The sequence below is a fragment of the Phyllopteryx taeniolatus genome, chromosome 12, assembly GCF_024500385.1.
Source record: "Phyllopteryx taeniolatus isolate TA_2022b chromosome 12, UOR_Ptae_1.2, whole genome shotgun sequence".
Classification (NCBI taxonomy): Eukaryota; Metazoa; Chordata; class Actinopteri; order Syngnathiformes; family Syngnathidae; genus Phyllopteryx; species Phyllopteryx taeniolatus.
In genome coordinates this window covers 7,410,837-7,555,015 of record NC_084513.1, presented here as the reverse complement: position 1 = coordinate 7,555,015, position 144,179 = coordinate 7,410,837, and the positions used below count along the sequence as shown (strand labels likewise).

The window sequence follows — 144,179 nt, the reverse complement described above, 5'->3', positions numbered from 1 at the left end:
GTGCCTGCAGCTTTAATTTTCCATTGTGCAAAGGGAGAAAATTACTTTTTTCCCCAAAGTTTTCCTTGTGATTCAAGGCCAGCAAGTTCCCAAATGATATGGCGGAAAAGAGTTTAACATTTCCTACCTGGCCATGTGACAAGGATCACACACCCAGCCGTCCTCCTTTTTGTTGTAACGGCTGCAGGACCTGCAGATGTTCAGCTGACAGTTCAGACACTTGTGCCTGCTGTTCACCAGGAACTTGAACGTTTTCAGACAGCGAATGCAGTGAGACTTTGTCAAATTCACCCAATGATCCAGCATCTCTCTTTTACAGTCTTCTTGCTCAATCTTGGTCTTGAGCTCTCTTGGGAAGAACAACAAAACAAAATCTAATATTTACTGGTTGGAAATTAGAGTGTCATGAGCAGAGTTATTTCAACTATACACATCTGCCAGTAGGGAATGTTTAAGATTCTCTCTTGGGTAGTTCCTTCATCACATGCATGACGTTTAGTCAAGCTGTGACCTTATCTCACTTTCTCTTCCTTTCAGAAACAAAGAGTCATATACAGTACAAGGCACTCAATACTGTATTGAGGACTTTTTGAGTTTTACAGTTGCTTTCTTCCCATCAAAAAAATACAGATGTGGCTATGACAATGTACAGTGTACTTAATTTATTTCAACATTGCAAACACTTCCTGTAAATTACTGCAGAGCGCATGTGGCAAGTGGCTGTTTGAACCACAGTGAGGCTTTATACTGAAAAGTCTTGAGAATTCAAGTAAAAGAGTTACTCAAACAGATGTCCTTCCTCTCCCTCAGTGTAACTTGGCGGTATTCCTTTTATGAATGACTTCAGTGCTTTGAGCAAATGCGGTGCCCAGAACTGGGCCCAAAAGTAAAAAAAGAGAAGAAAAAACAGGCAAATAGTCACAGACATCAGACAGGGACTTATTAGGTGGAATCTGGCAGAACACCCAGGAAGAATGAGAGGATGCTTGTTTTTCATTTAGCTTTCCTTTAGGGCCAGGTTATTAGATCATTGCCCAGATCAATAGGTTAAACCGAATACACTACTTTGTTACTATCCTGCTAAACCTTAGAAAATTTGGCTGCTCCCCATGAATAATCATGTAATTCTGGCCTGATTTGAAACATCACATCTGACACAAATCCTGTAAACAAGATGGGATTGAATTATTTAAATGAGATGCATACTGCAAACAACATCTTGTTTTCAGGCTGAGGTTTTCCTGTTCTTTACTTAGGTAGCATTAGGTTTGGGCTAGTATCTATTTAGGTTTATTATAGATGCCACATTATGTCATGAGTTTGACTGGTCGAATCTCTGTTTTATTTTTATTTTTTTAGCGATCACAGTGTTAAACAATTCGGAAACTAATTGCCTCCCTGATGCAGTAAATGAGAATGATTGCATGGTTGAATACAGTAGTGAGCTTATAAACATTTATGTGATTTAAAAAGTAAACAGTTTGGGGCAAATTTCTTTAGTGGTGCTAAAAATAATAATAATGCATCCCCAATCAACATGAAATTTGGTGGAAATGTCTATCATAACTCGATGCACAAAAACATTTCCAGGACACATGGACGATATTTAACAGGAAGTTGGCCATTTTGGTTTGAAACAGCCATTTTTAAAAGTGAATTTCCCTTGGAATATCTGGGGAGGGAAAGCCCCCGATACCAGCTTCCCTGACCAACACGAAATTTGGTGGACATGGGTATTGTATCTGGACACACGAAAAAGTCTCATGCCTGAAATGGAACAGGAAGTGACACGAATAGAGAGTGGCTGGATCCAAGAGCAGTCGGAGGCAGATGTGAAAGGATGAATAGTTTATTGATGAAAGGTAATGGCGGTGGTCCTAGGTGGGTTCGCAGGCGGCGGTGTGGACAGGTGGCAGGCAGTGGTGAGGACAGGCGCCTGGCTTGGCGGCAGGAATTACGTGGATCAGGAACATGGGGGGAAAACACACTGGAACAAGGAGACACAGGAGTCAAAAAGGGAACCAGGAATAGGGTGACTTACGGGAGGTAAAAGGGCCGTGGTACCACTGAAAGTAACTGCAGGTAGTATATGACAGTACCCCCCTCTCAACGGGCACCTCCAGGCGTCCTGCCAGGCTTCCCTGGGTGAGCCGCGTAGAAGTCATCCAAAAGGTTATGATCGAGTATTAGTTTCCGGGAAATCCACGACCACTCCTCCGGCCCATACCCTTCCCAGTCAACTAGGTACTGGAACCCCCTCCCCCTAGGCCTCACGTCGAGGATGCTCGACACCGTGAATGCCGGATGGTCGTCAATAATCCAGAAGGGTGGAGGGGGGTTCGGCCGGAGGGCTCAGGGCGCAGGTGGAGAGAGGCTTAAGCAACGAGACGTGGAAGGTTTGGTGAATTTTCAAGGACAGTGGAAGCTCCAACCGGACGGGAGTGGGATTGACAATTTTGGTAATCAGGAAAGGACCAATGAAACGGGGAGTGAGTTTACGGGATTCAGTCTGAAGTGGGAGGTCATGAGAAGAAAGCCAGACAGATTGGCCCACCTTGTATTCAGCGTCGGGGCGCGATGACGGTCCGCAAGCTGTTTGTTCCGTGCGGCGGACCAGGTCAATGCCGCACGGACGTCATTCCATACAGCCTGGATCCGCTGGAGATGATCCTTGACTGCGGGGACTGCCACTGCCCGCTCCTGCTCCTTGAACAATGGCGGTTGGTAACCATAGCAAGCCATGAATGGGGACATACTGATAGCGGAACTGGTGAGGGAGTTGTGGGCGTACTCAATCCACAGGAGGAATGAGCTCCAGGTTGCGTGTGACAACACAACGGAGGGCTGATTTCCGGGATTGGTTTGCCCACTCTGTCTGGCCGTTGGTCTGCGGATGATATCCCGATGACAAGCTGGGTGCCGTGCCCACCGCTTTACAGAATTCCTTCCACACCAGGCATGAGAACTGAGGACCTCTGTCAGAGACAATATCGATGGGAATACCGTGGAGTCTAAAGACATGCTGGACAAGGAGGTCAGTAGTTTTGAAGGTGGATGGTAGCTTGGGGAGAGGTATGTAATGGACAGATTTGGAAAAACGATCGACAATGGTGAGAATGACAGAGTTACCTTCAGAAGGAGGTAGACCGGTAACAAAGTCCAGAGCGATATGGGACCAAGGGCGGCTAGGGATAGGCAATGGACGCAGCAGCCCAGCTGGGGGCAGGTGTGAAGACTTCCCTCGGGCACAGACGGAGCAGGCTTGGACGAACTCCCGAGTGTCCCGGGTGAGTAAAGTCGAGACAGGGCATCAGGTTTGCCGTTTTTGGAGACAGGACGGAAGGAGAGATTGAAATTGATAAATGGTTGTTCAGTCCCCTCCAACCAGTGCCTCCACTCTTCCAAGGCCCATATAATGGCCAGTAGCTCTCGGTTGCGAACATCGTAGTTCCTCTCGGCAGGGGACAGACGACGGGAAAAAAGGCACAGAGGTGCAGTTTCTGGGTCGTGGGGTCCCGCTGCGAGAGGACCACAAACTGGAGGGAGGGGTCGGGGGTGGTGAAGAATGGGCACACTGGTGAACAGGGTCTTGAGTCGGTTGAATGCTTGGGATGCTGCCGGGGTCCAACGAAAGAGGGAGCTAGTGGATGTGAGGCTAGTGAGGGGAATAGCAACCTTGCTGTAATCACGGATAAACCGACGGTAGAAATTGGCGAAACCAAGGAAACATTGTAGTTCTTTGCGGGTGGTGGGAGTGGGCCAGTTAACGACTGCTTGGAACTTGGCAGGGTCGGGTTGTAGTTGACCTTTGGAGATGACGTAGCCCAGGAAGTGTATGGAGGAGAGGTGGAATTTGCACTTTTCAGGTTTAACATATAGCCGGTTTTCAAGGAGACGCTGAATGACTTGGCGTACATGGAGGAGGGAGTGGGAGAAAATGAGGATGTCATGAAGGTATACAAATGCGAACCGGTTGAGCATGTCACGGAGGACGTCAGTAATAAATGTCTGGAAAACTGCAGGGGCGTTGGTTAAAACGAATGGTATGACAAGATACTCGAAGTGGTATTGAAGGCGGTCTTCCATTCGTCCCCCTCTCGGATACGGATGAGGTGGTAGGCATTCCGTAGATCCCATTTTGTGAATACCTGGGCGTGACAGAGGGGTTCAAACGAGGGGTCGATGAGGGGAAGCGGAGATTTATTCTTCATGGTGATATCATTGAGACCACGGAGGTCAATACATGGGCGGGGAGTGGTGTCTTTCTTTGCAACAGAAAATAAGCCAGCCCCAACTGGAGAAGAGGAAGGTCGAATGAGTCCGGAAGCCAGAGAGTCAGGTATAGCTGAGAGCAGGCAGTGTGAGTGGCAGTGATGGCTCCATCCGGTGATGGCTAAGTGTGTCCAGTCTATGGTGGGGTTATGTCTTTTAAGACAGGGAATTCAAAAGACTAATGGGGTATCAGAAGAAGGGATAACAAAAAGGGAAATGTTTTCTCGGTGATTTCCTGAAATAAGCAAGGTGAATGGCACAGTTTGGTGGGTAACACAAGAGATGATACGGCCATCCAGGGCTGTGACCTTCTTCGCAGACGGAAGCAGTTGGAGAGTAATTTGGAGCTGGTGAATTATGGCTTCATGAATGAAATTGTCATCGGCACCGGAATCAATCAGAGCAAGATGGGGGTGTTAAGAGCCGAAACTATAATGCAAGAGGGAACGGTCATGCGAGAAGGAAAGCTTGAGGGATGGAGGTTTGGCTCACCACGACGCTCTCAGGTTGCGGTGAGCCTGGTCTTTTGGCCGGAGGGGAAATGAGGAAATAAAGTGACCGGTGTGACCGCAGTAGATACACAGCCGCTGGGCGATACGACGCTGACGCTCCTGTGGATCTAACCGTATCTTAGCAACTTGCATGGCCTCTTCAGTGGCTACGGGGAGTGACGGAAAGGCGGAAGACTGTGCGGGAGGCGGGTGTGAAGCTGACGGCGCAGCGCTCGGAGTGGGAGGGTTTTTGCGCAAGCAAACCCCGCTCTCTCGTGTACGTTCTCGCAGTCTGTTATCCAGCCGGATGGAAAGGCCGATAAGATCCTCGAGAGAGGAGGGCTCGTCCCGGGCTGCTAGCTCATCCTTGAGCTGCTCGGAAAGGTCATTGGAAAAAATCCCCCGAAGTGCCCCGTCATCCCACCCACATTCACCCGCCAATATCCGGAACTCTACGGAATATTTTGCTGCAGAATTAGCACCCTGCGTGAGCGTGAGGAGACGACGGGTGGCTTCTTTGCCCTGAACGGGGTGATCGAACACTTTATCAAGTTCATCGGAAAAGGAATTGAATGAGTGGCGCACTGGGGAGGAGTTTAGCCATAAGGAATTCGACCATTTAGCCGCGGAGGAGGTTAGTGACATATGCTACTTTGGATTGTTCTGTAGGATAACTGTATGGTTGAAGGTTGAAAACGAGTGAGCAATTGAGTAGAAACTGGCTACATGCACCTAGGTCCCTGGAGTAGGGCTCGGGCGGCGCAACATGAGGGTCTTTATACAGGAGGCATGGTGGTGCTGAGGCTGCGGGCTTGGAAGGCGTACTTACAGGTGTAGGGTTAGCTAGCATCGTCGAAGAAAAGGAGGGATAGGAGGTATTCCGTGAGTTTTTGGAGAGTCTTTTATTGTTTTCCTATGTGGGCTCCTTGGAGAGTGAGTGAGTTCATCAGTGCCTCCGGAGTTGCTGGGTCCATAATGGCCGAAGTATTCTGAGACGAATAGAAAGTGGCCGGATCCAAGAGCAGTCAGAGGCAGATATGAAAGGATGAATAGTTTATTGATGAAAGGTAATGGCGGTGGTCCTAGGTGGGTTCGCAGGCGGCGGTGTGGACAGGTGGCAGGCAGTGGTGAGGACAGGCGGCTGGCTTGGCGGCAGGAATTACGTGGATCAGGAACACGGGGGGAAAACACACTGGAACAAGGAGACACAGGAGTCAAAAAGGGAACCAGGAATAGGGTGACTTACGGGAGGTAAAAGGGCCATGGTACCACTGAAAGTAACTGCAGGCAGTATATGACAGGAAGTTGGCTATTTTGTTTTAAAGCAGCCTTTTCACACAAATATAATACTTAGACGTTAATACTCAGACTCCTACTTATACTAGGGAAATTGTCCAAATGAGACCCAATCGGAAGCAGGATGGTGGATGATTGATTCAGATCTCAACAGCCACAAGAGGGCTTTCAACAATCCAATTTTGATGTCCTGCGATACCAGTAGCTGCACATTTCAGCATTATGTGACCCTCGAATTAGGCCTGAGGATTTGACATGACAGGAGGAAGAAAACCGTCAAGCAATGTTCTCTCTCCTTAATATTTGATTTAAAGGAGGCAGTGTATTTTTTTTTTTTTTATTTGCTTAACTGCCAAGTCTCCGGAATGTGAGGACATCAGCTAAACCTTCACTTAGACTCAAATAGCTGCAAAGACTTAAGCAACAGCTTTTTCACAGCCGAAGTGATCATCTCTGTGTCCTTTTAGCGCAAATGAGTCTGTTTTGTCTCCTTTCCACTGAACGTAAGGCCAGGAAAAATTGTATATTCAAAAATGTTCACTTAACTCAATAAAATGTCAAAGTACACTACTTATATCTCTGTGTGCAATCCAAATCAGACTGCGATGCTCTTCTGGGAGCAGGCAGGCATTTCCGATTGCATATATAATGTGAGTAAATTGGTGTAAAATCAACTTCTCGTGGTGAAAAAGGAAAGTCACTTCACCCCCTGATAGTCTGAATAGCAAGGAAACTATAACAGGACCAATAAATACATTTTATGACCGGACAACCATCTTGAACATCTAATCCTCCTGTATTCCACAGCACATTTTTACGTAACCAGTATAAGCAGACTGAAGACACAAGTTGAAGCCGCTAAAATCCCAAGAAAAACTCCAGAAAGCCGAGAATGACTTCTTTGTCGCTTACTGAACTGATGTATTGATCGATCTTTCCAAAGATGCATATTTCTAAAATCCCCTAGAACCGCTTGAGCATCATGCGGAAATATCACAGCAAAAAAGGGCGTTATAAAGAAACATGAGAATCCAATTAGGGACTCCCACTCAAATTTTCAGACTACAAAACAATGTTTAACAAGAAAATTGCGGATTTTTCATGCAGGAAACTCATCCAGAGGTTAATTTCTAACACATTGTTCATGGTCAGACGATTACACAATTGTTTTCTTTGCAGCTTCTGCTTTGATTTTATTTAACCATAACTGTTAGGTAATGACTGCGATTGGCTGGCAACCAGTTCAGGGTGTACCTCGCCTCCTGCCCGATGATAGTTGCGATAGGCTCGAGCACTCCTGCGACCCTTGTGAGGATAAGCGGCTCAGAAAATGGATGGATGGATGGATTTTAGGTAATGATGATTGTTTACATAGGTGGGTGGTGTAGCGGATTCTTATATTTTTTTTGCTGTACACTAGTAGTTATTTTATTTTTTGGGATGCCGTAGCAGAAATAGTTGTGCTGGCTATGGCCAAGACAACGGCTCTGATTGATTTTCCATCTTCTCTCAGCTTCATGATTGCATGTTTTTTTTTTTTTTTTTACTCTGGTTGCCATCTTGGTTACACCTCATTTTGAGAGCTGTACGGAGAGAAACCATAAAACAAGAGGGCACTTGTGAATATTGGGTGCAGCAAAATTAGCTCTGAACTCCATAGAAACATGTCATCTGCCATTTCAAGAAAAATTTAACCAAACTGACAGGGAGATCCTTCATTATGCAGCACCCAAAACACATGGACAACACAACAAAGATGTTTATCAGGGGAAAGAAGTGGAACATTTTATATGGCTTAAGCAAATTGCTACATTTAAACCCAGGAGATCATGCATTTTACCAGATTCTGATACTTTTAAATAAAATAAATGTTAATCTCTTGTCTCGTTATCATATTTGGATGTCAAAACCAAATGTTTTCAATCTGCAGCAAAAGGAATTGACTTTACTGTTCCAATGCTTAAGAGCTCCATGTGAAAAATGTTCCAATCAGAGCAAAACCACTGCATTTATATCAACTTTGTTACCCAAGCCTGTCTTCCTCTTTCTTCCTCAGGTCGAAATCTCGCTGAACAACTTGCCACACGTGCTTGGCCTCGTCGTCGGTGAGCTTGGATAGATCCAACTCCATGCCGGTCATGGTGCCCAGCATTCTCATGAATTGGTCCTTAAAGACCTGCTCGCCAGCTTGCCAGCTGTTTGGCTTTGGTGAGACAAGAAGAAGGGTATATGGATTTCAAATCACAAACCGAGTGAAAACATAATAATCCATCAGTGTTGCACTGTCACTGATTTTGTGGTTAAACCACACCAATTTATCTGTTTGTCATAGCATGGCCACAACAGTTTCATGTGTTATCAGGAAGACCCAATATCAATTTGTTTGGTGGGATAATGCATTCCAGACACAGATCCCTTTAAGCGAACCTTCAGGCTCAGCGCAAAAATACAGCATATCCATAACAAATCCAATTTAACAGTTTTCAATGTAGTATACACACAAGCTGTCCAGGAGGCATCCGAATCAGATGCCCCAGCCACCTGATCTGGGTCCTCTCGATATGGAGGAGCAGCGGGTCTACTATGAGCCCCTCCCGGATGACCGAGCTTCTCACCCTATCTTTAAGGGAAAGCCCAGACACCCTGCGGACGAAACTCATTTCGGCCGCTTGTATCTGGGATCTTGTTCTTTCGGTCATGACCCACAGCTCGTGACCATAGGTGAGGGTAGGAACGTAGCTTGACCGGTAAAAATTGAGAGCTTCGCTTTTCGGCTTAGCTCCTTCTTCACCACAATGGACCGATACAAAGTCCACATCACTGCAGACACTGCACCGATCAGCCTGTCGATCTCCCGTTCCAGTCTTCCCTCACTCGTGAACAAGACCCCAAGATACTTGAACTCCTCCACTTGGGGCAGGTTCTCATCCCCGACCTGGAGAGGGGACGCCGCCCTTTTCCGAATGAGGTCTCAGATTTGGAGGTGCTGATTCTCATCCCAGTTGGAGATCACGGCTTGATGAAGCCAACAGAACCACATCATCTGCAAAAAGCAGAGATGCAATACTGAGGCCACCAAACCGGACCCCCTCTACACCTCGGCTGCGCCTTGAAATTCTGTCCATAAAATTTATGAACAGAATTGGTGACAAAGTGCAGCCTTGGTGGAGTCCAACCCTCGCCGGGAATGAGTCTGACTTACTGCCGGATATCCGGACCAAACTCTGACTCCGGTCGTACAGGGACCGAACAGCCCGTATCAGGGGGTTCGGTACTCCATACTCCCGAAGCACCCCCCACAGGACTCCCTGAGGGACACGGTCGAACGCCTTCTCCAAGTTCACAAAACACATGTAGACTGGTTGGGCGAACCCTGCTGAGGGTGTAGAGCTGGTCCACTGTTCCACGGCCAGGACGAAAACCACACTGCTCCTCCTGGATCTGAGATTTGACTTCCTGAGGGACCCTCCTCTCCAGCACCCCTGAATAGACCTTACCAGGGAGGCTGAGGAGTGTGATCCCCCTGTAGTTGGAACACACCCTCCGGTCCCCCTTCTTAAAAAGGGGGACCACCACCCCAGTCTGCCAATCCAGAGGCACTGTCCCCGATGTCCAGGCGATGTTGCAGAGGCATGTCAACCAGGACAGCCCCAGAACATCCAGAGCCTTGAGGAACTCCAGGCGAATCTCATCCACCCCCAGGGCATTGCCACCGAGGAGCTTTTTAACCACCTCGGTGACCTCAACCCCAGAGATAGGAGAGCCCACATCAGAGAACCCACGTGAGCATTGAAGTCCCCCAGCAGAACGATGGGGGAAAATAATTTATATTTTAAGATGTATATTTTAATTAAAAATAGTGTATTTTAAGAAAAATACAATAAGTTGTATTTCTAATACAATATGTACAATTAACATTTTTTAAAAGCTGTACATTTTAAAGAAAATATTAAAATCATATATAGATAGATAGACAGACAGATTGTGATATGTGATGACACAATGATAATTTATAATACAATACACCCAATATGGACAATAGCATAAATGCTCATGGGTCTGCATATGTAGACATGTTAGGTCTGTGCAAATAAAAGTATATAAATATACAATAAAAAGAACACAAAGAAGGCCAGCAGAAAAAGTATTATGCTATTTATCTATTTATTATTAAAAAATGTTTTTTAAAGATTTTAAAATTTGAAAGTGATTTAATATGACCCCTTAACATAATCAGGAGGGTTAAGTGCATTTAACATACACATTGGGTATATATAATACTACAAATGCCATAAGGTGATATAAAAAGCAGAGCAAACAATGACATGTTGACATCCTGAGACATCCTGTAACTCACTTACCTTGTCGACTGAGGAGCCTCAAAGGAGGTGGTTCCTCTGAAGGCACACCAAGCCGACTGTAGGGGAAAAGCCAGCAGCGGCCGACGGCAATTCTAATCACATGTCTTGTTAACTGGAGGGTGGGAAGAACAAGAAAAGGGGGGAAAAGGCAAACAAGCTGCCTTCATTTGACATACGGTATTTGAAGGCACTGTGTACTTGGACCATGCATCAAAAGGAAAGCAAGTTATGTACTGGCCAGTTGGAGCTTAAATCTCAAGTCATTTCATGCTTGTCTTGTATGATGTTGTTCATACAAAAGTTTTAATGGCTCTCTAGTTGTAAGACTTGTCATTTATACTTTCATTCTCAGTTGACAGGCAAATGTAGAATCCTCACAATCCTTCTAATTTGCTGTGAAAACAGAAAAGCACAATTAAACATACAATAAAGACATCAAAGTGTTAAATGTGTATTCTCAGCCCAAAGGAGTTTGTCCAATTTCCGCTCCCTTGCTCAGTAGTTTATGTTTTCAAAGTGGCTAATTTGAGCCACGGGACCCACTGCCAGCAATCCTGTTTTCTCATTTGTTAATTTAACATTCTCTTAGGTCTTCCTGTTGTGCAGATTGACATACTAACAAAGTCTGGGACAGATTTTTAATGTAATAAGGTCGATTTTTTATTTTTATTTTTTAAGACCTGGTTTTGGCTAATTCTGGACAGGTCTGTGTTGCCTTTTTTTGGCACTTAGAAATGTGGAAAAGTGTACGACTGGTTAGCACATCCGCCTCATAGTTCTGAGGACCCGGGTTCAAATCTGGCCTCTTCTGTGTGGAGTTTGCATGTTCTCCTGTGTGGGGTTTCTCCAGGTGCTCCGGTTTCCTCCCAAATCCCAAACACATGCACGGTTGGTCAATTGAAGACTCTAAATAAGGGGTGTCAAACCCATTTTTTCCACGGGCCACATCATAGTTATGGCTTCCCTCTGAGGGCCGTTATGACTGTGAACGCATATAAAGGAATGATCACTTCATATAATTACACGACAAATTGATGAATAACTACTTTTAAAATCAGAATGCTATAAAATGTTTTTCAACGAGTACATTTCTTTTCAAAGGTGGGTTGGTAAACAAAAAAATGCTTGCGATCTCTCAACGTTATTACAATAGAACAGAATTAGCAATTTTGATTTGCTTTCAGTGCGGCACGGTGGCCGACTGGTTAGAGCGTCAGCCTCACAGTTCTGAGGACCCGGGTTCAATCCCCGGCCCCTCCTGTGTGGAGTTTGCATGTTCTCCCCGTGCCTGCGTGGGTTTTCTCCGGGTACTCCGGTTTCCTCCCACATCCCAAAAACATGCATGAATTGGAGACTCTAAATTGCCCGTAGGCATGACTTTGAGTGCGAATGGTTGTTTGTTCCTATGTGCCCTGCGATTGGCTGGCAACCAGTTCAGGGTGTACCCCGCCTCCTGCCCGATGACAGCTGGGATAGGCTCCGGCACGCCCGCGACCCTAGTGAGGAGAAGCGGCTCAGAAAATGGATGGATGGATGGATTTGCTTTCACGGGCCACATAAAATGATTTGACAGGCCAGATTTGGCCCCCGGGCCACCAGTTTGACACCGGTGCTCTAAATTGTTCATAGGTATGAATGTGAGAGCGAATGTTTGTTTGGTTATGTGCCCTGCGATTGGCTGGCAACCATTTCAGGGTGTACCCTGCCTCCTGCCCACAGTTAGCTGGGATAGGCTCCAGCAGCCCAAGTGAGGATAAGCGGCTCAGGAAATGGATGGATGGATTAGTTGGTCTCAAAACTACTCGTAGTTCTCATATTATTTTGATTGCACTACATTGTAATTTATTTTTAGTTTTCCCTTTCTTTAATTTGTATCATTTTCATTTTCCGAGGTCGGGTCGCGGGGGCTTTTGCAGGGACGCCCAGACTTCCCTCCCCAGCCACTTCATCCAGCTCTTCCGGGGCGATCCCGAGGTGTTCCCAGGGCAGCCGAGAGACGGAGTCTCCAGCGTGTTCTGGGTCGGCGAATCACATCCACCCTCTGGGCCTTGCCGTAAATACTTATTTTTAAGTATTTAATTTTCATTCTGGTTTGTGCAAGAAGATATTAATTAAATAAAAAGTTGTATTCTTTTGAAAAAATAAAAAAGAACTTTTCAGTACGAGTCATATAATTTAGAAAAAAATATTTTAAGGAAAAATGTGGAAATATTTATGCAATTTTGAGAAAAAGTTTAAGATTTTAATTAAAAAGAAAATCCATTTCTAAAAAACCAAGTTGTGTAATTTGAAGTCATTTTTTTTTTTTTTTTTAAAGAATAACTTCTTGAAAATATATAAAATATTTTCACATCCCCAAAACATGCATGGTCGGTTAATTGAAGACTAAATGTGACATCAGCCCCAAGTGTGAATGTTTTTAAGTCCAGGTTAAAAATTTCCACATGTAAATATTTCCTGCACTGTACATTATTTTAATTATGCTTTTATTTTTTCTTTGTTTTAAATGTTTATAAGCTGTTTTTTTTTCTTTGTTTTAAATGCTTTTAATCATGGAAAGCACATTGAGTTACCTTGGGTGTGAAATGCACTATATAAATAAATGTGCTTTGCTTGCTAAATTGCCTGTAGGTGTTAATGTGTGTTTATGGTTTTGTTTACGTGCCCTGCGATTGGCTGGCAACCAGTTTTGGGTGTACCCCACCTCTCACCCACAGTCGGCTGAGATAGGCTCCGGCACACCCGCCAGCCGAGTGAGGATAAGCAGTTCGGAAAATGAATGAATGAATATTTTCAAGAAAAAAATTGTATGCTTTGAAGAAAAAGTGTTTTTTAACTTTGTAATAAAAAATGTACATTAAAAAAAAAAAGTTGTATACTTTGAGAAAAAAACCTCTATATAATTTTTCAATAACTTTTTATTGTTTCTGAACACTGTATTATGTTTATATTATATTTACAATCCAATGAGGAACATAAATATATTTGCTTCTGTCATGGTTGTGTGTCCCGGTTTTTGTTTTCCCCCTGTTTCGTACACACCTGCTCCTGAGAGCATCTTCACCACGTGTGCCTCGTTCACCCTAATTACCCCTTGCATTTAAACTCGTGTCTCATTCTTTCTCGTCGCTAGTTCGTTGTACCTTGTCGTCCCGGTCCAGCATTCCATGTTTCCACGTCACAGACTCACAGTAAGACTAGACCTTGTTCCGATTATCGACCTCGCCTTTTTGCCTCACGTTTTTGGATACTGTTGCCTTTTTTGGATTGCCTGCCTGTGTACAGACCTCTGCCAGTATATTAAACCTCTCTTTTTGAAACTGTCCATTTGTTTTGGAGTCGTGCATTTTTGGGTCCTATCCTCTGTTCCGTTCATGACAGCTTCACCGATAAATGTTTCCCAAATTCTGTCCTGGGTTTTATGTAATTAATAATCAAAAGTACAAAAAAGTGTGTATTTACAATGTGTGTATACAACCCTGCGTGTTGTCCTTTGAACCCCCTTCCTTATGTCTCCCCCATGTCTGTTTGTTGTGTACACGTGTGTGTTCATGTGTTTTCCCCTGACGGCACACATGTGGAGCTTTATTATGGCACTTGCTTGTTGTCAACAATATGAATGTGAATATTGTCCTTTAACAGTCGGCTTGCAAAGGAGGATATGTGGCCAGTAGTCTGCTGGGTGGGGGCCGGGGGGTGAATCAGTGACGTGTGGTCAAGGTAGGCAAGTGAGGCAGAGCCTCACTGCATGTGAATGGTAAATAAAACCTTATTAGATTAAATTGTTCCATTTTAGTTCTATGGTCCGTGCTTTACATCGATTTTCTTTTTCAATTCAATGATTTCATCATTAAACTAGCAGAATTTTCACATTTCCTGTTCAAATGCATAGGATGCCCAGCTACGAGTCATGTGAGTCACCGCTCCCATGATGCTTCAAGAGACCATGCACACATCCATTCAGGCAGGCTGCGATTGCTCCGTAGCTTCACGCAAGAGACATTGGTGTTTCCTCATTACATCGCCAATAACATACATTTTATCACATGTACTGTGCTTACTGACATTTAACAGACTGTCTAATATATTTAAGGAAAGTGTGTGACATTTAGTCTTTCTTATCGACCAGAAAAGCCACTAAAAGTGCACAGTGGAATCTGGTATGTACGGTGCCACGACCAACATGTGGCAGTGTTGAGTTGAGCTTCTTCGAGCTCCAGACGTCAGTCACGTGACGTAATCAGTGCCTCACCAATCATGAACCCCACCGCACCTCACTGCTGTGAATGCCACAAAGGGTCCTTTTTTAATTACAATTAACACACAGAGCTTTTGCCAATAAGGACCAATATGTAACTTAATACATGGTTTATACACTTAAAGTTGTGAATATTTGGATATCTTCTTCTCTTTCAGTTGTTTGACAGTTGTCAATATGTCTGCATTGTGCATGAGCGCCACCTACAGGATGAGCAGACTGGGACAACCAACCTTTGGTGTGACATCATTGTTTGGCCTTGGCGAAGGTCTGTGCTCTCTTTAAGAATAACTCAATATAAGGTCAGTGGATAATATTTATAAAACCCCTAGATGATCACAAACAAATACAACAAAACTGACAAAAGACCAAATAATTCAAATTCAAACAGTCCACAATACTACACAAAATCAAAAATAAAAAAATTATAACTTACAATTTTAATTTAATGATAATTTCATGCATGGGTCCTTGAGACTTTTTATACATGTTATGCCATGTTAGACGTATACCCAGTTTTGTGTTTGTTTTTGTGTGAGGATTCTGTTCCAACCGACCGGGCCAGGTCCTGAGGCAGAACCACTGAAACCCGGCTGCGATTGCGTCCCGGCTGCGTCTCCTTGTCTCGCCTGACTTTTTTTTCCTGTGTTTTCAGATTAGTATCCTCAAATGTAAACTCTGATATGGGCTCTCTGATTCTCGCCTTTTCTCTTTAAATTAATTTATGCCATCATAATGAACATTGTACAGCATCTTGCCATCGTAATGAACATTGTACAGCACCAGACTATGTGATGATGTTGCCCACTCGATATCCTTTGCAGCCTGGTCATCCTGGTAGGCGGATCCCCCATATCTGTTTCTAATGAAGTATGAGGCCTGGAATACACCCAAAGTGGCTGACTTCCTGTCCAATTTTGTGCATGGTTCTCTGAGACTTTTTTGTGCTTAACATTTTGGTAGTGATGCCCACCCAATATCGTCATTCTTTTCCTTAACTTTACAGTGATGAGTTTGCGGGCATGTTTTCTCATGACCAATTAACTTAATGATGTTTGGGCGTCTCCTTGTCTCGCCTGACTTTTTTTTCCTGTGTTTTCAGATTAGTATCCTCAAATGTAAACTCTGATATGGGCTCTCTGATTCTCTCTCTCTCTCTCTCTCCCTCCCTCTCTCCCCCTCTCCCTCCATGTTCCCCAACAAGCACAGGAGTTAACGCTAATTATCGAGAGGCAAGGAGATAGAAAGTGTTGTGACGAAGCCATAATTGCAGGAAATAGTCTCATTCCTTCACCAGTGCACAGGCTTGTGTGCACCACGTAGTCCTTCTCCCGCACCCCCTCAGCCTTTGAGGATGTTTACAAAAAGGCAGAACGGGAACCCAAACATACACTTTGTGCAAATACTGTATATACAGACCATGATACCAAAGCTATTGCCTACTGGTTGCGAAAGGTGAGAGAGAGTGAGTCTCCCTCACAAATTCCATGCAGTATATGAAACATTTAGAGAAGTAAGCCTTTGGACTGGAACAGAGATGTTTCAGCGTCGTATTCAAAGGATCTTTGTTTGTTACGCAACGTGGATGATATCCAGCGGTTTTATGAGAAAACCTCCATTTTATAGCTTTTGGAGGCTAAACGTTTCCCTCCATGCATCCAATGAGGAATAGTTGGGAGTGGAGGTTTTTCTTACATATGGACACTGTTTGGATCAAGATAACATGATGAATCCACAGTACAGATTTGGTTTGCAGAACATATCAAACCATGTGGTCTTTTTCTGTCTTGTTCAGTGGTTCTCAAATGGAGGTTACATTTACTAAAAACTCTAAATTGTCCTGAGGTGCGAATGGTGGTTTGTCTATATGCACCCTGCGATTGGCTGCCAACTGGTCCACAGTGTGTTCTGCGTTTCAACCAAAATGCACTAGGATAGGCTCCAGCTCACCTGCAACTCGAATGAGAACAAGTGCTACTGAGAATGAGGGATGGTATTTTTCTGTAAGATCTTACATTTGCCTTTATAAGGTCTATACAGAAACAGCTTCAGTGAGATATGAGGGCTTTGGGTTTAATGCCGAGTTGTCAAACATTGCCGACATGCTCCACCCACTTGAAATGATAAAAGTGTCATCCATATGTGTAGTCCATGTGGTACTTAAAATTTAGTAGCAATCGGGCACAATTTCAAACAAAATTGTTGACTTTCTGTTTTTTTTTTTTTTTTTTTTTTTTTTTGCATCTTGAGACTTTTTTGTGGTTCTACTCATGATAAACACACCTGCCAAATTTCATGCTTCTAAGTGAAACAGGCTTTGGGGGCCTAATTTTCTAAGCAAGGTGGTTTTGGAATGCATTATTCCATTGAATGAATCTGTCCCCTGGAAAGTTAGAAAAAATTTGCCCCCGACCCCAGTTTCACCAGTCAACTGGAAATTTCATGACAGGAAGCTTGAAAAAGTACTTGGACAAACTCTTACTTGGGAATTTGTCCAAGTTAGCCTCAATCAGAAGGCTATTACGGCCATAATCAACAATTAGCTGTCATCGGACTTGGAGCTTTTCATATTTAAATGAATACATGTGTATCATTATCACTATTTTGGTGTGTTGAAGAACCCCCCCAAAACACATTTTCTAACTTAAGTACCAGACAGTAGCACTTGTACGCTGCAAGCCTGGAAGCAAACGTTGTCCCCAGTGGAAAATAGTAATGGAATAGCTTGTCAAACAGCATGTGAGTTCTCAAGTTGTTTGATACATGCAGGCTTACAAACATGAGCATACACACTAAGGAGAGGTTCTTGTAATACATTCAACACACACAACAGCTGATTGTGAGGTTACTAATGAAAACCATCATAATATTTTACACGATTATGACACAAAATTTTAAAGTGTTATTATTATTTTTTAAAGTGTTATTATTATTATTTTTTAACACTAACTTTGCTCTGGCCAGACTGCAGCTGTAATGAGTTAGTTTTAGAAAATGAGCACATTTGCCCTTATAACTGTATTTTCTGCCTCTCTTGGCCACCCTCAACCTAAAAATCGCCATTAACATCATTCAGTCCACACCCAGTAAAGCATCTGCTTGTGTAAATGTTGCTCATAAAACCTTCCACCTCAAAACACACAAACGCACACACACACACGCATCCACATGCACGCACACACACACACATGCACAATAGAAAAACAAATAATAGTAAAATGTGCAACCCACTGTAAGACATCAAAGTTTGGGAAACCAAAAGCATGCATCCAAAGCCCACAAGAATGGTTGAGAAAGAACAATGTGGAATGTTTCCTATTTGGGGATAGTGAGCAGATCCTTTCTGTCTCAAACCTTTTGAACAATAGACAGCTCTCTGGTTTTCACAACGACTACATTATTCAAACTGGAAATGTGGTCTTCATGGACAAAAGCCAAATCCGAATCTCAGTGTGGACATTTAGTCCTGAAATAGGTAAACTTGCTATCTCGCTCTTCTAAATTGGGCATCCGATCCAGATGTAAATACCTTGAAATAAAAGCTAAAATGTTGATCTCTCTAACTGTTTTTAGTCTCCAGCAAAAAATAAAGCTTGCAATACTTTTGGAGGGGAGTGTAAATTGAATATTTTCCTTTTTCCCATTGTTATAGCGGATAGGCTACGCTGGGAACGATGAGACGAGGACTAATTATATTTTAAGTTACAGTGCACACAGCTGTTGTTAAGAAACAGAAGCTTAAGCTTTCACACAGTCTGCATCGCCAGATGTGCTTTGTCAATCAGTCTTCTTCTTCTTTTCCTTTTGGCTTGTCCCATTAGGAGTCGCCACAGCGCGTGATACTTTTACATGTAGGCCTATCTCCTGCATCCTCCTCTCTAAGACCAACTGCCCTCATGTCTTCCTTCACTACATCTGCCAACCTTCTCTTTGTTCTTCCTCGAGCTCTCTTACCTGGCAGCTCCATCCTCATCATCCTTCTACCAATATACTCACTATCTCTCCTCTGGACGTGTCCAAACCATTGAAGTCTGCTTTCTCTAACTTTGTCTCCAAAACATCTAACCTTGGCCGTCCCTCTGATGAGCTAATTTCTAATCCTATCCAACCTGGTCGCTCCTAGAGAGAACCTCAACATCTTCATTTTCGCCACCTCCAGCTCTGCTTCGAAGCTTCAGTGGCACTGAAGAGACCTTCAGTGGCACTGAAGAGACCTTCAGTGGCACTGTCTCTAATCCGTACATCATGGCTGGCCTCACCACTGTTTTATAAACTTTGCCCTTCATCCTAACAGAGACTCTTTTGTCACATAAAAGACCTGACACCTTTCTCCACCGATTCCAACCTGCTTGGACCCATTTCTTTACTTCATTACCACACTCACTATTGCTACAGCATGGAACATTCCACGTGACTTTTGGTATAAAAGGCTTTGATTTGGCCCTATTCCTCATTTGCCAGCTGGATCCAACGACTCCACAGCATGCCTCCACTTCTGAGACAAAGTAAACCCATTGTCTAGTAACCCCATGTTGATATTAATACTTTTTTTCTCTCGTAAATAGTGTCTTGGCACTGATTACTTCTAGCATTATTGTTTTAAGCATGGACTAAAGAAATTCCAGTGAGCACGCTTTAGCTTTGCACCCTTTAGCTTTATACATGCTCAATAGGCAATTGCCATATACTGTAGTGGATCCCTCGCCTGACTTTGGTGCACACAGAGTAGGGTTCCTGTATTTGTCCTGAGAGTAACTGGTGACCAGTCCAGTGTGTAGTCTATCTTTTGCCTGAAGTCAGCAGGGATTGTCTCCAGCTAACCGCAACCCTCAAAAGGATAAGCAGTTTTTAAAAATGGATGGATGGGATAATGATAGCCAAAACTAATTGGAGAGAGCCTTGTTTGGGTGAAAAACAAGCAAATGTGAAGTGGTGAGAAGATGTAAACCAAACTTAAAGAACAGTGGCGTTTTACCAGGGTCATATTTAGTATTTTTTTTCTTTAAACATCTGCATTTGATCTCAACATTTTCCTCAAATGAGCTTTTATATACTGTTTAGACAAGTCTGATAATAATTCACTGCGACTGGCTGGCGAACAGTCCAGAGCATTTTCAGCCTCTGGCCCAAAGTCATTTGGGACAGCTTCTAGCTCACTAGGACTCTGAATAAGGATAAACGAAAGAGAAAATGGATGGATGGAATGATGGTGACCAGAACTAATTTGAGCTAGCAGTGTTAGTGTGACCAATGTGAAAACCAGAGAGCCATATATGGGTGAAAGATTGTTTATGATTATTAAATGTGCTAATGTTTGCCATAAAACCAAGTGACCAGGGTGATTTTTTTTTTTTTAGAAAACTACTGCATTGAATCAGATGGTTTTTTTTGTCCCTTGAATTAGATTTTTAGTAATGTTTACAATATATAATTTTGGTAAGGAAAACTTTTCATACAAACATTTCTTGGGTCCCATTCATGGTAGCCAGGACTAATTAATGCTAATGGCATAATCAATGTGACAAAAAGTAAGCTGGCAATGGGTGAAAAAGAAGTCGTAACATTTTTGACCTGAAGTTCAAAGTGTGTGTGTTTTCTGTTAAGCGTAGTACCAAAATGTAGCGACCCATCCTTTCAAAGTGTGTTTGCTAACTCCTGTGTTAAGGTGGTTGGAATGCCTTGACTATGATGAAACAACTTCTCTCTGAAATGAACGCGAACACCAAGGACATATGTACGAGCATATGAATAATGCTGCGGGTTTTCAACACGACACGGTCCAAACTAGATGTTTTTATGTCATACTTTATATTCAGCATTGCATATTCAGGGGAAATGAAAGGATATACAGTAACTGTAAGCCCGATGAGTCCAAATGAATTCCAGATGTTGAGCACGCCAAAGTCATTCCATGGAAATTCTAACATCTCAAGGTAAATCAGGGTGGTGGAAAAGACGAATGTGCAGTGAGTCACATCTGTAAACCTAGGGGGGCCTTTTAAGGACAGCAAACTCTCTCGGGAAGGAAGACGGAAGAAGACGGCTACATTAATTAGCATACACAGTATGTTGGCAATATGTAGTTGTCATGGTTGCTGGCCTGAACATTAATAGACTCCAGCTGTCAATTAAATACACACAGTAAGCGTTCAATAGCGGCCATTGTTCAGTTGAATCGTTGCGTCGGGGGAGCTTTTTGGCTGCGAGGCTGCTTGGCAGAATTCGACGTGATCCACCAGAGGAGCGAGCCAACTGCACTTATACTCTTTTGCAGAGTCGACTTTCCTTGTGGGAGCTCGTGTTGAAGCTTCGAGAAGCAAACAGAACACTGGAACGGACATGCTAAGCGATTACAACAAAAGTTAAAGCTGCATGTAGTTGTCTCTCAGCTCAATCAACCAGCGAGACATTTCGTGACGGGTGCTTTACTTTACGTTTGAAGACTGATATCATCAGACACCGTATTGCAATCATTTAGCTAAGTACAAATGAACACATTATCAGATCCGAGAACAAGAAAAATGACAGTGACGCATACAATTGTCTTTTTACAAAGATGCTAACTTGTTCTGCTTATCGAGGGCGCTTTCTTTCTGTAGCTAACTTTCAAAGATTGAAACATCTAATGATGTGATAAACGGGGTCCTCGTACCACTTTTCATGCCGAATCTTTGAAATAATCATCAAAAATTGACGCCATACTCGGCCCTCGTTAGATGGCATAGGCAAAACATATACAAACCCTGGAATTCTCCCAAAATTGGGACACTTCAAACCAAAATGGCTTATTTCTAGCTCAATTTTCATTTAAATGTGAAAAGGTCAACTTCGTTATGTAACAATATATTCAGTCATGACTAATTGTTGATTAAGGCTTTAACAATAAGACAAGTTCTTCTGAGTGGGGCTCATTTTGGCAAATTCCCTATGTGGACGGCGTTTGTATGAGGTCTGTAATTTGCCTAAAATGGCTGCTTCAAACCAAAATGGCGAATTTCCTGTTCATCGCTTTCAGGCATCGGCTGTTGAGACTTTTTTGTGCATCATGTTGTTGTTGTGAAGGCCACCCAAATTTGTTTTGATCAGTAAAACTGATTCATTTCCAAGTGATGAACGGCCCCATGCATCGCCTTATTTATGACAAATCCTCAGAATGACCACCAGACTTTAAACAACATACCCTGCCCAAGATATATGTCGTGGGCAAAAAATCTAGAGTAGGAACAATTTTCTATTTAATGTTTTTCTATTTTCATTTGGGGCACATTTTGGCAAATTAGTAGGAGTTCTTCAAAATATGAGCCCTGGAATTAGCTAAAATTGGTATGTTTTAAACCAAAATGGCCGATTTTCAATTTAGACTAGTCCATCGAATTTCATGGTGAAACTGGTCTGGTCGCTACTAAGTGAATTTTGGTGGTGGTTGTGTTGGGTGGGCGGATGGGAGGGTCATGTAAAATACATATATTTTTACCAGGAGACATGCGCTTGCGAAAAATGGTGCATTTTGAGGCATTTTGCTTGTAAGTTTACCTCCGACAGTGATGAAATGGGCATTGTGGGAAAGAAGCTTGGTCAGATACTCTTGTATGAGTAAGATGTATAACAGGCAGGGGGAAAAACTGCGGAGGAATATTCCAGAATGTCTTTCCAAACCTCAAATAGGCTGTGGAAATATGTGTGCATCACACAACGGCCCATGTAAGAGAGACAGTTTGCTCCAAAGACGTGACTCTAGAAAGTTCTTTTCCAGGATACTGTAAGTGCATTGTTGGACAAAGTAAAGTTGTTAATATGCATTTAAGCTTGTAAGTTCTTCAAACTGTCCTTTTTAAATAAAAATCCAGACGAATAAGAAATGAAAGATGGTCAACTATTATTTCAAAGCTCATTTTGTGCAATGCATGGAAGGGCTTCTTACAATGCTTCTGGGAGAATGTCTTTTGGATGGATTTTTGTGGAGCTGGGTTTTCTTTATGCGGCACAGGTTGTCTTGAATCTGAAGACTCTCAAGGCATTCTGGAGCGAAATGTGCTTCAGAAAGCTTGGTCTTGGTTATGGTCTGGTGCTGCTTTGCCACATCTGACAGATGGTGTCTTGAATCTAAGCAGGGTACAATGAAATCTTGGCTTGAGCAGCAGCTTATGTCTCATTGAACAGGACAAACATCCAAAACACATAGCTAAAAATACCCGAATAGGGAGAGCCCATTATATTCTTACCTTTGAAGCTACTACTGCACCAATGAAAACCCAGCCCAGAATCACAATGGTGTCAACCCGTCTCTCCATCATCCTCTGTCTTCTAGGAACTAATCTGCTCAGCAACCAAACTAAAATGCAGCCCTCAAAGCCGGCCTCACTTACCAACCCGAATTTTGGTAGGCATGTCTATCATGAGTGGACCCACCAAAAAGTCTCAAGAAGCCACTTTCGAAAAGACACAAGAAGTCAGCCGCTTTGCATTAAAACACCCATTTAAGAGTAACTTTTGGCCATTTGCAGTTCTCCTTCAAAAACAAATTGGTCCAAGAGATATTGTCAATTCTTATCAAGTTTGAACCACTTATACTGGACGGTAAAGCATGGAAAATGTCAGTTTTCGATATTGTAAAGCTTGATGACTCACCACAAAACATGAAACTCTAAAAAGACTTTTCCACATTGCTGTTTAACTTTTGTGAATTAAAGGATGATTATTTCAATGTGATGGAAGATTCCAACTCTCCACATGTAAAGCTTGTTTTTAGCAGTGCCAGCACAAATACACCAAGGCACCAGAAAACCGAAATGGCAGAAAAATCTGTGGGCTATCCACCAGTGTAGATCATGTGAGAGTGGAGTAAATCAAAGGGCTTGGGATCGCTAAAGATGGTACGCAGCTGCACTTGCATGTGTGCAACACATTTCTATGTTATTTCTTGTGGTCTTGAACCGAAAACAGTTTCTTTTAAATTTTTATAGATCTCCCTTTCTTAATCAAACCGTAAAGGAGATCGGAATATTGTGATGTATAATTATAAAGATGACAATTAAAATGTATGAAAAGCTGAATATGGTGACTTGTACTTGAGCTACGCAGTCGTCATCTTTTTTCCAAAATGTAGACCTAATTGTTTATTTTAATAACAAAAACACACCATACAAAGCTAGTTAGTTGCTGATTAAACATTTGGATGAGCAACAAGCCAACAAAGTGTGAACTCTTGTAAATGATGTCAGTTGAGTTCAGCTTTCAGGAGACATGAGCAGATGCAAAATGTGAGCACAATACGAGTGTTTAAGCAGCTGTTCAAGACAGAGTTCATCCTTTTGGAGGAAATGGGCCCGAATAAATAATTTGCAATCCTTGTGGGCCTTCCTTTTGGACCTGTCCCTGAGTGATTCCTGTTCTTCTTACTGTTCTTCTTCATGGAAAGAAACATGCAGACGTGGCATGTAAATAGAAACAAACACACTTGAGATGTATTAATTTTAGGTGTGCTGAACACAACCCATCGTAATTCACTTAGTTGCGCCCCCAGTAACAAAAAAACGATTTGCCCTCTTCACCAGTTTCATCGATCAACACGAAAATGGTTTTACATGTCTATCATAACAGGAGGCATGAAAAAGTCTTAAGAACCCATGCCTGAAACCGAACAGGGAGATGGTCATTTTGGCTTGAAGCAGATAATTTTGGGCCAATTTCAGAGCTTGAGGTTTGACTAATTCTCCCAAATGAACGTCAGTCTGAAGCAGGTATCCTAAAGTATGACGACAATTGAGAGGTTTCTCCATGCATGGGCCCATTCATCACTTGGAAAGTTGAAAAAAAAAAATTGCCCCCAATACCAGTTTTACAGGTAGGCATGAAACTGGGTGGAAATTGGATGTGTATCCTGACAGGACACATAAAAAGTCTGAAGAACCTATGCCCGAAATTGAACAGGGAGTTGGCCACTTTGGCTGAAAGCAAGAATATCAGAGCCTTTACTTTGATTAATTTCAACTCGGGAGTTCGCCCAAAGGAGCCTGAATTGAAAGCAGGTACTCTAGGCAGATGAGGGACGCTATTGTTTTTTGTTTTGTTTTTTGTTTGTCCTGTTCGGCTGTAAAGTCAAGCAGAAAGGAAGATCTGTATCTCTTTTATGCCGGAACAGTTTTATTGTGTCACAGTAGACTTGTTAAGCTGGCACTGTGGTTTCTTTGTATTCTGATGGATATTTATTGAGAATTACAGTCGTTCAGTCAAACAAAGTTTTTAAAGGGGAGAGACAGAAAAAACAAAGGAGAGAGTGAAAAGCTAACTAAATAATATAGGAAGAAAAGACAACAAAAGACAAAGCACTAGCTGTAAATCAGATGAGGAAAGTAAAGCATTGTACACCTAGTACAATGACACATTGGATTCGAGTGTTTTATGGGTCAGTAGTGCTACACCTTGAGGGAAGGATCGGACAATATAGGACAGGACTGGACAGGACAGGGACAGGAGGGGAAGCATGCAGGACAGGGGTCGTGGACCCGGCTGTACAACTGAAGTGTGGTGGGAGTGGCTATGTAAATTATAAACATCTGTAGGACCAGAGTGTAAGTGAGGGGATATCCAAGAAATTTGCATTGTTATAAGATATTTGTCGCAACAAGTGAGTGGCCCCACACCCAGCGAATAAGTCCCAGGGGTGTGTGTCTGCAGACACATGCAAGTGAATTGACACCGTTTCGCATTGGACAATAACTGTCAGAAGTCTTCTGTAATTGCTGTGCCCACCCCACCCATTCAAGAGGTGGGGTCCGGGCCAAGAGTTGAGCCAATAGCGGCCCAGTGGATGTGACGTCCCACACCGATGGATCCGAGGCTGGTCGCACCCCACCGAGGCGGCCTGGAAATCGCCCACCCAGGAGAGGCTGCAAGAACCCAACGACCCCCCGAATTGGTAAAGTGTTCCACACTCAATCTCCCCATAGCAAGTGGAAACAAACAATCTGGTGTAACTGTTAAGGTATTTGTCATTGTAGGTGGTAATGAGTCAAGTGTACAATACATAACATGTGCACATACCAAGACTGCAACATGTGTGAGGAAAGTAGCGGACACTTGATGAGAGTTTCTGCAGCAGCTGCTTTGCTGGGCCAAATAAAACAGAGCAGAATGATAAGCAATTTGGTAGATTTAATACAACGGAGATTTTTGTTTGTGTTTGTTGGCCTCCCAATGCAATATATGAATGGCCTGAATGACTCTACAGTACATTCAGAAATTTGTCAATACTTTTATTATGTAAAATTGAATCCATTCTGGCACGGTGACCGACTGGTTAGAGCGTCAGCCTCACAGTTCTGAGGACCCGGGTTCAATCCCCGGCCCCGCCTGTGTGGAGTTTGCATGTTCTCCCCGTGCCTGCGTGGGTTTTCTCCGGGCGCTCCGGTTTCCTCCCACATCCCAAAAACATGCATTAATTGGAGACTCTAAATTGCCCGTAGGCTTAACTGTGAGTGCGAATGGTTGTTTGTTTGTATGTGCCCTGCGATTGGCTGGCAACCAGTTCAGGGTGTACCCCGCCTCCTGCCCAATGACAGCTGGGATAGGCTCCAGCACGCCCGCGACCCTAGTGAGGAGACGCGGCTCAGAAAATGGATGGATGGATGGATGAATCCATTCTTTCCACGAGGCTCCTAAACTGGGGTCCCCGGACCTGCAGAGGTCCACAAGCTGTAGCTTGGGGGGAAAACAAAGTAATTTTTAACAAATTATGTTAGATATGTTAGATATAACTCAGATATAATTGTGAAGTATCATCACACAAATATGACATCCCTCTATGAATAAAGTCCTTTTTTTCTTTTAAGAGCAAAAGGTGTATTTTTTCCCCAAGAAAATAGTCCTATATTTTAGAGAATAAAGGCGTCTTTTCCAGATTAAAAGGTGTAAAACTATGGGAATAAAGATTTTTTTGTATTATTTACTTGTTAAAATGTGACTTCTTTCCCTCATTAACCATTGACTTTTATACAGCACTATTATAACTTTATCTTGAAAAAAGAACAACTTTATTCTTGTAAAATTACAGTTGTTTTTTTTTATTCCAACAAATTACAGCTATGTTCTTGTAAAGATTCTTTCTTGAAAAAAGGAGGCTGCCAAGTGGCCGACAGCAACACTGAAGGAGTTTCAATGAATTTTTGGCCACTACCGGCTGTTTATTACATAAGACGTGACAGTCTTCATACTGTATATGTCTGGGCTTTGGAGTCAGGTGGCAAGGCGTAAATCTTATTTCACAAGGGAAAAAAAACTAACACTTTAAATCTCCTAAACATATGTAGGAAGGCGCATTATGGTCCCACCATACCTACAGTGAAGCATGATGGTAGCAGCATCATGATTAGGGGCTGTTTTTCCTGGAGCCTTTGTCAAAGTGGAGAGAATTATAAACCGTTCCAAACCGCAGTCAATGTTGGCGCAAAACCTTCAGACTTCTGCCAGAAAGCAAAAAAAATAAAAAATGTCAGGAAAAGCCTACTAGAACAGCCCATTTAACATGATTGGTTAATTCTGAACACAGTCACAAAGAGGGTAAAAAACATAGGGTTAAAAGAGGGTGTGCACACTTGTGCAACCATTTTATCTGTTGTTTATTTTTACTTCCCCTCTCTAATTTTGTTTTTCAATTGAGTTGTGCACCTTATAGGTCATATTAATGGTGGGGGAAAAACATTTTGAATTGAATTTTGTGATATTTATTTTGGTCTCATCTTTTTAATATCACAAATACTTGGCATTTGAACACAGGTGTGCATACTTTTTACATACAATGTAGATGTGGATTTTGAAGGCTGTACACCGTGAGAGAAAGGACATTATGGGAATAGACTACCCTGTCCTGTCCTGCTCCTTTCCTGTCCTGGAAAAAAACAACACAGTTGGTCAAAGTGCTGTACACAGCAGGGAGGTTAAAACAACAACAACAATAACAAAAATAATACATAGGATACAGTTGTAACAAAAAATATATAAAACAAATAAATCATCAGTTATCAGTCCAGAGAATTTTGGCTTTCACAGTTTGGGATTCCTTTTTTTTTTTTTTTTTTTCTGTCCTTTGGTGTTTCTGAATGCAGTTTTGGTTTAACTTCTGGAACGTTCATCCTCACACAGGCTCTCGGAAGCGTGACCGTTGGTTTATTTTAGTCGCCTCGCTCACCAAAGCTATGGTCATCCCCATTACTCATTTTGGCCAGGGCGGACAGCTCGAGGAGGAGTCTTGGTTGACCTGGACTTGTTCCTTGCGAGCACATCAAGTAACTTGTGTGACGTGTGATAGAGGCGGGCGGGAATGGAGGTTGTGTGAAAGGGGGGTTAGTGGAAGTCAAGCCCGACTTCAGAATGCACATGTTCATCCATGTTTCAGGAATTTATGCACTTCTTGCTGTTTTTCTCAAAAGGTACTGGACAGCATTTGCGACAGGTGTTTGATCCATGAATGGACCAATACATTTCCAAAGACAACAACTTCTATACCTTTCAGTGACTCTTCCAGTAGCTCTGTTGCGACAAGCTGAAGACACAAAGTCAGTGGCCATATTTGCGAGCCTTAAGACAGGATGTTCCTAGAGGGCAGTGGCCACTTAGTTTAGTGTCAAACAGTGTTATTAGCATGTTGCAAGAAAGATACATCGACTGGAAGAATCACAGAAATGCATAGAAGGGGACGTCCTCAAACACCCGTTGTGAATTTTGTCATTCAGTTTCTTGCTCGAGAACAGTAAGTTGTCCAAAAAGTAATGAAACACTGAACAGTTGGACATGTGGATTCAAAAGATTACATAAGGTCAACTGAAGTTCACCTGTAAAGGTTAAGGGTTTATTCTGAAGTTTCACCCAAAAGCCGATCATGGTGAACTTTTTGGGAGTCATGTATATTCATCAGCGATGGTTGAGTGATTTAATGGCCTCACTTCCATTTTTGTGGACAATCAGTGTGAGATGGGCTGCAGATTCCGAATATCAAGGTATACAAGGGAAGTACCTGTTTGGATTTTTGTACTATCACAAAAAAGGGTCTGAATAATTGCATTATTTGTTTGGAAAAATAATCTACGGTAATTAATTTATCTGAGTTCAACTTTTTAGCAAATAAAAGAGTGACTGTATGCACCATGTAATTAGTTTAGTCTGCCTCATAGTCAAAGGTTCTGGTTTGGAATCACAGAATGGAATATGCAATGTTCGATGCATATTTTTTAGGTGTCACTACTTACTACTTTTGAAACAGTATTTGTAATTGCCCGTATTTAGGTGATCAGAATGCATTACACATACATTTCCTTGCATTATCTTTAATTAACATAACATGGAAGAGACTATTACATTATTAAGAAGCAACATTTGCCAACAAATGTTTCATTCACTTAACCTAACCTCTTATCCTGAAACACAGAAAAATATTGCTTGGTTCTGTTTATTGGTTTAGTATATATTACATATGACTCAGTGTTGCTTTTTACAGTGAGACATGTAAGAATGATTTAGTCCCCAATGTGTGCGCCAGTACACTTACCCTCTGATGACTCAGTATCAAATGTCTTCGTAACACAAGGGCAGTAAGTGATCATGTCATTTTTGGTATGAGTAAAAACGTCGAGTATAAGTTAATGACTAATGCGGCTATGCTCTTTATAATTTCCACATATACAGTGTGGAAGAACCACTCCCAGACTACTAAAGAAAATGGTGGTTTGTCTCTTTTTTTTTCATTTTTGAACTGAGGGAACGATAAGTCAGAGGGAATTAACAAGTAGCGTATTGTTATCCAGCCAAACCAGGGTGTCCATCAAAGAGTCTCTTCACAGCTGTCTTCACAGAGCCACCTTGACAATTCTGGACACTATTTACCATCTTGTAGATTTTTAAAAACATTTTTAAACATTTCAATGAGAATTGCATAAGCATGCTTATTTTTTCATTTTGTATTTTAACTTTTTTTTTTTAAATGTTTTTTTTTTTTTTTTTTTACACAAGTTATATAGTCTGGCTGACTTTTTGTAATTTCAAGCATGGATCTTTGAGACTTTTTTTTTGTGCTGTCATGATATTGAATGATTTTTGAGGTACTAAAGTACATACAGTACACATTAGAATATAATGAATGTACTTGCAAAGATTTGTGAGTGTTGGGACCATTTTTTGGTTCTGTCCCTTTTTAATGGCAAATTCAGGAAATGATCATCAAACCCTCCAAAACGGCCACTTCAAACCAAAATGGCTGACTTCCAGTTCGATTTCAAGCATGGGTCCTTGAGACGTTTTCGTGTGTACTGTTATGATAGACAAGTTTCGTCAATATCATGTCAATTGTTGAAACTGGTGTCAGGGGCTGATTTATTATTTATTTATTTTAATATTATTATTTTACTTTCAGAGAATCCTCAAAATAATCATCAAACTAAAAAACAAACAAACAAACAAAACAAAATAAAAGATCATGATATATATTTTTTTATATTGCCTGCTCTTGATTATTATCATGATTTTGCCAGTTTTAAAGCATCTATACTGAAAACTAAAGAAACTAGAGACTAATTCAAAATGTTATTAATATACGAAGTAAATAAAAAAGAAACAGATAAACATAGAACAATATCCATCCATGCATTTTCTGAGCCGCTTATCCTCACAAGGGTCGCGGGAATAGAAAAATATATATTTTAAAATTTACTCAACACTACAACAAATATAGAAAAATATAAAATATCACAGTGAACTATTGCAGCAGATAGGAAAAATAATACTGATCATTTTTGTAATTTAATTTCTTTATTAATTTCACCCAAATGCTTTCAATGGAGTAATTATTGAATGTTTGCAGCTTTATTTTGGACGCTTCCTGCATTTTCATGGTTTTGAGCTTTTATTTTGAAGGATGGTGGATGTGAAGTGTTGCTCCCGTCTCTCTTTCAGTTTGCTTTGGGTCTATCTGAGAGGCATGTTACGTTACGGATACGTAAACTCACGCAACGCCCTTTTTTTAAATACATTTTTTTGTATTTGAATTTTTTTATTTCATCCCACTTCAGAAATAAAACCCAACTGGAGAGCCACTCCTGTGTTGCGCCCTTTCTATGCACCAGAACATAAAGCAGTGTAGTCGGACGTGCAGAATGTGCAGGGTCGGCTCGCATTGTTTTCTAAATAATTACTTGGTGGTACTTTTTCAAATGATGAAACATTGGGTTGCCCGTTTATGAGGACATTGACCACCGACATACCTAGCACATCGGCTAAATTTGCTCCATGTATCTTTGGAGAGACCGCCACACAATTGACGTTGAATGACTTCTCTTTTCAAAATAGCCTCATCTTCGGAGGGTATCTCCAAGTCATGGCTGACACCTGTTATGCTGCTACGCATTTAGCTCCACGTTCGGTCATTATGTTTACTTTTTATTACTGCATTACTTTCAGTTTACAGTGGGGCAAAAAAGTATTTAGTTAGCCATCAATTGTGCAAGTTCTCCCACTTAAGATGAGAGAGGCCTGCAATTTTTCACCTATGAGAGACAAAATGAGGGGAAAAAATGGACAAATTTATTTTATTTTTTTACCTTTTGTCTCTCATATGTGAGGTATACCTATGATGAAAATTATAGGCCTCTCTCATCTTTTTAAATGGGAGAACTTGCATAATTGGTAGCTGACTAAATACTTTTTCGCGCCAATGTATTTCTATAAATTGCAAACAAAAGTGGACCACGAAAAGGTCGACTGTGATTGACTGTTGTCATGCATGTTTCCGTCATGTTTGAGTCGATCAAGTAAATATGCTCAAAGCTGATCACTGTATTCCATCTGAAATTTATCACAATCACTAATCGTGATCAAATAATTGCCCAACCGTAGCTTGGGAGTTTTTTGACTGCCCTGTTATGATAGACATGTCCACCCAATTTAGTGTACACCGATAACATTGGTTTCAGAGGCTAATTTTTTCAAACTTTCTTGGGGGAGCTACTGAGTGAGTGTTGGGGATCATGTTGGGAACACAAAAATACATTATCACAAGGATACACATACCTGCAAGTTTTTAGGCATGTTGAGGACCCCTAAAAGGGGAACATTTATCATTTTCATTCAATAATAGTTTAATTGATTAACTGTATATTGCAGCCACTAGTATTAATATTAAAACATTGACAGTTTTAATGCACATTTGAACTTAAAACAAACTTTTTTTTAAATTACCTGGCCTATCTATTCGTTTTAAAACTCAAGTGTGGCCCTTCTGTCTTCAATGAACCTAAAGTATGTTATTGGAACATGAGATGAAGCCAGAGTAGGCAAGCACGAGGAGAATATGAAAACTCCACAAAAGAAGGCTGCAGCCGAGATTCAAACCCCAAACCTCAGAACTGTAATGCAGACATGCCAAACACTTGGCCAAATGAAAAATAGAATTAAAAAAAAACAGAAAATAAGGCCTGCAGAAGGAAAGTAGAAAACAAAATTCTTAGATTTTTCAAACAAAAAGGCTCAGTTTTACCTTCAACATAACTGCAGGGTTAATACAGAAAAATAAACCCCATTTTCATTAGATGACTGTTCGGATATCTGAGGACTTATAGTAGGATTTTGCTGCTTATCAGATTCTCGAAGAACATAATTTAGTGGATCATCCACCAGGGGTTGCCTAGCACCAACCACCACAACAGAGCATTGCTTTGCTGCAAATGTTCGCATGAGTAATGGTTTTCAGTAAACAGAACATGGAAACACACGGGTCAGTGTTATAAGCGCTTCCATATGGGACACTTTGGCTCTTTTTGTGTGTGTGTGGATTTGATGAATAAAGAACTGTGTTACTGTAGAGCCTGTTTAGGATGAGAGGGTTTACCTTCGCTGATCGTAGACTGCCGACAGAAGGGAGCAAACAATTGTGCAGATGTTAGCTTGGTGTCACAACACAATGACCACTGGAGAGAACGTCAGTTTTAGCTCACCCATGAAACAAATCCTGCAGCAATCCTCTTCCGAGCTCCGCAACCATATTGCTGTTTAGCTTTGGCTTTCTTTCATATTCTTTACACCAAGCTGTGCAATCTGTCTGGGTGCCGGTAGGTCTGGAAATATTTGGACAATAGTGCTTTAAGTGAAGTGGTTTCAATACGGTTTGGCAGGAATGACAGCCATTTGATGCAGTTCTTCCATTTTAAGGGGCTCAAAAGTAATTAGAGAAAATGACTAATTAAATGAAACTAATTATGGAGCCTGTGATTTCACCAAATTCTAAGTTTCCTCCCTGGGGATGTTTTGCCAGGTCTTCACCGTAGCCAATTTCATTTGCTGTTTGTTTCTGGGTCTTGGTGTCTTTAATGTTCAGGAACTGGAAAGCAGGGATACCTAAAGGACCGGTGCCATCCAAATCAATTTCTTTCCCCACTGTTCTATACATAATATGAGTCAAAAAGAGTCTTTGTTTTAGTTTGACATCTATGCGTTTGTCCATGTAACGCAATAGCCGATGAAAAGCAAAAGGCAGAAAAATTAGCTGATCAGATCTTTGTGATGTAGATATGCTACCCATTCTTCCAGTACCCACCTACTCAACTCAAATTGCCGTGATGAAATATAATTGACGATAGATGGCAAGATACCAATCACCACCGATCAGAGCAAAGCTCAAATGCAGTGGACCCCCGTATATTCGCAGTTCGGCACCCACAGATTCAGCTATTCGCAGATTGTTTTCCGTCCATCCATCCATTTTCTGTACCACTTATCCTCACTAGGGTCGCAGGCGTGCTGGAGCCTATCCCAGCTATCTTCGGGCGAGAGGCGGGGTACACCCTGATGTGCTATCCAGTAGGTCACCGTGCCGCCATCAGATTGTTTTACTTTTTCAATTATTATTATTATTTTTTTTTTTTTCATTTTTTTCCCTTTTTTCTTGAGGGGACCCAACCCCAAAATGCTCATTGAGGAAAATATTTGTTTCCCCCTCCAATGCAATTATAATAGCTGTCCATTATCCACGGATTTTCGCCACTCGCGGTGCAGCCGGTCTCTACGCCTGCGAATAGCGGGGGTCCACTGTAAAGGAGAACAGTGATCCACTCAGGGCAAAGCTCATTTACATACTGAATTTAAATGAGAAATCCAGCTGTCTCATCTGCCAGGTGTTTATGACCATCTTAAATAGCTTAAAAGAGGGCATCTTCAGCATTTCCAGCCCATTTTTCTTTTTTTTGCAAGAAGGACATCATAGATTATAAAAAAAGGTGTGGCATGGGACCTTTAGAGCATCACGGTGGAAACATGTTAAGATTAAGGTGGACAAAGTAAACAGGTGTTTGATATCCCCAAAACATGCTTCTTGGGTTCATCGGTATAAATGCGAATGGTTGTTTCTCTCTCTCTCTCTCTCTCTCTCTCTCTCTCTCTCTGTGTGCGTGTAGGTGTGTTTGTGTGTGTAGGTGTGTGTGTCTCATCCAAAGTCAGCTGGGATCAGTGCCTTACCCAGCTTCAGACAGACCGCTGATTTCTCAATAAGCGGAAGAAAGCGAATGGGAGGTGATTGTTGATTCTACAATGCAGTACCATAAAAGCGCAAAGAAATGCACGATTTCACTATCGTCCCACTATTTTTGTTCTTTTCCTTTGTAAAAAGTGTATTTGATTGTTGTTGCTTTTATATTTACACATTAAGAATACAGTTTTACTGGCGTGTTAAGTGCGCAATGCATTGTAGGTTAATTATTCATACCGAAGTGTGCGGTGATAAATCGGTCATGGAGGTTAAGGACTGACTCAACTGAAGGACTTATGATACTTACGATACGAAGTTTCAAGTTCATCTGTAGTCTGGACTGTGACCTGGTTTAACGCGCTGCACGGCTGACGTCACGTAAGTAGGTGCTTCTCCCCCCCCCCCCCCCTCAATCACCTACAGCTTTGCTACTTAAACAATTGCGGTAATCTTGTCACCTTTTCTCGCTCTTCGCATCAAAATTACAATGTTGGGAGCAATGGTTTGTGTGTGTTTGTATGCCCCCATTATCAAATGGGCACTCACTTTAACATTTACGTACACACAAAGTTGCCTTCATGGACCGCAATCATCCATCCATCCATCCATCCATCCATCCATCTATCCATCTATCTATCCATCTATCTATCCATCTATCTATCTATCTATCTATCTATCTATCTATCTATCTATCTATAAGTTAAGAGTCTTTAGATAAGTGTACTGAGAATGGTGTGCTTGTTTACGTTTACTGTACTGTGTTGGCATGTCAAGTCTGCATTAAGTTGCTGATTGGTTCATGTTGATGACATCATTCTGGAATTTGCTGCTGAAAGTAACTAAAAAATTACTTTTTTCTAACTTACTTACTTTTGAAATCAGGTAATCAGTAAAGTAACTAAATTACTTTTAAGCTCAAGTAATCAGTAAAGTAACTACTTTTTCAAGGTAACTGTGGCAACACCAGCTGGGATAGACTCCAGCTAACCCACGACCCTCGTGAGAACAACTGCTATAGATAATGGATGGATGGTTACAAACTACTGTACCCAAAATGCACTGCTGCTATTGCCTGTCAAGAGTCTTGATTGTGGTATCTTATTTTTTATTTTCTCTGTCAAACATGGTGCCTTCACTAAAATGTTTGGGGAATGCATTCTCGCTTCGGCGTTATAAAAGACATTCATTCATTCATTCATTTTCCATTCCGCTTATCCTCACTATTGTTACGTGTGTGCTGGAGCCCATCCCAGCTGCTATACCGTGGTGCCGTATTGAAGATCATTTGAGCAAATTCCCCTAATGGGATTTCGTCAAAATGTAAGCTCTAAAATTCACACAATATGGTTGCACTTTACACCAAAATGGCAGACTTCCCGTTCAATTTCAGGCATGATTTCTTGGGACTTTTTCATGCATCCTATTATGATAGACATGTTCACCCAATTTAGTGTTGATTGGTGAAACTGTGCTAAGTGACTGTCGGCAGGAGGGTGGTGTCCAGGAATCATAAAATACATACATTTTTGGAATGTGTTTAAGTATTTCATTAGGTGCCCTATAATAATAGGCCAGTGTTTCAAATAAACCCATTGAGTGGATGTACTGTATGACCAAAACACACACACACACGTAGAGTGGTGTTAATGCATCCAAGAAAAATAATCTAGATTTTCTCCCCTTTTTACTACGAAAGGAAACGTCACCGTTTTGCAACTAACTACTCCACAGTGCTACTGTTGACAGCTCGTGTGCCAGCAGTATACTGTCGCTCCCGGGCCAATAGAGCACGGTGTAAATCTCTATTCAATAATTAGCACCTCATAAAGGGTTACACAAACATCGCCATTCGTGTTAATCCTATGCTCAGTCATGCTTGCCACCAAGACTTGGTGGCATACTGTATGTACAACCTACTGTACAGTGAACGGAATCCGAACCCCTATGCTGCACTGTAAATTATCACCATAAAGCCATAAAAAAAGTTACTTTTTCTGTGCTTAGGCCATTTCCTTCTATTGTCACCAAATAATTTCATTCACTCCACTGTGTAATTACAAATGTTCTAAAATACACATTCCTGATTGTAAAATTTGTTGCATGCATATAGCCTACTTTTAATACAGTCAAACAAATTCCTGCGATTAAAATAAATTAAAGCTACATTAATTAATACAAAATGGAAGAGAGCATGCATTAGAATGAAACATTTGCAAACAAATGCTTCTCCAAAAAGCCAAAAGTGTTTTTTTTTTCGAACATTGTTTGTAAATAAGTTTACAGTGGTGAATATACGCATTCAGCTCTATCGTAGTCATCTATCCATCCACATTTAATGCATCTTATCCTCATGAGCGTTGCGGATGGGGGTGGGGTGGTGACTGGAGGAGAAGTGGCAGTTAAACAGACCAAATAATAAACAGCTTTACGAGCACAGTTAACCTTGGCTTAATATCCTGCAGCCCAGAGAAAAACATTTAAAAAATATCTAAAGCTTTAATGTTTATGAATAAACTTAATAAATATTTCGGTTCAGCTCTATCACGGCCCTCCGTCCTTCCATATTCAATACTGCCAGTCCTCATTTTGGCCTGGGTAACTGGAGCCTTTCCCAGCGTGTTTCAGCAAAAAAAGGGGTACGTCCTGGACTAGTCAACCACAGGGCACAGATAGACAAACCATAAAAGGCAATCGCACACAAAGGTCCATGAGGTTTAATTAAACAGCTCTACTTGCACAAAGTTATCCTGCACTCCAGAAAATATTTGTAAAAATATATTTTCTATTGTCGCAAAAGAATGTTGTGTGTTTATTTAGCAACTCAAATGCTGGAGAAGCTCATAGGGATACAAAAAGCTGAGAGGTGTGTCTGAGTGAGGGATCAAAGAAAAATGTTAACAAACAGCTTTTTGTATAACATCCGCCGCATGTGGAAAGTTGGTAGGAACGGTGGAGATGACAACCGAGGTAGAAAGAAATTTGTGACATCATCTCACTGCCTTCAGATCCAGACCAAACAGGGCAGCAGTATGTGTCTGCTTTTCATTTAGTGCTCACTCCCCCCTCTTCCTCTTTTTCCTTCAGAGAGAAGTGGGAGGAATAGAGTGAGGTGGCAGAATTCCAAGAGTTTGGAAATTTGTCCCATCCCAGCCTGGAACTCGGCGCCACAACTCCTCTGGGTTGAGACCGGGAGAGTGACTGCTTGACTGCCTTTCCTAAAACCCTTTCCCCACCTTTCGGACCTTATCAAAAGGATAATGACCACTAGTCTGCTTGCTAGCATTTACATCTGATAGGTTATTATTCTTCAATTTAAGAAGCAAATAGTGTGGAGCGCCCGCAGCATCCGTTCAGGGTAAGGTTTTAAACCTTATTTTGTTGCATGCCGATTTTCGACCGCAGCATCAGTCTCCAGTCATGACATGCACGTGTATAATATATAATCACAGGGTTGTCAGTTTATATAGCGCGCTGTCACTTGGACTCGCCAGGCTATACTTAAGCGAGGGGCTAACGGTGAGTTGCACTTAAAAGTTTGGGCTCAAGAAATGCTGTTGCAATGGATAGGTGTGTCTGAACTTTCAACTGATACTGTACTGTAATGTATTTTCATGCTCCTGGACTGGTTTGGGTCAAATTAGTCTGTTTGAAAATCTTGAAAAAAGGTATATGAAATTCTTATTATGTTTATTTTGCCTCCATTTTGTTATACTTAACTTTTTCTGATGGAATTGCATCGTGTTATTATTTTTTTTAATGTTAATTAAAAATAGTGGATCACATTGACTCAGTGAGAAAATCTACAAAAAATATTTAAAAAAAATAATTCAGATGAAACATTTTTTTGGGCTTGTTTTTTTTTTGTGTTATTAAAAAACGTGTAACATTTGCTTTGTTTTTTTGTTTTTTCAAGCAAGTCAAACTGACAAATTTTGAAAATCTTGATAAAAATATCTTTTCAAAATTCTGATTAAATTTAATCGGGTTACATTTTTTTCTTATTAGAAAATAATAGTAAAATAAAATTAGCATTTTGTTATTATATGTTTTGGCTCACATTAACCTGTTTTGAAAAAACATTTTTAAAAAGTCATTAAATTTATTATGATTATGATTACTTATTTTTTCTTATCCAAAAAAATAATTGAAAAAAATAGAATTTACATTGTGTTATTATAGTTTTGGATAAGTAAACATAGTCACTCACATTAGCCTGTTTTGTTTTGTACATATTAATTTAAAATTCAGATCAAATACATTCTGAGGGCCTTTTTTTCTTATTTAAAAAAGTAATAATTCAAAATACTATCATTTGCATTGTGCTATTCTATTTTTTGATGATTACGTATACATCAGGTCATGAATATCTTTGGTTAGCCCTCATATTATATTGCAGGTATAAAGAGTAAAATTTACCTTAAAAATGAAAATGTTAGATATTTTTCCCATGTATACAACTTTTAGGTAAAAAACATACTTGCTGGTCTAATACTCTTTGTTGTATTAATATATTGTATGTAATTTTAAGCTATTTTAGATTTTTGACAGTTTTGTGATTAAACATGGAGCAGGTCACATTGATTTTGGGTTAAAACCAATGTCGCTGTTACGAGTCAAATTGACCTACTTAAAAAATAAAATGAAACCTAGCTTATAAAACAGTCATGTTTTTGTTATTTTCAAGGACCTAACATTTACAAGGACCTAATATGACATGCAGAACACAACTGGATGCTGAAGTTGGAATACGGTGACCTGCCTTTTGCATTGCGTGCAACTCCAGAAATAAATAAATTGCATTTTCGACACACTTCCAAGCTGCACAAAATCCTCACAGTTGCTTTGCAGATGAGTCTTTTTGGATGGGCGAGATTTTTCCACTGCAGCAGTCGCCCAAAACCACACCCTCCTCTCTCTCTCTTTCTCTCTCTCGTTCTCTCTTTCTCTTTCCTTTGAAAGAAGTGAGCAAGAGAATGGAAAAGTGTGGAGATGTCTTTTTTTCCACACAGCTAGCCAGATGAGACGTGTTTAGATGTGGAAAGAAGAGGAGGAGAATGAGGAAAAGGGGATGAAGGGGGGTGGATTGTGATGTGATAGTGGGCCAGTAGTGCTTTGAGAACCTTGTGTGACCTGTCAATCTTCCGTTTTACTGCGACGCACTATACTACCATAATTTGCTGCAGTCATAGAGTCAATCACAGGACACATAGACAAACATTTACCCCTGTGGACAGTTTTACAGTCATGAAAGTCACGTTTCCTCTTTTCATGTTCTTACAACAAATAAACTTTTATGGTGCCTCAACACGCCCCAAAGCGCATCCATTTTTGCAAGTGCATGTATTCTGATGAAAGTGTGTGTATTTTAGGGGTTCCGAACAAACCCCTCGCCAAAACTCGCTCACCCTTGAATGTTAGAAAATAATTAGCCCCCGACACCAATTTCACCCATCAACACAAAAGTTGTCCATCATCGTGGGACACACGCAAAAGTCTCAAGAACCCATGTGCGAAATTGAACAGGAAGTTGGCCATTTTGGTTTCAAACAGAAATTTTGGGCAAATTCCAGGGTTCGTACTTTGACAAACTCCTACTAGGAAATTCACCCAAACGAGCCAGAATTGGTAGCAGGTATGCCAGACAGATGGGTAACGCAAATTTTTTTACCGATGCCATCTAATGTGGAAGGACCTTGGCATAGAAATCTCTCACTCAGTTGCACCTCCTGGAATGTTGGAAAAAAATTCGCTCTCAACACTAGTTTCACACAACGACACGAAATTGGGCGGACATGTCTATCATAACAGGACGCACGAAAAAGTCTCAAGCACCCATGCCTAAAATTCAACATCTTGGTTTGAAACTTCCATTTTGGACAAACTACAGGGCTTGTCCTTTGAGAACTTTTTACGAGGGAATTAGGCTAAATGAACAACAACTGGAAGCGGGTGTTCTGGACAGATGAGTGACGCTATTAATGTGGGTGTAGCATAGCATCAAAGTTTGGGGACCATTTCAAGGAGTAGGACTACTGTATTCTTAAATGACCTGACCTAAACACAATAGAGCATGCTTTTTCCAAATGTTTAAAGCCATGCATCCTCCCCAATTGCCCATTTATCACTGCTTGCAGTTTTAATAGCTTTTTTGTATTGCGATTGATAGTACACACTTACTGTACATGCACAACGTGCTCACCGATGCCTCAGACTGGTGCAAAATCCGTTTGTTATTGACTTGCCCGTGATAAAACTGTTTTGATGTCTTTTTTGGCAAAAACATAATGTACACAACTAAACACACAAGTTTATTTAAACCTCACACTTCAACGGCGTAAGATCATGGAGTGAGTACCTTTGTGCGTGATCTCTTTGGCTGGTCGTCTATATGTGACCCGCGATTAACCAGCAACCAATCCATGGTGTACCCAGTTTCTCACCTAAAGTCAATTGGAATAAGCTCCAGGTCACCCCTAAATATAATGAAGATAAGCGGTTTAGAAAATGCATGGACAGAAGATAGGATGGCGAGAGAACTTAATTCAAATAGTCAACATATAAGCTTAATTACTTACACAGTTTTTATGTTGTTGATTTTTAATAATCAAGTAAATATACGCAATTCAAACACAACTGTTGGCTTCTATTTTTGGATATTTTTTTCTGGATTCAAACTTTTGCATCTGTTTTGTTTTCATAAACGTTAGTAGACATAAACTGCAAACTGCATTACAAAAATCACAAAAAAAACAAACAAACAAAAACAATGAGTAGCCTTATATTGTCCTATAAGATGTAAGATGTAGATACTAAGATGTAGAAAGAGGGACACTTTGCTCTGTGCTTCTAGTTTGTGTTCACATAATTTAGTGCCACCCCCTCTTGGATGCTCGTATTGTTGTTGGCAGAAGAACTCTTAACAAAGCATTTGAAGAAATACACTATAAATCAGCATGTTTAATGACAATTCCACTCTCTCATGCGCTCTCGCTTTTTTTTTTTTCCATGATGCAGCGCAGATGTGTGGAAACCTGGAGCGTTCTGAAAGCTTCTACTTTTTTTTATGGCAGTGACTATGGGTGTAAATCAGCAGAGAGCATTTCAACTGTTACTCGTCGGGTGGCGAAAACACAAAGATTATGCCATGTTTCAAATGTCTTCTTCCTGATTGTCGCCATCGCTGCCATCCCACGCCAATGTCACATCCTGACCTGTAGGCTAGCGTGAGGGCCGACGATGGGCACCGTTGTCCAGCCAGTGAACATCTGCTCCCTGTCAGACAGACTAACACAAAACAGCTGTGTCGAAAACTCCCCCTTGAGCTTGTAACTTTATCATGGAGCCTCCTGTCCGAGTCACATCCTTTAGCTGAGAGGCTGTACTCTAGTCTGGAATTGATTCATTCCCTTGCATTTTGTCAGTAGGTGGCAGTGTGGAGTTACAATTGCAGTTTCTATCGAGTTGGCTAATTATTTGTTTATAGGGACCTATTACTATAATTATTTTCTGTAAAGTTGCCAGAAGGTTGAAGGTAGGAGGTAATCAGCTCATGTGAAAATATCCAAATTTTTTTCATTGATACAATTATTTAACTATGAAAATTCCTGAGTCTGGGGTCTGGGCAGCATTGTGGACTTGTGTATAGTAGGTCTTCCTTCCAGTCAGTGGCCGTTTCTGGTATGTGCAATGTGTGGCCTCACAGGGCGGCATTTTTACCCCCCCAAAATGCTACGTCAAAATGCTTTTCTATTGGGATCCTGACATGTAAATCATTGGCATTTGTATGGGGAACTTGTGCCCCATTGTGTAGACATCTTCAAAGATTTCCTTAGTAAAGTGACGGACATTCCAGAACTTAATCGCCAACAGGGCAGGCTCAGTGCTGCGTAAGTTCAACGATGGGAGGAGTTGATGGAATCCCCCTGATGGGGTGGGGTGGGGGTGAACTGTCTGCCGGATAGGCAAACAAAATCACCCCTCCAATGGCTGCTTCAAACAAAAATGGCTGACTTCCTATTAAAGTTTGGGCACAGGTTCTTGAGACTTTTTTGTGCGTCCTGTTAGACATGTCCAACACATGTCGTATTGATTGGTGAAACTGGTATCGAGGGCTAAATTTGGTCTTATCTTTCCAGGGGCCACTCTAAAGGGAATTCACCCAAAGCATGGCTGCTTTCAAGTACAATGGCCAACTCCCTTATTCAAGCTGCGAGTAGTTATGACCGGGCCCTTGAAGCAAGCCCTGGAATTCGCCCAAAATGGCTGCTTCAGACCAAAATGGCCAACTACTTGTTATATTTCGGGCATTAGTCCCTGAGACTTTTTTTAATGTGTCCTATTACACACATTTTCTTCAAAACTTTGAAAGCATTATTAATGCAAACTTTAATAATAAATAATAATAATAAAGCTTGGCAATCTACCGTCGCCAATCTGTCTAGGATACCTGCTTCCGATTGGGGCTCATTTGGGCAAATTCCCTTGTAGGAGTTCATCAAAGTACAATAGACAAATTTCGTGCCGATCGGTGACACTGGTGTCAGGGGTTATATTTTTCTACCTTTACAAGCACCTTATCTTTGACCTCACCTTGTGCCCTCTTTTTCATGACAGATCTTTGAAATGATCATCAAACTGTGACACCAAACCCTCCCCCCAATATGAAACAGTGTAGTTGTGTCAGGGTTTTTTGGAGGGAATCATTATTATTATTATTATTTTTTAAATTGCGCATTCTGGCATGTTGAGGCCCTCAAAAAGGCAATTCATTTGCCATAATAATAGACAACGATTCCAAGGTTTCTTTGAACTGCCCTAATAAGGGAGAAATAGTTGTTGGGAGTTGCTGAGACGTCTTAGGTGTAGAAGCATTTGACACACCCAGGGATTTATTCCATTCATTAAAAATAAAAGCTTTTCCTTCCTGACACTTTTCCTATACAGATAAGGCACAATTTACTCAGTAGACCTTCTAGAAAATTTGGGGGGAAAAAACAGCCCCCAACACTTGCTTCACTGGTCAAAACGAAATTTTGTGGACATCCCCCCCAGACACCAGTTTGGCCAAGTGACACAGAACGGGGTACAGTACACACATCCATCGTGGCAGGACGAACAAAAACGTCTCAAGGACCCAATGTCCAAAATTGAACAGGGAGTTGGCCATTGTACTTGCAACATTTTGTTTCTGTTACGTGCGACATTATGTGTGCAGTCTGCTCCGTTCAGTGTGTGTATGCATGTGAGTGTGTAGTCCGTTGCAATCCCTCCTGAACACTTCACAAATTGTAATAGTTGTAGCCTGGAGTATCTTGCCCTGGGAGTGCTTACTGACCTGCTTAAAAATACGAAATATGTCCTTGTCAGCATGTTACATAACCGGTAGATTACTTATACCATGTCCATGCACACACACAAAGTGGTCAGCACTGTTGCCTCACAGCGAGAGAGGGTTCCGGTATGTGTGGTTTGAGGTTTTCTGTGTGGAGTTTGCATGTTCTCATTCTGCCAGCATTGATTTCTACATATACATACATAGATACATCCATAAAAAATAAAAAAATAAATCACAGTAGGTTAATTGGAAATTGTCCATTGGTGTGAATGTGAAATGCCTTTGCATCAGCCATCCACACACATAAATCTTTTTTAGTATTATGTCATTTCCACAAATGTTTGTACGGGTAATTTGCTAGAAAAAGGACCTTACATTTGGGGGTTATGGTGCCACCTCCTGATTTAGCATGTACTTGACAGTCAGCAAATGTGAGTTCATGTGGACTAATGCCATTTCCTATTAAACATGAATTAGTTGCCAAGTCAAGTAAACAATTCATTAATTGCTGATTAACAAAGTCCAGACTGATCTGACCCGTCCGATATGCTGTCTTCTTAACTAAATCAAAATTTCCTTTTTCCCTGTTTTTCTTGTAAAGATGACGAGGCATCGGTTGATACCGCTATGCGCCCTCCTGGGGGTCCTGTTCTCAGGATTTCTCCCGAAACTCGATGCTCAGGATGGTAAGTTGAACTCCAATGAGTCCAGTTGAATTTTACAGGTGATTCTCAACAGTGGCGATGCCCTCTCGAAATTGCTAACATTTTTCTGAAAATTAAGCCCCTGAAGTCAGTTCCACTTACTGTAGCTGTATGACATTTGCTAGTCAGGTCTATCGTGAATAGACCCGCAAAAATGACACAGGAAGTCCACCATTTTGCTTTGAAGCAGCTATTTTAGGCTCATTTGGGCCATTTCTAGGAGCCCTTGAAAAGTGAACACCAGAGATTTGTTTGATTGCTACCAAATAGGAACAATGTATACTACGGCTAGACAGATTAGCAGTGCTAAATTGCCAAACATTTGCATTTTTGTCATTGCATCTTTGACGACTCGCCATAAAAACGAAAACTCTAATAAGTCAACTCCACAAGTTCAGAATTTGACCAAGTGTTTTAGGCGCACCCTACTGGGAGAAATCCATACTTACTATACTTTTGAGGCCTCCAGTTTGCGAACCTTCATGATTACAGTAATCCCCTGCTATTTGCAAGGAAAAGGAGCGAGTAATTGACGTGTTTATAATTGCCTATATTAACAGTTCAAACTATAAACATAGCACAAACTATGATATCAAAACACTTTCATATCATTTCAAACATGTCTTACAGCACTACCGTTAAAATTAAATGGCTTACAGAAGTCAGAAGTGCGTGTGTACATGCTCACGCAGCGAAGACTCTCAAACTTCCAATAAGAGCCCAGGTTAAACTTCTTTGGGTTAAGCCTCGTATCTCATTTGAGATGTAGCATTTCAGCATACTTCCTTGACACCAAGTGCTATACTAATTTCCGATATAGATAGCTTTGGTGGCATCTTGTAGCATCTTAGGTTGTTTCAGAAAGAGCCCAACAAACATCAATAGTTGGGTTAAAGTTGCACAGAAAAAAACACGAATGGGTGAATTTGTGAATAGTGAGCCGCAAATATGCAGGGGATTACGATATATTATTAAACAACAGCTAGGAATGTTCATATTAAACTCATAAAAGAGTGGAATTGGTCATTAATATTGTCCTCCACACCGATCTTTTCTCTTTTTGAAGATTGTGCAAGCGATTTGGCAGCTGATGTATACTTTCTAGTGGATTCGTCGTGGAGTATGGGAAAGGAGAATTTTGAGTGTCAGACATTTTCTGTACAGTACGATACAAGCATTGGACCAGGTCGGAGGGGGGAGATTCAAATTTGCTTTAGTGCAGTACAACACCAAGCCGCAAACCGAGTTCCACCTCCAGAGGTACCCGACAACGCAGGGAGTCCTGGCGCACGTCAAGGCTATGTCGTATCACGGCGGGGGCACCCGGACGGGCCTGGGCCTGGACTTCCTGATCCGCAGCCATTTGAACAGCGCTTCCGGCAGCCGGGCTAGCGAAGGAGCGGCACAGGTGGCGGTGGTGCTAACGGACGGCCGCTCGCAGGACGACGTGGTCGAACCGGCGCAAGTGCTGCGAATGGCCGGCGTGGAGGTGTTTGCAGTCGGAGTTCAGGACGCTGTTGACTGGGAGCTCAGGGAGATTGCTAGCCAACCTCGTCAAAGTCATATGTTCAGTGTAGACTCTTTTCTGGCCTTGCGGGATCTGAGCCAAGATTTAGTAGGTTTTAGATTTAGTGGGTTTTTGCGATGCAGTGGCACAGTCGTGGGGTTCTCCGATGACGAACGAAGCCCCCGGGGCTAGAGGAGGGACAGGTAATGAAATGGGACAGTCGTCCACTATCATACTAATGTGTCCGCATGTGCCGGATGGACTCCGTTGCACATGTGGCTGACTTTTTATTATTAACACAATCAGATACACTTTACCTACAGTAACCTTTCATTATCTACAAAAATTAACATCACTTGCTATGTTTACTTTTAGAAAACCCCTCAGATGCATGTGTTTGAGAGCCACATGTCTACACCCAACAAATTCTGTTTGGTACTTGAAAACATTGAATCGTAAATATTTTGGTCCTTCAGGTTTGAAATATGCCAGTTATTTACATTATCTGTTATTATCAATCACATAATTAACCCTCCTGTTACCTTACGTTATATTTTTTACCCCAGCAAAATACACCCCCAGAAAATGATTAGAAATACATTTGTTTTTTTCCCCCATCCAAGTTCATGCGGCAGTTACTTTGTTTGTTTGTTGCCTACCTAACTAGCCCTAAATATGTTTCATATATTCTCCCAGGGGAACTTCCCAAAGACTACCCAGTCTCTCCATTAAATTACAACGTAAGAAAAGTCATTAAATATGACTCAAGACGTTGGATGGGGTCAAATTGACCCCAAAGATGATAGGAGGGTTAAGAGCTCACATAATATATATTGATACCACAACAGCACATCAGCACTTCTACACCAATCAGTGATCTTTTAACAATTGCTAACCACTCACCACCACTTGCTTATGTGTCCTGTACATGTTTGCCCTTATCCATCACAATGTCTAAATGTTTGGTTTTTATTATTATTATTATTTCTTTTTTTAAGTGTAACATTGTGTATCTGAGACAGTGATGAATCTGACTGGTCTCCATTCTGACACTGCTGAAGAAGTACTAAAAAACAAGTCAGTTGGGCCCATAGGTTGACCCGTGGCAATTATTTTAATAGTTACTTCACAATGCAGATGTGTAACCAAATTCAGTAAGTACTGACTTCAAAGGAAAATAAATGAAATGGAAATTGATGATAAAGTCGATCGAGCCGAGAGGTCGATACATGGTAAGTTTTGGAATACTAAATATTAAGAGCTATGGAACAAAACTGACTAAGTACAAACATCAGCACACAAAAGGATGAGCCAGCAGGTCATTACTGGTCACTTTATCTGAGGTCCATAACACGAGTCTGCATGGTTGGCTGAAACCATGGAGTTTGTACAAGAAACGCATTGTATCAACGTCATCATCAAAATAGATCGTTTTCCTCTGTCGCAATAAAATATACATTCGTACAGTATGTTAGTGTTTTGCTCATCATTATTCCCAGACGAAGATAGAAAGGCATATTTTCCCCAGCCTATTGTTTTCCCCATCATGATTACTGTAGATACACTTTTGCCCAAGAGCGCTTGAACAGTGAAGCCAATTTCTGACTGAAAACATTTGGGTTTGACATCAAAAGATGAATATGAGACAAGAGCAACATTACATCCATCCATCCATTTTCTGTACCTCTTATCCTTACAATGGAACCTCGTTTTTCGTATCCACTAGTTTTGGTATGATTCACCAATTTATTAATTTTTAAATCTAAATTTTGTCCCCGTTTTCGAACATTTGCTTGGTTTTTGTACTAGGAATAAAAAACGTGTGATTAGGCCATTGAATTCCCAGAAAAGGTGCACGTTCATCCGAAGCATTTCATAGGTTGTGTATAAAGGGTTCAACGGACAGCAAGGCGTATTCCATGTACCCCGCCTCCTGCCCGATGATAGCTGGGATAGGCTCCAGCGCTCCCGCGACTCTTGTGAGGAGAAGCGGCTCAGAAAATGGATGGATGGATGGATGGATGGAAATCCGACTTTCAGGAACATGATATTTACGAAATCCAAGGTTCCACTGTATGTACTGTTGTATCCAATACACAACTTCTCTCAGCTTCACAATGACTTGTTTGTCCACCCCATGGATAGTGTGTGTAAGTGTGTGCGTGTGTGTGTGGTTGAGGGGCAGGAGGGTTTGATTTGAACTATGTGAAGCACTTTGAGTTGCATTTCACTGCATGAAAAGTGCTTTATAAATAAAATTAGACTGATTGATTGATGTTCCAATACTTGTGCTCACATGAAAAGTGGATGGTTTCACCAAAAGTTGTGTATCCGATCCAGAACTCGTCGCTCTTTTGTCTCATATTCATCTTTTGGTGTCAGAGCCAAATGTTTTCAGTTCACGGCAACGATAAAGGAAATGCTCTGTTTCAATATTTTTGCAGAGGAGTGTATGTTCTATTCTATTTTCCCCAAATCCAGGCAAATGTGTAAAATTGTCACTTTAGTTATTGGTAGCTTCCTTTGAACTCATCTAAACTAACAAGACCTGCAAATTGGTCAAGTATGCGAGCCACATGTTAAGTCATTGTGAAACCAAACACCACATTCTAATCTACGTTTTGGAGTAATCTACTAAAGACAGCTCACAACTGGAATCACTTGGGCAAATCTCCTTGGTTCAGCCGACATGCAGCATGATGTTTTTTTGCAATGATTTGTTCACACTGAATGTGACTTGACACCCAAGATTCTTTCCCTACTTTTTCACCGTTAACCCTTTCACAAGTTCCATTTTGTTCTGTTTCTCTCTCTCTCTCTCCCCCCTTAAAGCGCAAGATTCCGCAGACCTTGTACTCTTAATTGATGGATCGCAGAACGTTGGAGCAGCAAACTTTCCATACGTGCGTGATTTGGCGTTGAGAATCATTGAGCGCCTCGATGTGGGCAGAGAGACCGTTCGGGTGGCCTTAGCCCTGTACCACGCCAACCCAGAGATTAAGTTCTATCTCAGTAGCTATGACAGCAAAGCGTCCGTCCTGGAGGCTGTGAAGGAACTTAAATACTCAGGGACTCCTCAATCTAACCTGGGCCTGGCCTTGGAGGAAGTAGCCCAGAGCCTTTTGAGCGAATCAGCAGGGGGCAGGGCAGAGGAGGGCATACCCCAGATGGTGGTTGTTATCAGTGCTGGGCCATCCACTGATGATACCGGTGCTGGTGACCGAGCCCTTAGGAGGGCCGGAGTTATCACGTTTGGGGTGGTCATCGGTAACACTGCCACTGGAGATGTGGAAGCAGTCGCTACCGATAGGTCGTTTGTCCTGTCGGCCCCTGATTTCAGAACAGTGGCGAGCGTGGGTGACCAGCTGTCACCGTTGGTTCAGGGTGTGGTCCAGCGCACCATTATAGTACAGAATGAGTTCACAGAAGGTAGGTAACTTTTCTGTAATTGTGGTTATTGTTTTTTTTTTTTTTTTTTTTTTTAAAGATTTTGCTCTTACCTAAAAATCCTTCGACAGCTTGCATCCAATGGTCCTTAAACTGTGAGCTAGACATAATCATGTGCTATTGTTTTATTTTGTAAAACTGCAAATCTGAAAATTTCTGGATAACAATAATAATGATGTTTTTTTGGGCGTCAACAATATCATTTGGTTTAAATACTTTCTACATACTTGTCTATTGAAGAAACAGTCAAATTGATTTGGGCAGTTATTGCTCTTGATTTCGGGCAACTGGGGAATAAACCTTACTTTAGGCTGTGGTAAAGATGATATAGTTAATGCGTCATTATAATTATTAATATTAGCTGGCTCAAATATGGGTATAAAAAGTTTAGTGTGACATTCCTCATTTCAACGTCAACATCGAGATCTGGCAGAAATCAAAAGAGTCTGCATTAAAGTGCTCCCCAATGCCGGATACTGTATTGTATTTTTACTGTACTGTACAGGTGGTCTGATAAATTTGTTAATCCAGCTATATAAAGTTTTTCTATTGTGGACTCTTAAAAAAAACATTTTGGTAACTATCAATGTTCATTTAGGGCAGCTTTGGAAAAAGCCTTTCATTTTGTCGTTGAAATTACATTTTTAATGTTAAATAATAATAATTATTATTCATTCATCCATCTTCCGTTCCGCTTATCCTCCCTAGGGTCACGGGCGTACTGGAGCCTATCCCAGCTATCGTTGGGCGAGAGGCGGGGTACACCCTGAACTGGTCGCCAGCCAACTGCACGGCACATATAAACAAACAATCATTGGCACTCACATTCACACCTACGGGCAATTTAGAGTCTTCAATTAACCTACCATGCATGTTTTGGGGATGTGGGAGGAAACCGGAGTACCCGGAGAAAACCCACGCAGGCACGGGGAGAACATGCAAACTCCATACAGGCGAGGCCGGATTTGAACGCGGGTCCTCAGAACTGTGAGGCAGACGTGCTGACCAGTCGGTCACCGCACTGCCATTATTATTGTTATTATTATCTGGCTTAAATTTGATAATAAACAAGGTGACTTTGAAATTCGTTATTGTTGTTATAAATAAAACAAGATTTTCACATTGGAAAACCCCACACTGAAGCACTTCACAAAGCCAGAGTCTTCTCGTTTTTATGACAGGTGGTCTAATAGATTTGTTAACCACTGTCTCATTGAAGCAAGCATCCAGTGTAAAAAAAAAATAAATTATATATACATAGATACATATATATACCCGCGACCCTAGTGAGGATAAACGGAACGGAAGATGGATGAATGAATGAAATGAATGGGGGGGAGTGTCTGCATTTAAAGCAATTCATGATGCTGGATGCTGTCTTTTTGTTTTTGTGACAGGTGGTCTAATAAAGAGGGCATTCAGCATTGTAAAGTGCTTTAATGCGGGCGCTAGCCCCCCCTCCCAAAAAAACCCCACAAAAAAATCACCTCAATTTGGGTGGTGGTTAAGCACTGTACATGGTGACACAATGAAAGGAACCTAAATGGCTAATGATTATAATGGGGACTTAGCAATGCTACTAGCATTAAAAGGAGAACTCATCAAAGTTGTACTTAATTTTGAGTCTCCTATTGATCTATGTTCTCTCCTCACCAGCCTTGGCCGTTGGAGAAAGAGACATCATTTTCCTCCTTGACAGCACAATGGGTGGCACAGTTATCAACTCCGTACGTGAATACATCCGGAAGTTCATCGACATCATGCCCATTGGCCCGGACGGTGTGCAAGTGGGTTTGGCCCAGTTCAGCAACGTCCCGCGACTGGAGATGGACCTCAACTCCTACGGATCCAAGGATGAACTAACGAGCGCTTTGGGTCGAATCAAACCCAGACAGGGCCAGGCGGTCAACATCGGGGCGGCTTTGGACTTTGTGAGGACTGACATGCTCCGGCCTGACAAGGGCAGTCGCCTTCAACGAGGCGTCCCGCAGCTTTTGCTCCTGATGACCACGAAAAGGTCCGCTGATGATGTGAGAGGGCCGGCCAGGGCTCTGCTGCAAATGGGCGTGCTGACCTTGGCCGCCGGTTCGAAGACGGCCGAGGAGCAAGAGCTAAAGGAGATTGCCTTTGACGAGAGTGTCGTGTTCATGATGAAGGACTTCCGTATGCTACATCGCAACCCGAATCCGATCATGAACGCACTTTCTACTTTGGCTGGTATCGTGGTGACTGAAGTGCCCACTGAGCCAGGTAAGGCTTTGTCCTCCAAACACATCCATACATTTCATACGTTCATCCATTTTCTATAGCTCTAGTCCTCAATAACAACAATAAATAAAATATCTTAGATAAATAAAAAACATATAAATAAACTGACTCAGTTCACAAAAAATGCACTTAAACAAATATTAAACATTTGGCATAGAGGTATGGAGAGTCATTAACCCATTAAAGAGGCCAAAAAATGTCTTGTAAATTCGATACACCACAGAGAAGTGTTTTTATAAAGCCAAAAAATAAAGCTCTCAAGTCTGAAATCCTGAAAAATAAGGCTCTCCCTCAAGCTGCAGGACTGTGTGCAGAGGGGGGTAAAGTAGCCTAATATTGTTATCAAGTTAGAGTACTGTTACTTTAGAATAATATGACTCAAGTAAAAGTAAATAGTAGTCCTCAAAATAATTACTTGAGTAAGAATAACAAAGTATATCGTGAAAAGACTACTCAAGTACTCAGTAACTGAGTAACTTATGATATATTTTTTTAAACGAGCATAAACATCAAATAAACGAAAAATATTTAAATAAAATATGCATGTGCAAAGTCAGATGTTTCTGAACAATATCACATCATCTAAAATACAATAAAGAAAATATTTATAAAATAATAAATTAAGGCAAATTCAGCTTCAGGAAATTGTCTCTACTATTTTGTGTCAACTTATTAAACAGCACAGTAGGCTCACCAGGCAGAGATTACAAAAACAGGAACAAGGCTGCAGTGGATCTAAAAAGTCTACACACCTCTGTTCAAATGCCATCTTTTATGTGATGTAAAAGAATTTAGACCAAAATAAATAATTTTGAAACTTTTTCCACCATTAATGTGACCTAAAATTTGTACAACTCAATTGATTCTTTCTTTTTGAAAGGGGAGCTGAAAATAAACAACTGAAATATTCTTGTATATGATTGACTTGAACTTGGGGTTTAACTTGCTGCCTGCCTTCTTGGCCTGGTCACCATTACAAAAGAGATTATCTGTCTCAACTGGTCTTTTACCTAGTTAAACAAAGTTGATATAAAACAAAAATAAACCTGGTTGCACGAAGGTGCACTCCCTCTTATAAATGGGATGTGGCTGAGTTCAGGAGTAACCAGTCACATTCAAACTCATGTTAAATGGGAGTCCACACACACCTGCCACCATTTCATTTTTTAAGTGCCAAAAAACCAACAACACATGCATAAGGCCTTACAGAAACATTAATTGCTTCATTATTTTTATGAAGAAGCTGTTGGTTGTACAAATGTATTGACAAAGCATAGACGTTTTACGCGATCATTTTTGGTACTTGCACTTCAACTGTAGTGTGTGCGAGTGAGCGATTACACCACGGCAAAGATGCATGTTTAACAGTTACTTATGACCATAAGATAAAGCTAATGTTGCCAAAACAAAACATCAAAATCTTACCACAAGATGTTTTCTCAAGTTTGAAGTGGGCTGAAATATCCAAGTTTAGCCAGTTATAAGACTGCACTGGATGATAAAGCTGTTATTCTTCCAAGTCTTAAATGCATGAGACAGGACTCCCCGTCAAAAAATGCCAATTTCATGTCTTCTCTTTAAAGAGGCTGAAAAGTGTGCTGAAATTCCTGATCATTGGGGTATTCTAATGAAAGTCTGTCCCAGACAAGTTTTGATTTGTGGGAAAAAAGCATAATATGCAGGTTCAGAAAACATTGGTTTAATATTCTTTAATTTGGTATTTTTTCTTTTCCTCAGTGGTGGAAATAACAACGGTGCAGACTCAAAAAGTGGTCAGAGACATTGTCTTCCTTGTGGATGGCTCTAACTACATCGGCAGCAATAACTTCCCATACGTGCGGGACTTCATGATTAATGTGGTCAATCAACTGGAAGTAAACCCTGAGAGGGTCCAAATTGGCCTCATGCAATTTGCCGAGCAGCCCAAAATTGAGTTTTATCTCAACACCCCACGTGACAGGCAAGATGTCGTGGACAGGATCACGCAACTCAGACTGACCGGAGGCTCTGTTTTAAACACGGGTGCAGCCATGGAATACGCTCTTCGCAACATGTTCAGTACGTCAGCGGGCTCACGCAAGAGACAAGGAGTCCAGCAGGTGCTGGTCCTCATCACAGGTGGTCCGGCCCAGGATGAGATGAAGAGTGTGGCTGACAAGCTGGCTCTTGAAGGCGTTCTGACCTTTGTGGTTAGTTCTGGGCAAGCAGACCAGGCCGTGCTACAAACGGTAGCCTTTGTTCCAGACTTGGCTTATCATGAGTCAAGTTTCTCTTATTTGCCAGCAATGGCTGAACAAATCATGCCAAAGTTAATAGCGGTCGTCGGTGACACGGACTTGTCAACAGTTACTGAAGAACCCGGTGAGTTTTTTTGTGTCTGAGACATTTAAACTTATTAAAAAAAAAACACTTTTTAAACACATTGAAAGTGAGAAAATTATACATTTAAACTTATTTTAAAAAAAACACTTTTTAAACACATTGAAAGTGAGAAAATTATATGGACAAACCACAATAGTTGTACCGCGTATTTAGCGGGCGATTTTTGCAGTGTTGAGAAAGTTCATTTTCTATGCAAACAAGTTCAAAGTTCAGTTCATGCTTCCAAAAATCAACTAGTTCAGTTCATAATTCAAAATTTTGAACTAAGTTTACTGTTCCAAAAATGAACTACTTCATAGTTTCACTTTTTTTTTCCTACCTGTATATGTTGCTGACGGGCTATTACCCACAAAATACTGGCATTCCATTTCCCCATTGTTGCCACCCATTCAGTCCACACTCATAGCCAGCTGCAGCTTTCACCCTGCAATCTCAAAAACATGAGGAAAAATTATTTTTTTTTTTAAATGAATTAAAACAAAAGCATGACTTTTGTCCTTATTGTACAAAAAAATTAAAAAAATTAAATAAAAAAAAAAACATGCCACACAGTATGACAAGAATGATGGTGAAAGGACATTGATTGCTTCGCATTCCTAGCAGCTCTGGCTAACTATACTATAACAAAATATTTGATCTGATCTAGTCTTATATTACAAAACAAAATAAAGTCCATATTATGAGAGTGTGATCACACAGTTTTAACTAAAGCATTCTGATACAAATAATTTTCCTTTCAAAGAACACATTCTTTCCCATTTACAGAGTGCTCCTGAGCACATCTCACACATATAAACATGAATGGGGGCCGCACTGAATCAGTTGCCCATATGGTGTTTATACCCCCGACATATGAAGGCTCGTATATATGTAGTGTGTTCAGACGGGTTTTGTCCTGGAAGTCCCTGACAAAGCCTGGCACTCTTGAATGAAACTGAACTTTCATTCTAAAACTGTTCACAGACACCAGAATGAGCACATTGTCATTAACGTTTGTCAGTCAGAAATGAACTAAGTTCAGTTCACATTTGCCCATAACATGAACAAGTTAATGAACCTTCATTCAGCTACAACACCAGATTTTTGTATATGATTCCTTGGTAAAATTCAATTGAGTTTTATTATTTCTGACTTGTTTTCCACAGTGGTTTCCGGATCTGAAAGGGATGTTGCCTTCCTTATTGATGGCACCGACTTCGTTCGGTCAGACTTTGCTTACGTCCGGGATTTTATCCTTAAGGTTATTGAACCGCTTGACATCGGAAGTGACAAAGTGCGAGTTGCGGTGGTTCAGCACAGCGAGAGGCCAACTCCTAATTTCTACCTGAACACTTATCAGACCAAAGAGGAGGTTGTCAGAGCTGTCAGTCAAATGGCACTGGCCGGAGGACGCAGTCTCAACACGGGATCAGCTCTGAAGTTCATGCGGGACACTATCTTGTCCGAGAGACACGGCAGCCGCAGAGCGCGGAGTGTTCCGCAGTTTTTGATTGTTCTGACCGGAAGAAGATCCAGGGACAACGTGAAGGAGCCTGCCAGTGTACTGAAGACCGAGGGGGTTGTACCATTTGGCGTCGGTGTCAAAGATGCAGACCAAAGGCAGATCGAAGAGATTTCGCACAACCCTTCATTTGCCTTCAAAGTGAAGGAATTCAACGAACTCGGCACTGTCCCTCAACAACTTAATACCTTTGTGGGCCTTCCAAGAGCTGAACTAGACACCGTCCTGCGAGAAGGTAAGAAAAAAAACACTTATTTCTGCTGTTTGCTCAAGGGTTTCCTAAAAATCTCCATATATTTTTTCCATTTATAGTACAAGGTCATGCTGTAAAAAGAGATATTGTATTTCTACTGGATGGCTCTGAAAAGACCAGAAACGGGTTTTCAGACATAAAACTCTTTCTTAAGAGCATAGTGGAGAGTCTCTATGTCAGTGAGAACCAAGACAGAGTGTCTGTTGTTCAGTTTGCCGATAAGCCCAATGTCAACTTCTATCTGAACTCCCACAAGACTGAGAGTGACATTATGAACGTCATTGACAATTTAAGGCATGGTGGTGGTGGGGAGCGCCTTAATGTTGGGGCGGCACTGCAGTTTGTAAGACACAGCGTCTTTACTTCCTCCTCTGGCAGCAGGAGGCTGGAAGGCGTGCCACAGATTTTGATTCTTTTAGCTACCAACCCTTCCACCGATGACATAAAGATCCCAGCTCTCGCTCTTAAGGACCATGAAATTGTATCCCTGGGGGTTGCAGTGGGTGATGCCAATTTTTCAGACTTGGAAACGGTTACCTTTGAACCTGGTTTCATATACAAGATCACCCGTGTTTCCGAGTTGCCCTCAATCGAATCTAAACTTGTTGCTGCGCTGAATGCATATAAAGACGCCACAGAATCCACATCTGGTTTAATAGGTAAGAATCCCATTTACTGCTTTCATGAAATCTAATGATTCTGCACAATTGTCTTAATACGTGTTTTGCATTAGACAATATGAAACTCACTGAATTTTATAGACTATATACTCTGTATACTATTTTCTGTCTTAGTCTTTCAGCGATGGAGTTCTTTTTACAAGTCCAACCACACGATTCCTTTTAGATTTTCACATACTAGGAACAAAAACATAAAGGACTTCACCTTTCATTCCCTGCACACTTGTCTCTGAATGATCTTTATATGTATTTACACACTGAACGCAGGCCGCACTAAGAGGGACATCGTGTTCCTTCTCGACGGTTCGGACGCCTCTAGAAATGGATTACCGGCTATTCGGGAGTTCATCAGAAGAATGGTAGAAGAGCTGGACATTGATGATGATAAGGTCAGAGTGGCCGTCCTTCAGTATAGTGATGACACCAGTATTTACTTCAACTTGACGGCCCACGGTTCCAAACGAGCCATCATCTATGCTGTTAGAAGCCTTCGGCATAAAGGCGGGAGACTGAGAAACACAGGAGCTGCACTTGAGTTTGTGCGGGATTTCATTTTCAACGCTGCCTCCGGAAGCAGAGTTGCCCAGGGAGTCCCTCAGATTTTGTTTTTATTGAGTGGAGGCGAATCCGACGACGACATTTCTGGAGCTGCAGCTGACCTCCAACAAATGGGCGTTTTGTCTTTTGCTATTGGAATGAAAAACGGAAAACAAGAGGAGCTAGAGGAAATTGCCTCCTCTTCCGCTTATATTTTTAATTTGCCTGTTTTCGGTGAACTTTTGTCGGTCCAACAAGAGATAGTGTCATTTGTCCAGGTGGGGAAAGCGCTTCAGGCTCCTGTAGGTAAGATTTGCCTCTGGTTTTGCTTTGTTTTGAAACATTTGCTCCTTTTTTTGGGAGCTTCAATGAAACTGATATCAACATCAGTAGAACGTCTGTTGATCAGTTTATTAACCCTTAAAGTTTCTCCACTTGTTCGGAAAAACTTGATTCCACTGTTTCTTGTATGGCTCACCTACTTTCCTCTCCGGAGAGCCTTTTCTTGACAGCTCCACATCATCTCTCTTTCTGAAGCTCTTCCTTGAGCCAATGATTATCACATCATTGACATCGAACTTGGATTTGATGAGAGTCTTCTCTTTCAATGTTCATCAACTTCTGTTTACAGAGGATGTCCCTTGCCCTTCTTGTTTTGAAGCATCTTGAATGATCTATCTATACAAACCAAGCTATGACAACAACATATATGATGTCACTTTGTTTTTGTTTTTATCCTTAACAAGGTTTCCCCCTTTTTTTCTAGTGGAACAGTCCCCACAAAGAGACATTGTGTTTCTGGTGGATGGGTCAGATGAAACTATGAGTGGATTCCCAGCCATTAAAAGTTTTATTAAACGAGTGGTGGAAACGCTCACTGTCGGTGAGAACGGGGACCGGGTCTCTGTGGTCCAGTATAGCAGCGATCCACAGATGCACTTTAGTTTCAACACCTACACCGATTTACAAGATGTTCTTACTACTGTTGAGCAGTTGAAACACAAAGGTGGCGGGCCCCTCAACACTGGGGCAGCTCTTGAATACGTGAGGACCGAAACTTTCGCAGAGTCCTCTGGGAGTCGGAACAGAGAAGGTGTGCCACAGATATTGATTCTGTTGAGCGGGGGTGTCTCTCGAGACGAGGTCAGGAGTGCTGCTGCTGCTCTTAAACAAGACCAAGTTGTCGCCTTCTGCATCGGAACCAAAAGTTCCGATCTACTCGAACTGCAAACCATTGCACATATACCATCCTATGCCTTTGCTCTGCGACAGTTTGAGGATATCGGAAGAATCTATCAGCAGCTCATTTCCTTTGTGAAAAGAGTGCCTCGGCATACCAGACCAACGCCTCTGACTGTATTAGGTAAGCTAATGACCTACCTACCTACTTACATATCTAGTTAGCTGTATTTTTGGTTTGTACCCACCCAGCGACCCGTCACTCCACCCAGCTACCTACCTACCTATACTGTATTTTTGTTTTTTGTTGCAATCCACCCAGCCAGCCCTCTACCCACCCATCTAACCACCTAGCTACCTACCTACAAAAAGTGAATTTCCCTTGTATATGATTAAAGTAAATGTCTACCTACCTACCTACTTACCTACCTACCTACCTACCTAATCAATCAATCAATAAATCTAAATCTTTATTTTCTGTTGCCTATGTGGTTACAGATTCCATGAGACGGCACATTGTATTTTTACTTGACGGATCTGATGAATCTGAACCAAGATTCCAAGATATTAAGGAGTTTGTGCTAGGGATAGTGGCAGAGCTTCACATCAATGCAAACAATGACCAGGTGGCTGTAGTTCTGTACAGCAACACGGCACAGATTCACTTTGAATTGGGGCGTTTTTCCTCAGTGGACGTTGTTGTCAACGCAATAAGAAGTCTGAGTCACAAAGGCGGTTCGCCGAACAACATCGGCACAGCCCTGCAGTATTTGAGGGAGCATGTCTTTACCCATGATGCGGGTAGTAGATTCCAACAGGGCGTTCCACAAATCCTTTTTGTGCTAAGCAATAAAAGGTCGGCAGATGACATAAGAGAGCTTGTCAGAATGCTGAAAGAGATTGGCGTCATCCTAATTGCCATTGGAACAGCTAATGCTGATACTCTAGAACTTCAGACAATGTCTCACGATGCCAAATATGCACTTTCTGTAAGCAATTACAAGGAGCTCCTTACTACTAAGGAAGGTGTTTTGTCACTACTTAAAGAGGCTGACCACCATTTAAAGCAGACAGTCCCAATGGAGAGTTTTGTTAAGCCATTTTTTGTGGAATTGTTTCTACAATGATGACAGTTTTATTGGTTCGAAAGGATTATTCAAGATGAGAACTGACTTTCTTGCCAGTGATTCATTACAGCAGCTGACTTATTTTAAATTTTTGTCTTTACTACAGAATCAAGGAAAAATGATGTAGTGTTTCTGATTGATGGATCATATGACTCACGAAATGGCTTTGAAGCCATACGACAATTTATTGAACAAATGGCCGAAAACTTGAGCCTTGATGTCAGAGACCAGATGGCTGTCGTTCAATACAGCCGAAATTCCACTGTCAATTTCTACTTGAATTCTTATTCGTCTAAGACAGATGTGGTCAATTCCATTCGAACCATGGGGCATAAGTATGGCAGACCCCTCTACCTCGGCAAAGCGCTCGAGTTTGTCAGAGACAATGTCTTTGCAGCTTCGGTTGGAGGCCGACGCGCATCTCTGGTTCCTCAGTATCTGTTTGTCTTTAGTGGCGGCAGATCCAGGGATGACGTAAGAGGACCAGCGCAGTCACTCAAAGAAAATGGAATAAAGACATTCTCTATTGGAACAAGCAATGCCGATACATTGGAAATGCAGAACATCTCTTTTACGCCATCACACTATTTTTCAATAACAAGCTTTACAAATCTGCCAAGTGTTCAGGAATCTGTCAAAGCCATGTTGAGTGATGTTGACGACATAACTGGTAACACGCCTGCTGTTGGTAAGATGTTGATCTTTTTTTGTGCGTTTGTTTGAAACAAACACTGCACCCTTTGCAAGCATAAAACTGCATTTGTTTAACAGTATTTGTGTGTAATTTCAGGTACTTCCACAGTTACACAATTAGAACTTGGTCCTGCTGATGTTGTTTTTCTGCTTGCTGGATCTGATGATATGCGAGCAAATGAAGGGACTGTTTTGGATTTTGTGAGACAGTTTGTTCAAGAAGTAGAAATTGGGCCAAGCAATGTACAAATTGCTGTCATTCAGTACAGCAAAGAGGCCACAGCAGACTTTGTCTTGAACTCTTATGGACAGAAAGATGTTCTACTGAGTCACCTGAGCAATGTAAAATTGAGAGGAGGGTCTGCAGTCAACACTGGTGCAGCCCTTAATTTTGCCAAAAAATATGTGTACACTGCATCAGCTGGAAGCAGAGCCAAGCAGGGAATCCCTCAGACAATGATTGTCTTGAGTGGGAAAAAGTCTGACGATAATGTTGCAGAGCCACGAGACAGCCTGAGAGATGCTGGCATTGTCCTTTATACCATTGGAATGAATGATGCAGATCGACAAGAAATGGAGGAATTATCACACAGTGTTGAAACTTCACATTTTATCAATGCTACATCTGACATCCCCATTGTGACTCAACGTTTACTTTCTGCAATTTTGTCTCGTAAAAGCATAGCCGACCCTGGTATTGGTGAGTGCCATTTTAATTGAATTACTAATTCTGATTTTAATTTTTTTTTTTAAATATTGGTTTCATGGCTTTAATGCTATGAGAGACGGGACTCAAAAAAGAGTTTGTCTAAATCGAAGATCTGCATTACCTCAGTAAATAAAATCATTGCAGTCACCAAGCCACAAAAACTTTGTTAAAACCTTTCCATTATTTTCTTAGCTGCAACACACACCAAAAAGGATATTGTATTCCTTCTGGATGGTTCTGATGGCACAAGGAATGGATTCCCTGCCATGCGTGATTTTGTTGAGAGAGTGGTGGAGTCATTCAATATGGGAGGAGACGGAGACCATGTCTCTGTGGTACAGTACAGCAGAGATGCAGAAGCCAATTTCTATCTGAACACTTACACCACAAAAGAGGATATTATTGATGCTGTCAGAGGGCTCAGACACAGAGGAGGCAGACCCCTAAACACAGGGGCTGCCCTCCGATATGTGAGGGACAACGTCTTTACAAAATCCTCTGGAAGTAGGAGCCTTGAAGGTGTTCCACAAATCTTAATCTTGCTCAATAGCAGGCGATCTTTTGACAGCGTTGATGCGGCAGCCTCTGCTCTCAAAAAGGATGGCATCTACACAATCAGCATTGGAACTCGGAGCTCTGACAGCAATGAGCTCCAAAAGCTATCCCATGACCGTAGCTATGCTCTATCAGTGTTTGATTTTACTGGGCTACAAAATGTCCAAGAAAAGCTTTTCTCTGTGATGAGCAGAGTGCAAAGCGCGACGTCTAGGACGACAAAAATGACTGGTAAGCAATTCTCCATCCAAAAACAGGACACATTGATTAGTATTAAAGTGTATAAAACGGTTTAGGGGAGTTTATTTTATGTGTGCCTAATTTTTTTGTGTACCACAGCGGATAGAACAGGAAGGGATGTCGTTTTCTTGTTGGATGGCTCTGATGCCACAAGAAACTCATTCCCAGCGATGAGAGACTTTGTCCAAAGAGTCGTAGAGTCACTGAGTGTGGATGATAACAAAGATAGAGTCTCCCTGATTCAGTACAGCAGAAATGCAGCTGTCCAGTTCTACCTGAACACATACACAACAAAGCGCGAAATCCTTGAAATTGTTAGAGGGTTGAGGCACAGAGGTGGAACAAACCTCAACACTGGAGCAGCTCTTCAGTACTTGAGGGATAATGTCTTCACAACCTCTGCCGGCAGCAGACGCCTTGAAGGAGTCCCACAGGTCCTAATATTGCTAAGCGGCGGAAGGTCTTTTGACAGTGTCGATGCACCAGCTTCTGCTCTCAAAAAGCTCGGAGTTCTGATCTTTACCATCGGAACCACACGCTCCGATAGCGGAGAACTGCAGAAGATAGCCCGCGATCCCAGATATGCTCTATCTGTGCCTGAATTCACTGACCTTCCCAGTGTCCAACAACAGCTTCAGTCCTCCGTGGAGGCTGTGGTGAATGACGTCAGTCCAGAAAAGCCACCAGTAATTGGTAGGTGTACAAGTACAGCACTCACTGGGCGCGGATGGGCTGTCTTATATCCCTTACTGAGCATGACTTAAAAGTTACTGATTTTGTCCAAAGTTAATCTTTACCTTAGAAGAGACTGACATGGAAACAGGCAGCGCTTTCCCAAAAATATGTGTAATCTGATCGTGTCACTGTTTGCAAAGGTTCTTTACATCATTTGTCCTCCCGTCTTTTCTCAGCTGAAGCCAAAAAGGATATTGTATTCCTTCTGGATGGTTCTGATGGAACAAGGAGTGGCTTCCCCACCATGCGCGATTTTGTTGAGCAAGTGGTGGAGAAACTCAATGTGGGCGTAGACAAAGACCGTGTCTCTGTGGTCCAGTACAGCATAGATGCAGAGGCCAATTTCTATCTGAACACGTACACTACAAGAGAGGATATTGTGGATGCAGTCAGAGGGCTCAGACACAGAGGAGGCAGACCACTCAACACAGGGACTGCGCTCCGATACGTCAGGGACAACGTCTTTACAAACTCCTCAGGGAGTAGGCGCCCGCAAGGTGTTCCACAGATCTTGATCCTGCTTAATGGTGGGCGGTCTTCTGACAGCGTTGATGCCCCAGCCTCTGCTCTTAAACAGCAGGGCATCTTTACAATCAGCATTGGAACACAGAACTCTGACAGCAGCGAGCTGAAAAAGATATCCCATGACCCAAGTAATGCTCTAGCAGTGTCTGAGCTCACTGACCTCCCCAGTGTCCAAGAACAGATCTCCTCTGTAATAAACAGGGTACTCAGAGCCGCCACGCCCATGACACCAACAGTGACTGGTAAGCGAGATTTCCATCCAAAACACATGAAAAGTTGGCTGTTATTCTAATGTGTAAACAGACTTAGGTCGACATTTTTCGAGGAGATGGTAAATTTTAAGGTCTTAATACGGCTCATGTTTTGTTTACCACAGCGGATAGAACAGGAAGGGATGTCGTTTTCTTGTTGGATGGCTCTGATGCAACAAGAAACTCATTCCCAGCGATGAGAGACTTTGTCCAAAGAGTCGTAGAGTCACTGAGTGTGGATGATAACAAAGATCAAGTCTCCCTGATTCAGTACAGCAGAAATGCAGCTGTCCAGTTCTACCTGAACACATACAAAACAAAGCGCGAAATCCTTGACATTGTTAGAGGGTTGAGGCACAGAGGTGGAACAACCCTCAACACTGGAGCAGCTCTCCAGTACTTGAGGGATAATGTCTTCACAACCTCTGCCGGCAGCAGACGCCTTGAAGGAGTCCCACAGGTCCTAATATTGCTAAGTGGCGGAAGGTCTTTTGACAGTGTCGATGCACCAGCTTCTGCTCTCAAAAAGCTCGGAGTTCTGATCTTTACCATCGGAACCACACGCTCCGATAGCGGAGAACTGCAGAAGATAGCCCACGATCCCAGATATGCTCTATCTGTGCCTGAATTCACTGACCTTCCCAGTGTCCAACAACAGCTTCAGTCGTCCGTGGAGGCTGTGGTGATTGACGTCAGTCCAGAAACGCCACCAGTAATTGGTAGGTGTACAAGTACAGCACTCACTGGGCACGGACGGGTGGGCTGTCTTATATCCCTTACCGAGCACGACTTAAAAGTTACTGATTTTGTCCAAAGTTAATCTTTACCTTAGAAGAGACTGACATGGAAACAGGCAGCGCTTTCCCAAAAATACGTGTAATCTGATCGTTTCACTGTTTGCAAAGGTTCTTTACATCATTTGTCCTCCCGTCTTTTCTCAGCTGAAGCCAAAAAGGATATTGTATTCCTTCTGGATGGTTCTGATGGAACAAGGAGTGGCTTCCCCACCATGCGCGATTTTGTTGAGCAAGTGGTGGAGAAACTCAATGTGGGCGTAGACAAAGACCGTGTCTCTGTGGTCCAGTACAGCATAGATGCAGAGGCCAATTTCTATCTGAACACGTACACTACAAGAGAGGATATTGTGGATGCAGTCAGAGGGCTCAGACACAGAGGAGGCAGACCACTCAACACAGGGGCTGCGCTACGATACGTCAGGGACAACGTCTTTACAAACTCCTCAGGGAGTAGGCGCCCGCAAGGTGTTCCACAGATCTTGATCCTGCTTAATGGTGGGCGGTCTTCTGACAGCGTTGATGCCCCAGCCTCTGCTCTTAAACAGCAGGGCATCTTTACAATCAGCATTGGAACAAAGAACTCTGACAGCAGCGAGCTGAAAAAGATATCCCATGACCCAAGTAATGCTCTATCAGTGTCTGAGCTCACTGACCTCCCCAGTGTCCAAGAACAGATCTCCTCTGTAATAAACAGGGTACTCAGAGCCGCCACGCCCATGACACCAACAGTGACTGGTAAGCGAGATCTCCATCCAAAACACATGAAAAGTTGACTGTTATTCTAATGTGTAAACAGACTTAGGTCGACATTTTTCGAGGAGATGGTAAATTTTAAGGTCTTAATACGGCTCATGTTTTGTTTACCACAGCGGATAGAACAGGAAGGGATGTCGTTTTCTTGTTGGATGGCTCTGATGCCACAAGAAACTCATTCCCAGCGATGAGAGACTTTGTCCAAAGAGTCGTAGAGTCACTGAGTGTGGATGATAACAAAGATCGAGTCTCCCTGATTCAGTACAGCAGAAATGCAGCTGTCCAGTTCTACCTGAACACATACAAAACAAAGCGCGAAATCCTTGACATTGTTAGAGGGTTGAGGCACAGAGGTGGAACAACCCTCAACACTGGAGCAGCTCTCCAGTACTTGAGGGATAATGTCTTCACAACCTCTGCCGGCAGCAGACGCCTTGAAGGAGTCCCACAGGTCCTAATATTGCTAAGCGGCGGAAGGTCTTTTGACAGTGTCGATGCACCAGCTTCTGCTCTCAAAAAGCTCGGAGTTCTGATCTTTACCATCGGAACCACACGCTCCGATAGCGGAGAACTGCAGAAGATAGCCCACGATCCCAGATATGCTCTATCTGTGCCTGAATTCACTGACCTTCCCAGTGTCCAACAACAGCTTCAGTCGTCCGTGGAGGCTGTGGTGATTGACGTCAGTCCAGAAACGCCACCAGTAATTGGTAGGTGTACAAGTACAGCACTCACTGGGCACGGACGGGTGGGCTGTCTTATATCCCTTACCGAGCACGACTTAAAAGTTACTGATTTTGTCCAAAGTTAATCTTTACCTTAGAAGAGACTGACATGGAAACAGGCAGCGCTTTCCCAAAAATACGTGTAATCTGATCGTGTCACTGTTTGCAAAGGTTCTTTACATCATTTGTCCTCCCGTCTTTTCTCAGCTGAAGCCAAAAAGGATATTGTATTCCTTCTGGATGGTTCTGATGGAACAAGGAGTGGCTTCCCCACCATGCGCGATTTTGTTGAGCAAGTGGTGGAGAAACTCAATGTGGGCGTAGACAAAGACCGTGTCTCTGTGGTCCAGTACAGCATAGATGCAGAGGCCAATTTCTATCTGAACACGTACACTACAAGAGAGGATATTGTGGATGCAGTCAGAGGGCTCAGACACAGAGGAGGCAGACCACTCAACACAGGGGCTGCGCTACGATACGTCAGGGACAACGTCTTTACAAACTCCTCAGGGAGTAGGCGCCCGCAAGGTGTTCCACAGATCTTGATCCTGCTTAATGGTGGGCGGTCTTCTGACAGCGTTGATGCGCCAGCCTCTGCTCTTAAACAGCAGGGCATCTTTACAATCAGCATTGGAACAAAGAACTCTGACAGCAGCGAGCTGAAAAAGATATCCCATGACCCAAGTAATGCTCTATCAGTGTCTGAGCTCACTGACCTCCCCAGTGTCCAAGAACAGATCTCCTCTGTAATAAACAGGGTACTCAGAGCCGCCACGCCCATGACACCAACAGTGACTGGTAAGCGAGATCTCCATCCAAAACACATGAAAAGTTGACTGTTATTCTAATGTGTAAACAGACTTAGGTCGACATTTTTCGAGGAGATGGTAAATTTTAAGGTCTTAATACGGCTCATGTTTTGTTTACCACAGCGGATAGAACAGGAAGGGATGTCGTTTTCTTGTTGGATGGCTCTGATGCCACAAGAAACTCATTCCCAGCGATGAGAGACTTTGTCCAAAGAGTCGTAGAGTCACTGAGTGTGGATGATAACAAAGATCGAGTCTCCCTGATTCAGTACAGCAGAAATGCAGCTGTCCAGTTCTACCTGAACACATACAAAACAAAGCGCGAAATCCTTGACATTGTTAGAGGGTTGAGGCACAGAGGTGGAACAACCCTCAACACTGGAGCAGCTCTCCAGTACTTGAGGGATAATGTCTTCACAACCTCTGCCGGCAGCAGACGCCTTGAAGGAGTCCCACAGGTCCTAATATTGCTAAGCGGCGGAAGGTCTTTTGACAGTGTCGATGCACCAGCTTCTGCTCTCAAAAAGCTCGGAGTTCTGATCTTTACCATCGGAACCACACGCTCCGATAGCGGAGAACTGCAGAAGATAGCCCACGATCCCAGATATGCTCTATCTGTGCCTGAATTCACTGACCTTCCCAGTGTCCAACAACAGCTTCAGTCGTCCGTGGAGGCTGTGGTGATTGACGTCAGTCCAGAAACGCCACCAGTAATTGGTAGGTGTACAAGTACAGCACTCACTGGGCACGGACGGGTGGGCTGTCTTATATCCCTTACCGAGCACAACTTAAAAGTTACTGATTTTGTCCAAAGTTAATCTTTACCTTAGAAGAGACTGACATGGAAACAGGCAGCGCTTTCCCAAAAATATGTGTAATCTGATCGTGTCACTGTTTGCAAAGGTTCTTTTTATCATTTGTCCTCCCGTCTTTTCTCAGCTGAAGCCAAAAAGGATATTGTATTCCTTCTGGATGGTTCTGATGGAACAAGGAGTGGCTTCCCCACCATGCGCGATTTTGTTGAGCAAGTGGTGGAGAAACTCAATGTGGGCGTAGACAAAGACCGTGTCTCTGTGGTCCAGTACAGCATAGATGCAGAGGCCAATTTCTATCTGAACACGTACACTACAAGAGAGGATATTGTGGATGCAGTCAGAGGGCTCAGACACAGAGGAGGCAGACCACTCAACACAGGGGCTGCGCTCCGATACGTCAGGGACAACGTCTTTACAAACTCCTCAGGGAGTAGGCGCCAGCAAGGTGTTCCACAGATCTTGATCCTGCTTAATGGTGGGCGGTCTTCTGACAGCGTTGATGCGCCAGCCTCTGCTCTTAAACAGCAGGGCATCTTTACAATCAGCATTGGAACACAGAACTCAGACAGCAGCGAGCTGAAAAAGATATCCCATGACCCAAGTAATGCTCTAGCAGTGTCTGAGCTCACTGACCTCCCCAGTGTCCAAGAACAGCTCTCCTCTGTAATAAACAGGGTACTCAGAGCCGCCACGCCCATGACACCAACAGTGACTGGTAAGCGAGATCTCCATCCAAAACACATGAAAAGTTGACTGTTATTCTAATGTGTAAACAGACTTAGGTCGACATTTTTCGAGGAGATGGTAAATTTTAAGGTCTTAATACGGCTCATGTTTTGTTTACCACAGCGGATAGAACAGGAAGGGATGTCGTTTTCTTGTTGGATGGCTCTGATGCCACAAGAAACTCATTCCCAGCGATGAGAGACTTTGTCCAAAGAGTCGTAGAGTCACTGAGTGTGGATGATAACAAAGATCGAGTCTCCCTGATTCAGTACAGCAGAAATGCAGCTGTCCAGTTCTACCTGAACACATACAAAACAAAGCGCGAAATCCTTGACATTGTTAGAGGGTTGAGGCACAGAGGTGGAACAACCCTCAACACTGGAGCAGCTCTCCAGTACTTGAGGGATAATGTCTTCACAACCTCTGCCGGCAGCAGACGCCTTGAAGGAGTCCCACAGGTCCTAATATTGCTAAGCGGCGGAAGGTCTTTTGACAGTGTCGATGCACCAGCTTCTGCTCTCAAAAAGCTCGGAGTTCTGATCTTTACCATCGGAACCACACGCTCCGATAGCGGAGAACTGCAGAAGATAGCCCACGATCCCAGATATGCTCTATCTGTGCCTGAATTCACTGACCTTCCCAGTGTCCAACAACAGCTTCAGTCGTCCGTGGAGGCTGTGGTGATTGACGTCAGTCCAGAAACGCCACCAGTAATTGGTAGGTGTACAAGTACAGCACTCACTGGGCACGGACGGGTGGGCTGTCTTATATCCCTTACCGAGCACAACTTAAAAGTTACTGATTTTGTCCAAAGTTAATCTTTACCTTAGAAGAGACTGACATGGAAACAGGCAGCGCTTTCCCAAAAATATGTGTAATCTGATCGTGTCACTGTTTGCAAAGGTTCTTTTTATCATTTGTCCTCCCGTCTTTTCTCAGCTGAAGCCAAAAAGGATATTGTATTCCTTCTGGATGGTTCTGATGGAACAAGGAGTGGCTTCCCCACCATGCGCGATTTTGTTGAGCAAGTGGTGGAGAAACTCAATGTGGGCGTAGACAAAGACCGTGTCTCTGTGGTCCAGTACAGCATAGATGCAGAGGCCAATTTCTATCTGAACACGTACACTACAAGAGAGGATATTGTGGATGCAGTCAGAGGGCTCAGACACAGAGGAGGCAGACCACTCAACACAGGGGCTGCGCTCCGATACGTCAGGGACAACGTCTTTACAAACTCCTCAGGGAGTAGGCGCCAGCAAGGTGTTCCACAGATCTTGATCCTGCTTAATGGTGGGCGGTCTTCTGACAGCGTTGATGCGCCAGCCTCTGCTCTTAAACAGCAGGGCATCTTTACAATCAGCATTGGAACACAGAACTCAGACAGCAGCGAGCTGAAAAAGATATCCCATGACCCAAGTAATGCTCTAGCAGTGTCTGAGCTCACTGACCTCCCCAGTGTCCAAGAACAGCTCTCCTCTGTAATAAACAGGGTACTCAGAGCCGCCACGCCCATGACACCAACAGTGACTGGTAAGCGAGATCTCCATCCAAAACACATGAAAAGTTGACTGTTATTCTAATGTGTAAACAGACTTAGGTCGACATTTTTCGAGGAGATGGTAAATTTTAAGGTCTTAATACGGCTCATGTTTTGTTTACCACAGCGGATAGAACAGGAAGGGATGTCGTTTTCTTGTTGGATGGCTCTGATGCCACAAGAAACTCATTTCCATCGATGAGAGACTTTGTCCAAAGAGTCGTAGAGTCACTGAGTGTGGATGATAACAAAGATCGAGTCTCCCTGATTCAGTACAGCAGAAATGCAGCTGTCCAGTTCTACCTGAACACATACACAACAAAGCGCGAAATCCTTGACATTGTTAGAGGGTTGAGGCACAGAGGTGGAACAACCCTCAACACTGGAGCAGCTCTCCAGTACTTGAGGGATAATGTCTTCACAACCTCTGCCGGCAGCAGACGCCTTGAAGGAGTCCCACAGGTCCTAATATTGCTAAGCGGCGGAAGGTCTTTTGACAGTGTCGATGCACCAGCTTCTGCTCTCAAAAACCTCGGAGTTCTGATCTTTACCATCGGAACCACACGCTCCGATAGCGGAGAACTGCAGAAGATAGCCCACGATCCCAGATATGCTCTATCTGTGCCTGAATTCACTGACCTTCCCAGTGTCCAACAACAGCTTCAGTCCTCCGTGGAGGCTGTGGTGATTGACGTCAGTCCAGAAACGCCACCAGTAATTGGTAGGTGTACAAGTACAGCACTCACTGGGCACGGGTGGGCTGTCTTATATCCCTTACCGAGCACGACTTAAAAGTTACTGATTTTGTCGAAAGTTAATCTTTACCTTAGAAGAGACTGACATGGAAACAGGCAGCGCTTTCCCAAAAATACATGTAATCTGATCGTGTCACTGTTTACAAAGGTTCTTTTTATCATTTTTCCTCCCGTCTTTTCTCAGCTGAAGCCAAAAAGGATATTGTATTCCTTCTGGATGGTTCTGATGGAACAAGGAGTGGCTTCCCCACCATGCGCGATTTTGTTGAGCAAGTGGTGGAGAAACTCAATGTGGGCGTAGACAAAGACCGTGTCTCTGTGGTCCAGTACAGCATAGATGCAGAGGCCAATTTCTATCTGAACACGTACACTACAAGAGAGGATATTGTGGATGCAGTCAGAGGGCTCAGACACAGAGGAGGCAGACCACTCAACACAGGGGCTGCGCTCCGATACGTCAGGGACAACGTCTTTACAAACTCCTCAGGGAGTAGGCGCCCGCAAGGTGTTCCACAGATCTTGATCCTGCTTAATGGTGGGCGGTCTTCTGACAGCGTTGATGCGCCAGCCTCTGCTCTTAAACAGCAGGGCATCTTTACAATCAGCATTGGAACACAGAACTCAGACAGCAGCGAGCTGAAAAAGATATCCCATGACCCAAGTAATGCTCTAGCAGTGTCTGAGCTCACTGACCTCCCCAGTGTCCAAGAACAGCTCTCCTCTGTAATAAACAGGGTACTCAGAGCCGCCACGCCCATGACACCAACAGTGACTGGTAAGCGAGATCTCCATCCAAAACACATGAAAAGTTGACTGTTATTCAAATGTGTAAACAGACTTAGGTCAACATTTTTCGAGGAGATGGTACATTTTACAGTCTTAATATGTCTCATGTTTTGTTTACCACAGCGGATAGAACAGGAAGGGATGTTGTTTTCTTGTTGGATGGCTCTGATGCCACAAGAAACTCATTCCCAGCGATGAGAGACTTTGTCCAAAGAGTCGTAGAGTCACTGAGTGTGGATGATAACAAAGATCGAGTCTCCCTGATTCAGTACAGCAGAAATGCAGCTGTCCAGTTCTACCTGAACACATACACAACAAAGCGCGAAATCCTTGAAATTGTTAGAGGGTTGAGGCACAGAGGTGGAACAACCCTCAACACTGGAGCAGCTCTCCAGTACTTGAGGGATAATGTCTTCACAACCTCTGCCGGCAGCAGACGCCTTGAAGGAGTCCCACAGGTCCTAATATTGCTAAGCGGCGGAAGGTCTTTTGACAGTGTCGATGCACCAGCTTCTGCTCTCAAAAACCTCGGAGTTCTGATCTTTACCATCGGAACCACACGCTCCGATAGCGGAGAACTGCAGAAGATAGCCCACGATCCCAGATATGCTCTATCTGTGCCTGAATTCACTGACCTTCCCAGTGTCCAACAACAGCTTCAGTCCTCCGTGGAGGCTGTGGTGATTGACGTCAGTCCAGAAACGCCACCAGTAATTGGTAGGTGTACAAGTACAGCACTCACTGGGCACGGGTGGGCTGTCTTATATCCCTTACCGAGCACGACTTAAAAGTTACTGATTTTGTCGAAAGTTAATCTTTACCTTAGAAGAGACTGACATGGAAACAGGCAGCGCTTTCCCAAAAATACATGTAATCTGATCGTGTCACTGTTTCCAAAGGTTCTTTTTATCATTTTTCCTCCCGTCTTTTCTCAGCTGAAGCCAAAAAGGATATTGTATTCCTTCTGGATGGTTCTGATGGAACAAGGAGTGGCTTCCCCACCATGCGCGATTTTGTTGAGCAAGTTGTGGAGAAACTCAATGTGGGCGTAGACAAAGACCGTGTCTCTGTGGTCCAGTACAGCATAGATGCAGAGGCCAATTTCTATCTGAACACGTACACTACAAGAGAAGATATTGTGGATGCAGTCAGAGGGCTCAGACACAGAGGAGGCAGACCACTCAACACAGGGGCTGCGCTCCGATACGTCAGGGACAACGTCTTTACAAACTCCTCAGGGAGTAGGCGCCCGCAAGGTGTTCCACAGATCTTGATCCTGCTTAATGGTGGGCGGTCTTCTGACAGCATTGATGCGCCAGCCTCTGCTCTTAAACAGCAGGGCATCTTTACAATCAGCATTGGAACACAGAACTCTGACAGCAGCGAGCTGAAAAAGATATCCCATGACCCAAGTAATGCTCTCGCAGTGTCTGAGCTCACTGACCTCCCCAGTGTCCAAGAACAGCTCTCCTCTGTAATAAACAGGGTACTCAGAGCTGCCACGCCCATGACACCAACAGTGACTGGTAAGCGAGATCTCCATCCAAAACACATGAAAAGTTGACTGTTATTCTAATGTGTAAACAGACTTAGGTCGACATTTTTCGAGGAGATGGTACATTTTAAGGTCTTAATACGGCTCATGTTTTGTTTACCACAGCGGATAGAACAGGAAGGGATGTCGTTTTCTTGTTGGATGGCTCTGATGCCACAAGAAACTCATTCCCAGCGATGAGAGACTTTGTCCAAAGAGTCGTAGAGTCACTGAGTGTGGATGATAACAAAGATCGAGTCTCCCTGATTCAGTACAGCAGAAATGCAGCTGTCCAGTTCTACCTGAACACATACAAAACAAAGCGCGAAATCCTTGACATTGTTAGAGGGTTGAGGCACAGAGGTGGAACAACCCTCAACACTGGAGCAGCTCTCCAGTACTTGAGGGATAATGTCTTCACAAACTCTGCCGGCAGCAGACGCCTTGAAGGAGTCCCACAGGTCCTAATATTGCTAAGCGGCGGAAGGTCTTTTGACAGTGTCGATGCACCAGCTTCTGCTCTCAAAAACCTCGGAGTTCTGATCTTTACCATCGGAACCACACGCTCCGATAGCGGAGAACTGCAGAAGATAGCCCACGATCCCAGATATGCTCTATCTGTGCCTGAATTCACTGACCTTCCCAGTGTCCAACAACAGCTTCAGTCGTCCGTGGAGGCTGTGGTGATTGACGTCAGTCCAGAAACGCCACCAGTAATTGGTAGGTGTACAAGTACAGCACTCACTGGGCACGGGTGGGCTGTCTTATTTCTCTTACCGAGCACGACTTAAAAGTTACTGATTTTGTCCAAAGTTAATCTTTACCTTAGAAGAGACTGACATGGAAACAGGCAGCGCTTTCCCAAAAATACGTGTAATCTGATCGTGTCACTGTTTCCAAAGGTTCTTTTTATCATTTTTCCTCCCGTCTTTTCTCAGCTGAAGCCAAAAAGGATATTGTATTCCTTCTGGATGGTTCTGATGGAACAAGGAGTGGCTTCCCCACCATGCGCGATTTTGTTGAGCAAGTGGTGGAGAAACTCAATGTGGGCGTAGACAAAGACCGTGTCTCTGTGGTCCAGTACAGCATAGATGCAGAGGCCAATTTCTATCTGAACACGTACACTACAAGAGAGGATATTGTGGATGCAGTCAGAGGGCTCAGACACAGAGGAGGCAGACCACTCAACACAGGGGCTGCGCTCCGATACGTCAGGGACAACGTCTTTACAAACTCCTCAGGGAGTAGGCGCCCGCAAGGTGTTCCACAGATCTTGATCCTGCTTAATGGTGGGCGGTCTTCTGACAGCGTTGATGCGCCAGCCTCTGCTCTTAAACAGCAGGGAATCTTTACAATCAGCATTGGAACACAGAACTCTGACAGCAGCGAGCTGAAAAAGATATCCCATGACCCAAGTAATGCTCTAGCAGTGTCTGAGCTCACTGACCTCCCCAGTGTCCAAGAACAGCTCTCCTCTGTAATAAACAGGGTACTCAGAGCCGCCACGCCCATGACACCAACAGTGACTGGTAAGCGAGATCTCCATCCAAAACACATGAAAAGTTGACTGTTATTCAAATGTGTAAACAGACTTAGGTCAACATTTTTCGAGGAGATGGTACATTTTACAGTCTTAATATGTCTCATGTTTTGTTTACCACAGCGGATAGAACAGGAAGGGATGTTGTTTTCTTGTTGGATGGCTCTGATGCCACAAGAAACTCATTCCCAGCGATGAGAGACTTTGTCCAAAGAGTCGTAGAGTCACTGAGTGTGGATGATAACAAAGATAGAGTCTCCCTGATTCAGTACAGCAGAAATGCAGCTGTCCAGTTCTACCTGAACACATACACAACAAAGCGCGAAATCCTTGAAATTGTTAGAGGGTTGAGGCACAGAGGTGGAACAACCCTCAACACTGGAGAAGCTCTCCAGTACTTGAGGGATAATGTCTTCACAACCTCTGCCGGCAGCAGACGCCTTGAAGGAGTCCCACAGGTCCTAATATTGCTAAGCGGCGGAAGGTCTTTTGACAGTGTCGATGCACCAGCTTCTGCTCTCAAAAAGCTCGGAGTTCTGATCTTTACCATCGGAACCACACGCTCCGATAGCGGAGAACTGCAGAAGATAGCCCACGATCCCAGATATGCTCTATCTGTGCCTGAATTCACTGACCTTCCCAGTGTCCAACAACAGCTTCAGTCGTCCGTGGAGGCTGTGGTGATTGACGTCAGTCCAGAAACGCCACCAGTAATTGGTAGGTGTACAAGTACAGCACTCACTGGGCACGGACGGGTGGGCTGTCTTATATCCCTTACCGAGCACGACTTAAAAGTTACTGATTTTGTCCAAAGTTAATCTTTACCTTAGAAGAGACTGACATGGAAACAGGCAGCGCTTTCCCAAAAATATGTGTAATCTGATCGTGTCACTGTTTGCAAAGGTTCTTTTTATCGTTTGTCCTCCCGTCTTTTCTCAGCTGAAGCCAAAAAGGATATTGTATTCCTTCTGGATGGTTCTGATGGAACAACGAGTGGCTTCCCCACCATGCGCGATTTTGTTGAGCAAGTGGTGGAGAAACTCAATGTGGGCGTAGACAAAGACCGTGTCTCTGTGGTCCAGTACAGCATAGGTGCAGAGGCCAATTTCTATCTGAACACGTACACTACAAGAGAGGATATTGTGGATGCAGTCAGAGGGCTCAGACACAGAGGAGGCAGACCACTCAACACAGGGGCTGCGCTCCGATACGTCAGGGACAACGTCTTTACAAACTCCTCAGGGAGTAGGCGCCCGCAAGGTGTTCCACAGATCTTGATCCTGCTTAATGGTGGGCGGTCTTCTGACAGCGTTGATGCGCCAGCCTCTGCTCTTAAACAGCAGGGCATCTTTACAATCAGCATTGGAACACAGAACTCTGACAGCAGCGAGCTGAAAAAGATATCCCATGACCCAAGTAATGCTCTAGCAGTGTCTGAGCTCACTGACCTCCCCAGTGTCCAAGAACAGCTCTCCTCTGTAATAAACAGGGTACTCAGAGCCGCCACGCCCATGACACCAACAGTGACTGGTAAGCGAGATCTCCATCCAAAACACATGAAAAGTTGACTGTTATTCTAATGTGTTAACAGACTTAGGTCGACATTTTTCGAGGAGATGGTACATTTTAAGGTCTTAATACGGCTCATGTTTTGTTTACCACAGCGGATAGAACAGGAAGGGATGTCGTTTTCTTGTTGGATGGCTCTGATGCCACAAGAAACTCATTCCCAGCGATGAGAGACTTTGTCCAAAGAGTCGTAGAGTCACTGAGTGTGGATGATAACAAAGATCGAGTCTCCCTGATTCAGTACAGCAGAAATGCAGCTGTCCAGTTCTACCTGAACACATACAAAACAAAGCGCGAAATCCTTGACATTGTTAGAGGGTTGAGGCACAGAGGTGGAACAACCCTCAACACTGGAGCAGCTCTCCAGTACTTGAGGGATAATGTCTTCACAACCTCTGCCGGCAGCAGACGCCTTGAAGGAGTCCCACAGGTCCTAATATTGCTAAGCGGCGGAAGGTCTTTTGACAGTGTCGATGCACCAGCTTCTGCTCTCAAAAAGCTCGGAGTTCTGATCTTTACCATCGGAACCACACGCTCCGATAGCGGAGAACTGCAGAAGATAGCCCACGATCCCAGATATGCTCTATCTGTGCCTGAATTCACTGACCTTCCCAGTGTCCAACAACAGCTTCAGTCGTCCGTGGAGGCTGTGGTGATTGACGTCAGTCCAGAAACGCCACCAGTAATTGGTAGGTGTACAAGTACAGCACTCACTGGGCACGGACGGGTGGGCTGTCTTATATCCCTTACCGAGCACAACTTAAAAGTTACTGATTTTGTCCAAAGTTAATCTTTACCTTAGAAGAGACTGACATGGAAACAGGCAGCGCTTTCCCAAAAATATGTGTAATCTGATCGTGTCACTGTTTGCAAAGGTTCTTTTTATCATTTGTCCTCCCGTCTTTTCTCAGCTGAAGCCAAAAAGGATATTGTATTCCTTCTGGATGGTTCTGATGGAACAAGGAGTGGCTTCCCCACCATGCGCGATTTTGTTGAGCAAGTGGTGGAGAAACTCAATGTGGGCGTAGACAAAGACCGTGTCTCTGTGGTCCAGTACAGCATAGATGCAGAGGCCAATTTCTATCTGAACACGTACACTACAAGAGAGGATATTGTGGATGCAGTCAGAGGGCTCAGACACAGAGGAGGCAGACCACTCAACACAGGGGCTGCGCTCCGATACGTCAGGGACAACGTCTTTACAAACTCCTCAGGGAGTAGGCGCCAGCAAGGTGTTCCACAGATCTTGATCCTGCTTAATGGTGGGCGGTCTTCTGACAGCGTTGATGCGCCAGCCTCTGCTCTTAAACAGCAGGGCATCTTTACAATCAGCATTGGAACACAGAACTCAGACAGCAGCGAGCTGAAAAAGATATCCCATGACCCAAGTAATGCTCTAGCAGTGTCTGAGCTCACTGACCTCCCCAGTGTCCAAGAACAGCTCTCCTCTGTAATAAACAGGGTACTCAGAGCCGCCACGCCCATGACACCAACAGTGACTGGTAAGCGAGATCTCCATCCAAAACACATGAAAAGTTGACTGTTATTCTAATGTGTAAACAGACTTAGGTCGACATTTTTCGAGGAGATGGTAAATTTTAAGGTCTTAATACGGCTCATGTTTTGTTTACCACAGCGGATAGAACAGGAAGGGATGTCGTTTTCTTGTTGGATGGCTCTGATGCCACAAGAAACTCATTTCCATCGATGAGAGACTTTGTCCAAAGAGTCGTAGAGTCACTGAGTGTGGATGATAACAAAGATCGAGTCTCCCTGATTCAGTACAGCAGAAATGCAGCTGTCCAGTTCTACCTGAACACATACACAACAAAGCGCGAAATCCTTGACATTGTTAGAGGGTTGAGGCACAGAGGTGGAACAACCCTCAACACTGGAGCAGCTCTCCAGTACTTGAGGGATAATGTCTTCACAACCTCTGCCGGCAGCAGACGCCTTGAAGGAGTCCCACAGGTCCTAATATTGCTAAGCGGCGGAAGGTCTTTTGACAGTGTCGATGCACCAGCTTCTGCTCTCAAAAACCTCGGAGTTCTGATCTTTACCATCGGAACCACACGCTCCGATAGCGGAGAACTGCAGAAGATAGCCCACGATCCCAGATATGCTCTATCTGTGCCTGAATTCACTGACCTTCCCAGTGTCCAACAACAGCTTCAGTCCTCCGTGGAGGCTGTGGTGATTGACGTCAGTCCAGAAACGCCACCAGTAATTGGTAGGTGTACAAGTACAGCACTCACTGGGCACGGGTGGGCTGTCTTATATCCCTTACCGAGCACGACTTAAAAGTTACTGATTTTGTCGAAAGTTAATCTTTACCTTAGAAGAGACTGACATGGAAACAGGCAGCGCTTTCCCAAAAATACATGTAATCTGATCGTGTCACTGTTTCCAAAGGTTCTTTTTATCATTTTTCCTCCCGTCTTTTCTCAGCTGAAGCCAAAAAGGATATTGTATTCCTTCTGGATGGTTCTGATGGAACAAGGAGTGGCTTCCCCACCATGCGCGATTTTGTTGAGCAAGTGGTGGAGAAACTCAATGTGGGCGTAGACAAAGACCGTGTCTCTGTGGTCCAGTACAGCATAGATGCAGAGGCCAATTTCTATCTGAACACGTACACTACAAGAGAGGATATTGTGGATGCAGTCAGAGGGCTCAGACACAGAGGAGGCAGACCACTCAACACAGGGGCTGCGCTCCGATACGTCAGGGACAACGTCTTTACAAACTCCTCAGGGAGTAGGCGCCCGCAAGGTGTTCCACAGATCTTGATCCTGCTTAATGGTGGGCGGTCTTCTGACAGCGTTGATGCGCCAGCCTCTGCTCTTAAACAGCAGGGCATCTTTACAATCAGCATTGGAACACAGAACTCAGACAGCAGCGAGCTGAAAAAGATATCCCATGACCCAAGTAATGCTCTAGCAGTGTCTGAGCTCACTGACCTCCCCAGTGTCCAAGAACAGCTCTCCTCTGTAATAAACAGGGTACTCAGAGCCGCCACGCCCATGACACCAACAGTGACTGGTAAGCGAGATCTCCATCCAAAACACATGAAAAGTTGACTGTTATTCAAATGTGTAAACAGACTTAGGTCAACATTTTTCGAGGAGATGGTACATTTTACAGTCTTAATATGTCTCATGTTTTGTTTACCACAGCGGATAGAACAGGAAGGGATGTTGTTTTCTTGTTGGATGGCTCTGATGCCACAAGAAACTCATTCCCAGCGATGAGAGACTTTGTCCAAAGAGTCGTAGAGTCACTGAGTGTGGATGATAACAAAGATCGAGTCTCCCTGATTCAGTACAGCAGAAATGCAGCTGTCCAGTTCTACCTGAACACATACACAACAAAGCGCGAAATCCTTGAAATTGTTAGAGGGTTGAGGCACAGAGGTGGAACAACCCTCAACACTGGAGCAGCTCTCCAGTACTTGAGGGATAATGTCTTCACAACCTCTGCCGGCAGCAGACGCCTTGAAGGAGTCCCACAGGTCCTAATATTGCTAAGCGGCGGAAGGTCTTTTGACAGTGTCGATGCACCAGCTTCTGCTCTCAAAAACCTCGGAGTTCTGATCTTTACCATCGGAACCACACGCTCCGATAGCGGAGAACTGCAGAAGATAGCCCACGATCCCAGATATGCTCTATCTGTGCCTGAATTCACTGACCTTCCCAGTGTCCAACAACAGCTTCAGTCCTCCGTGGAGGCTGTGGTGATTGACGTCAGTCCAGAAACGCCACCAGTAATTGGTAGGTGTACAAGTACAGCACTCACTGGGCACGGGTGGGCTGTCTTATATCCCTTACCGAGCACGACTTAAAAGTTACTGATTTTGTCGAAAGTTAATCTTTACCTTAGAAGAGACTGACATGGAAACAGGCAGCGCTTTCCCAAAAATACATGTAATCTGATCGTGTCACTGTTTCCAAAGGTTCTTTTTATCATTTTTCCTCCCGTCTTTTCTCAGCTGAAGCCAAAAAGGATATTGTATTCCTTCTGGATGGTTCTGATGGAACAAGGAGTGGCTTCCCCACCATGCGCGATTTTGTTGAGCAAGTTGTGGAGAAACTCAATGTGGGCGTAGACAAAGACCGTGTCTCTGTGGTCCAGTACAGCATAGATGCAGAGGCCAATTTCTATCTGAACACGTACACTACAAGAGAAGATATTGTGGATGCAGTCAGAGGGCTCAGACACAGAGGAGGCAGACCACTCAACACAGGGGCTGCGCTCCGATACGTCAGGGACAACGTCTTTACAAACTCCTCAGGGAGTAGGCGCCCGCAAGGTGTTCCACAGATCTTGATCCTGCTTAATGGTGGGCGGTCTTCTGACAGCATTGATGCGCCAGCCTCTGCTCTTAAACAGCAGGGCATCTTTACAATCAGCATTGGAACACAGAACTCTGACAGCAGCGAGCTGAAAAAGATATCCCATGACCCAAGTAATGCTCTCGCAGTGTCTGAGCTCACTGACCTCCCCAGTGTCCAAGAACAGCTCTCCTCTGTAATAAACAGGGTACTCAGAGCTGCCACGCCCATGACACCAACAGTGACTGGTAAGCGAGATCTCCATCCAAAACACATGAAAAGTTGACTGTTATTCTAATGTGTAAACAGACTTAGGTCGACATTTTTCGAGGAGATGGTACATTTTAAGGTCTTAATACGGCTCATGTTTTGTTTACCACAGCGGATAGAACAGGAAGGGATGTCGTTTTCTTGTTGGATGGCTCTGATGCCACAAGAAACTCATTCCCAGCGATGAGAGACTTTGTCCAAAGAGTCGTAGAGTCACTGAGTGTGGATGATAACAAAGATCGAGTCTCCCTGATTCAGTACAGCAGAAATGCAGCTGTCCAGTTCTACCTGAACACATACAAAACAAAGCGCGAAATCCTTGACATTGTTAGAGGGTTGAGGCACAGAGGTGGAACAACCCTCAACACTGGAGCAGCTCTCCAGTACTTGAGGGATAATGTCTTCACAAACTCTGCCGGCAGCAGACGCCTTGAAGGAGTCCCACAGGTCCTAATATTGCTAAGCGGCGGAAGGTCTTTTGACAGTGTCGATGCACCAGCTTCTGCTCTCAAAAACCTCGGAGTTCTGATCTTTACCATCGGAACCACACGCTCCGATAGCGGAGAACTGCAGAAGATAGCCCACGATCCCAGATATGCTCTATCTGTGCCTGAATTCACTGACCTTCCCAGTGTCCAACAACAGCTTCAGTCGTCCGTGGAGGCTGTGGTGATTGACGTCAGTCCAGAAACGCCACCAGTAATTGGTAGGTGTACAAGTACAGCACTCACTGGGCACGGGTGGGCTGTCTTATATCCCTTACCGAGCACGACTTAAAAGTTACTGATTTTGTCCAAAGTTAATCTTTACCTTAGAAGAGACTGACATGGAAACAGGCAGCGCTTTCCCAAAAATACGTGTAATCTGATCGTGTCACTGTTTCCAAAGGTTCTTTTTATCATTTTTCCTCCCGTCTTTTCTCAGCTGAAGCCAAAAAGGATATTGTATTCCTTCTGGATGGTTCTGATGGAACAAGGAGTGGCTTCCCCACCATGCGCGATTTTGTTGAGCAAGTGGTGGAGAAACTCAATGTGGGCGTAGACAAAGACCGTGTCTCTGTGGTCCAGTACAGCATAGGTGCAGAGGCCAATTTCTATCTGAACACGTACACTACAAGAGAGGATATTGTGGATGCAGTCAGAGGGCTCAGACACAGAGGAGGCAGACCACTCAACACAGGGGCTGCGCTCCGATACGTCAGGGACAACGTCTTTACAAACTCCTCAGGGAGTAGGCGCCCGCAAGGTGTTCCACAGATCTTGATCCTGCTTAATGGTGGGCGGTCTTCTGACAGCGTTGATGCGCCAGCCTCTGCTCTTAAACAGCAGGGCATCTTTACAATCAGCATTGGAACACAGAACTCTGACAGCAGCGAGCTGAAAAAGATATCCCATGACCCAAGTAATGCTCTAGCAGTGTCTGAGCTCACTGACCTCCCCAGTGTCCAAGAACAGCTCTCCTCTGTAATAAACAGGGTACTCAGAGCCGCCACGCCCATGACACCAACAGTGACTGGTAAGCGAGATCTCCATCCAAAACACATGAAAAGTTGACTGTTATTCTAATGTGTTAACAGACTTAGTTCGACATTTTTCGAGGAGATGGTACATTTTAAGGTCTTAATACGTCTCATGTTTTGTTTACCACAGCGGATAGAACAGGAAGGGATGTCGTTTTCTTGTTGGATGGCTCTGATGCCACAAGAAACTCATTCCCAGCGATGAGAGACTTTGTCCAAAGAGTCGTAGAGTCACTGAGTGTGGATGATAACAAAGATCGAGTCTCCCTGATTCAGTACAGCAGAAATGCAGCTGTCCAGTTCTACCTGAACACATACACAACAAAGCGTGAAATCCTTGACATTGTTAGAGGGTTGAGGCACAGAGGTGGAACACCCCTCAACACTGGAGCAGCTCTCCAGTACTTGAGGGATAATGTCTTCACAACCTCTGCCGGCAGCAGACGCCTTGAAGGAGTCCCACAGGTCCTAATATTGCTAAGCGGCGGAAGGTCTTTTGACAGTGTCGATGCACCAGCTTCTGCTCTCAAAAAGCTCGGAGTTCTGATCTTTACCATCGGAACCACACGCTCCGATAGCGGAGAACTGCAGAAGATAGCCCACGATCCCAGATATGCTCTATCTGTGCCTGAATTCACTGACCTTCCCAGTGTCCAACAACAGCTTCAGTCCTCCGTGGAGGCTGTGGTGATTGACGTCAGTCCAGAAACGCCACCAGTAATTGGTAGGTGTACAAGTACAGCACTCACTGGGCACGGGTGGGCTGTCTTATATCCCTTACCGAGCACGACTTTAAAGTTACTGATTTTGTCCAAAGTTAATCTTTACCTTAGAAGAGACTGACATGGAAACAGGCAGTGCTTTCCCAAAAATATGTGTAATCTGACCGTGTCACTGTTTGCAAAGGTTCTTTTTATCATTTGTCCTCCCGTCTTTTCTCAGCTGAAGCCAAAAAGGATATTGTATTCCTTCTGGATGGTTCTGATGGAACAAGGAGTGGCTTCCCCACCATGCGCGATTTTGTTGAGCAAGTGGTGGAGAAACTCAATGTGGGCGTAGACAAAGACCGTGTCTCTGTGGTCCAGTACAGCATAGATGCAGAGGCCAATTTCTATCTGAACACGTACACTACAAGAGAGGATATTGTGGATGCAGTCAGAGGGCTCAGACACAGAGGAGGCAGACCACTCAACACAGGGGCTGCGCTCCGATACGTCAGGGACAACGTCTTTACAAACTCCTCAGGGAGTAGGCGCCCGCAAGGTGTTCCACAGATCTTGATCCTGCTTAATGGTGGGCGGTCTTCTGACAGCGTTGATGCGCCAGCCTCTGCTCTTAAACAGCAGGGCATCTTTACAATCAGCATTGGAACACAGAACTCTGACAGCAGCGAGCTGAAAAAGATATCCCATGACCCAAGTAATGCTCTAGCAGTGTCTGAGCTCACTGACCTCCTCAGTGTCCAAGAACAGCTCTCCTCTGTAATAAACAGGGTACTCAGAGCCGCCACGCCCATGACACCAACAGTGACTGGTAAGCGAGATCTCCATCCAAAACACATGAAAAGTTTACTGTTATTCTAATGTGTTAACAGACTTAGGTCGACATTTTTCGAGGAGATGGTACATTTTAAGGTCTTAATACGTCTCATGTTTTGTTTACCACAGCGGATAGAACAGGAAGGGATGTCGTTTTCTTGTTGGATGGCTCTGATGCCACAAGAAACTCATTCCCAGCGATGAGAGACTTTGTCCAAAGAGTCGTAGAGTCACTGAGTGTGGATGATAACAAAGATCGAGTCTCCCTGATTCAGTACAGCAGAAATGCAGCTGTCCAGTTCTACCTGAACACATACACAACAAAGCGTGAAATCCTTGACATTGTTAGAGGGTTGAGGCACAGAGGTGGAACACCCCTCAACACTGGAGCAGCTCTCCAGTACTTGAGGGATAATGTCTTCACAACCTCTGCCGGCAGCAGACGCCTTGAAGGAGTCCCACAGGTCCTAATATTGCTAAGCGGCGGAAGGTCTTTTGACAGTGTCGATGCACCAGCTTCTGCTCTCAAAAAGCTCGGAGTTCTGATCTTTACCATCGGAACCACACGCTCCGATAGCGGAGAACTGCAGAAGATAGCCCACGATCCCAGATATGCTCTATCTGTGCCTGAATTCACTGACCTTCCCAGTGTCCAACAACAGCTTCAGTCCTCCGTGGAGGCTGTGGTGATTGACGTCAGTCCAGAAACGCCACCAGTAATTGGTAGGTGTACAAGTACAGCACTCACTGGGCACGGGTGGGCTGTCTTATATCCCTTACCGAGCACGACTTTAAAGTTACTGATTTTGTCCAAAGTTAATCTTTACCTTAGAAGAGACTGACATGGAAACAGGCAGCGCTTTCCCAAAAATATGTGTAATCTGATCGTGTCACTGTTTGCAAAGGTTCTTTTTATCATTTGTCCTCCCGTCTTTTCTCAGCTGAAGCCAAAAAGGATATTGTATTCCTTCTGGATGGTTCTGATAGAACAAGGAGTGGCTTCCCCACCATGCGCGATTTTGTTGAGCAAGTGGTGGAGAAACTCAATGTGGGCGTAGACAAAGACCGTGTCTCTGTGGTCCAGTACAGCATAGATGCAGAGGCCAATTTCTATCTGAACACGTACACTACAAGAGAGGATATTGTGGATGCAGTCAGAGGGCTCAGACACAGAGGAGGCAGACCACTCAACACAGGGGCTGCGCTCCGATACGTCAGGGACAACGTCTTTACAAACTCCTCAGGGAGTAGGCGCCCGCAAGGTGTTCCACAGATCTTGATCCTGCTTAATGGTGGGCGGTCTTCTGACAGCGTTGATGCGCCAGCCTCTGCTCTTAAACAGCAGGGCATCTTTACAATCAGCATTGGAACACAGAACTCAGACAGCAGCGAGCTGAAAAAGATATCCCATGACCCAAGTAATGCTCTAGCAGTGTCTGAGCTCACTGACCTCCCCAGTGTCCAAGAACAGCTCTCCTCTGTAATAAACAGGGTACTCAGAGCCGCCACGCCCATGACACCAACAGTGACTGGTAAGCGAGATCTCCATCCAAAACACATGAAAAGTTTACTGTTATTCAAATGTGTAAACAGACTTAGGTCGACATTTTTCGAGGAGATGGTAAATTTTAAGGTCTTAATACGGCTCATGTTTTGTTTACCACAGCGGATAGAACAGGAAGGGATGTCGTTTTCTTGTTGGATGGCTCTGATGCCACAAGAAACTCATTCCCAGCGATGAGAGACTTTGTCCAAAGAGTCGTAGAGTCACTGAGTGTGGATGATAACAAAGATCGAGTCTCCCTGATTCAGTACAGCAGAAATGCAGCTGTCCAGTTCTACCTGAACACATACAAAACAAAGCGCGAAATCCTTGACATTGTTAGAGGGTTGAGGCACAGAGGTGGAACAACCCTCAACACTGGAGCAGCTCTCCAGTACTTGAGGGATAATGTCTTCACAACCTCTGCCGGCAGCAGACGCCTTGAAGGAGTCCCACAGGTCCTAATATTGCTAAGCGGCGGAAGGTCTTTTGACAGTGTCGATGCACCAGCTTCTGCTCTCAAAAAGCTCGGAGTTCTGATCTTTACCATCGGAACCACACGCTCCGATAGCGGAGAACTGCAGAAGATAGCCCACGATCCCAGATATGCTCTATCTGTGCCTGAATTCACTGACCTTCCCAGTGTCCAACAACAGCTTCAGTCGTCCGTGGAGGCTGTGGTGATTGACGTCAGTCCAGAAACGCCACCAGTAATTGGTAGGTGTACAAGTACAGCACTCACTGGGCACGGACGGGTGGGCTGTCTTATATCCCTTACCGAGCATGACTTAAAAGTTACTGATTTTGTCCAAAGTTAATCTTTACCTTAGAAGAGACTGACATGGAAACAGGCAGCGCTTTCCCAAAAATATGTGTAATCTGATCGTGTCACTGTTTGCAAAGGTTCTTTTTAGCATTTGTCCTCCCGTCTTTTCTCAGCTGAAGCCAAAAAGGATATTGTATTCCTTCTGGATGGTTCTGATGGAACAAGGAGTGGCTTCCCCACCATGCGCGATTTTGTTGAGCAAGTGGTGGAGAAACTCAATGTGGGCGTAGACAAAGACCGTGTCTCTGTGGTCCAGTACAGCATAGATGCAGAGGCCAATTTCTATCTGAACACGTACACTACAAGAGAGGATATTGTGGATGCAGTCAGAGGGCTCAGACACAGAGGAGGCAGACCACTCAACACAGGGGCTGCGCTCCGATACGTCAGGGACAACGTCTTTACAAACTCCTCAGGGAGTAGGCGCCCACAAGGTGTTCCACAGATCTTGATCCTGGTTAATGGTGGGCGGTCTTCTGACAGCGTTGATGCGCCAGCCTCTGCTCTTAAACAGCAGGGAATCTTTACAATCAGCATTGGAACACAGAACTCTGACAGCAGCGAGCTGAAAAAGATATCCCATGACCCAAGTAATGCTCTAGCAGTGTCTGAGCTCACTGACCTCCCCAGTGTCCAAGAACAGCTCTCCTCTGTAATAAACAGGGTACTCAGAGCCGCCACGCCCATGACACCAACAGTGACTGGTAAGCGAGATCTCCATCCAAAACACATGAAAAGTTGACTGTTATTCTAATGTGTAAACAGACTTAGGTCGACATTTTTCGAGGAGATGGTAAATTTTAAGGTCTTAATACGTCTCATGTTTTGTTTACCACAGCGGATAGAACAGGAAGGGATGTTGTTTTCTTGTTGGATGGCTCTGATGCCACAAGAAACTCATTCCCAGCGATGAGAGACTTTGTCCAAAGAGTCGTAGAGTCACTGAGTGTGGATGATAACAAAGATAGAGTCTCCCTGATTCAGTACAGCAGAAATGCAGCTGTCCAGTTCTACCTGAACACATACACAACAAAGCGTGAAATCCTTGACATTGTTAGAGGGTTGAGGCACAGAGGTGGAACACCCCTCAACACTGGAGCAGCTCTACAGTACTTGAGGGATAATGTCTTCACAACCTCTGCCGGCAGCAGACGCCTTGAAGGAGTCCCACAGGTCCTAATATTGCTAAGCGGCGGAAGGTCTTTTGACAGTGTCGATGCACCAGCTTCTGCTCTCAAAAAGCTCGGAGTTCTGATCTTTACCATCGGAACCACACGCTCCGATAGCGGAGAACTGCAGAAGATAGCCCACGATCCCAGATATGCTCTATCTGTGCCTGAATTCACTGACCTTCCCAGTGTCCAACAACAGCTTCAGTCGTCCGTGGAGGCTGTGGTGATTGACGTCAGTCCAGAAACGCCACCAGTAATTGGTAGGTGTACAAGTACAGCACTCACTGGGCACGGACGGGTGGGCTGTCTTATATCCCTTACCGAGCACGACTTAAAAGTTACTGATTTTGTCCAAAGTTAATCTTTACCTTAGAAGAGACTGACATGGAAACAGGCAGCGCTTTCCCAAAAATACGTGTAATCTGATCGTGTCACTGTTTGCAAAGGTTCTTTACATCATTTGTCCTCCCGTCTTTTCTCAGCTGAAGCCAAAAAGGATATTGTATTCCTTCTGGATGGTTCTGATGGAACAAGGAGTGGCTTCCCCACCATGCGCGATTTTGTTGAGCAAGTGGTGGAGAAACTCAATGTGGGCGTAGACAAAGACCGTGTCTCTGTGGTCCAGTACAGCATAGATGCAGAGGCCAATTTCTATCTGAACACGTACACTACAAGAGAGGATATTGTGGATGCAGTCAGAGGGCTCAGACACAGAGGAGGCAGACCACTCAACACAGGGGCTGCGCTACGATACGTCAGGGACAACGTCTTTACAAACTCCTCAGGGAGTAGGCGCCCGCAAGGTGTTCCACAGATCTTGATCCTGCTTAATGGTGGGCGGTCTTCTGACAGCGTTGATGCCCCAGCCTCTGCTCTTAAACAGCAGGGCATCTTTACAATCAGCATTGGAACAAAGAACTCTGACAGCAGCGAGCTGAAAAAGATATCCCATGACCCAAGTAATGCTCTATCAGTGTCTGAGCTCACTGACCTCCCCAGTGTCCAAGAACAGATCTCCTCTGTAATAAACAGGGTACTCAGAGCCGCCACGCCCATGACACCAACAGTGACTGGTAAGCGAGATCTCCATCCAAAACACATGAAAAGTTGACTGTTATTCTAATGTGTAAACAGACTTAGGTCGACATTTTTCGAGGAGATGGTAAATTTTAAGGTCTTAATACGTCTCATGTTTTGTTTACCACAGCGGATAGAACAGGAAGGGATGTTGTTTTCTTGTTGGATGGCTCTGATGCCACAAGAAACTCATTCCCAGCGATGAGAGACTTTGTCCAAAGAGTCGTAGAGTCACTGAGTGTGGATGATAACAAAGATAGAGTCTCCCTGATTCAGTACAGCAGAAATGCAGCTGTCCAGTTCTACCTGAACACATACACAACAAAGCGTGAAATCCTTGACATTGTTAGAGGGTTGAGGCACAGAGGTGGAACACCCCTCAACACTGGAGCAGCTCTACAGTACTTGAGGGATAATGTCTTCACAACCTCTGCCGGCAGCAGACGCCTTGAAGGAGTCCCACAGGTCCTAATATTGCTAAGCGGCGGAAGGTCTTTTGACAGTGTCGATGCACCAGCTTCTGCTCTCAAAAAGCTCGGAGTTCTGATCTTTACCATCGGAACCACACGCTCCGATAGCGGAGAACTGCAGAAGATAGCCCACGATCCCAGATATGCTCTATCTGTGCCTGAATTCACTGACCTTCCCAGTGTCCAACAACAGCTTCAGTCCTCCGTGGAGGCTGTGGTGATTGACGTCAGTCCAGAAACGCCACCAGTAATTGGTAGGTGTACAAGTACAGCACTCACTGGGCACGGACGGGTGGGCTGTCTTATATCCCTTACCGAGCACGACTTAAAAGTTACTGATTTTGTCCAAAGTTAATCTTTACCTTAGAAGAGACTGACATGGAAACAGGCAGCGCTTTCCCAAAAATATGTGTAATCCGATCGTGTCACTGTTTGCAAAGGTTCTTTTTATCATTTGTCCTCCCGTCTTTTCTCAGCTGAAGCCAAAAAGGATATTGTATTCCTTCTGGATGGTTCTGATGGAACAAGGAGTGGCTTCCCCACCATGCGCGATTTTGTTGAGCAAGTGGTGGAGAAACTCAATGTGGGCGTAGACAAAGACCGTGTCTCTGTGGTCCAGTACAGCATAGATGCAGAGGCCAATTTCTATCTGAACACGTACACTACAAGAGAGGATATTGTGGATGCAGTCAGAGGGCTCAGACACAGAGGAGGCAGACCACTCAACACAGGGGCTGCGCTCCGATACGTCAGGGACAACGTCTTTACAAACTCCTCAGGGAGTAGGCGCCCGCAAGGTGTTCCACAGATCTTGATCCTGCTTAATGGTGGGCGGTCTTCTGACAGCGTTGATGCGCCAGCCTCTGCTCTTAAACAGCAGGGCATCTTTACAATCAGCATTGGAACACAGAACTCTGACAGCAGCGAGCTGAAAAAGATATCCCATGACCCAAGTAATGCTCTAGCAGTGTCTGAGCTCACTGACCTCCTCAGTGTCCAAGAACAGCTCTCCTCTGTAATAAACAGGGTACTCAGAGCCGCCACGCCCATGACACCAACAGTGACTGGTAAGCGAGATCTCCATCCAAAACACATGAAAAGTTTACTGTTATTCTAATGTGTTAACAGACTTAGGTCGACATTTTTCGAGGAGATGGTACATTTTAAGGTCTTAATACGTCTCATGTTTTGTTTACCACAGCGGATAGAACAGGAAGGGATGTCGTTTTCTTGTTGGATGGCTCTGATGCCACAAGAAACTCATTCACAGCGATGAGAGACTTTGTCCAAAGAGTCGTAGAGTCACTGAGTGTGGATGATAACAAAGATCGAGTCTCCCTGATTCAGTACAGCAGAAATGCAGCTGTCCAGTTCTACCTGAACACATACACAACAAAGCGTGAAATCCTTGACATTGTTAGAGGGTTGAGGCACAGAGGTGGAACACCCCTCAACACTGGAGCAGCTCTCCAGTACTTGAGGGATAATGTCTTCACAACCTCTGCCGGCAGCAGACGCCTTGAAGGAGTCCCACAGGTCCTAATATTGCTAAGCGGCGGAAGGTCTTTTGACAGTGTCGATGCACCAGCTTCTGCTCTCAAAAAGCTCGGAGTTCTGATCTTTACCATCGGAACCACACGCTCCGATAGCGGAGAACTGCAGAAGATAGCCCACGATCCCAGATATGCTCTATCTGTGCCTGAATTCACTGACCTTCCCAGTGTCCAACAACAGCTTCAGTCCTCCGTGGAGGCTGTGGTGATTGACGTCAGTCCAGAAACGCCACCAGTAATTGGTAGGTGTACAAGTACAGCACTCACTGGGCACGGGTGGGCTGTCTTATATCCCTTACCGAGCACGACTTTAAAGTTACTGATTTTGTCCAAAGTTAATCTTTACCTTAGAAGAGACTGACATGGAAACAGGCAGCGCTTTCCCAAAAATATGTGTAATCTGATCGTGTCACTGTTTGCAAAGGTTCTTTTTATCATTTGTCCTCCCGTCTTTTCTCAGCTGAAGCCAAAAAGGATATTGTATTCCTTCTGGATGGTTCTGATAGAACAAGGAGTGGCTTCCCCACCATGCGCGATTTTGTTGAGCAAGTGGTGGAGAAACTCAATGTGGGCGTAGACAAAGACCGTGTCTCTGTGGTCCAGTACAGCATAGATGCAGAGGCCAATTTCTATCTGAACACGTACACTACAAGAGAGGATATTGTGGATGCAGTCAGAGGGCTCAGACACAGAGGAGGCAGACCACTCAACACAGGGGCTGCGCTCCGATACGTCAGGGACAACGTCTTTACAAACTCCTCAGGGAGTAGGCGCCCGCAAGGTGTTCCACAGATCTTGATCCTGCTTAATGGTGGGCGGTCTTCTGACAGCGTTGATGCGCCAGCCTCTGCTCTTAAACAGCAGGGCATCTTTACAATCAGCATTGGAACACAGAACTCAGACAGCAGCGAGCTGAAAAAGATATCCCATGACCCAAGTAATGCTCTAGCAGTGTCTGAGCTCACTGACCTCCCCAGTGTCCAAGAACAGCTCTCCTCTGTAATAAACAGGGTACTCAGAGCCGCCACGCCCATGACACCAACAGTGACTGGTAAGCGAGATCTCCATCCAAAACACATGAAAAGTTGACTGTTATTCAAATGTGTAAACAGACTTAGGTCGACATTTTTCGAGGAGATGGTAAATTTTAAGGTCTTAATACGGCTCATGTTTTGTTTACCACAGCGGATAGAACAGGAAGGGATGTCGTTTTCTTGTTGGATGGCTCCAATGCCACAAGAAACTCATTCCCAGCGATGAGAGACTTTGTCCAAAGAGTCGTAGAGTCACTGAGTGTGGATGATAACAAAGATCGAGTCTCCCTGATTCAGTACAGCAGAAATGCAGCTGTCCAGTTCTACCTGAACACATACAAAACAAAGCGCGAAATCCTTGACATTGTTAGAGGGTTGAGGCACAGAGGTGGAACAACCCTCAACACTGGAGCAGCTCTCCAGTACTTGAGGGATAATGTCTTCACAACCTCTGCCGGCAGCAGACGCCTTGAAGGAGTCCCACAGGTCCTAATATTGCTAAGCGGCGGAAGGTCTTTTGACAGTGTCGATGCACCAGCTTCTGCTCTCAAAAAGCTCGGAGTTCTGATCTTTACCATCGGAACCACACGCTCCGATAGCGGAGAACTGCAGAAGATAGCCCACGATCCCAGATATGCTCTATCTGTGCCTGAATTCACTGACCTTCCCAGTGTCCAACAACAGCTTCAGTCGTCCGTGGAGGCTGTGGTGATTGACGTCAGTCCAGAAACGCCACCAGTAATTGGTAGGTGTACAAGTACAGCACTCACTGGGCACGGACGGGTGGGCTGTCTTATATCCCTTACCGAGCACGACTTAAAAGTTACTGATTTTGTCCAAAGTTAATCTTTACCTTAGAAGAGACTGACATGGAAACAGGCAGCGCTTTCCCAAAAATATGTGTAATCCGATCGTGTCACTGTTTGCAAAGGTTCTTTTTATCATTTGTCCTCCCGTCTTTTCTCAGCTGAAGCCAAAAAGGATATTGTATTCCTTCTGGATGGTTCTGATGGAACAAGGAGTGGCTTCCCCACCATGCGCGATTTTGTTGAGCAAGTGGTGGAGAAACTCAATGTGGGCGTAGACAAAGACCGTGTCTCTGTGGTCCAGTACAGCATAGATGCAGAGGCCAATTTCTATCTGAACACGTACACTACAAGAGAGGATATTGTGGATGCAGTCAGAGGGCTCAGACACAGAGGAGGCAGACCACTCAACACAGGGGCTGCGCTCCGATACGTCAGGGACAACGTCTTTACAAACTCCTCAGGGAGTAGGCGCCCGCAAGGTGTTCCACAGATCTTGATCCTGCTTAATGGTGGGCGGTCTTCTGACAGCGTTGATGCGCCAGCCTCTGCTCTTAAACAGCAGGGCATCTTTACAATCAGCATTGGAACACAGAACTCAGACAGCAGCGAGCTGAAAAAGATATCCCATGATCCAAGTAATGCTCTAGCAGTGTCTGAGCTCACTGACCTCCCCAGTGTCCAAGAACAGCTCTCCTCTGTAATAAACAGGGTACTCAGAGCCGCCACGCCCATGACACCAACAGAGACTGGTAAGCGAGATCTCCATCCAAAACACATGAAAAGTTGACTGTTATTCTAATGTGTTAACAGACTTAGTTCGACATTTTTCGAGGAGATGGTACATTTTAAGGTCTTAATACGTCTCATGTTTTGTTTACCACAGCGGATAGAACAGGAAGGGATGTCGTTTTCTTGTTGGATGGCTCTGATGCCACAAGAAACTCATTCCCAGCGATGAGAGACTTTGTCCAAAGAGTCGTAGAGTCACTGAGTGTGGATGATAACAAAGATCGAGTCTCCCTGATTCAGTACAGCAGAAATGCAGCTGTCCAGTTCTACCTGAACACATACACAACAAAGCGTGAAATCCTTGACATTGTTAGAGGGTTGAGGCACAGAGGTGGAACACCCCTCAACACTGGAGCAGCTCTCCAGTACTTGAGGGATAATGTCTTCACAACCTCTGCCGGCAGCAGACGCCTTGAAGGAGTCCCACAGGTCCTAATATTGCTAAGCGGCGGAAGGTCTTTTGACAGTGTCGATGCACCAGCTTCTGCTCTCAAAAAGCTCGGAGTTCTGATCTTTACCATCGGAACCACACGCTCCGATAGCGGAGAACTGCAGAAGATAGCCCACGATCCCAGATATGCTCTATCTGTGCCTGAATTCACTGACCTTCCCAGTGTCCAACAACAGCTTCAGTCCTCCGTGGAGGCTGTGGTGATTGACGTCAGTCCAGAAACGCCACCAGTAATTGGTAGGTGTACAAGTACAGCACTCACTGGGCACGGGTGGGCTGTCTTATATCCCTTACCGAGCACGACTTTAAAGTTACTGATTTTGTCCAAAGTTAATCTTTACCTTAGAAGAGACTGACATGGAAACAGGCAGTGCTTTCCCAAAAATATGTGTAATCTGATCGTGTCACTGTTTGCAAAGGTTCTTTTTATCATTTGTCCTCCCGTCTTTTCTCAGCTGAAGCCAAAAAGGATATTGTATTCCTTCTGGATGGTTCTGATAGAACAAGGAGTGGCTTCCCCACCATGCGCGATTTTGTTGAGCAAGTGGTGGAGAAACTCAATGTGGGCGTAGACAAAGACCGTGTCTCTTTGGTCCAGTACAGCATAGATGCAGAGGCCAATTTCTATCTGAACACGTACACTACAAGAGAGGATATTGTGGATGCAGTCAGAGGGCTCAGACACAGAGGAGGCAGACCACTCAACACAGGGGCTGCGCTCCGATACGTCAGGGACAACGTCTTTACAAACTCCTCAGGGAGTAGGCGCCCGCAAGGTGTTCCACAGATCTTGATCCTGCTTAATGGTGGGCGGTCTTCTGACAGCGTTGATGCGCCAGCCTCTGCTCTTAAACAGCAGGGCATCTTTACAATCAGCATTGGAACACAGAACTCAGACAGCAGCGAGCTGAAAAAGATATCCCATGACCCAAGTAATGCTCTAGCAGTGTCTGAGCTCACTGACCTCCCCAGTGTCCAAGAACAGCTCTCCTCTGTAATAAACAGGGTACTCAGAGCCGCCACGCCCATGACACCAACAGTGACTGGTAAGCGAGATCTCCATCCAAAACACATGAAAAGTTGACTGTTATTCAAATGTGTAAACAGACTTAGGTCGACATTTTTCGAGGAGATGGTAAATTTTAAGGTCTTAATACGGCTCATGTTTTGTTTACCACAGCGGATAGAACAGGAAGGGATGTCGTTTTCTTGTTGGATGGCTCTGATGCCACAAGAAACTCATTCCCAGCGATGAGAGACTTTGTCCAAAGAGTCGTAGAGTCACTGAGTGTGGATGATAACAAAGATCGAGTCTCCCTGATTCAGTACAGCAGAAATGCAGCTGTCCAGTTCTACCTGAACACATACAAAACAAAGCGCGAAATCCTTGACATTGTTAGAGGGTTGAGGCACAGAGGTGGAACAACCCTCAACACTGGAGCAGCTCTCCAGTACTTGAGGGATAATGTCTTCACAACCTCTGCCGGCAGCAGACGCCTTGAAGGAGTCCCACAGGTCCTAATATTGCTAAGCGGCGGAAGGTCTTTTGACAGTGTCGATGCACCAGCTTCTGCTCTCAAAAAGCTCGGAGTTCTGATCTTTACCATCGGAACCACACGCTCCGATAGCGGAGAACTGCAGAAGATAGCCCACGATCCCAGATATGCTCTATCTGTGCCTGAATTCACTGACCTTCCCAGTGTCCAACAACAGCTTCAGTCGTCCGTGGAGGCTGTGGTGATTGACGTCAGTCCAGAAACGCCACCAGTAATTGGTAGGTGTACAAGTACAGCACTCACTGGGCACGGACGGGTGGGCTGTCTTATATCCCTTACCGAGCACGACTTAAAAGTTACTGATTTTGTCCAAAGTTAATCTTTACCTTAGAAGAGACTGACATGGAAGCAGGCAGCGCTTTCCCAAAAATATGTGTAATCTGATCGTGTCACTGTTTGCAAAGGTTCTTTTTATCATTTGTCCTCCCGTCTTTTCTCAGCTGAAGCCAAAAAGGATATTGTATTCCTTCTGGATGGTTCTGATAGAACAAGGAGTGGCTTCCCCACCATGCGCGATTTTGTTGAGCAAGTGGTGGAGAAACTCAATGTGGGCGTAGACAAAGACCGTGTCTCTGTGGTCCAGTACAGCATAGATGCAGAGGCCAATTTCTATCTGAACACGTACACTACAAGAGAGGATATTGTGGATGCAGTCAGAGGGCTCAGACACAGAGGAGGCAGACCACTCAACACAGGGGCTGCGCTCCGATACGTCAGGGACAACGTCTTTACAAACTCCTCAGGGAGTAGGCGCCCGCAAGGTGTTCCACAGATCTTGATCCTGCTTAATGGTGGGCGGTCTTCTGACAGCGTTGATGCGCCAGCCTCTGCTCTTAAACAGCAGGGCATCTTTACAATCAGCATTGGAACACAGAACTCAGACAGCAGCGAGCTGAAAAAGATATCCCATGATCCAAGTAATGCTCTAGCAGTGTCTGAGCTCACTGACCTCCCCAGTGTCCAAGAACAGCTCTCCTCTGTAATAAACAGGGTACTCAGAGCCGCCACGCCCATGACACCAACAGTGACTGGTAAGCGAGATCTCCATCCAAAACACATGAAAAGTTGACTGTTATTCTAATGTGTTAACAGACTTAGTTCGACATTTTTCGAGGAGATGGTACATTTTAAGGTCTTAATACGTCTCATGTTTTGTTTACCACAGCGGATAGAACAGGAAGGGATGTCGTTTTCTTGTTGGATGGCTCTGATGCCACAAGAAACTCATTCCCAGCGATGAGAGACTTTGTCCAAAGAGTCGTAGAGTCACTGAGTGTGGATGATAACAAAGATCGAGTCTCCCATATTCAGTACAGCAGAAATGCAGCTGTCCAGTTCTACCTGAACACATACACAACAAAGCGTGAAATCCTTGACATTGTTAGAGGGTTGAGGCACAGAGGTGGAACACCCCTCAACACTGGAGCAGCTCTCCAGTACTTGAGGGATAATGTCTTCACAACCTCTGCCGGCAGCAGACGCCTTGAAGGAGTCCCACAGGTCCTAATATTGCTAAGCGGCGGAAGGTCTTTTGACAGTGTCGATGCACCAGCTTCTGCTCTCAAAAAGCTCGGAGTTCTGATCTTTACCATCGGAACCACACGCTCCGATAGCGGAGAACTGCAGAAGATAGCCCACGATCCCAGATATGCTCTATCTGTGCCTGAATTCACTGACCTTCCCAGTGTCCAACAACAGCTTCAGTCCTCCGTGGAGGCTGTGGTGATTGACGTCAGTCCAGAAACGCCACCAGTAATTGGTAGGTGTACAAGTACAGCACTCACTGGGCACGGGTGGGCTGTCTTATATCCCTTACCGAGCACGACTTTAAAGTTACTGATTTTGTCCAAAGTTAATCTTTACCTTAGAAGAGACTGACATGGAAACAGGCAGTGCTTTCCCAAAAATATGTGTAATCTGATCGTGTCACTGTTTGCAAAGGTTCTTTTTATCATTTGTCCTCCCGTCTTTTCTCAGCTGAAGCCAAAAAGGATATTGTATTCCTTCTGGATGGTTCTGATAGAACAAGGAGTGGCTTCCCCACCATGCGCGATTTTGTTGAGCAAGTGGTGGAGAAACTCAATGTGGGCGTAGACAAAGACCGTGTCTCTTTGGTCCAGTACAGCATAGATGCAGAGGCCAATTTCTATCTGAACACGTACACTACAAGAGAGGATATTGTGGATGCAGTCAGAGGGCTCAGACACAGAGGAGGCAGACCACTCAACACAGGGGCTGCGCTCCGATACGTCAGGGACAACGTCTTTACAAACTCCTCAGGGAGTAGGCGCCCGCAAGGTGTTCCACAGATCTTGATCCTGCTTAATGGTGGGCGGTCTTCTGACAGCGTTGATGCGCCAGCCTCTGCTCTTAAACAGCAGGGCATCTTTACAATCAGCATTGGAACACAGAACTCAGACAGCAGCGAGCTGAAAAAGATATCCCATGACCCAAGTAATGCTCTAGCAGTGTCTGAGCTCACTGACCTCCCCAGTGTCCAAGAACAGCTCTCCTCTGTAATAAACAGGGTACTCAGAGCCGCCACGCCCATGACACCAACAGTGACTGGTAAGCGAGATCTCCATCCAAAACACATGAAAAGTTGACTGTTATTCAAATGTGTAAACAGACTTAGGTCGACATTTTTCGAGGAGATGGTAAATTTTAAGGTCTTAATACGGCTCATGTTTTGTTTACCACAGCGGATAGAACAGGAAGGGATGTCGTTTTCTTGTTGGATGGCTCTGATGCCACAAGAAACTCATTCCCAGCGATGAGAGACTTTGTCCAAAGAGTCGTAGAGTCACTGAGTGTGGATGATAACAAAGATCGAGTCTCCCTGATTCAGTACAGCAGAAATGCAGCTGTCCAGTTCTACCTGAACACATACAAAACAAAGCGCGAAATCCTTGACATTGTTAGAGGGTTGAGGCACAGAGGTGGAACAACCCTCAACACTGGAGCAGCTCTCCAGTACTTGAGGGATAATGTCTTCACAACCTCTGCCGGCAGCAGACGCCTTGAAGGAGTCCCACAGGTCCTAATATTGCTAAGCGGCGGAAGGTCTTTTGACAGTGTCGATGCACCAGCTTCTGCTCTCAAAAAGCTCGGAGTTCTGATCTTTACCATCGGAACCACACGCTCCGATAGCGGAGAACTGCAGAAGATAGCCCACGATCCCAGATATGCTCTATCTGTGCCTGAATTCACTGACCTTCCCAGTGTCCAACAACAGCTTCAGTCGTCCGTGGAGGCTGTGGTGATTGACGTCAGTCCAGAAACGCCACCAGTAATTGGTAGGTGTACAAGTACAGCACTCACTGGGCACGGACGGGTGGGCTGTCTTATATCCCTTACCGAGCACGACTTAAAAGTTACTGATTTTGTCCAAAGTTAATCTTTACCTTAGAAGAGACTGACATGGAAACAGGCAGCGCTTTCCCAAAAATATGTGTAATCTGATCGTGTCACTGTTTGCAAAGGTTCTTTTTAGCATTTGTCCTCCCGTCTTTTCTCAGCTGAAGCCAAAAAGGATATTGTATTCCTTCTGGATGGTTCTGATGGAACAAGGAGTGGCTTCCCCACCATGCGCGATTTTGTTGAGCAAGTGGTGGAGAAACTCAATGTGGGCGTAGACAAAGACCGTGTCTCTGTGGTCCAGTACAGCATAGATGCAGAGGCCAATTTCTATCTGAACACGTACACTACAAGAGAGGATATTGTGGATGCAGTCAGAGGGCTCAGACACAGAGGAGGCAGACCACTCAACACAGGGGCTGCGCTCCGATACGTCAGGGACAACGTCTTTACAAACTCCTCAGGGAGTAGGCGCCCACAAGGTGTTCCACAGATCTTGATCCTGGTTAATGGTGGGCGGTCTTCTGACAGCGTTGATGCGCCAGCCTCTGCTCTTAAACAGCAGGGAATCTTTACAATCAGCATTGGAACACAGAACTCTGACAGCAGCGAGCTGAAAAAGATATCCCATGATCCAAGTAATGCTCTAGCAGTGTCTGAGCTCACTGACCTCCCCAGTGTCCAAGAACAGCTCACCTCTGTAATAAACAGGGTACTCAGAGCCGCCACGCCCATGACACCAACAGTGACTGGTAAGCGAGATCTCCATCCAAAACACATGAAAAGTTGACTGTTATTCTAATGTGTAAACAGACTTAGGTCGACATTTTTCGAGGAGATGGTAAATTTTAAGGTCTTAATATGTCTCATGTTTTGTTTACCACAGCGGATAGAACAGGAAGGGATGTTGTTTTCTTGTTGGATGGCTCTGATGCCACAAGAAACTCATTCCCAGCGATGAGAGACTTTGTCCAAAGAGTCGTAGAGTCACTGAGTGTGGATGATAACAAAGATAGAGTCTCCCTGATTCAGTACAGCAGAAATGCAGCTGTCCAGTTCTACCTGAACACATACACAACAAAGCGTGAAATCCTTGAAATTGTTAGAGGGTTGAGGCACAGAGGTGGAACAACCCTCAACACTGGAGCAGCTCTCCAGTACTTGAGGGATAATGTCTTCACAACCTCTGCCGGCAGCAGACGCCTTGAAGGAGTCCCACAGGTCCTAATATTGCTAAGCGGCGGAAGGTCTTTTGACAGTGTCGATGCACCAGCTTCTGCTCTCAAAAAGCTCGGAGTTCTAATCTTTACCATCGGAACCACACGCTCCGATAGCGGAGAACTGCAGAAGATAGCCCACGATCCCAGATATGCTCTATCTGTGCCTGAATTCACTGACCTTCCCAGTGTCCAACAACAGCTTCAGTCGTCCGTGGAGGCTGTGGTGATTGACGTCAGTCCAGAAACGCCACCAGTAATTGGTAGGTGTACAAGTACAGCACTCACTGGGCACGGACGGGTGGGCTGTCTTATATCCCTTACCGAGCACGACTTAAAAGTTACTGATTTTGTCCAAAGTTAATCTTTACCTTAGAAGAGACTGACATGGAAACAGGCAGCGCTTTCCCAAAAATATGTGTAATCTGATCGTGTCACTGTTTGCAAAGGTTCTTTTTAGCATTTGTCCTCCCGTCTTTTCTCAGCTGAAGCCAAAAAGGATATTGTATTCCTTCTGGATGGTTCTGATGGAACAAGGAGTGGCTTCCCCACCATGCGCGATTTTGTTGAGCAAGTGGTGGAGAAACTCAATGTGGGCGTAGACAAAGACCGTGTCTCTGTGGTCCAGTACAGCATAGATGCAGAGGCCAATTTCTATCTGAACACGTACACTACAAGAGAGGATATTGTGGATGCAGTCAGAGGGCTCAGACACAGAGGAGGCAGACCACTCAACACAGGGGCTGCGCTCCGATACGTCAGGGACAACGTCTTTACAAACTCCTCAGGGAGTAGGCGCCCGCAAGGTGTTCCACAGATCTTGATCCTGCTTAATGGTGGGCGGTCTTCTGACAGCGTTGATGCGCCAGCCTCTGCTCTTAAACAGCAGGGAATCTTTACAATCAGCATTGGAACACAGAACTCTGACAGCAGCGAGCTGAAAAAGATATCCCATGACCCAAGTAATGCTCTCGCAGTGTCTGAGCTCACTGACCTCCCCAGTGTCCAAGAACAGCTCTCCTCTGTAATAAACAGGGTACTCAGAGCCGCCACGCCCATGACACCAACAGTGACTGGTAAGCGAGATCTCCATCCAAAACACATGAAAAGTTGACTGTTATTCTAATGTGTAAACAGACTTAGGTCGACATTTTTCGAGGAGATGGTACATTTTAAGGTCTTAATACGGCTCATGTTTTGTTTACCACAGCGGATAGAACAGGAAGGGATGTCGTTTTCTTGTTGGATGGCTCTGATGCCACAAGAAACTCATTCCCAGCGATGAGAGACTTTGTCCAAAGAGTCGTAGAGTCACTGAGTGTGGATGATAACAAAGATCGAGTCTCCCTGATTCAGTACAGCAGAAATGCAGCTGTCCAGTTCTCCCTGAACACATACACAACAAAGCGAGAAATCCTTGAAATTGTTAGAGGGTTGAGGCACAGAGGTGGAACAAACCTCAACACTGGAGCAGCTCTCCAGTACTTGAGGGATAATGTCTTCACAACCTCTGCCGGCAGCAGACGCCTTGAAGGAGTCCCACAGGTCCTAATATTGCTAAGCGGCGGAAGGTCTTTTGACAGTGTCGATGCACCAGCTTCTGCTCTCAAAAAGCTCGGAGTTCTGATCTTTACCATCGGAACCACACGCTCCGATAGCGGAGAACTGCAGAAGATAGCCCACGATCCCAGATATGCTCTATCTGTGCCTGAATTCACTGACCTTCCCAGTGTCCAACAACAGCTTCAGTCCTCCGTGGAGGCTGTGGTGATTGACGTCAGTCCAGAAACACCACCAGTAATTGGTAGGTGTACAAGTACAGCACTCATTGGGCACGGGTGGGCTGTCTTATATCCCTTACCGAGCACGACTTTAAAGTTACTGATTTTGTCCAAAGTTAATCTTTACCTTAGAAGAGACTGACATGGAAGCAGGCAGCGCTTTCCCAAAAATATGTGTAATCTGATCGTGTCACTGTTTGCAAAGGTTCTTTTTATCATTTGTCCTCCCGTCTTTTCTCAGCTGAAGCCAAAAAGGATATTGTATTCCTTCTGGATGGTTCTGATAGAACAAGGAGTGGCTTCCCCACCATGCGCGATTTTGTTGAGCAAGTGGTGGAGAAACTCAATGTGGGCGTAGACAAAGACCGTGTCTCTGTGGTCCAGTACAGCATAGATGCAGAGGCCAATTTCTATCTGAACACGTACACTACAAGAGAGGATATTGTGGATGCAGTCAGAGGGCTCAGACACAGAGGAGGCAGACCACTCAACACAGGGGCTGCGCTCCGATACGTCAGGGACAACGTCTTTACAAACTCCTCAGGGAGTAGGCGCCCGCAAGGTGTTCCACAGATCTTGATCCTGCTTAATGGTGGGCGGTCTTCTGACAGCGTTGATGCGCCAGCCTCTGCTCTTAAAGAGCAGGGCATCTTTACAATCAGCATTGGAACACAGAACTCAGACAGCAGCGAGCTGAAAAAGATATCCCATGATCCAAGTAATGCTCTAGCAGTGTCTGAGCTCACTGACCTCCCCAGTGTCCAAGAACAGCTCTCCTCTGTAATAAACAGGGTACTCAGAGCCGCCACGCCCATGACACCAACAGTGACTGGTAAGCGAGATCTCCATCCAAAACACATGAAAAGTTGACTGTTATTCAAATGTGTAAACAGACTTAGGTCGACATTTTTCGAGGAGATGGTAAATTTTAAGGTCTTAATACGGCTCATGTTTTGTTTACCACAGCGGATAGAACAGGAAGGGATGTCGTTTTCTTGTTGGATGGCTCTGATGCCACAAGAAACTCATTCCCAGCGATGAGAGACTTTGTCCAAAGAGTCGTAGAGTCACTGAGTGTGGATGATAACAAAGATCGAGTCTCCCTGATTCAGTACAGCAGAAATGCAGCTGTCCAGTTCTACCTGAACACATACACAACAAAGCGAGAAATCCTTGAAATTGTTAGAGGGTTGAGGCACAGAGGTGGAACAAACCTCAACACTGGAGCAGCTCTCCAGTACTTGAGGGATAATGTCTTCACAACCTCTGCCGGCAGCAGACGCCTTGAAGGAGTCCCACAGGTCCTAATATTGCTAAGCGGCGGAAGGTCTTTTGACAGTGTCGATGCACCAGCTTCTGCTCTCAAAAAGCTCGGAGTTCTGATCTTTACCATCGGAACCACACGCTCCGATAGCGGAGAACTGCAGAAGATAGCCCACGATCCCAGATATGCTCTATCTGTGCCTGAATTCACTGACCTTCCCAGTGTCCAACAACAGCTTCAGTCGTCCGTGGAGGCTGTGGTGATTGACGTCAGTCCAGAAACGCCACCAGTAATTGGTAGGTGTACAAGTACAGCACTCATTGGGCACGGGTGGGCTGTCTTATATCCCTTACCGAGCACGACTTTAAAGTTACTGATTTTGTCCAAAGTTAATCTTTACCTTAGAAGAGACTGACATGGAAACAGGCAGCGCTTTCCCAAAAATATGTGTAATCTGATCGTGTCACTGTTTGCAAAGGTTCTTTTTATCATTTGTCCTCCCGTCTTTTCTCAGCTGAAGCCAAAAAGGATATTGTATTCCTTCTGGATGGTTCTGATAGAACAAGGAGTGGCTTCCCCACCATGCGCGATTTTGTTGAGCAAGTGGTGGAGAAACTCAATGTGGGCGTAGACAAAGACCGTGTCTCTGTGGTCCAGTACAGCATAGATGCAGAGGCCAATTTCTATCTGAACACGTACACTACAAGAGAGGATATTGTGGATGCAGTCAGAGGGCTCAGACACAGAGGAGGCAGACCACTCAACACAGGGGCTGCGCTCCGATACGTCAGGGACAACGTCTTTACAAACTCCTCAGGGAGTAGGCGCCCGCAAGGTGTTCCACAGATCTTGATCCTGCTTAATGGTGGGCGGTCTTCTGACAGCGTTGATGCGCCAGCCTCTGCTCTTAAAGAGCAGGGCATCTTTACAATCAGCATTGGAACACAGAACTCTGACAGCAGCGAGCTGAAAAAGATATCCCATGACCCAAGTAATGCTCTAGCAGTGTCTGAGCTCACTGACCTCCCCAGTGTCCAAGAACAGCTCACCTCTGTAATAAACAGGGTACTCAGAGCCGCCACGCCCATGACACCAACAGTGACTGGTAAGCGAGATCTCCATCCAAAACACATGAAAAGTTGACTGTTATTCTAATGTGTAAACAGACTTAGGTCGACATTTTTCGAGGAGATGGTAAATTTTAAGGTCTTAATACGGCTCATGTTTTGTTTACCACAGCGGATAGAACAGGAAGGGATGTCGTTTTCTTGTTGGATGGCTCTGATGCCACAAGAAACTCATTCCCAGCGATGAGAGACTTTGTCCAAAGAGTCGTAGAGTCACTGAGTGTGGATGATAACAAAGATCGAGTCTCCCTGATTCAGTACAGCAGAAATGCAGCTGTCCAGTTCTACCTGAACACATACACAACAAAGCGAGAAATCCTTGAAATTGTTAGAGGGTTGAGGCACAGAGGTGGAACAAACCTCAACACTGGAGCAGCTCTCCAGTACTTGAGGGATAATGTCTTCACAACCTCTGCCGGCAGCAGACGCCTTGAAGGAGTCCCACAGGTCCTAATATTGCTAAGCGGCGGAAGGTCTTTTGACAGTGTCGATGCACCAGCTTCTGCTCTCAAAAAGCTCGGAGTTCTGATCTTTACCATCGGAACCACACGCTCCGATAGCGGAGAACTGCAGAAGATAGCCCACGATCCCAGATATGCTCTATCTGTGCCTGAATTCACTGACCTTCCCAGTGTCCAACAACAGCTTCAGTCCTCCGTGGAGGCTGTGGTGATTGACGTCAGTCCAGAAACACCACCAGTAATTGGTAGGTGTACAAGTACAGCACTCATTGGGCACGGGTGGGCTGTCTTATATCCCTTACCGAGCACGACTTTAAAGTTACTGATTTTGTCCAAAGTTAATCTTTACCTTAGAAGAGACTGACATGGAAACAGGCAGCGCTTTCCCAAAAATATGTGTAATCTGATCGTGTCACTGTTTGCAAAGGTTCTTTTTATCATTTGTCCTCCCGTCTTTTCTCAGCTGAAGCCAAAAAGGATATTGTATTCCTTCTGGATGGTTCTGATAGAACAAGGAGTGGCTTCCCCACCATGCGCGATTTTGTTGAGCAAGTGGTGGAGAAACTCAATGTGGGCGTAGACAAAGACCGTGTCTCTGTGGTCCAGTACAGCATAGATGCAGAGGCCAATTTCTATCTGAACACGTACACTACAAGAGAGGATATTGTGGATGCAGTCAGAGGGCTCAGACACAGAGGAGGCAGACCACTCAACACAGGGGCTGCGCTCCGATACGTCAGGGACAACGTCTTTACAAACTCCTCAGGGAGTAGGCGCCCGCAAGGTGTTCCACAGATCTTGATCCTGCTTAATGGTGGGCGGTCTTCTGACAGCGTTGATGCGCCAGCCTCTGCTCTTAAACAGCAGGGCATCTTTACAATCAGCATTGGAACACAGAACTCTGACAGCAGCGAGCTGAAAAAGATATCCCATGACCCAAGTAATGCTCTAGCAGTGTCTGAGCTCACTGACCTCCCCAGTGTCCAAGAACAGCTCACCTCTGTAATAAACAGGGTACTCAGAGCCGCCACGCCCATGACACCAACAGTGACTGGTAAGCGAGATCTCCATCCAAAACACATGAAAAGTTGACTGTTATTCTAATGTGTAAACAGACTTAGGTCGACATTTTTCGAGGAGATGGTAAATTTTAAGGTCTTAATACGGCTCATGTTTTGTTTACCACAGCGGATAGAACAGGAAGGGATGTCGTTTTCTTGTTGGATGGCTCTGATGCCACAAGAAACTCATTCCCAGCGATGAGAGACTTTGTCCAAAGAGTCGTAGAGTCACTGAGTGTGGATGATAACAAAGATCGAGTCTCCCTGATTCAGTACAGCAGAAATGCAGCTGTCCAGTTCTACCTGAACACATACACAACAAAGCGTGAAATCCTTGAAATTGTTAGAGGGTTGAGGCACAGAGGTGGAACAACCCTCAACACTGGAGCAGCTCTCCAGTACTTGAGGGATAATGTCTTCACAACCTCTGCCGGCAGCAGACGCCTTGAAGGAGTCCCACAGGTCCTAATATTGCTAAGCGGCGGAAGGTCTTTTGACAGTGTCGATGCACCAGCTTCTGCTCTCAAAAAGCTCGGAGTTCTGATCTTTACCATCGGAACCACACGCTCCGATAGCGGAGAACTGCAGAAGATAGCCCACGATCCCAGATATGCTCTATCTGTGCCTGAATTCACTGACCTTCCCAGTGTCCAACAACAGCTTCAGTCGTCCGTGGAGGCTGTGGTGATTGACGTCAGTCCAGAAACGCCACCAGTAATTGGTAGGTGTACAAGTACAGCACTCACTGGGCAGGACGGGTGGGCTGTCTTATATCCCTTACCGAGCACGACTTAAAGTTACTGATTTTATCCAAAGTTAATCTTTACCTTAGAAGAGACTGACATGGAAACAGGCAGCGCTTTCCCAAAAATATGTGTAATCTGATCGTGTCACTGTTTGCAAAGGTTCTTTTTAGCATTTGTCCTCCCGTCTTTTCTCAGCTGAAGCCAAAAAGGATATTGTATTCCTTCTGGATGGTTCTGATGGAACAAGGAGTGGCTTCCCCACCATGCGCGATTTTGTTGAGCAAGTGGTGGAGAAACTCAATGTGGGCGTAGACAAAGACCGTGTCTCTGTGGTCCAGTACAGCATAGATGCAGAGGCCAATTTCTATCTGAACACGTACACTACAAGAGAGGATATTGTGGATGCAGTCAGAGGGCTCAGACACAGAGGAGGCAGACCACTCAACACAGGGGCTGCGCTCCGATACGTCAGGGACAACGTCTTTACAAACTCCTCAGGGAGTAGGCGCCCACAAGGTGTTCCACAGATCTTGATCCTGGTTAATGGTGGGCGGTCTTCTGACAGCGTTGATGCGCCAGCCTCTGCTCTTAAACAGCAGGGAATCTTTACAATCAGCATTGGAACACAGAACTCTGACAGCAGCGAGCTGAAAAAGATATCCCATGACCCAAGTAATGCTCTAGCAGTGTCTGAGCTCACTGACCTCCCCAGTGTCCAAGAACAGCTCACCTCTGTAATAAACAGGGTACTCAGAGCCTCCACGCCCATGACACCAACAGTGACTGGTAAGCGAGATCTCCATCCAAAACACATGAAAAGTTGACTGTTATTCTAATGTGTAAACAGACTTAGGTCGACATTTTTCGAGGAAATGGTAAATTTTAAGGTCTTAATATGTCTCATGTTTTGTTTACCACAGCGGATAGAACAGGAAGGGATGTTGTTTTCTTGTTGGATGGCTCTGATGCCACAAGAAACTCATTCCCAGCGATGAGAGACTTTGTCCAAAGAGTCGTAGAGTCACTGAGTGTGGATGATAACAAAGATAGAGTCTCCCTGATTCAGTACAGCAGAAATGCAGCTGTCCAGTTCTACCTGAACACATACACAACAAAGCGTGAAATCCTTGAAATTGTTAGAGGGTTGAGGCACAGAGGTGGAACAACCCTCAACACTGGAGCAGCTCTCCAGTACTTGAGGGATAATGTCTTCACAACCTCTGCCGGCAGCAGACGCCTTGAAGGAGTCCCACAGGTCCTAATATTGCTAAGCGGCGGAAGGTCTTTTGACAGTGTCGATGCACCAGCTTCTGCTCTCAAAAAGCTCGGAGTTCTGATCTTTACCATCGGAACCACACGCTCCGATAGCGGAGAACTGCAGAAGATAGCCCACGATCCCAGATATGCTCTATCTGTGCCTGAATTCACTGACCTTCCCAGTGTCCAACAACAGCTTCAGTCGTCCGTGGAGGCTGTGGTGATTGACGTCAGTCCAGAAACGCCACCAGTAATTGGTAGGTGTACAAGTACAGCACTCACTGGGCATGGACGGGTGGGCTGTCTTATATCCCTTACCGAGCACGACTTAAAAGTTACTGATTTTATCCAAAGTTAATCTTTACCTTAGAAGAGACTGACATGGAAACAGGCAGCGCTTTCCCAAAAATATGTGTAATCTGATCGTGTCACTGTTTGCAAAGGTTCTTTTTAGCATTTGTCCTCCCGTCTTTTCTCAGCTGAAGCCAAAAAGGATATTGTATTCCTTCTGGATGGTTCTGATGGAACAAGGAGTGGCTTCCCCACCATGCGCGATTTTGTTGAGCAAGTGGTGGAGAAACTCAATGTGGGCGTAGACAAAGACCGTGTCTCTGTGGTCCAGTACAGCATAGATGCAGAGGCCAATTTCTATCTGAACACGTACACTACAAGAGAGGATATTGTGGATGCAGTCAGAGGGCTCAGACACAGAGGAGGCAGACCACTCAACACAGGGGCTGCGCTCCGATACGTCAGGGACAACGTCTTTACAAACTCCTCAGGGAGTAGGCGCCCGCAAGGTGTTCCACAGATCTTGATCCTGGTTAATGGTGGGCGGTCTTCTGACAGCGTTGATGCGCCAGCCTCTGCTCTTAAACAGCAGGGAATCTTTACAATCAGCATTGGAACACAGAACTCTGACAGCAGCGAGCTGAAAAAGATATCCCATGACCCAAGTAATGCTCTAGCAGTGTCTGAGCTCACTGACCTCCCCAGTGTCCAAGAACAGCTCACCTCTGTAATAAACAGGGTACTCAGAGCCTCCACGCCCATGACACCAACAGTGACTGGTAAGCGAGATCTCCATCCAAAACACATGAAAAGTTGACTGTTATTCAAATGTGTAAACAGACTTAGGTCAACATTTTTCGAGGAGATGGTAAATTTTAAGGTCTTAATATGTCTCATGTTTTGTTTACCACAGCGGATAGAACAGGAAGGGATGTTGTTTTCTTGTTGGATGGCTCTGATGCCACAAGAAACTCATTCCCAGCGATGAGAGACTTTGTCCAAAGAGTCGTAGAGTCACTGAGTGTGGATGATAACAAAGATAGAGTCTCCCTGATTCAGTACAGCAGAAATGCAGCTGTCCAGTTCTACCTGAACACATACACAACAAAGCGTGAAATCCTTGAAATTGTTAGAGGGTTGAGGCACAGAGGTGGAACAACCCTCAACACTGGAGCAGCTCTCCAGTACTTGAGGGATAATGTCTTCACAACCTCTGCCGGCAGCAGACGCCTTGAAGGAGTCCCACAGGTCCTAATATTGCTAAGCGGCGGAAGGTCTTTTGACAGTGTCGATGCACCAGCTTCTGCTCTCAAAAAGCTCGGAGTTCTAATCTTTACCATCGGAACCACACGCTCCGATAGCGGAGAACTGCAGAAGATAGCCCACGATCCCAGATATGCTCTATCTGTGCCTGAATTCACTGACCTTCCCAGTGTCCAACAACAGCTTCAGTCGTCCGTGGAGGCTGTGGTGATTGACGTCAGTCCAGAAACGCCACCAGTAATTGGTAGGTGTACAAGTACAGCACTCACTGGGCACGGACGGGTGGGCTGTCTTATATCCCTTACCGAGCACGACTTAAAAGTTACTGATTTTGTCCAAAGTTAATCTTTACCTTAGAAGAGACTGACATGGAAACAGGCAGCGCTTTCCCAAAAATATGTGTAATCTGATCGTGTCACTGTTTGCAAAGGTTCTTTTTAGCATTTGTCCTCCCGTCTTTTCTCAGCTGAAGCCAAAAAGGATATTGTATTCCTTCTGGATGGTTCTGATGGAACAAGGAGTGGCTTCCCCACCATGCGCGATTTTGTTGAGCAAGTGGTGGAGAAACTCAATTTGGGCGTAGACAAAGACCGTGTCTCTGTGGTCCAGTACAGCATAGATGCAGAGGCCAATTTCTATCTGAACACGTACACTACAAGAGAGGATATTGTGGATGCAGTCAGAGGGCTCAGACACAGAGGAGGCAGACCACTCAACACAGGGGCTGCGCTCCGATACGTTAGGGACAACGTCTTTACAAACTCCTCAGGGAGTAGGCGCCCGCAAGGTGTTCCACAGATCTTGATCCTGCTTAATGGTGGGCGGTCTTCTGACAGCGTTGATGCGCCAGCCTCTGCTCTTAAACAGCAGGGCATCTTTACAATCAGCATTGGAACACAGAACTCAGACAGCAGCGAGCTGAAAAAGATATCCCATGACCCAAGTAATGCTCTAGCAGTGTCTGAGCTCACTGACCTCCCCAGTGTCCAAGAACAGCTCTCCTCTGTAATAAACAGGGTACTCAGAGCCGCCACGCCCATGACACCAACAGTGACTGGTAAGCGAGATCTCCATCCAAAACACATGAAAAGTTTACTGTTATTCAAATGTGTAAACAGACTTAGGTCGACATTTTTCGAGGAGATGGTAAATTTTAAGGTCTTAATACGGCTCATGTTTTGTTTACCACAGCGGATAGAACAGGAAGGGATGTCGTTTTCTTGTTGGATGGCTCTGATGCCACAAGAAACTCATTCCCAGCGATGAGAGACTTTGTCCAAAGAGTCGTAGAGTCACTGAGTGTGGATGATAACAAAGATCGAGTCTCCCTGATTCAGTACAGCAGAAATGCAGCTGTCCAGTTCTACCTGAACACATACAAAACAAAGCGCGAAATCCTTGACATTGTTAGAGGGTTGAGGCACAGAGGTGGAACAACCCTCAACACTGGAGCAGCTCTCCAGTACTTGAGGGATAATGTCTTCACAACCTCTGCCGGCAGCAGACGCCTTGAAGGAGTCCCACAGGTCCTAATATTGCTAAGCGGCGGAAGGTCTTTTGACAGTGTCGATGCACCAGCTTCTGCTCTCAAAAAGCTCGGAGTTCTGATCTTTACCATCGGAACCACACGCTCCGATAGCGGAGAACTGCAGAAGATAGCCCACGATCCCAGATATGCTCTATCTGTGCCTGAATTCACTGACCTTCCCAGTGTCCAACAACAGCTTCAGTCGTCCGTGGAGGCTGTGGTGATTGACGTCAGTCCAGAAACGCCACCAGTAATTGGTAGGTGTACAAGTACAGCACTCACTGGGCATGGACGGGTGGGCTGTCTTATATCCCTTACCGAGCACGACTTAAAAGTTACTGATTTTATCCAAAGTTAATCTTTACCTTAGAAGAGACTGACATGGAAACAGGCAGCGCTTTCCCAAAAATATGTGTAATCTGATCGTGTCACTGTTTGCAAAGGTTCTTTTTAGCATTTGTCCTCCCGTCTTTTCTCAGCTGAAGCCAAAAAGGATATTGTATTCCTTCTGGATGGTTCTGATGGAACAAGGAGTGGCTTCCCTACCATGCGCGATTTTGTTGAGCAAGTGGTGGAGAAACTCAATGTGGGCGTAGACAAAGACCGTGTCTCTGTGGTCCAGTACAGCATAGATGCAGAGGCCAATTTCTATCTGAACACGTACACTACAAGAGAGGATATTGTGGATGCAGTCAGAGGGCTCAGACACAGAGGAGGCAGACCACTCAACACAGGGGCTGCGCTCCGATACGTCAGGGACGTCTTTACAAACTCCTCAGGGAGTAGGCGCCCACAAGGTGTTCCACAGATCTTGATCCTGGTTAATGGTGGGCGGTCTTCTGACAGCGTTGATGCGCCAGCCTCTGCTCTTAAACAGCAGGGAATCTTTACAATCAGCATTGGAACACAGAACTCTGACAGCAGCGAGCTGAAAAAGATATCCCATGACCCAAGTAATGCTCTAGCAGTGTCTGAGCTCACTGACCTCCCCAGTGTCCAAGAACAGCTCACCTCTGTAATAAACAGGGTACTCAGAGCCGCCACGCCCATGACACCAACAGTGACTGGTAAGCGAGATCTCCATCCAAAACACATGAAAAGTTGACTGTTATTCTAATGTGTAAACAGACTTAGGTCGACATTTTTCGAGGAGATGGTAAATTTTAAGGTCTTAATATGTCTCATGTTTTGTTTACCACAGCGGATAGAACAGGAAGGGATGTTGTTTTCTTGTTGGATGGCTCTGATGCCACAAGAAACTCATTCCCAGCGATGAGAGACTTTGTCCAAAGAGTCGTAGAGTCACTGAGTGTGGATGATAACAAAGATAGAGTCTCCCTGATTCAGTACAGCAGAAATGCAGCTGTCCAGTTCTACCTGAACACATACACAACAAAGCGTGAAATCCTTGAAATTGTTAGAGGGTTGAGGCACAGAGGTGGAACAACCCTCAACACTGGAGCAGCTCTCCAGTACTTGAGGGATAATGTCTTCACAACCTCTGCCGGCAGCAGACGCCTTGAAGGAGTCCCACAGGTCCTAATATTGCTAAGCGGCGGAAGGTCTTTTGACAGTGTCGATGCACCAGCTTCTGCTCTCAAAAAGCTCGGAGTTCTGATCTTTACCATCGGAACCACACGCTCCGATAGCGGAGAACTGCAGAAGATAGCCCACGATCCCAGATATGCTCTATCTGTGCCTGAATTCACTGACCTTCCCAGTGTCCAACAACAGCTTCAGTCCTCCGTGGAGGCTGTGGTGATTGACGTCAGTCCAGAAACACCACCAGTAATTGGTAGGTGTACAAGTACAGCACTCACTGGGAACGGGTGGGCTGTCTTATATCCCTTACAAAGCACGACTTAAGAGTTACTGATTTTGTCCAAAGTTAATCTTTACCTTAGAAGAGACTGACATGGAAACAGGCAGCGCTTTCCCAAAAATATGTGTAATCTGATCGTGTCACTGTTTGCAAAGGTTCTTTTTATCATTTGTCCTCCCGTCTTTTCTCAGCTGAAGCCAAAAAGGATATTGTATTCCTTCTGGATGGTTCTGATAGAACAAGGAGTGGCTTCCCCACCATGCGCGATTTTGTTGAGCAAGTGGTGGAGAAACTCAATGTGGGCGTAGACAAAGACCGTGTCTCTGTGGTCCAGTACAGCATAGATGCAGAGGCCAATTTCTATCTGAACACTTACACTACAAGAGAGGATATTGTGGATGCAGTCAGAGGGCTCAGACACAGAGGAGGCAGACCACTCAACACAGGGGCTGCGCTCCGATACGTCAGGGACACGTCTTTACAAACTCCTCAGGGAGTAGGCGCCCGCAAGGTGTTCCACAGATCTTGATCCTGCTTAATGGTGGGCGGTCTTCTGACAGCGTTGATGCCCCAGCCTCTGCTCTTAAACAGCAGGGCATCTTTACAATCAGCATTGGAACGCAGAACTCTGACAGCAGCGAGCTGAAAAAGATATCCCATGACCCAAGTAATGCTCTAGCAGTGTCTGAGCTCACTGACCTCCCCAGTGTCCAAGAACAGCTCTCCTCTGTAATAAACAGGGTACTCAGAGCCGCCACGCCCATGACACCAACAGTGACTGGTAAGCGAGATCTCCATCCAAAACACATGAAAAGTTGACTGTTATTCTAATGTGTTAACAGACTTAGGTCGACATTTTTCGAGGAGATGGTACATTTTAAGGTCTTAATACGTCTCATGTTTTGTTTATCACAGCGGATAGAACAGGAAGGGATGTCGTTTTCTTGTTGGATGGCTCTGATGCCACAAGAAACTCATTCCCAGCGATGAGAGACTTTGTCCAAAGAGTCGTAGAGTCACTGAGTGTGGATGATAACAAAGATCGAGTCTCCCTGATTCAGTACAGCAGAAATGCAGCTGTCCAGTTCTACCTGAACACATACACAACAAAGCGCGAAATCCTTGACATTGTTAGAGGGTTGAGGCACAGAGGTGGAACAACCCTCAACACTGGAGCAGCTCTCCAGTACTTGAGGGATAATGTCTTCACAACCTCTGCCGGCAGCAGACGCCTTGAAGGAGTCCCACAGGTCCTAATATTGCTAAGCGGCGGAAGGTCTTTTGACAGTGTCGATGCACCAGCTTCTGCTCTCAAAAAGCTCGGAGTTCTGATCTTTACCATCGGAACCACACGCTCCGATAGCGGAGAACTGCAGACGATAGCCCACGATCCCAGATATGCTCTATCTGTGCCTGAATTCACTGACCTTCCCAGTGTCCAACAACAGCTTCAGTCCTCCGTGGAGGCTGTGGTGATTGACGTCAGTCCAGAAACGCCACCAGTAATTGGTAGGTGTACAAGTACAGCACTCACTGGGCACGGGTGGGCTGTCTTATATCCCTTACCGAGCACGACTTAAAAGTTACTGATTTTGTCCAAAGTTAATCTTTACCTTAGAAGAGACTGACATGGAAACAGGCAGCGCTTTCCCAAAAATACGTGTAATCTGATCGTGTCACTGTTTGCAAAGGTTCTTTTTATCATTTGTCCTCCCGTCTTTTCTCAGCTGAAGCCAAAAAGGATATTGTATTCCTTCTGGATGGTTCTGATGGAACAAGGAGTGGCTTCCCCACCATGCGCGATTTTGTTGAGCAAGTGGTGGAGAAACTCAATGTGGGCGTAGACAAAGACCATGTCTCTGTGGTCCAGTACAGCATAGATGCAGAGGCCAATTTCTATCTGAACACGTACACTACAAGAGAGGATATTGTGGATGCAGTCAGAGGGCTCAGACACAGAGGAGGCAGACCACTCAACACAGGGGCAGCGCTCCGATACGTCAGGGACAACGTCTTTACAAACTCCTCAGGGAGTAGGCGCCCGCAAGGTGTTCCACAGATCTTGATCCTGCTTAATGGTGGGCGGTCTTCTGACAGCGTTGATGCGCCAGCCTCTGCTCTTAAACAGCAGGGCATCTTTACAATCAGCATTGGAACGCAGAACTTTGACAGCAGCGAGCTGAAAAAGATTTCCCATGACCCTAGTTTTTTTCTTTCCGTGTCTGAGCTCACTGACCTCCCCAGTGTCCAAGAACAGCTCTCCTCTTTAATAAGCAGGGTACTTAGGGCCACACCCATGACTCCAACAGTGACTGGTAAGGAAGATCACCATCCCAAACACATGACAAGTAGACTGTTATTCAAATGTGTAAAGAGGCTTGAATCGCGATTTGGAGAGGAGATGGTAGGACTTAGTCATAATACGTCTCATATTTTGTTTACCACAGTGGACAGACCAGGAAGGGATGTCGTTTTTTTGTTGGATGGCTCTGACGCTACAAGAAACTCATTCCCAGCTATGAGAGACTTTGTCCGAAGAGTGGTCGCGACACTAAGTGTGGATGACAACAAAGATCGTGTCTCCCTGGTTCAGTACAGCAGAGATGCTGCTGTGCAGTTTTATCTGAACACATACACAACGAAGGGCGAGATCCTTGACATTGTCAGGCGGTTAAGGCACAGAGGTGGAAGACTTCTCAATACTGGAGCAGCTCTCCAGTACTTGAGGGATTATGTCTTCACAGCCTCTGCTGGCAGCAGACAGCAACAAGGTGTTCCACAGCTGTTGATCGTGTTAAGTGGTGGAAGGTCTTCTGACAATGTTGATGCACCAGCTTCTGCTCTCAAACGGCTGGGTGTGCTCATGATTGCCATCGGAACCACGAGCTCTGATAGCAGAGAACTGCAGAAGATAGCACACGATCCCAGATATGTAGTTTCTGTGCCTGAATTCACTGAGCTTTCCTCTGTAATGAGCAGGGTGCTAAGTGCTGTTTCCATGACACCAACAGTGACTGGTAAGCAAGATCTTCAACCCAAACAATTTATTTTCAAGTTGTCAGGAGCTCATTTTTGGAGGACTATGAATAAATGAAATGAAACAATATAATATTTAAACAATATAATTTTCTTTTGACAGTCATTTTCACTTTCCGTCCTCATGCCTTTCTCCTCTTAGAATTGGTTTATCTGTCCAAACAAGTCCCAAATATTATCTGCTTTAATCTGACTTTCCTGTTGTTGAATGTTACCTGTGAATTGCACCTTATGTTATCCCTCTCTATTCGGTGTAGAATATGTAGTTTATTCTTTATCTGTTGTTCTTGTGGTATTTTAGTCCTTGTTATTGATTGCTCATCTTCCTCGCACTTTCAGAATTTGCCACAATATTGACTTCGGCACAAAAGTCATTTCCAGTTTTATGTTGTATTTTTCATCCTGATAATGGCCTCCTTTAGTTACCACGGTCAACCAAATCCCCAATAACAACTCAATATTTGATTTAAACACCCCAACTGTTGTCTGCTTCATTTCTCTTAGAGTAATAACAGAATAGCTACCGGCATTAATTGATGCATTTTTACAAAGGCTTGAAAGCATTATTTTAATTTTAGTCACACAAAAATTTAACTAACGCACCATTTTCCTCTTTCCTTAGCTGAGTCACAAGGCCCCCGGAAGGATGTCATCTTTGTCGTAGACGGATCTGACGGCGTTGGACGGGATTTCCCTATCATCCAGGAATTCATCCGTAGAGTTGTGGAGAATCTGAACGTGGGTGAAAATCAGATCCGGATCGGCGTAGTCCAGTTTGGCGATTATGCGCAGGCTGACATGTATCTCAACACATATTCAACCAAAGAAGACGTTTTAAATTCCGTCAGGGGATTAAGGCAGCGGGGTGGAAGACAACGTAACTTGGGCCAGGCCTTACAGTTTGTCAGTGAGGATGTGCTGACAGCTGCACGAGGCAGTAGGAAACAAGAGGGTGTACCTCAGTTTCTGGTTGTCGTCTCCAGTGGGTCTCCAACTGACGATATCAATCGTCCGGCAACCACCCTCAAGCGATCGAGAGTTATTCCGTTGAGCATCGGTACCAGGGATGTGAACCCTAAGGATCTGCAAATTGTGTCCTTCATACCTAACTTTGCCTACACTGTAGATGATGTCCCAAGCTTGGATACAGTCCAAGAAAACATAATCAACACGCTTACGGAATTATCCGACGATGATATTGCAAGGATGATCCCACAATTCCCAGTCTTTGAAGGTAGCTACATATTTTACTGCACTTACATGAAACTGATTTTCATGCTGTTTTATTGTACTCCGATATTATTTAGCTTATGTTGCAATATGTATCACTACCATACATTGTTTCCTTGGATTCTCTCTATACAGAAATTGTACCAAGCACAGGTGGAGAAAAGAGGGATGTTGTGTTTCTCATTGACGGCTCGAGTACAGCACGGAATGACTTCCCTTCCATTCGGGAAATGATCAAAAGAGTTGTGGAGAAGCTGGATGTTGGACTGGATAAGGTCAGAATATCAGTTGTACAATATAGTGACGACGCCAAGGTAGAATTTCTCCTCAATGAATTTTCCACCAAAAACGAAGTACGCCAGGCTGTAACACAACTTCGAAGCAGAGGAGGAAGTCTTCTGAACACAGGTCGCGCTCTTGAGTGGGTCTCTCGAAACATCTACCAGAGGTCCGCAGGAAGCCGCATCGAAGATGGAGTGCCTCAGTTTTTGATTCTAGTCACCGGTGGCAGATCTACAGACGATGTTACCACTCCAGCGGACCAACTTAAGAGAAGCCATGTTGCACCTATCGCCATTGGTTCAAGGAATTCCGACCCAGACGAGCTGAGGAAAGTTTCCCTGAAGCCTGAACTTGTATACACAGTTGACAATTTCCAGCAGCTTCCAGCCGTGGAGCAGCAACTTATTGATTCAGTGAAAACAATATCTGCTACTGATATCATCGAAAGCTATCGCCCGCCAGATGTGCTCTTGGGTATGATGACCATATTTAATTGACTTTGCTTGAATAGATTACCTAAATTTCAAACTAAAATTTCTCGTGTCATTCCTCTTTGCAGATGTGTTAGACGTTGGGCGAAAGGACATAATTTTCCTCATTGATGGCTCAGACAACACAGGTGTCACGGGTATCGCTCACATCCGTGACTTTATCCTGAACCTTGTCCGACAACTTGACGTGCAGCCTGACCAAGTGCGCATAGGCCTTGTCCAGTACGCGGACCGAGTCAAACCAGAGTTCTCGCTCAACTCGCATGATGCCAAGCCAGACGTTATCACGGCCGTTAGAAAACTTCGTCAAATGGGAGGCCGCTCCTCCAACTTGGCTGATGCTATTGAATATGTCATACAGAATGAATTAAAGCCCTCTGCTGGTGTTCGTCCAGTGGAGGCCTCCCAGCATCTTGTGGTTCTCACAGGCGGACGTTCCCCGCAAGATGTGTCTCTCTATGGGCCTTTGTTAAAGGGATCCAGGGTCAACTGTATTGGCATCGGAGCAAGTGGAGCAGACACAAGACAGCTCACCCAAATTGCCAAGTCCCCGGAAGATGTCCTTCAGGTTCCTACGTTCCCTGGCCTGCCGGCAATCAGCGACAGGTTCGTTGCAAGACTGAGGGGGACCCTCCCTGTTGACCCCACACCAGATGAGATTCCCAGTGAGTGTTACAGAAATGAACACAGTATTACTTTGTTATAACTGCGAAGATAACTAATGAAACAACCTTTCTCCTTCTCTGTCTCATCTCGTCCCAGCACAAGGCCTGCCTGCACCCAAGAAGGCTGATATTGTGTTTTTGGTGGATGGCTCCATAAATCTGGGCAGAGATAATTTTAAAAAAGTGATGACATTTGTTGCCGAACTAATAGATCTGTTCTACACTGACAGAGACAACCTAAGGATTGGACTGGCACATTATGGCACTGACGTGTCGGATGTGTTCTACCTCAACACCTACAAAAACAAACCAGACATTATTAGCGCCATCGAGCGTGCAGATTATAAAGGGGGACGTAGAACCAACACAGGGGCGGCTATTCAGCACATTCAAAATGTTCACTTCTCTAAGGAAAAGGGCAGTAGGAAAGATGAAGGCACACCTCAGATCCTCATGGTCATCACGGGAGGACCATCTTCTGACGACAGCAAATCAGCGATGCTCGGCTTAAAGAAGACTGGTGTGAGAGTCTTTGCTGTTGGAGTGGGTGACACGGAGAATGAGTTAGAAACCCTCGCCAGTGACTCCTCCACCGTGGCCAGAGCCCGAACCTTCCAGGAGCTCTCTGAGCTCAATGAGCAAATCCTGGGGACCTTAGATGACGAAGTGAAGGGCAAGCTGTGTGTTGGTGTACAGGAAACTCCCAAAGGTAAGAAATGTTATGGCATTATTTCGTAACGATAATTATAGATTGATAGACAGACAGATGTACAATAAAAGCATAAAGTTTTTGTGATATGTGAACCGCGATATAACGGGTGAACACTGGATACACTTGTATTAATAATACAGTGTAGAAACAGCCAACAAAGTATAAAGAAATACAAGGAGCAGCATTGAGGTGGAATGAAAAGAAACTGAAATGTAATCTAAAAAAACAACATAAAACAAGATTAAGATATGGTAAGTAATGTAGTCTAATCATGTATTGCCCCAAGTACCGAACCAAGTACAGTACCGAGGTATTTTGACATTAAAAAATAGCACTGTTCCAGTTGTTTGTTTTTTTTTGTACCGGTAGTTTAGGGGGGAAAAATTAGTATGCAGTATCCAGTTTGCAAAAAGTCTCCAGTCAGCCAATGACTGCCTGTCTTCCGACAAGTTGTGCGCGTGCGACTGTGAGTGAGCCGGGGGAGAATTCAAACTGCCGACAAGCTCCTGTGGACATGTTAGCAAGCGTTAGCCACCGGAAGGTAACGTTAGAGTCCGCAAGGCTCACAAGGCTATGTGAGCAAAGTCAGTCTTATACAGGTATGGAGTGGATTCTCCTTCGCTATTCGGGAAACTCTGCATTTGTGGCACAGAGGAGTCAGGGTCACCAGCAGGAGATCAATAGCATCGATAGCATGAGACGACTTAGCACGGGTGCGCGTCGCACGGAAGCCGAGCTCGGACTGCTCCAACGTGGAGCTCCAACAGCCGACGTCGGCGACCACTCTGGAAATCGGGGCGGTCGAGAAGAATATAAATCCACCCGAATGTAAAAGGAAAACTAATTCACATAGTCATGCAAGAAAATATTTAGACCCCTTGTTTCTTCAGTTTCTTGTTCATTTTTAATGCCAGGTGCAACTAAAGGTACATTTGTTTGGACAAATATAATGATGACAATGAAAATAGCTCATAAAAAAAGTTTAATATAAGAGCTGATGTCTAGCTCTAACTATTTATCATGGTTTTCTTGATAATAACCAAAATTATATTTAAAAATAAAATTAACCTTTTGTATTCTTCAGGTAAAATGCCTTTATTGGTACTACGTATTATAATAAACAAGAAATTGAAGAAAAGTGGGTGGGCTTATATTTTTTATATATCATATATAAACTATATAGATGTACAATTGTATATACATACAAACACACACATATTCGTCATATAATATACACGCATAGGATAATCCAGGCATCTAATTATTCTAAAAAGTGGCTAATGTTATGAATGGGCTAATTAATAAAAAAAGGTTTATTGTAAAGTTTTGAATTAATAAAAATAAATATGAAAGTATTTGAAGTTGTTTTGTCACTTTTCATCCCAGTGCTTTTCCTAATATTTTATATTTTTGCCGTGGTATCATTTCAGTACCGTTATCGAGGTACTTTATGCAGGTATAGTATTGAAGTCCGAATTTTGGTACGGTGACACCACTACAAGTTACAGTAAGATTTGTACAATTAGTGCAAAATCGATAGTATATTATTGTCAGTGATATATAATTATGATGCACCCAATATATATAGTTGATATAATATAGTAAGTTCTATTGCACATTGAAACTTCACAATTCTCCCATCACATTTGAACAAAGTGTAAACTGAGAGGTGTAAATATGGATAATAATATAAACAGTGTATAATATGTATGTGTATATGGATAGGGACATGGAACGCCACCTCTATGGCAGGGAGAGAGTCTGAGCTGGTGTGCGAGGTCAAGAAATTCTGACTGGATATAATCGGCCTGGCCTCGACACACATCTTAGAATTTGGTAGCTGTCTTTTCGAGAGGGGACGGACTCTCTTTCACTCTGGAGTTGCCTACGGAGAGAGGCGCCGAGCAGGTGTGGGCATACTGATCGCCCCATGTCTCGCCGCTTGTACGTTGTTGGGTTCAGCTCAGTGGATGACAGGGTAGCCTGCCTCCGCCTTCGGACATTATTACATAGTGACCAGAAGGATTTAACTCATACAAAGTGGAGAGTTGTGAAATAAAAAAATAATAATGAACAGTAGCCTATAAAAGATGAAAGATAATGGACTACATAGTTGGTGTTTCATATGACAATGTTGTCTTTTCTAGCCTGCAACCTCGAGGTGTTAGTGGGGTTCGACGTTTCTTCCCAAAATATCTTCAGTGCCCAAACCAACCTCCTGGGAAGGATGGCTGCCATTCTGCAGAGGATCGCCAAAATGTCAACCATCAGTTGTTCATCGGGGCAAATTCCCTCCATTCAAATCGGCATGCTCGCCATCGACTCCACTGGGCAGCCAGTCCAGGTGGACTTCTCCGACAATGCCGACAAGCTTATGGACGCCTTTAGAGCCCTTCGAGCGCGTGGCCCCTTCGTCCTCAGCAGCAAGACCATCTCGGCTTACAACGACAGATTCAGAACCAGACAAGATAATACTGTCAAGGTCTGTTTATGAGACACACGTTTCTTGGTCATTGTAAGTACAGTAAATCCTCGGTTCACAAACTTCATTCCTTCAGAGACTGAGTTAGCGCCCTAGGTATTTTTTTCCCATTTTACATCAATGGATATACAATGAGGGTGGCACAGTGCCCGACTAGTTAGAACTTCTGCCTCACAGTTTGCATGTTCTCACTGTGCCTGCGTGGGTTTTCTCCGGGTACTTCGGTTACCTCCCACATTCCCAAAACATGCATGATAGGTTAATTTAAGACTCTAAATTGCTCCGAGCTGTGAATGTGAGTGTGAATGATTGCTGGTCTATATGTGCCCTACAATTGGCTGGCGACCAGTTTAGAATGTAGCCTGCCTCTCGCCCAGAGTTAGCTGAGATAGGGGCAAGCACGCCCGTGACTTTAGTGAGGGTAATCGGTATGGAAAATTGGTGGATGGATGGATATAAAATTAATCTGTTCCAGCCCCATCACCAACTAATGTTTACCTGTTTTTATCAGTTTAGTTGAGAAGAAATAGAGAAATAAATTCACTCTTTATTACGTCTTTGTCCTGAATAATAGTGGAGATGGGAGATTTTGCCAAACCGAACTGCACAGATAAGAAACACGATGATAATGTTCAGCTAATATTTCCTTCTTTCCTTCAACAGTAATACAATTAGACTTCCTAATAGCATTCTCACTTGCACTTTTCACTTTCTTGGTAACCATACTGTGGGCTAATTTAGAAGGGAAAACAAACAGTATTTGTTTGTGATATACATGGCACACAGAGCAAATGATGTATATGCCGTGTGAGAAAAAGCACAACTGAGCATTTTGCAGGGAGGCCAAGACTGCTCGCGAACTGCAGCATAGTTTGTGAATCGAAGCAAGAAAGTCTTTTTGAAAGTCATGTTCATGAACCGATTTGTTTGTGAACAGGGACATCCTTGAACTGATGTTTGTCTGAAACTAAAGAAATGAAGTTTGAGTTGTTGTTGTTTTTCATTCCAGGTTGTTATTCATCTGACTGATGGTATTGATTCACCTTATCCTGAAATGAAACGGCAAGTTGAAGAGCTCCGGCAGTCAGGTGACTACTACCATTCAAAATGATCAACTCTCTATAGCACAGAAATCTTTAATGCCCTTGTGTAATGATCGCTAGGAGAACAGTAAAACACATGAACACAATGAGCACACTCACCCAAGGCCACAGGTCACGCCCACACATTCACACGCAGATTCGCCATTGGTTGAGCCAACCAGCTAACCTCGTCACCACGTCCCTCGCCTCTTGAAGGCACATATCTAACACACAGATACCGCAATCGCTACATTATTTTTTTGTACCTTTTATGCATGCAAAAAAATGGGTGCTTAAAAGATTGGTTTTCAATAAGATGATTTGTATTTAAAGCATGTGGGAGGGGTAAAACCTTTCATTCACCTACTGTATTATGGGTCGCTATGGAACGCATAATCGATGATAAAAAGGGTGTTCACTGTAATGTGAAAACACAATTGTTTCATCTACGACCAGGAGTCAACAGTTTCATCCTGGTCGGGCTGGAACGGGTGCTCAGGTTTGAGGAAGCTGCGTTGTTGGAATTTGGCCGTGGCTTTAGGTACACCAGACCCCTACGACTCAACATCCTAGACTTGGACTACGAGCTAATGGAGGAACTGGTAATTTGAATGTGCGGTACAGTACAAAATCCTGTATATTCTCTAACCCAGTGTCTTTACTTAATGTTATGTAGGACAATATTGCAGAGAGGGAGTGCTGTGGAGTGCCATGCAAATGTACAGGCACAAGGGGAGACCGAGGGTCCATAGGAGCCTCAGGGTCTAAGGTAATCATTGGTCCAAAACAACAAATAAATACATATATACATGAATAATGACGTAAGTAAAAATGGTGATAATGTATTGTATTTTAGGGTGGTCAAGGTGGCGCGGGAAGTCAAGGGCATCCTGGAGACGAGGGTGGACCGGTAAGCTTTTTGCCATGCAACCCATCCCATGTGCTCCTTGTCTGGCAGTGTTTCAATAAGAACACTTAATAGCCCTGTAAAATTGTAATGATTTGCAGTTCTTCTTTCCAGTTACTTAATCTTTACTATTTTGTTGAATTATTTCATTTCTTCATTGTCGTTTCTTAAAAAAATTGTGGTGTTAAATTCTCTGATGACAGGGAGAGCGAGGTCCTCCTGGTGTGAATGGAACTCAGGGTTTCCAGGGATGTCCCGGACAGAGAGGTTTAAAGGTAAAGGAAATGTTTATTTCATTGGTTCTACACGTTTCTGGTGAATTAGGGTCCTTGAAATTGCTTTAACGTTATTATCACCTACTTGCTATTTTTTGGGCTTTCTCAGACAATTGTTATCCTGCTGAAAATGTACATCGCAGGTAAAACCCCCCAAATAGCTCTGAATTGTTTTGAAGTCCAGTTCCTGAAGCCAGTTTAGTTTAACTTTAAATACTAAATTTGGGAGTCATGTCTAACCAAAAAAAGTCTCAAGAAGCCACGGCAGAAACGACCCAGGAAGTCTGCCTGTTTGTTCTGAGGCAGCAATTTTAGGGTGGGGATGGATGCCCACTTGAAACTTTTATTAAAGTTAAAGTTATAAATTAGTTGTTGTTGGTTGTTTTTGGCGGGGGTGGGGGGGGGGGTGCTTTACCATAGTCAAAAACTCAAATATTTTTGGCTAATGTGTCCATCTTGGTGAAAATGTAAATTTGGTAGGTTTTAAAATAATAATCTCCAAAAATTGGCTCTGGATTTTTTTATTTTTTTTATTTTTTTTATTTTTGTTTTTATTTTTATTTTTTTATCCAGCACCTGAAGCCAGTTGAGGTTAGAGACACTCAATTTGATCGGTATGTTTATTATAAGTAGACCCACAAAAAAAGTCTCAAGAAGCCATGACCAAAAAGACGGGAATGCTGACATATTGGTTTGAAGTGGCCATTTTAGGCTAATTTTGACAATTAGCCACGGTGTCAAGAAAAGTGCTATGTAAATTTGATTTTCTTAGAGATTTTGTCTGATTGCTACCCAATTTGAACCTCATATGTTAGCCAGACGGACGACACTAAACTCTTGTTTTCATTATTGCCTGTGGGCGCTGCATGGAAAAATTTGATGACGCATCAACCTCTGAGGGCCCTCTCATTGCTATTGTTTTTTTCATTCTGTATCTAAATACTATGTCGGCCTATCATTGAAAAATGTCAACATTATTATTTGCTAACTATGATTTCTGATATGCGTTCCTCAGGGTTCTCGGGGATACTCTGGAGAAAAGGTGACTTCATTTCCTTTTCAAATTCACAGTGAGACTGCCCTATTTGAAAAATGCTAACCAACTGCTAACATGTCGCAGGGTGAATCTGGAGAAATTGGCCTGGACGGTATTAACGGTGAAGAGGTAATGGCGGCTTTTAATATTTAGTCATGGAATCGTATTGTTTCATTACACGGATGGAATTTAATGAATTTGCGTCTGCGTGGGTGTTTTTAGGGCAAAAGTGGAGTGGCTGGGCCCTCAGGAGACAGAGGACATCCTGGCAGAAGAGTGAGTAATGGATTTTTTTTTATTATTATGATTATTTCCCAGGCAATATTTCCCATTTGACATCTTGTATTTGAATTCGTCTAGGGTCCTAAAGGCATCAAAGGCCAAGCAGGAGACAGGGGAGAAATGGGAATCAGAGGAGACCCTGTGAGTTGTGTTTCGTGTTATACCATTCAAATGACTCCATATGTCTATTTTTGATAGTAAAATACAAATTACAGGTATTGATTCTGGTATTTCTGTCTTGATAGGGTACAAGTGGAAGTGATAACGCTCGAGCCGGACCCAAAGGAGACCCTGGTGATGCTGGACCTGCGGTAATGGCCCTAATTGCATATGTGGATAAATAATACATTACATACATACGTTTATTTGTATAGAACCTAATCACACAAGAGTCTCAAAGGGCTTCCCAGGCCCACACTTGACAAAGATTGACAATGTCCCCTGATCTAGGAAATGTAATACATAAAAGCAGTAGTAAAACATAAAGTATGAAATTGCTTGGAGTTATTCAAAACTATAAAATCCTCACAAACAAAACACACGTCAAACACCTGTACCAAACATACACACATACACGCACGCACACACACAGCAAACATACACCAAATCCAAAAATCACATTACATTATTGGTCCATTAAATTGTGCTGTTAGTTTTGATTGTACTTTATACATATAGAGTATGGCGAGATGCGGCCCGCCACATCATTTTATATGGCACGTGAAAGCAAATCATGTGTGTGTACTTCATGTTTCTTAAATCTGCTCCACAAAAGCAAATTGTCGTCACTTTTAATAACGTTTGGAGATTGCAAGCATTTTTTTGTCATGGTTTCAGAGTCTTAAAGGGAAATTATAATTACAATGTGGGCAGTGACAAAAAATTGTTTGACACCCCTGGCTCTGTAAAGCAAATACAGTATATTAAACCATATATAGCACCACTTTACTTTCTACTGTCATGTGTTGTTCAATGCTAGGGCGAGCCTGGCGAGGACGGAAACAAGGGAGCACTTGGAGAACCAGGACGAAGGGTAACACATTCTACCACACACTGGTTCTGCCATACGGTCGCTTTGTACTCATTCAGATCTTTTTATTAGGGAGCTGATGGGAGACGAGGTGCACCGGGACAAGCTGTAAGTCTTTTTGGGGGGATATGATGAGGGGCAATTATCTCACCTCATTCAAACATGTTGCTGTTTTCTTCAAGGGTAATGCGGGACCACTTGGAGTTGAAGGTGTGAGGGGAGAACCTGGAATCGGAGGATCCAGGGTAAGTCCTGTTTGGGAATATTTAGCAAATGGGCAAATGCAGACATGAGAATGAGGGTGTCAAACTTACTTAGTATCACCCCCTGGAAAGTTAGAAAACAAATCAGCCCCTGACACCTGTATCACCAATCAACTCGAAATTGGGCGGACATCTATGTATGCGCAAAATTGAACAGGGAATTTTGTACCAATTCCTTCATTTGTGCCCCCTGTAAGGTTTGTGAAATTAGCCCCTGACACCAGTTTTACTGATCAATATGAAATTTGGTGGCTCGATCATAAGAGGACTCACGAAAAGGTCTCAAGGACCCATGTGAGAAATTGAATAGGAAGTTAGTCATTTTAGTTTGACGTAGCCAAATCTCTCAATCATGCCCCCTGCAAAGGTGGAAATAATTTGCCCCTGACACCAATTTCACCCATTGAGAAAACAATTGGTGGACATGTCTATCATATGAGGACACACGGAAGAGTCTCGAGGACCCATTGCGAGAAATTGAAAGGGATGTCCGCCATTTGGGTTTGAAGTGACCATTTTGTCCGTTTGTCACTGCTCCCAGCAGTAAATTGCATTTAATTACATATAACATAACATAATGCATTGTATAGCTCTAAAATAGAGGAATCTGATGCATCGTTACAATTGCCTGTTTGCCTTCTTGACTAGGGTCCAGCTGGACCAAATGGTGCACCAGGACCCAGAGGAGAGGACGGAAATCCTGGACCCAGGGTGAGTGAGCCTGATAGATCTCTCTGTTACAAAAATCTATTCTCAACTTGTACAATTCATCTAGAAGGTATTCACAGTACTTGACCTTTTCCAAATTTTGTGGGTGATGGGTATAGAATTTTGAAAAAAAAATTATAATTTTTTTTCTTTTTTTTTTTTTTTTTTTTACAAGGCTGTAGGATAGCAAAATATGGAAAAAGTGAATACTTTCCAGATGCACTGTACTGTATATTAAAAAGCACAATAGCCAGTAAGGCCTTTATATGTGGGGAAATTTTTCCTTTCTAGGGTCCTGGGGGACGCCCGGGTGCTTCGGGAGAAAAGGGAAGAAGAGGAGCAGTCGGTCGCAAGGTACACGTTGGAAGCAATGTTGGCATAGCTTTGTGTTCTTTCCGCGACAGCCTTGTTTAATTTCTAAACACGCAGGGCTTAAAGTCTTGCGCTCTTTCAAGTTACTGCACTCTTGTAATCTATTGGAGGAAAACACCATATAAAAACATCACCCCTAAGCAGACAGAACAAAAGAAAATAGCACTGTGTCCTGATTAAATTTTCAGATATGTACTTAAGACAGATGAGAAATGTTTAGCTTTAAAAAACTATTCTGTCCTTCCTGCTCTCTCTCTGGGTTGTTTCTTTGCATAGGGAGAGCCTGGAGATCCAGGGATTAAAGGTGTTGTCGGACCCCTCGGACTGCGTGGAGAATCTGTAAGAATTTGTTTAAAATTTTTGACATGTAATGTCGCTGAAAGATGGCAGATACAGAAGCTCACACGGATGTGCTGTGTTTCCTTCGAAGGGGGAAGATGGCAGAGATGGCTTTGGCATCTCAGGGCCCAAAGGACGAAGGGCAAGTTCATTTTGCCACCTTGTTGTACTACTAACATACGTTTCAAAATGACTGTTATTATAATATATAGTATAATATATTTTTGATACTGTCAAAGAATGGAACATAACATACAGTTGAAACCAGATGTTTACATAAACTATATAAAAATACATCTTTTGCTTATTTTTTTCTCATTGGCTGACATAAAATCAGAGTAAACTTTTTCAATTTTAGGTCAATTAGGATTGCCAAAATGATTTCTATTTGCTAAATGCCAGAATAATGAGAGCAGGATTTTTTTTGACAATTTTTCATTATGTTCTTCAAAATAAGAAGTTTACATACAGTAAGATTACAATGCCTTTAAACAATTTAGGAAAACCCAGATGATGAAGTGATTACTTTGGAAGCTTCTGATAGGTATATTGACAACATTTAATTTAATTAGAGACACACCAGTGGATGTATTTTAACAAGACACACCTGAAACACAATACTTCTTTGGGAAAGTGAAAAAGAAATCAGGTAGAGAATTGTCGACTTGCACAAGTCTGGTTCATCTTCATTTGCAATTTCCAGATCCCTGAAGGTGCCATGTTCATCTGTTGAAGCAATTATACGCATGTACAAACACCATGGCAATTTTCTGCTATCATTGAGATGCGACACAGGGCAAAGGTAGAGGTGGCAAAGGCAAAACAAGAGCCATATGATGACATGTATGGCAGGTTGGACACTAAAGAAGGAGAAAAGGATCTATACAGGCTGGCCAGACAGAGGGATAGAGATGGGAAGGATGTGCAGCAGGTTAGGGTGATTAAGGATGGAGATGGACATATGTTGACTGGTGCCAGCAGTGTGCTAGCTAGATGGAAAGAATACTTCAAGGAGTTGATGAATGAGGAAAATGATAGAGGGAGAGTAGAAGAGGCAAGTGTGGTGGACCAGGAAGTGGCAATGATTAGTAAGGGGGAAGTTAGAAAGGCATTAAAGAGAATGAAAAATGGAAAGGCAGTTGGTCCTGATGACATTCCTGTGGAGGTATGGAAGCATCTAGGAGAGGTGGCTGTGGCGTTTTTGACCAGCTTGTTCAATAGAATTCTAGTGAGTGAGAAGATGCCTGAGGAATGGAGGAAAAGTGTACTGGTGCCCATTTTTAAGAACAAAGGTGATGTGCAGAGCTGTGGCAACTATAGAGGAATAAAGTTGATGAGCCACACAATGAAGTTATGGGAAAGAGTAGCGGAGGCTAGACTCAGGACAGAAGTGAGTATTTGTGAGCAACAGTATGGTTTCATGCCTAGAAAGAGTACCACAGATGCATTATTTGCCTTGAGGATGTTGATGGAAAAGTACAGAGAAGGTCAGAAGGAGCTACATTGTATCTTTGTAGATCTAGAGAAAGCCTATGACAGAGTACCCAGAGAGGAACTGTGGTACTGCATGCGGAAGTCTGGAGTGGCAGAGAAGTATGTTAGAATAATACAGGACATGTACGAGGGCAGCAGAACAGCGGTGAGGTGTGCTGTAGGTGTGACAGAAGAATTTAAGGTGGACGTGGGACTGCATCAGTGTTCAGCCCTGAGCCCCTTCCTTTTTGCAGTGGTGATGGATAGGCTGACAGATGAGGTTAGACTGGAATCCCCGTGGACCATGATGTTTGCAGATGACATTGTGATCTGCAGTGAAAGCAGGGAGCAGCTGGAGGAACAGTTAGAAAGATGGAGGCATGCACTGGAAAGGAGAGGAATGAACATTAGCCGAAGTAAGACAGAATATATGTGCATGAATGAGAGGGGTGGTGGGGGAAGAGTGAGGCTACAGGGAGAAGAGATAGCAAGGGTGGAGGACTTTAAATACTTGGGGTCAACCGTCCAGAGCAATGGTGAGTGTGGTCAGGAAGTGAAGAAACGGGTCCAAGCAGGTTGGAACGGGTGGAGGAAGGTGTCAGGTGTGACAGAAGAGTCCCTGCCAGGATGAAGGGCAAAGTTTATAAAACAGTGGTGAGGCCAGCCATGATGTACGGATTAGAGACAGTGGCACTGAAGAGACAACAGGAAGCAGAGCTGGAGGTGGCGGAAATGAAGATGTTGAGGTTCGCTCTTGGAGTGACCAGGTTGGATAAAATTAGAAATGAGCTCATCAGAGGGACAGCCAAGGTTCGATGTTTTGGAGACAAAGTTAGAGAGAGCAGACTTCAATGGTTTGGACACGTCCAGAGGAGAAATAGTGAGTATATTGGTAGAAGAATGATGAGGATGGAGCTGCCATGCAAGAGAGCTAGAGGAAGACCAAAGAAAAGGTTGATGGATGTCGTGAGGGAAGACGTGATGGCAGTTGGTGTTCGAGAGGAAGATGCAGGAGATAGGCTTACATGGAAGAGGATGACGGGACAAGCCAGGAAAAGAAGATACCTCTCAGGAAGAAGTCGGGTTCCCAGAGATGAATGTGCTTAGTCCGAAACGTGCATATGAACCCAAGAACAAGAGTAAAAGACCGTGTGAAAATGGTGGCTGAAGCTGCTAAGGGTGGGTCATTATCCACCGTGAAACAAGTACTGTACTGACAAGGGCTGAAAGCCCACATTGCCAGAAGGAAGCCATTTCTCCAAAAGAAACATAAAAAAGGCAGATTACAGTTTGCAAATGCACACAGGGACAAAGACATTAATTTTTGGAGCCATGTCCTGTGGTCTGACCAAACAAATTGAATTGTGTGGCCAAAATGAGCATTGTTACATTTGGAGAAAAAAGAGGGAAGCTTGCAAATATGTGAACACCATCCCAACTTTGAAATACGGGTGTAAACTGTAATAAATAAATAAATCCTCTGCCATTATTCTGGCGTTGAGCAAATCGAAATTATTTTCAGTTTGATTTCATGTCAGACAGTGAGGGGGCGGGGGCATGTGTCATTTATATAGCATATGTAAACTTCTGATTTCAACTGTAAATATTCATTTGCATCTCTAGGGTGACGAAGGCTTTCCAGGGTTCCCAGGGCCAAAGGTAAGCGAAACGCTGACTCCTAAAATGAGAAAAATACATTCTACTTGGTTTGATCTGTGATTCAGCTAAACTAGTACACAGTAGGGGGTGTAACGGTACACCAAAGGTCACAGTTCAATACATACTGTATATACCTTGGTCCGCTTTACAATGGGGAACAAAGCTGCCAAACATAAGTGATTTTCTTTGCTGTAAACAGAAACAGATTTACTGAAACATTTAAAGATAATGTAAATTGCTAGAAGTAAATTTAAAGATTTTAAAATAAACAAAATATGTCCTACATATTAAAAATATATATTTTTAAAATACACAGCTCATACACTATACAATATATATGAATAAACTGCTTGAATAATTGCTTTTTGAGAAACTGCTACACTGATATTTTTTTATTTTTTGATAACCTCAATAGTTTGTCTGCTCTTTAAGAAAGAGCACTATTAATTGTTTGTCTTCTTTTTAGTAAAGTACAACATAAATTGTTTAGATTTTTAGGAAAGTCTAACATCTATAGTTTGTCTTCTTTTTAGGAAAGTACACCATCATCAGTTTGTATTCTTTCTAGGAAAGTGCAATATCAGTAGACTGTCGTCTTATTAGTTCAGTGAGGTGACTTGTACTTTAAACCTTGCTGAATGTTTTGTACCGTAAAATAAATCTGCTGTACGAATACATTCACATCCCTACTAAATAACGTAGCTGCTCTCTGATGACATGATTGGGTTGTCCTTTCTTCTAATCCTGCAGGGAGAAGCCGGCAACGCAGGAACCAAAGGTGGACCTGGTCCTCGAGGAAATCGTGGACAGAGGGTAAATTGCAATATCATGCTATTGTTGTGTGTATGTGTGTGTGTGCTTTTGTGCTTGCAAATGTGTGTGTGATGAGTTAACACACAGATAAAAAGATATTGGATGAATAATAGCAAAATCTTTTTTTAAATACCAAAATAGATCCAATACAGGCAAAAAATAAAAAATAACTGAAAAAATAAAAAATACAGAAATATTAAAATAAAAAATATATAGGAAAATATGAACGTACAGGTTTAGAAAAAAATTAAATTAGAAAATACTACAAAATATATATTTTAAAAAATGTGCAAATAGTATGACAAAATAAAAAATACAGTATTAGAAAATTCTAAAATATTAGAATATTAAATAGAAAAATCTTATAACAAAAATATTTGAAAAATTTAAACGTTAAAGAAAATTATATGTCCACAAATGTTAGACAGTAAATACACAAATATTAAAAAAGAAAGCACATTTTGGTAACCAAAATACAAAATGCTGAATAAGAAAAAAGTAAAATATGAAGACAAAATATAAAATATTAGACAGAAACAGAAAAATCAAATGATAAAAGTAGAATAGAACAATTCAAAATAGTAAAGAAAGATATACAAATATTAGACGACATACACAAATATAAAGAAAATACACAATATTTAAAAAAAAAAATGTTAAAACAAAAACACAATATTAGGAGAACAGGTGGACGACTGGTTAGAGCGTCTGCCTCACAGTTCTGAGGACCGGGGTTCAATCCCCGGCCGCGCCTGTGTGGAGTTTGCATGTTCTCCCCGTGCCTGCGTGGGTTTTCTCCGGGCACTCCGGTTTCCTCCCACATCCCAAAAACATGCATGGTAGGTTAATTGAAGTCTCTAAATTGCCCCTAGGTGTGAATGTGAGTGTGTATGGTTGTTTGTTTCTATGTGCCCTGCGATTGGCTGGCAACAAGTTCAGAGTGTAACCCGCCTCTTGCCCGATGATAGCTGGGATAGGCTCCAGCACTCCCGCGACCCTTGTGAGGATAAGCGGCTCAGAAAATGGATGGATGTATGGATAAATATTAGCCAAAAATAGCTGTGGTGTACATACTTTGTTGTGAGTTTAGTGAGCATGTGAATGAACGTTGATATTTTACAGTCATTCTATGGTGACAATAAAAACCTCTTGTTTATTTCCCCCCAGGGCGTTTCTGGAAATGCTGGTACACCAGGACAGAAAGGAGAGGTCGGATATGCGGGACCTTATGTAAGTAACATTTATAAATTCTTCCTAATTTGCATACCTGATCCAAATGTATTGATCTTAATGTAAGTGTTTGTCCAAATGTTAACATCGGTGTTTGTCGTTTTCGTGCCTTAGGGTCAGAAAGGACCGAGAGGACCGGGTGTTGTGGTACGTACTCCTTACGAATTCATTCTTTTTTTACTTTAAATAGAGCTTACGTGTGATGTCTTGTTTCTTTATCAGCAATGTGACCTCGTCAAGAAGATCAGAGACAATTGTCGTAAGTCCATATGTTCAATTAATAAACACAATTAATTCACTGCCATTGACGGCTTTAGAAGTCAAATATCCATGTTAACTGGGAATGCTGGCAGTGAATGAGTTTTAAAGGAGACATATTATACATTTTTGTCACAATTCAAAAGTGTTCCCAGTTGTCATAAGTAACATGTGATGGATCAACAATTACAAAAAATGCAAATTAGCCACTGCTCACCCTGCTCGCTTCTACTGCGGGGATAAATATTAGATGAAAATACAAAAACGTTAGCTGAAAAATATAAACATATTTAAAAAATTTGAAAATATTAGACTATGAGGGGGAAAAAAACTAAAATAGTGTAAAAAGAAATTTAAAAGAAAATACAAAAATATTATAATATGAAGTATTAGAATGTTTTGGATTCATACTAAAATAGCACTTTTATAAATTATATGTTGGAGAAAATATCTAAATATTAAATAAAAATATGAGAAAATAACAAGAAAAGTATTTGAAAAAAAATCTAAATTAATTTTAAAAAGTGGAAAATACAGTAATACAAATACAAATAGTATTAGAAAGAGATTACAACAAAATTACAACTACAACCGTTGTACCGTACAACTAATTAAAAAAATCCGGATTTGAACCCGGGTCCTCACAACTGTGAGGCAGACATGCTAACTAGTCGGACATCGTATAAAAATATAAATTATAAATACACGAACAACATTATATATAAATATTTCATTCATTGCTTTTAAGTTTCAAATGAGCCATTGCTCATTTAGTCACTCCAGAAACTATTTGTACACAAGCAATCAAAAACGAAATTTTCCATATGTCCTCTTTAAGTATCGCTCTTTATATTTTATGCTCTGTAACAGTGGTTCTCAAACTTTTTTACACCAACTGCCACCTCAAAACCAGCATAATGATTAACATTAAAATACAGAAACATAAAGGACAAGGCAGAACTCTTATTACTAAAAAGTATATTTAATATTATTGTAAGTCACTGCAACATGATGCAGTTTGAACAGTAACACTCTTCTTGAATGTAGGAAAATAAACTCTACACATAATTATGATTCAATTGAGAGACACTATCTTGCACATAAAAGACAAATAATGGAACCTCAATAAATATTTGTAAACGAACATTTCTAAAAGATTCGATGAAAATATATTGTAATTAAAAGTTAAATACGACTGAATTGTACTTGCGGCACGGTGGCCGACTGGTTAGAACGTCAGCCTCACAGTTCTGAGGTGCGGGGTTCAATCCCCGTCCCCGCCTGTGTGGAGTTTGCATGTTCTCCCCGTGCCTGCGTGGGTTTTCTCCGAGCACTCCGGTTTCCTCCCACATCCCAAAAACATGCATTAATTGGAGACTCTAAAGTGCCCGTAGGTGTGAATATGAATGTGAGTGCAGATGGTTGTTTGTTTGTATGTGCCCTGCGATTGGCTGGCAACCATTTCAGGGTGTACCCCGCCTCCTGCCCGATGACAGCTGGGATAGGCTCCAGCACGCCCGCGACCCTAGTGAGGAGAAGCGGCTCAGAAAATGGATGGATGGATGGATGAATTGTACTTGACACGTGCTGTAGTGGATTAAAATAAAGTTGGAACAATGTGCATTGGCGGCACGGTGGCTGACTGGTTAGAGCGTCAGCCTCACAGTTCTGAGGACCCGGGTTCAATCCCCGGCCTCGCCTGTGTGGAGTTTGCATGTTCTCCCCGTGCCTGCGTGGGTTTTCTCCGGGCACTCCGGTTTCCTCCCACATCCCAAAAACATGCATTAATTGGAGACTCTAAATTGCCCGTAGGCATGACTGTGAGTGCGAATGGTTGTTTGTTCCTATGTGCCCTGCGATTGGCTGGCAACCATTTCAGGGTGTACCCCGCCTCCTGCCCGATGACAGCTGGGATAGGCTCCAGCACGCCCGCGACCCTAGTGAGGAGAAGCGGCTCAGAAAATGGATGGATGGACAATGTGCATTGTTTGAGCATTTAATTCAGTGAAGTACCACGAGAGTGAGCCAGCGAACCACTGGTGGTACTCGTACCACAGTTTGAGAATCCCTGCTCTATAATGTACGTCTCACTCATTTTTGTCCCTTTTCTTTAACAGCGTGCTGTTACGGTAAGTACCGAAAACAACACTTTCCACATTTTTATGCCCAGCTTGAATTAAAAAAAAAAAATCCTGCCTCCATTTTCCCAGGTAAGCTGGAGTGTCCTCTGTACCCGACCGAGCTGGCCTTCGCCCTGGACGCATCCAACGACGTGGGCCGCCCGGCCTTCAACAACATGCGGGACGCCGTCCTGCGCCTACTGCGCGACATCACCGTCTCTGAGAGCAACTGCCCGAGGGGCGCCCGCGTGGCGCTCACCCTGTACAACAGCGAGGTGACCACCGAAGTGCGCTTCGCCGATGCGCTGAAGAAGCGGGAGCTGCTGCGGCGCGTGGAGGGCCTGCAGACGCTGCAGACCAACAAGCGGCGCAGCCTGGAGGCGGCCATGAGCTTCGTGGCTCAGAACACATTCAAGAGGGTGCGCAGCGGCTTTCTCATGAGGAAGGTGGCAGTCTTCTTCGTGGGCGGCTCGGTGGGGAACGCGCAAGCGGTGACCAACGCGGCGCTGCGCCTCCACGACGCCGGCATCGCCACCTTGTTCTTGGTCAGGAGTGACGACAGAGCCCTCAGTAGAGCCTTGCAGGTAACTGTAAGCCGCTGGTTCACAAACTTGATTGAGCCAAAGCACAAACATGTTGTTGTTTTTTGGGGGGGGGGGGCATGGGTGGTGCTGAGTGGCTTGGTTTTGGATTGGTCTTTTTTTTTTTTTGCATTTGGGTTTTTGTTTCACTCTTTTTGGTTTTTCATTTTTTTTGGGGGGGGGGGGTTTGTTTTGTGTTTCGTTTTTTGTTTTGCTTTTTTTGTTTGTTTGTTTGTTTTGTTTTTTTGTATATCCATCAGCCATCCGTCCATCTATATATCTAGTGTATATAAAACGTCTCTTTAATATCACAAAAAGCAGATAGAGTGGCTAATGAGGTACCTTCTGCCATCGAATGGAAGAATTTACTTTTTTTTTTTCCTATTGCTACGTGTTGCTAGCATAGCTAGCTGAACAAATGTGAATTTAATTCACCTTGTCACATCTTTTTATAGAACCTATCCTCAGCTACTTCCTGAAAATGTCATCCTGTTCCCGGTTTTTGTGCTCAATCTGAAACACCCTAAAATGCCGCCAAACTCCTGTCTAAATAGGACTTTAGTGTCAAGGAAGAATGATGAAGTGATGCAGAGAAGTGATCCAGATGATCTCACTGGATTAATCAATGACAGTCAATTTTTGTACTATATGCTGACATGATATCGTTGTTGTTGTTTTTTTTTTTTCGACCAAAAGGTGAACAACACAGCACTGGCCCAGGTCATCGTCTTGCCAAGCCCGGGAAGCGCACAGTTCGATTCGGTCATGAGAAAAGTCATGAACTGTCATCTCTGTTTTGGTAAGGACATCAAAGAATCTCACAGTTAAAACAGTTTGCGGAGACATTTTTACACCAAAATACACATTTTAGGGGAAAAGAATGACGAAAAAAATATTAATCACAAATAGAAAAAGAAATAATAATAATACGACCAAGACAGAAAAGTATTAAAATAAAAAATATTTGATCCAAAAATTACATTAAAGGACAGCCTGACATCTGCAGAAAAAAAGGAGGACAATCCACAGTATCCACTGCACAGCACCATCTCCAGGCAGAGGAACACCTTCATTGGAAGGCGAATGTCATTCCACCTGAGGAGGGAAATGCTAATATTACATGAGCTCAACTTTGTACCGTCAGCATTTTTGCACTCACCAGGCGCCATATTGTAGACCTTCAGTTTGCACTGAAATTATGACCTTTAATAAGAAATAATAATTGTACTTTATAAAAACAAATGGTAATACCATAATCAAATTAAACGTAAGGAAGTAACCGGTTTTTGCAAAATGATTCATACGGCTATACATAGAGACAGTCACAGCTCCTCAGTAAGATGCTGTAATATTTGTTAACGAATACATGCCCGTGATTATTGTTACATTGGTCTGTCTCCATGCGTTGCTGCGCCGCCAAATATCCGTTGCTTAGAGGGTTATAACACTGCAACATCAATGCTAATTTTGTTAGCCGGTCTATGACCTTTTTCATTGCGTGTTAGCATTATGCTAGCTGACGTTCATAAAAGTTAAAGTTGGTTAAATACACAACATGTAATTCTTGTTTTACGTTTAGTTTTATAGTAATACATAACGGGGAGTGGCAATAAACAGCTTTAAGCCTCTTTTTTGAAGAATTGTTCACCAGCTACTAAACATGTTACTCATATTTTTGCTCACAACTCAAGACAGGGCAATGGCTTGTATCTCGAAAAACTTGTTAGTCAGGTCACTCGTAAGTCGAGGTACCATTACAGTGATTTCCCTATATTAACATCTTGTTCTTACAATAATATGAAAATTGACTTTTTAGGAAGCATGATGCACACTTAGGTGTACTATGCTGTTAGTCATGATGGCGGTGTTTGGCGAGCTAAGTATTTTTTTTTAAGTAAGTGTGAAAAGTTTGGGTACCACTCATCTTGAGAACGGACATTGATCTTTTCCAGACATCTGCGCTCCGGACCAAATGTGCGACTACATCCCGCCGTCGTCCGGTCGAGACAGACGGTCTTTCACCACCGACGTGGACATCGACATGGGTTTCGTGGTGGACAGCTCGGAAAGCACGTACCCCACCGTCTTCACCGAGATCAAACGCTACATCGCGCACATGGTGGAGCACCTCCAGGTGTCCTCCAGCCCCGGGAGCTCCGCTCACCACGCCAGAGTAGCTGTCGTCCAACAAGCGCCCTATCAGTTCCTCCACAACCAGACCGAGTCTCCCCTCCACGTGGACATCGGCCTGACCGAGCACCAGTCGGCGCAGGGTATCGTCAAGTTCTTGCTCGAAAAGACGCCCCAGCTGGAAGGCGGGCGCTCGTTGGCGGCCGCCATGGAGTGGACGGTGGAGCACGTTTTTGAAAAGGCGCCCCTGCAGCGTCCCCGAAAGGTGTTGATGCTCTTCGTAACGGGCGGCGTGGAGGAGGATGAGGAGCAGCTGGTGCGCGTCGCCACTGAGGTCAAGTGCAGAGGCTACTTTTTGGTCATCTTTGGCGTTGGCGAAAAGCTGAGCGCCGCCGACACCCGTGTCTTGGCCCGCATGGCCAGCGAGCCCTCCGACGTCTTCTTCAAGAGACTGGACGCCATCTCGCAGTTTTACGACAAGCACCTGCTCACCTTTGGACAGATGCTGCCCAAGTACATCAGCAGTAAGTTTTCTATTTATTTTATTCTATTTGCTTGTCGTGTAATTTTCAGATAATTTGTATGCTAGTATTTTCCATTTTTAAAAATATTTTCCCTTTTTTTTCTTTGAGGTTTTGTTTTCCATATTATTTCTATTACCTTTCTATTTCCTTTAATATTTATGTATTTTTATTGTTGTCTAATATTTTGTTGAGTAATATTTGTGTCTATTTTTTCAATTTTCTCCAATATTTTTCTATGTTCTCTAATTTGTCTGTTTCAACTTATAAAGAAGTAAAAAGTTTTAATTTTCGTCTAACATTCCATATTCTAATATTGTAGGTTTTTTTCATTGTTTTCTAATATTTTTATATTTCCATTCATATTTGTGTATTTTTGTCTGATATTTTTGTATTCTGCTCTAATATTATTATATATATTATAAAATATATATATGATATTTTTCTAGTGTTCTAATATTTTTCTGTTTCATCTAATATTATTGTATTTTGTCTAACATTCTTTGAGTTATAAGTTTGTGTTATTTTCTAGTAGTTCTGTAATTTCTTTCTGTATTTTTAAATGCTTCTCCTATTTTTTAATATTGTTTTCTATTTTCACTCATTTTTGTATCTTATATCAAAAGAATATTTCTTATTTTCCTATTTTTTTCCAACATTACTGTTTCCTCTAATATTTGTTTTTGTCTCATGCTTGCAATAATTTTCTCTATCTTTAAATATATTTCTAGTTTTCTATTTTTTTCCATCTATTTTAGTATGTTTGTCTAATGCTTGGAATATTTTTCTGTATTTTTTTAAATGTTTCCATTTTTCTATTCTTTTCCTCTATTTGTGTATATTATTTTCCAATATGTTCCCCAAATATTTATATATAATCAGTCATTGTTATAATCTGTTTTTATTTTTCCTAACCCTAACCCTAACCCTTTATGTATTTTCACACATACATAACCCTAACCCTAACTTGTAAATTGTGTATTTTGTGTAATTATTATTATTAATATATATATATTTTTTAAGATATGTGCTTAACGAGGATAATATTGTTGATTTTTACATCGAATGATGTTTCATCTTTCTTGGTATTTTGCATCTATTTTTTTATTCTAAGATTATTATTTCTGTCATTTTTTTCAAATTATTTTCTAATACCCGTTGGTACTTTCCCTCTTGCAGTTGAGAATGCTTTCTACATGTCCCCCGAAGTGTCCAAACACTGCAAGTGGTTCCAGAGCGACCAGCCCCTAAAGAACCCTTTTACCACTTTAGTACAACAACACCAGTGAGTTATTGTTTTGTTTTGTTGTGTTTTTTGCCATTATCCTGATCTGCTTCTTTATCTTCATCACTTTTCCACATGATATTTTTGTTTACAGGAGTCAGAAGAAACATCATGAAAAGCAACAAGAATCTCATCCAGTAAAGCACAAAGGTACACAATATGCTCCATTCTCAATGCAGAAATGTATGAGATGCCTTTTTTTAAGCTTTTTTTTTTTTTGACAGAAAAAAAAAAACCATACAGTAATTACTAAATGCAAAATAAACTATATCCTTTAGGAACAATAATAATAATAATAATGCATAAATAGAAACACAAATGTATAAATACATATAATAATAACACAGTATACAACCAGACAAAAATACACAAATGTTAGACAAAAATACACAAATAACAAAAAATACCATAAAGAAATACACAAACGTTAGGCTAAAAAAATACCTAAATATTAGAAAAATAACACAATTATAAAAAATAGAAACAAATGGCAAAAACAGACAGTAGACAAATTGAATGCAAATATAGAACAAACATGTTCAACAAAAATGCACACAGAAAGTATACAACGAGAAAATAAATATATAAATATAAGGGGAAAATTACAAATATAAGAGGGAAAAATAAAAAAAATTGTATACAAGAATCTCAGAATTCTAATAAAACAAAAATATTAGACAAAAATACAAAAGTTGAAAAAACAATATACTAGGCAAAAAACAGATTAAAAATAAAATATATGAGGAAAATTGCATAAATATTAAAATACCTTCAAATGCATTCACAATTTTTAAAAACTGCATCTGACACTAGACAGTTAGCTAAAAATGCATCAATATTAGAAACATAATTCAAAAGTTGCAAAATAATTGGAAAATAAATACATATAGATTAAAATAAAAAATATATATTAGCTACAAAATATGTAAAAATACAAGAATGTTACAAAATATTGTAAAAAAGTTACAGAACTATCAGATGAAAAAATACAAAAATCTGAAAAGAAATGAAACTTTTAAATAAAAAGATATTACTATACAAATTATGTGACAAAACTATTTGACAAAATGACTAATGTTTAAAATATATCAGATTTTAAAAATATATTAAAAAGAAAAATATTTTGGGAAATATTTAACAATCAATGTAAATGTTCAATCAAGATGTAAAAATTCATTCATAATTACAAAATATAATTGGATACAAGACAACTAGATGAAAATACATAAAGTAGAAACATAATTGTTACAAATACAAACGTGAAAGTATAAAACATACTAGATACATATAAAATATTGGGAAAAATCCTAAATATTAAAACAATGAGAAAAATTACAGAAATATTAGATGAAAAATAAAAAAAATATATATATAAAATTTTAGCACTAGTGTCTGTTGCTACATGAGCTTAGGTCAAAGTCATAACTCTCCCCACTAAAATGTTTCTGGCCTTTTATCCTGTCAGTGACGGACACTGACGAGCTTCACGTGTCCAACGTGACCCGAAGTGGCTTCAGGCTGCGTTGGACCAACCCGGACCCCAAAAACTTCGTCTACTTCCAAGTGACGGTGACGCGACTGCACGACCACGCCTTGGCCATCAAAACCAACGTGTCGGCTTCCGAGCTTTCCGTGGACAAGCTGGAAAGCGGGCAGACGTACCACGCCGTGGTGACGGGTCACGGCGCTGACGGCCACGTGCTCGCCACCCACAAAGGCATCGTCACCACAAGTAAGTCGTCAAACGTTTCACATCATAATTAAGCTTATAGTGATGAATACTCGAATGAGGCTCTCCAAATGTGACATCGCCTAATGTTCAACATTGTTCATTTTGTCACTGACAGAGTCAGCCGTGCAGCGACCAATCATCAGCAGCCACGTCATCACTGCTCCAGTAAACACACCACTGGACAAACCGGAGACGGGTAAGTAAGCCAATCCTTTGCAAATCGCTTTTGTTTCTTGGAAAATGGCTGTATTTGAATATAAAACTAGGACTTTTATTTATAATGTAAACCTAACATATTTACTAGGGATGTTCAATACCACTTTTTTTTTTGGACCGATACCCGTATGAGTACTCTCTCGCAAATACTCGCCAACACCGAGTACCGATACCACTCGTACTTTTTATTCATAACATTTCAAAGAACACATGACAGATAATTATGATCGAAAACCTTTCTTTCTGATGCACACGATGATGTGTCAAACCGCCACAGTGGAGTGCCGATTACAGGCGTGTAGGACTTTTTGCCTTAAGTGTCAGTGGCTCATATCGGCAGCCTTCAACGAGTACCTGGTACCTCGCACTTAGGCATGTCAATTACAATTAAATTAGACAAAAACACACAAGTCCAAGTAAGTATTGATTGCAATTACAAAGAATATTGGGGAAAATACAAACATTTTAGAAATAATATGCAAACATGAGACAAAAATGACCAAAAGACACTAGACAAAAAAAGAGAGAAAACAAATGTTAGAATAAATATGACATACTAGACAAAAATAATTGAAAATAATTGAAGAATACACAAATATTAGATTAAAAGTAGAAGACTTTTGGGGAAAATACAAAAACAGTTTTTAGGGTAAAGAAAACCAAAATATTTAGGGGGGGAAATGAGACAAGAAATACAAATATATCCATCCATTCATTTATTTCGGAATACAAAAATGTATATATTAGAGGAAAAGAAAAATATATATACCAAAACATTTACAAATGTTTGAAAAATATCAACAACAATTGCAAAAGTAAGACACTTGACAAGTAGAGAACTTCAAAAAATATTGCATGAAAATACACAAATACTAGGAAAGATATAAAATACAAGACGAAAACACAAATATTAGGGGAAAATACAAAAATGAGACATACCAAAATGATTGGTAAAAATAAAATATTGAAAAAAAGAAACAAACGTTTCCATTCAAAATAGAAAAGGAATTTGCCTTACTGTTCCAATATTTGTCTGGAGATAATGTGAATATGATCCGATGATCCTCTATGTTGTGCTATTCAATTCAAAGATCATTACCAGAAAATGTTTGGACAAATATTAACTTGGTTACGATGTGTGCCATCACAGTGCCGGAGCCTCATTCTCTGGAGCAGCAAGTGGACAAGGCGGCGCTCCACCCATCTCCAGGTTCGATCCCTTAGAATGTCTATGGCTGGATGTACATTGTCTCATGTATGACAGTTCAGAAATGGCGCTATAGTCATGCATTCCTGGGAAAACATTTTTTACTTGAAATGACTGACAATAATTGTATCCGGCTTATTGAACAGCGGCCTCCACAGCCGTGGACATTTGCCAGCTCCCCAAAGAGGAGGGCACGTGCGCCAAGTTTGTCCTCAAGTGGCACTACGACGCTCCCACTAAGAGCTGCGCACGCTTCTGGTACGGAGGCTGCGGCGGTAACCAGAATCGGTTCAACACACATGAAGAGTGTGCGAAGGCTTGTGGAAAACCAGGTAGGATGTCTTCCGTGTGGTATTATTTATTAGTTTTCAAGGAAGGATTTAAAAAAATATTTTCAATTGAAAAAATGTATATCTTTGAGGAAATTTTACATATGCACTGCAAAAGAATGAATGTACTGGTTCATAGAACAAAGTTGCATATATATTTTTATAAAAACATTCAGCTTTTCAAGGAAAATGTATATTTTTGAGACAAAAAGTATTTTTTTCCTGAAAATATTATATATATATTTGTATTTGTTCAAGAAAAGTTATGTATACAGTATATTCAAAAGAATATATTTTTGAGCAAGAATGGCATCATAAAAAAAGTTGTATATATGTTTTTAGAAAAACAGTCATAAAAGTAGATTTTTCTGAAAAATATACACTATGAGTTGTTTATTGAAGAAAAAGTTGTATATACGGTGTTCAAGAAAAAAAAAGTTGGATACTTTCGGGAGAAAATTTTCATATTTTTCATTAAAAATGCATATATTTCCAAGAAAAATGTGTATTTCTTTAAGAAAAAAAAAATGTATCCCAGAAAAAAAAGTTGTATATTTTTGTGGGAAAGAGGCATATATTTTTTTTTTAGAAAAAAAGTGGGAAATTTTTTAGGGGAATAAATCTAGTACAGTACATTTAAGTAGAGTTCAGTTTTGCATGCACATTTGCATTTAGGACTTTTTTAGGCATTTATTTAGGTCAAATTTTTATTTTACTTTTATGTGCAATACATTTTTATTGAACGACTATTTAAGCAGTTTACAACTTATTTTCCTACACTTAACGATCAAACCACGCATAATGCTTACAATAATACCAAATATATTTTAGGAATACAGTTACTGTAGGGTTTGGGTTAAATCTTGCACTATCAACAACCAGCAACATTACCGCTAAGTTGTTCTATATTTTGAAACATTATTGTAACTCTGACCTTTTCCATTTTTCCACAGCGTCCATCAACCAAGGCGTCATCGCTTCATTACGAACATAGGAGACGGATCGCACCCATGGCCAGCCTTTACCTGTGTTTTGAGGAGAACAATCCACACTGGTCATATTGTACGAATGGAGGCTGCACTGGATTCCACACAAATGGACTTGCCCCCGCCCCAATAACTTGGGCTGGTCATTTCATTTCATTTTTTTTTTTTTTTTTTTTTTTTTTTTTTTACATCACAAATGAAAAGCAACACCATTTCTGCATGAATTGTTTTTTTTTTTAATCTACTGGTGCTACTTAAAGTGTTTATTTTGCAGATGGTATTGATGTGCATTTTGTTTTGTACAGTCAAGTCGTCAGGTTTTTCGTAGTGCAGATTTATAGTTAAGCAAGCGGCAAAATAAGTGACATACATTCAGGACTTGCCTGAATCACTTCAACCAAGCTTCGCATGTTATGTTTTACAGTCCACATTCACCATTTGGCTTCATTTTCTTTCTTTTTGTTTGTTTTAATATCCGTTTATTCCTATCTTCAGTACCCACAGAATCCACACACAACACAAAACTTGTTTACACCAGTCTTGTATTAAATTGCTAGCAACTGCTTGAATGCGAATACATGAAGTGCACTTCTTGATCCACTGTCTCAAAAAAACCAAAGAAACTTCAAGATAGAATGTATTTGTTGAGCTGTCTTTGTTTTTGTTTCATCTGAGTATAGAACACAAAATAAAATAGACTTTCTAATAAATATTAAATTTCTGTTTTTTGCCGCCTTCATCAGTTTTTCTAATTCTTTTCAAGGTCAGTCCAAGTAGGCCTGCTACACTTAGGAGTTATTTGAATTGTGTCTGTTTTTCTCCCTCTGAATATGATCTATATGAGAGCAAATAATTTGGTGGTGACACACACCAGGGAAAACGGCACACTCTTCTGTCTAAATCATCAAACACTCACACTAGTGAAAACGCGACTAACTTGGTTGTAAATTTAAAAATAATCAAAGACAAGTTAGGGAAGATAGTACGCTCCTTTGGTTATGTCTTTCAAGATATGTACAATTTTAGCACAAAATTAGACCCATTGTCAGAATCACTTTGTGAAATGACTTCCTTTTTTCTTTTTTTTTTATAGGGTTTTAGCTTGTTAAACTGTTAAGGAGATTTGATTTAGTTATGGAACACTAATCACATCAGTGTTAAATACATCAATGAAACCAAGAC

At 43.3% G+C, this 144,179-nt stretch overlaps 3 protein-coding genes and 1 long non-coding RNA gene across 7 annotated transcripts in view; 3 read left to right on the top strand and 1 right to left on the bottom strand.

Moving 5' to 3' along the window:
* Positions 1-10,493, bottom strand: part of mlphb (melanophilin b) — a 25,487-nt gene extending 14,994 nt beyond the window's left edge. For both annotated transcript variants that reach the window (XM_061793279.1, XM_061793280.1), the window contains exons 1-3: positions 10,421-10,493; positions 8,087-8,262; positions 128-349 (exon numbers count right to left, since the gene is read on the bottom strand). In XM_061793279.1, the coding sequence (XP_061649263.1) occupies positions 128-349; positions 8,087-8,217 (353 nt within the window). In that variant the 5' untranslated portion in view covers positions 8,218-8,262; positions 10,421-10,493. The remainder of the gene's footprint in view (positions 1-127; positions 350-8,086; positions 8,263-10,420) is intronic.
* A 3,069-nt stretch (positions 10,494-13,562) lies between these two features.
* Positions 13,563-23,487, top strand: LOC133486416 (uncharacterized). The gene is made up of 3 exons (XR_009791026.1): positions 13,563-13,611; positions 14,837-14,946; positions 22,987-23,487. It is a non-coding gene; the product is annotated as an uncharacterized LOC133486416 (long non-coding RNA).
* A 13,858-nt stretch (positions 23,488-37,345) lies between these two features.
* On the top strand, positions 37,346-143,183 carry LOC133486415 (collagen alpha-3(VI) chain-like). 3 transcript variants are annotated; one of them, XM_061791493.1, is made up of 44 exons: positions 37,346-37,537; positions 44,118-44,202; positions 48,560-49,156; positions 50,831-51,424; positions 53,180-53,803; positions 54,970-55,560; positions 114,924-115,535; positions 115,667-116,287; positions 116,373-116,969; positions 117,067-117,678; positions 119,829-120,163; positions 121,173-121,251; positions 121,702-121,847; positions 121,922-122,014; positions 122,102-122,155; positions 122,356-122,427; positions 123,443-123,469; positions 123,548-123,592; positions 123,686-123,739; positions 123,824-123,886; positions 123,991-124,056; positions 124,725-124,778; positions 124,848-124,883; positions 124,958-125,020; positions 125,687-125,749; positions 126,038-126,100; positions 126,395-126,457; positions 126,549-126,599; positions 129,554-129,589; positions 130,340-130,402; positions 131,570-131,632; positions 131,747-131,779; positions 131,855-131,891; positions 134,008-134,019; positions 134,101-134,594; positions 135,288-135,390; positions 136,544-137,245; positions 138,422-138,527; positions 138,622-138,677; positions 139,993-140,259; positions 140,375-140,455; positions 141,626-141,685; positions 141,829-142,014; positions 142,965-143,183. In XM_061791493.1, exons 2-44 carry the CDS (start codon positions 44,118-44,120, stop codon positions 143,003-143,005), a joined length of 8,700 nt encoding a protein of 2,899 aa, XP_061647477.1. In that variant the 5' UTR covers positions 37,346-37,537; the 3' UTR covers positions 143,006-143,183. The 3 variants fall into 3 exon arrangements, with proteins under 3 accessions (XP_061647477.1, XP_061647480.1, XP_061647479.1); XM_061791496.1 differs by lacking the exon at positions 48,560-49,156 and having other exon boundaries at positions 37,347-37,537; XM_061791495.1 differs by lacking the exons at positions 37,346-37,537; positions 44,118-44,202 and adding an exon at positions 45,879-45,930.
* On the top strand, positions 64,496-67,979 carry LOC133486737 (collagen alpha-3(VI) chain-like; the record flags this gene model as incomplete). Its single annotated transcript, XM_061792328.1, has 6 exons — positions 64,496-64,834; positions 65,167-65,203; positions 65,292-65,768; positions 66,281-66,426; positions 66,847-67,350; positions 67,647-67,979. Coding segments are annotated over 6 exons (1,836 nt in total), but the record flags the coding sequence as incomplete, so codon positions are not given.
* Positions 143,184-144,179: the final 996 nt, after the last annotated feature.

Coding starts and splice junctions, on each gene's coding strand:
- LOC133486415 (XM_061791493.1), top strand. CDS start 44,118: ATGACGAGGCATCGGTTGATACCGCTATGCGCCCTCCTGGGGGTCCTG. Junction 131,633..131,746: donor TCGGATATGCGGGACCTTAT/GTAAGTAACATT, acceptor TTCGTGCCTTAG/GGTCAGAAAGGACCGAGAGG. Junction 140,456..141,625: donor ACTGGACAAACCGGAGACGG/GTAAGTAAGCCA, acceptor GTGCCATCACAG/TGCCGGAGCCTCATTCTCTG.